The 144,179-nt window shown below is 39.4% G+C and overlaps 7 protein-coding genes across 9 annotated transcripts in view; 3 read left to right on the top strand and 4 right to left on the bottom strand.

Moving 5' to 3' along the window:
- The window catches only part of LOC105930919 (D(1) dopamine receptor), a 10,337-nt gene extending 88 nt beyond the window's left edge, over positions 1 to 10,249 (bottom strand). Inside the window, exons 1-2 of the mRNA XM_036127575.1 lie at positions 9,930 to 10,249; positions 1 to 4,500 (exon numbers count right to left, since the gene is read on the bottom strand). The exon at positions 1 to 4,500 is cut by the window's left edge and continues 88 nt beyond it. Coding sequence (XP_035983468.1) covers positions 3,281 to 4,399 — 1,119 coding nt within the window. The 5' untranslated portion in view covers positions 4,400 to 4,500; positions 9,930 to 10,249 and the 3' untranslated portion in view covers positions 1 to 3,280. The remainder of the gene's footprint in view (positions 4,501 to 9,929) is intronic.
- Positions 10,250 to 47,553: 37,304 nt separating this feature from the next.
- pin4 (protein (peptidylprolyl cis/trans isomerase) NIMA-interacting, 4 (parvulin)) lies at positions 47,554 to 49,972 on the top strand. Its single transcript, XM_012869274.3, has 4 exons — positions 47,554 to 47,712; positions 47,918 to 47,985; positions 49,152 to 49,271; positions 49,663 to 49,972. The coding sequence occupies exons 1-4, from the start codon at positions 47,676 to 47,678 to the stop codon at positions 49,819 to 49,821; spliced, it is 384 nt and encodes a 127-aa protein (XP_012724728.1). The 5' UTR covers positions 47,554 to 47,675; the 3' UTR covers positions 49,822 to 49,972.
- Positions 49,973 to 53,716: 3,744 nt separating this feature from the next.
- Positions 53,717 to 61,861, top strand: faf2 (Fas associated factor family member 2). The gene is made up of 11 exons (XM_012869078.3): positions 53,717 to 53,832; positions 56,577 to 56,645; positions 56,775 to 56,909; positions 57,002 to 57,078; positions 57,174 to 57,312; positions 57,404 to 57,489; positions 57,596 to 57,687; positions 58,497 to 58,674; positions 60,012 to 60,183; positions 60,272 to 60,415; positions 60,602 to 61,861. Exons 1-11 carry the CDS (start codon positions 53,770 to 53,772, stop codon positions 60,782 to 60,784), a joined length of 1,338 nt encoding a protein of 445 aa, XP_012724532.1. The 5' UTR covers positions 53,717 to 53,769; the 3' UTR covers positions 60,785 to 61,861.
- A 1,685-nt stretch (positions 61,862 to 63,546) lies between these two features.
- On the bottom strand, positions 63,547 to 80,363 carry rnf44 (ring finger protein 44). 3 transcript variants are annotated; one of them, XM_012868760.3, is made up of 11 exons: positions 80,025 to 80,363; positions 76,394 to 76,586; positions 75,553 to 75,775; positions 75,282 to 75,449; positions 73,595 to 73,768; positions 73,313 to 73,474; positions 71,256 to 71,371; positions 70,800 to 70,887; positions 67,972 to 68,093; positions 67,785 to 67,884; positions 63,547 to 67,695 (listed from the first exon to the last, which is right to left on the bottom strand). In XM_012868760.3, exons 2-11 carry the CDS (start codon positions 76,498 to 76,500, stop codon positions 67,633 to 67,635), a joined length of 1,323 nt encoding a protein of 440 aa, XP_012724214.1. In that variant the 5' UTR covers positions 76,501 to 76,586; positions 80,025 to 80,363; the 3' UTR covers positions 63,547 to 67,632. The 3 variants fall into 3 exon arrangements, with proteins under 3 accessions (XP_012724214.1, XP_012724135.1, XP_012724412.1); XM_012868681.3 differs by lacking the exon at positions 80,025 to 80,363 and adding an exon at positions 78,096 to 78,609; XM_012868958.3 differs by lacking the exon at positions 80,025 to 80,363 and adding an exon at positions 78,096 to 78,604 and having other exon boundaries at positions 75,330 to 75,449.
- A 6,519-nt stretch (positions 80,364 to 86,882) lies between these two features.
- Positions 86,883 to 105,106, top strand: cdhr2 (cadherin related family member 2). The gene is made up of 32 exons (XM_012868563.3): positions 86,883 to 87,004; positions 87,150 to 87,236; positions 88,926 to 88,982; positions 89,111 to 89,170; positions 89,270 to 89,409; positions 89,496 to 89,546; positions 89,631 to 89,720; positions 89,889 to 89,978; positions 90,066 to 90,185; positions 91,547 to 91,693; positions 91,854 to 91,929; positions 92,004 to 92,113; positions 92,277 to 92,489; positions 92,573 to 92,722; positions 92,831 to 92,992; positions 93,076 to 93,137; positions 93,260 to 93,503; positions 95,675 to 95,914; positions 96,625 to 96,694; positions 96,775 to 97,359; positions 97,498 to 97,569; positions 98,784 to 98,833; positions 98,949 to 99,103; positions 99,223 to 99,319; positions 99,437 to 99,525; positions 101,733 to 101,801; positions 102,033 to 102,168; positions 102,287 to 102,408; positions 102,502 to 102,615; positions 103,892 to 103,981; positions 104,206 to 104,248; positions 104,322 to 105,106. Exons 3-32 carry the CDS (start codon positions 88,928 to 88,930, stop codon positions 104,475 to 104,477), a joined length of 3,858 nt encoding a protein of 1,285 aa, XP_012724017.2. The 5' UTR covers positions 86,883 to 87,004; positions 87,150 to 87,236; positions 88,926 to 88,927; the 3' UTR covers positions 104,478 to 105,106.
- Positions 105,107 to 105,243: 137 nt separating this feature from the next.
- LOC105930219 (G protein-regulated inducer of neurite outgrowth 1) lies at positions 105,244 to 109,014 on the bottom strand. The gene is made up of 2 exons (XM_012868359.3): positions 108,775 to 109,014; positions 105,244 to 108,337 (listed from the first exon to the last, which is right to left on the bottom strand). Exon 2 carries the CDS (start codon positions 108,305 to 108,307, stop codon positions 106,148 to 106,150), a length of 2,160 nt encoding a protein of 719 aa, XP_012723813.2. The 5' UTR covers positions 108,308 to 108,337; positions 108,775 to 109,014; the 3' UTR covers positions 105,244 to 106,147.
- Positions 109,015 to 112,620: 3,606 nt separating this feature from the next.
- sncb (synuclein, beta) lies at positions 112,621 to 129,882 on the bottom strand. Its single transcript, XM_012868235.3, has 6 exons — positions 129,700 to 129,882; positions 128,573 to 128,706; positions 123,007 to 123,036; positions 121,641 to 121,726; positions 116,367 to 116,453; positions 112,621 to 113,428 (listed from the first exon to the last, which is right to left on the bottom strand). Exons 2-6 carry the CDS (start codon positions 128,691 to 128,693, stop codon positions 113,399 to 113,401), a joined length of 354 nt encoding a protein of 117 aa, XP_012723689.2. The 5' UTR covers positions 128,694 to 128,706; positions 129,700 to 129,882; the 3' UTR covers positions 112,621 to 113,398.
- Positions 129,883 to 144,179: the final 14,297 nt, after the last annotated feature.

Here is a 144,179-nt window from a genome sequence, read left to right as displayed (position 1 = left end):
TTTGTCAGGTTTGGTCATTTTTAGAAGTCCTTAAACAGGAAGTTCACAAGCCTCAATATTGACCGTCAAAGTCATCAACTTTTATCTGCTCTTATTGTCATACTATATGTGCTTTCCTAGTAACAAGTAATGAGTTGCAGTTTTCCTCTTATATGTAGACAATTTTAAAGGCCTTATTCCTGCTGCTCCAGAACTTTCCCCAGCTTAAAAAAAACTCAGTGATGTGACCTATGGCTTTCTCGTTTAATTTAGAATTTAATTAACCACAACATTTCTAAATAATTTCAAATCTGACTTGTTTGCATGGATAACAAAAGTTCACAAAGAACAATCAACTACAAGAAGTAAATGGGGATATTCATTAAATGAGCACTTATGCAGATCATATCCTGTAGTGATGACAGTAATTCTTTTCCCTAAAATGCAACATCATGTACAATAAATTTTGTTGTAACCACAAGTTTGCACACTGTCATCGTGGGATGGACATCATAATAGTTTCTGGTTATAACACTCTATATAAATGATTCCTTTTCAAGAAACAAGAATACTCTTATCAGGCCTGTGGTTTGGACCTTTGGAAGACCATTTCAGGCACAGGCATGTTGCATTACCATTTCAGGAGTTCGTTAACCTGCTTTATCCATTGCAAAACCAGTTTTGATGTGTTTTTAAGATTACCGACCCATTGAAACATCCAACTGTGTCAAAGTGTCAAACATTTAGACTCGGTTTGAGGTGAATTTGAAAAATGTCCATCGATTCTTTCATGCACGTTGCGTGTTGCACCAGTACTACTAGCAGCAAAACAACCCCACGGGAAGGGGCTACCACTACCAATGCTTGGCAGCTGGTAATGAGTTCATAGCTTTGAAAGCATCACATTGACTCATTCAAACATAATACTTGTAGCCAAATAGCTCAACGTTTGCCTCACCTGACCATAAAACTGATTCCTGTAGGGAGTTAAGCTCTTGAGCTACAAGTTTCAGTCAAGTTCGAAGGTACCAATTTCAGTGCAGGGGCATCTTCTCAGTCCATGCGGATGTAAAATTTGCTTCGCTATGGAGATTGATGACTGCATTCCAGCATCGTTGAGTTTATGGTAAGATTGTGCCTTGGTGGTCCTGAGCAATTTCCCAAATGTGCAAGAGTAGGCGATATCTAAAAGTCCAGTTGCATGACATAAGCATTGGTTGATAGCTAAGTGAATATTTTCTCATTGGGTTCCCTGTTTCTCTTTAGAAAGTGTACTTGTTTAAATGAATAAACATTTAGCTGCTTAGCAAGAATCAGCACTACCTTTTCATTGTGTCCTTCTCTTCCAATCTTGGGAGTTTGTTAGAATCTCTGGGCACTGGTAAATGATTCTGTTGGATTTCACTCCTTATGAAATTAGTGATGCACCACTCAACCTGCCAGTGACCAAAATCGAACAATTTTCCAATAATCGGGTCCAACTGGTGATCAGTCAATTGCTGAAGAATAAGACTATTTCTTACTGCTGTGTAATTAAATTAGTCAACGGTAAGAACTCGTGCATCAAGAAACAGCACCTATTCTGGTGTACTTATATGATTAAAAGCGTAGATGGGGATAATTGTGCAATTCCTACGTTTTTCTGCTGTCTTCAAAGTCACTACTTCTACCAAAGAGCATGGAAAACCTTTATGGTCAATGTTTGGCTAAATCGAATGCCTAATTAAACTGAAAGTTACACCAATGTGTATTTATATATGTTATAATCCATTGAAAAAAATGTCAATTCAAATGGGCAGGACAGAACTCAGAATAACTGGTGACCAAGCTTTGTTGAGATTCATTGTTATTTGAACTCCGAGATTCAGCGATCAGAATTTGGTGATCATTTCCTGATCTCAGGTTAAAGTTTTTTTCCTAGCTATCCCTGAATCATCATTAGTAGTATCAGGAGAAGAGAGCAACAGCTGTAATAGATGCTTTTACAATTCTAAGAGAAAGACAAGATGATTATGGAGTTAAACTTTTGAATGGTCTTTATCTAAGCACTTAGCATAGTTTAGAGCAGGTACCATTACCAAAACTGTAATCTGGATATGTATACTCTACAGAGTTTAAACACCTACTTTCCTGTAGGCGAGTTTGAGATTTTCGTCAGCCTGTCAACATTTCCAAATCCAGCAAGTTCCATAAAGACGGATGCTGAAACGCTGAAAATACAGCAACTTTGCTCAGCCTTCCTGTTGTTGCCTAAAGTCTTTCCCAAAGCAAAACACAGATATTTCTGTACAATACAGCTGCATTTTTACAAACACAGCTTTATTTTTAAATGCATTGTTAATATGGAAAATGACTAACTTTGGTGTTTTTCCTGCAGCAATTGTTCCCACTTGGCAGAGTGTTGTTGGTAGTGAGACCTTGCAGCGCTCACTGAATGAAAAAGGATTGGTCCAGTTTGAAAATGGCAGTCACCAGCTGGTTTCACGGTGCATCCTCATTTCAAGCTGTAATAAGTTTTGCATTCATTTGATCTGCATGTATAATAATCCAACAACTGGCAGAGGTAAAGGAATATCCTACTAGCCTAGAACCCCTTCACACCTACATGTTACTTTTAAAATAAATTCAGACCACAGTTTTCCCCTCGGAGAGCTGTCACATGAAACACAAATGCGGTTTATCCAACGATGTTTTGCATTCTGGCTGCAACATTAAGTCACTTGTGGGTGTATTATGTTCCTGCACTTACACCAAACACGATTTGGTTGGATGCATTACCTTGGTCCTTGCAGAGAGTTTTAATCTCGTTGTGTGACAGTAGATCTGTGAGCCGTCGCGTAATTTGGTAAAGTGCACGAGTTTTGCAGCAGTTGCACTGTAGTCAGCAGAGGATGCCTTGACCCTGTGCGCTGTAGAGTGTGACGCTAAGGAGGACAGCAGCGTCGGCCACAGTGCAGGCTGCCCAGCTCCGTGGATTATGCATCCTGGATCCATGTCAGTACCGGCACACGCTCAGGCGCCTGGCACAACCAGCAACATCTTAATCTCAATCCTAAATCCACCCTGCTCCCAGACGCGATTCTCACTTCTGAAGGTTGTGTAACAGCCACAGAAAGCACAGCAGGGTCACACTCACCCAATGCCAACGTGTGCACACGTAGTGTCACAGTACCATTCAGTAACACCAAGAGTTAGCGCAGAAGCACAGACAGCAGCGTCCTCCTCTCGGTCAGGCTGGACGCACATTAAACTCCTGGACTCCTGGAATAAAGGGATGAGTCAGTGCCGGGAGAGTCGTGAGTCACTTCTTGTTTAGACTGGCTGTCTCTACGTTGTGGCCTCCTGGATACAGTCTGTGGCAGCCCAGCAGGATGGAGAAGGCCTTGCGGAAATCGGCATTGAAGGCATAGATGATGGGGTTGAGGGAGGAGTTAGCCCAACCGAACCACACGAACACGTCAAAGGTGGTGGGGCTTATGCAAGTGAAGGCCTCTCCTCCGCTTGACTGCTCGCAGAAGGGCACCATGCAGTTTAGGATGAAAAATGGCAGCCAGCAGCACACAAACACCCCCATTATCACTGACAGTGTCTTCAGCACCTTTGTCTCCCTTTTAAATGTCATTTTGAATGAGCTCTCCGACTCCGCGATGCTGGAGCCTCGGCCCAAACTGTTGTGCCTGTTCTTGGCGCTCTCTGCGGCACGCTCCAGGGCAGAGATCCTCCTGATTTGTCTGTGAGCAATACGGTAAATCTGTGTGTATGTGGCCAGCATTATAGCGACAGGGATATAGAAGCTTATGAGAGAGGTGGAGATGGCGTAGGTCCTGTTCAGGCTGGAGTCACAATTTTCGGAGGTGGGTAGAGATGTAGCGTTTGATTCCAGTGACACTAACGGCTCAGTGAGCGGCTTGTAAGGTTTGCTCTGGGCTTTGTGCCAGTTGAGCTGCACGGGGATAAAAGAAATGAGGACAGACAACGTCCAGGCCACGCTGATCATGACATAGGCCACTCTGGGTGTCATCTTCCTCTCATAGCGAAAGGGGCTGGAGATGGCCCAGTAGCGGTCTAGGCTTATCACGCAAAGGTTCAAAATGGATGCCGTGGAGCACATGATGTCAAAAGCCACCCAGGTGTCACAGAAAGAGCCAAACGGCCAGAAGCCCGCGATCTCCGTCACCGCCTTCCACGGCATCACCAGGATGGCCACCAAGAGGTCGCTGACGGCCAGCGAGATCACAAAGAAGTTGGTGACTTTGGAGCGCAGGTGACGAAACTTGGTGACGGCCGCACACACCAGCGTGTTTCCCAGCAGCGTGGTAAGGATGAGCAGCGAGAGGAAGCAGCCGGTCAGCACGCGGCTCGATGGCATGTCGTCCAAGAACCCATTGTCGATGACGGTCGTGAAGTTCACGATATCCATCCCTGAAGACGTGTAGGCTGGAGGACCGGGGTTTATGTCATACTGAAGAGTTCAGCCACATCTCCCCTGGGATGAAATGTACAGGATTTTTCTTGTCGACCCTGCAACCCACAAAGAAAACAAATCTGTGTTATTGCTTTGGCCAAAATATGAGACGCATTGTTTGAGGGGAAGGTGATCTGAGACAGACTTTTGTCCCCTGACCTTGGAAATTGGACTACACTTAATTTAATCTGCAGAGCCATTCTGTTTTTGTTTGCACAAACCACAGTGATCAGCAGATCTTAGGATTTTACAGCCCACGGGCCTCATCCTGCTCTTTCCGTGTCCCCGAGTTGAACATGGTGGCTGCTAGAAAATACCAAATAATGAAAATGTATTTAATGTTAAATCTGTGTGCAAGTCTTAAAATAGTACTTTTATAAAAGAAAACGATATGATATAAAGAGATACTGAGAGGTTTTAATAATACACGAACTTACTGTTCTGATAATGTGTCATCATCTCATTATCAGTGTGTGCATTGATACTATTAAACAGGACTGTTCAGAATGCAATATTTATTGGTTGTCATTTCATTTGTCATGAATACAGCCTTGCATTCGACTAAGACGTCCAGCCTGTTGGATGAGGTCTAACTGCAGTAGTGGTCCGAAACCTGACAAATGATAGTTGAAAATGGTGATGAAACTAAAACAGTCTCAATCCAATTTCCTAATATTGTGCAGCACAACCATTAAGCATTTCTTTACTGAAGTCATTGATAAAGTGTCTCTGTTTTTAGAGATGAACTATCCACTAATTAAGCCCTTTAGACTGAATATACAGTGGCTTACAAAAACTTAATTCACAGTTATCTAAAATAAAATTATTTACACAATAACGTTATAAAGTTTCGGTCTCACATCACATTTCTCAATGACTAAAGTGGCCAATAAATTGTCAATTTATTTTTAAAAAATTATTTTGGAATAATAGATTTATTGACCCTGTCAACATTTATCTAATGGGTAGGAAGTGGACTGAAAGACGGTGTTCTTACAGAATTACCCATATGCCAAATGCCCATATACACCATATTGTTAAACATATTGGGTTACCCATCAGATAACTGAATGTGGTGACCGGCTTCCAGCCCACATGTGTACGAAATTAACACGTTTGCAGAAGCAGTACTCATGGCGACTGCTTCTGCAAACGTGTAAAAGAATGGTCCTCACACTCAGGAGCACAGTCAATTCCAGTGTGGTACCTTGATAGAATGGCATGGCATCAGTGCATGGAGAGATGAAATTTCCTTTCCTGTTAGTGTCGTTTTAACGTGAAAATGGTGGTAAATGACAGCAGCTCCGCTACAAACTGGTAGGCCACGTAAACTCACATCGTATGCTGAGCAGATGCTGTGGTGCATAGTGAGCAGAGTCTCACTATGCACCACAGCATTGTGTCATCTGTAAAATTTAGTGCATTAGTATGGGGTTGTTTTTCAGGAGCTGGTCTCAGCCATGACCTAGGGCTGTTTATTATTAGCAAAACATGCAATTTATAATAATTGTGCTGAATAAAGATTTGACTAACAATAAGTAAATAATTACCTAACCAAACACTTAATGTTGTTTTGCTTTGGGATCAGACCCCACACTGTTAGTAATCTATCCAGCTGCTGAGAAACTCCAAAAAAAGACAAAACAAAACAAAAATGAAATTCTCCATTTCCATCTCAACAACATTGTTTTATAAAATATCTGCTGCCTTGTTCTAGTTTCTTACGACTTCACCAGAACATCCTAGTGCACTTCTAAAATATTTTCTACTAAAGAACAAGTGTCACCTAATGTCTTAATGGTAAATGGTCTGTACTTGTACAGCGCTTGAACTAGTCTGACGACCCCAAAGCACTTTACACTACAATCATTCATCCACCCATTCAGCTATGTTAGCAGCCAAAGATGCCCTGGGACAGACTGACAGAAGCAAGGCTGCCATATATCAGCGCCACCGGGAACCTCTGACCACCGCCAGCAGGCAATTCGTGCGCTCAAGGACACACCGAGTCACAGCAGGGGATTAAACCGGCAACCCACCAATTGCAGGATGAACTCCTGCGCTACTGTTGCCCCATGGCATAGAGAGTCTGGGTGCATGGTAGGCTCCTGTCTATTATCATCCAATGTTTTTTGTTCGACATTGCATACAGTGAGATTGTGAAAAGGATGAACTTGCAACACAATGTGCAGACCTGAATTCCACTAACAGTAACTATTAATACTTCAGCAAAGACATTTCAGACATTCTTCATGGTCCCATCTGTGTAGCATCAGTTTGGGGATGACCCCTGCCTGTTTCAACATGACTGCCCACCAATGCACAAGGCTGGCCTAAAGTCCCTTAAATGGACTTTAGGCTGGCCTGCACATGACCGCAAACGGATAAAATGCCTTTAGGGTGAATTAGACTGTGAGTCAAGCTTCTCTTCTCCTCCAACTTCAGTGTCTGACCTCAAAATATTGTACCATTCTGGAAGAATGGTACAATATTTCCAGAAACACAACCTGAAACATTGTGCTGAAACTGTTATAGCTGCAAAGGGTGGGCCACAGTAAACCTTCTGGATAAAAAGAGTGATGTCAGTCAATGTGCAGTATGTGAGGGGAGAGCTCTGAATACGGTTATCAACATATTCTAGGTTTGAGGCAGGACAACTCTGCATATGGATAGAAAAAAATGGACCTATACGTGTGGCTTTCAATTTAAACTGATTTACTTGATATCCATTCGAGACGCCCAGCTGGTTGATATGTGAGGATATAAATAGTTAAGCAAAAAAATAATTAATACCGTTGGCAGTTATCTTTTAATGTTCTACAGGCTTGTCTTGAAAAATAGATTATTTTTTATCTCAATGGTGATTTCATGGTTGAATAAAGGTTAACAAACCAAACATGTTTCTTCGGACTGTAATATTAACTTTTTTGTAGTGGCCCAGCTTGATCTAATGGAGGGTCTGTGGAGGGAGGTAAGGGTGCAACTTTTAGATGGGTTCTTTCCCCCCACACATGAATCAAATGGCTAAACTGCCTCACTGATATGCAGTCAAGCTCTGCTAACGAACGGATAATTAAGGCTTAGTCCCCGCGTAACAGATTTTTTTTTAAATGAATATTTACCCTACACTGTTTAAAAAAAAACATACATGGGAGTTTTTTTTAAAAAAGTTTACGCCACTGAGCACTTTCAAAAAAAAAAAAAAAGCCAGACGCATAGGGGGCAGTGTAATGCAAAATTAAAACTTATGTCAGCCAATCAGAATCCTTCAAAACAACCGCCACTTCCTGTTAGAAATTAATCATGGCGCTGGGAGGGTTGATCTTGTGGTCAGATACACAAGTTGAGCTTCTTTAAACACCATATTAGAATCTAAAGTTATTAAAACCCAAGACAATGTTGAGTGGAAATTGTTCTCAACTCCACTGGATGGCCCAGTGTATAAACAATTGTCGCACATGTGTGACGCAGCGCAGCAATATTCATCGCAGACTGTGTGGCGCCGGACATTAATATCCATCTTTTCATGTTCACACGCAGGCTCAAAACCGGAGCGTTTATAAAGCTCCACTTTGGCTAGAGTATTTAGGATCATTCGTTTTAAGGGATGTATAACGCCGTTTATGTGTGGCTGAAAGGCATAACCGCATAAACATTGTCTTGTTTTTCACAGATATCCTGCTACGTGTGGACCAGGCGTAAGTTGGTTGGGTTGAAGCACAGATGCATCTAAAAGTTGCAAGACACCAGCCCTTGAGGACTGGAGCTTTAAACTACTGGGTAATAATAATGAGAAGGACTTCCAACCTTAAATGTGCATAACCAAGTTATGTGACTTTTTTTATTTATACATCAGTAACTCACTTTGATTTCATACAAAGTTTTTATGAAAGATTATCACGTCCTTCAGCTGTGTTTGTTATTATTTTGCCGTTTTAGGCTTTGTTTTTGCTTAATTTTTTAGTAACCTTTGTGTTTATTTTTAATAACCGTGGAAGTAAGACACTGCACATGTGCAATAGGGGAAGCGGCTAACGGCTATTACCATCTCCCAGTAAAGCAATGGAAACGATTAAGAATGGTCCAAGATCGACTGGAAAAAAAAAGACGCAAAAAATACATGATTCCAAGAGGCAAAAGACCGGAATAGCCCTGGGAATAAAGTATGAACGATTGTGTTCACTGAAGCGCAAGCTAGCTGCCGAGGCTCAGATGTGACCACAGAGTTGACTGACGTGAGTAAATGTTCTGATTTATACTCTGATAATAGTGATAGCAATGCACTTAGCCTCTAGAGTCTTAAGTATAAACAACATTATAAATAGATCGATTGATTGGTTCTTACCTTGGTGCTGTGTCCTTTTGTCCATTTATGAACGGGAAATTAATTTCTCCGTTATGTTCTGATATGAGGCTCTTAAAGTTCCTGTAAATGGGTATATTTAATTAATAACGGTTGATCACGTGGAGCTGCCGCTTTATGGCGAGTCATTTCAGATGGTCAGGGCTGGTCCACCATGTCTGTTTATATGTACTCCTCGCGCCCGTTGTGGGGCTATATTTAGGCTCTAAAAGGACTACACCATCAGGATGGACACTTGGTGTATATAACCTTATTTGATCAAATGTTTTTTGGTCTTTTTTATAAGCATATAACGTGGCAATATACCTTTAAATGCTTTGAGCTCATCAGAGAGATAAATTGTCAAAATATCAGTGGAAGCATGCTTATATAAAACGTTGCTATGACAAGAAGGGGGAACAGCAACAAATCTTTATCAATGTATTATTAAAAAGAGCATACATAATGTTTTAATATTATAGATACAATTAAAACAAAAACATGTATAATTTTGTTAAAAGCTGATCATGCTTTTATGTTTCATTTATTAATTTTAATTCTACTTGCTGAAGACAGTGCATTATTTAATATTTTTAATGACAGAAATGTGAATGCAGCCAATTGAAGCCAAGCCTGTAAAACCAACAGTTATAGTATCGTTAGATAGATCCCAGTCTTATATCTTATCAGAAACAAATTTCTCGGTAAAAGAAAAGAAAATTAATCTAAATTTGCCAACAGTATGAATAATTTTGGGCTTAGCTGTATATAAGATGCTCATTGTGTGCCATGGCCATCTGATCCATTCGGCCAATGCAAAAAAAAAAAAAAAAAAAAAAATCCTCATGGGGCCCACATACACATGCTGGCAGGGGACCTCGACCCTTAACAACAGTCATAGTTGCTCATGTGACCCTTTAGACAAATTATTCTGTTTACATGTTGACCTCACAAACTGTTTGCAGGTGAATACATAATTTTAAAACAATTTCACATATGTCTAGTTTTTTTTTTTCTCATACAAAAATATTTAAAATACTGCTTTTTTATTTTAATTACTTGGGAGATTATTCAAACATGCCTCCAATAAAGAGTAACCTCTTCTCGCTGCAGTTTTCAAATTGAAATTTCCTGGCTACTCACTTCACACGGATGCTAGGGCTTGACATGACCTATAAAACCAAATGTCTCGCCGCTTCCCACGTGAACTTCACGGCGCAGGGTCTATCCAGAGCGCGTCCGTTCTCCGTCCATCACCAACACCAACCGAAGAACGCCCAGAATGATGTCCTCCATGCGCGCATCACTCCGATTCAGAGCGCAAACACAAACACGAGAGGGACAGACACCACAGGAATGAAACGTCCCCCTGGCTGCGTCCTGCTGCAGCCACAGTGCGTGCGGCGTCCGCGCAGAAATCCTGACGACAGACGCCTCAAGTTTCACATGATGCTTCCATTCAGGAAAAAAAAAAAAAAAAAAAAAAGCGCTGCGTGGAAACTGGCCGCTCACTGGAGGAAGGCAAAAGCTCGAGACCGAGGCATTTACGCGAGCATTCTCTCTCTCTTTTTGCGACAGGTAATTCCTGATGGGTCCTACCTGTGAACAGCAGCGGTTAAAGACGGCATAATAAACCTAACGTTTTATTTTTTTTTTTACTATCATTAATAAAACAAACACCGAACAGACAAACAAACACGGTAAGGGTCAAGCTTCAGGTACCAAAAAAAAACCCCAAAATAACCAAGAATCTCTGACGCCACCTAACGGAGAAACCCTACAATGACGCAGCAGCCCCCTTTCAGTCACAATTTCAGACAGGTTTATTGCCAGACTTGTCATGTACAGAGGTCATACGAGTGATAAATCATGCAGAGCCTGTAAAAAAAAGGAAAAAAATCCTGACAGTATTACTCCAACCGTAAAGATGTAATCACGCCCCGCCTGGTGTTTCTCACGCGGCATCGCGGTCCCCCGATGCTCTGCATGAAAGATGCAAAGGGATGCAAAAACCCGTCATGACATGTCAGCCGTCACCTTGCACTGATGTGAGTCTTTCTGACAGGAAGAAGTGGAACAGCATTAACCCGTTTCCTCCACAAACATACCCTCTGTTAGATGGCCATGTGATATATATATTTTGCCAATCATTCATATCGTTTGACTGAAATGATTACCAACTGTTTCATTATATGATATTTACCCATTTCCCAGGCGTATAGGTGGTTTGGGTAGTGCTGTCATTTTAAAAGCACTTCTCTCTGCGCCTCTTTGCAGGAGTTTGTCCCTTTGGTCCATCACGGTAATTTACTGGGACTGTTTTGTGAGTGCTGCCTGGCTGCAGGGACATGAAAAACACAGCAGCCCGGGCGGGGCTGAGAATGGAAAGGTCTCAGAGTTGAAATGCAGCACTGGCCTATATTTTAGAGTGCTGCCGTGTTTTTTTTTTTTTTTTTTTTTTTTCGTGTTCAAAGGTGCAGCTGCTTCTATGTTAACTAATACTTTCACACCGCATAGAACCGGTACAGCCGTGTTTTACTGGGTGAATAACGCCTTGGAAAAGTCAGTCTTGTGATGGAGGTTTTACCCTGCTTTGTCATGCCGGAAGCTGTAGAACATCTTTTATTGGGATATTTAATAAAACTGCCCTCAGAGATAAGCTAATATTTAAATAATCCACCTGTGTGCAATTCAGTCTCAATATGAATAGTCCCTATACGTGTGAATATAAACATGCTTTTGAATGCTAAAAAAAAATGTCACAGACATACGTCCAAAAATAAATTTCCCGTCAATATTGCAAAGAAAGAGCAAAGAGTTAAGTCTTTTGCATAATACCACAGTTTCAGATCCTGCTTAAAAGTGGCCAAACTTGTGGATTCTCTAACTGAGTGGTCATTTTTTACCTCAGTCTAGTGTCCCTGAACAATAGGATATTCTGACTGAAGGTGGTGTATTGGAAAGGAACCTCACAGTAACATCCAGCTACTGCTTCAGAGGTTCACCTTGTGGAGTGACATGACATTTTGCATTGTATCCGTTATCCAAATATGGAACAAGTGTGGCACTGCTGCAAAGATACAGAGCTCAGGTGGGATGATATGTTGATAGGCCAACCATTCATGCTTCTCCAAAATCGGGTCTTTATGGAAAAGTGGCAAAAAAAAAATGCCTCTGTTGAAGGATTACCATAAGATATCCCCTATAAAGTTTTTCACACACCAAACATGTTGAAGAATGCGTTCCAGTCAGATAAGACTGAAATTGAACTTTCTGGTCTTCATGCAAAATGTTAAACAGACTATCCCCCATTCTGAATGGTGGCAGTGTTATGCTGTGTGGATGCTTTTTCTTCAGTAGTTACAGAGTTTATAGGAAGCTGGAGCTAAACACAGAGCCGTCCTGGAAAGAAAGTCACCCTGACCGTAACCCTGGACTGCAAAATATTTCAGCCTGCCGTCCAGCAGGACAGCAGCCTTAAACATGCACAATGGGAGACAGAAACATGTTCGTCTTCTCCAAAGTCTTGCTTCAATTGGAGACTATGAAGAAATAAGATGCCACGCTCAAATGAAATGGGCCGAAGTTTGTGGTTGTAATGTGACAATACATGTGAAAAGGTTCAAGGGGTATCAACGCTTTTACAAGGCAGTAGAATGGGCCATCAGAGCTTCATACCTCTGTTAATTTTCAAATTCAATAAAAAAAATTACTTTATTTATCCCAGAAAGAAATTAAAATTTTAACAGTGATAAAAGACTTGATAAAAGAAATTCCAAATAATATTTGTGACAAATCCTCTCTGTTTCGGTGTGATGGACCGATCAGCAAGGACAGTCAGGCACAGGTATATTTAAAAAAAAACAGGGTTCTTTTACAGCACTTTGTATCAACTGTGGTTGTTTTAAAGTGCTTTATAAATAAAGCTGGTATGGTATGGTATTTAACCGCAAAAAGATAAAATGTAGCAAACAATGGATCCAGAAAAGAGGTCAAAGGAACAGAAACTACTCAAAATAACTAATAACAGAACTAACAAACAAACTGACCTGCCTCAATAGGACAAAGAGGAACTTAAATAGTGTCAGAGCAGTCCACAAAAGAAACACATGGGGTAAAACATACACAAACCTAACTAAACCAAATCAAGCAAAACCCCCATTTCCCCCCATAGACCGATTTGGTACGGTCCAAATCAACTCAGCCCCTCGGCCACCTGCTGGTTCCTCAGCCATCGGACAAGAGCAACTGAAAAACTCAGTCATAACAAAACAAAGTAATGTGCACACTAATTTTGAAATACAGTGTTATGGTGATAAATAACTTCCAAATAATGAAATGGCTTTGTAAATGAAGCCATATATGAAAAAGAAGCTAAATTACATAAATGGTATTTTTACCACCTCTGTGTGGCTGTAAATGCAGCCATCACATTCGGTCTTTAATGGCATCATAAAATGTACGTATATACATACAATCATATTTGCTATGTCAGAATATGTGTTCTGATGAGGCTCATTTTGTGAAATTAAAGGTTAACCTTTTTTTTCTCTTTGGTTTGATTGTGTAAGGACTTGTTAATTTTCCCGCTATTGATAGTCGCAAGTTAATGCAATCACTGTTGGATGACAAATGAACAACCCAGCTTGTTTTTCTTTGATGGAAAAGAAAGATAACTGTTGCTTGCTTGTCACTTTCAGTTCTCGTACTGCGCTTAAATAAAAGGTGTGGATCTATGAGCCTCTTATCAAACGGTAGCATCACCTACAAGACATCTGGCTCCGCTGCAGGAGAAGAATGGCCTGCAGCATTTCTGCAGACTTCTACATTTCTCATATGGGCTCTGGGTACAATGTCTAGAAGACGAGCAGGTAAAAGAATGTTCCCGTGTATCAGCAAATTGTCTTGAAGATTTACCTTTAGACAATCAGAGTGCACGTCTGGTTTGATTTTCCAAAAGTCTACAGGTAGTTTTCTAATCGGAGAAAATTTTAAACTCTTATGAACCTGAGAGGCTTTAGTTCTAAACGGGTTAAAGAAAAGTTCCTGTTTTTATCAAGAAAGGGTTGCAGTTTGTATTGTGCAATATTTGTTGCTGATGCAATTTTCACTATCGTGTTTTTATTGTTTTAAAGTTCAGTTCATGCAATGTGCAGGCAGCTTCTTTCTGCTGATTCTATTATTTCGGTCTGTTTATTCTTTCTTGCTTGAAAAAAAAACAACAACAACCACAACACATAGATGGCAGAGGTCATATGATTAATTCAGGGCCATAAACCAGGTTCACAGACTTGTGGATGCTTCCTACTTATGGCGGCAAAATTGTGACAGTTTTTGTGCCTGCGGCTCAGAAATGTAAAGTTTCATTACGACTTTGAGCGCTACTTAGAGACAGGGCCACCCCCCTCCTCCCCCACCCCCCCCCCCCCCCCCATCCACACACACACATATGCTTTGTGTGGCATATGCATAACTGATATTAAATACAATGAACATTGCAAAGTAACTTAAACTCTCTTAGGTGCATGAGATTGATTAAAAGCCAGAAAATTAAAAAGACCTACAATCCTGATGAATAAACATAAATGGAAGAAAACTTAAAGAGAGGAAAATATGGCAACCAAAAAATAAAATAAAAAGCCCAAAAAGAAGCATATTATGAAAGTAGAACATTTATTTCAAAGCAGCATCACCATTGAACTGAAATATCCAGTTGAAATTACAAATGTTTGCATTAAATAACAACTTTAGCCATTAGCTGCAAACTCAAATAAATACAAATTTGAAATAAATAGATCGAGGAAATTGACACGAATAAATAAAAATAAAATAAAATTAAATTACAACTAACTAATAAATAGTAAATACTCTTCACTCTAAAGCTGCCTTGGAGAAACCCGAGGGGCATCTTCATCTGCCGTTGTTTAGTTTACGGAGGAATTTTATGTACAGAATTAAAGGGTTCTTTGTTGACTTCATTTCCATTTTGCAGGGGGAGTTAATCTGGAGGAGAAAAAGAGAGACGTTAGCTTTGGGATCAGCTTTTACTAAGTGTATCTTTTCTCTTGTATATTGTAATAGTTTGTCTTCAATGATTCATTTACCGGTAGATGATCTTCCAGTAATTCCAAGTTTGAGTCCAGTTTTCTAAGAGGGATCGCCACCTCTTGTGTCTTTGTCACATTCCGAAGAAGATCTCTGAGCTCCTTCTTGAAGGTACCCACACAGCTGGACTGTAGAGAAGGCATAACATGGTTTTATGAAATAACATTCATCAAAAATAAAAATAAAATAGCAATAGTAATAATAATAGCAACATTTAATTCTGGCAAATTAAAGCAAAGAAATTAAGAAAAAATGTAAAACTTACAGGATGATGGTACATATACTTTCCTGGAGTATGTACGCGATTTGGCTGTAATGAGAACAAAAGACATGTTAAATGTTTTATTCACTGATCATCATAACTGCTATATTATCCGAAATAGTTTAAGCAGAGTTGTGCTAGTGAAGCCGTGACGGCAATGACATATAACAACAATACTCCTTTATACTTACAAATTTGACTTTCGCGCTGAGGTCTTGCAGGTCATTGATAATCTCACGGTTCAGGTTTACGTTTAACTGAAAGCTGCAGCAGACCTGCAACAGGACCACGACAAATGCACTTCTCATCATCCTGCAGTGATCTTTCTCAGTTTCCCGTTTCTTTTGGCTGTGCAAAGGGTGCGAGTTGACATGATAACTATCTGTCCTCACACTATATATATACAGAAGCGAGACTAAGGAAGTCTTGATGTCACATTGCTCAGTAATGGAAACCAAAAAAAAAAAAAAAAAACACCTTTTTTTTTAACCAGAGACGAGTTGCATGCTAGCATGATGTCATTAAATAAAAAAAACAATAGAGACCGACTGGAAAAGACTAGGAAACCACCGGGAAAAGTCATCCATGTGAAAGCAAACTTTTTTGTTTTTACTGCATTCTGCACAGACCGGCAGAGAGAGGTTCATTCGCTGTTTTTTAAGCAAGAGTAACTATAAAATCTCACACAACTTCAAATGGTTTTCATTTACCACTTAAAACTACTGATATGGAGTTTAGGAATTATATTTATTTCCCTGATTACAGCATCTTAATGTCACACTATATTAAAATATATGAAGATCCATTGATATATTGGCTGAATGGATTCCTTTATACTTAGTGCCCAAAATGTTTAACCTAAACTTGTGAGTTTCATTCTTTGCTGATGATATTATTAGAAATACCATCATTTCCTCTTTGAGGTGTTAAAAAAAGCTGCTATTTGAACTTCATCTCATAGTGTGTCCATCATAACTGCTGTTGAGTCACTCATTCATGCATTCATTCAAGAATATTTAAAAATGGTTCATTTTCAGTAAATTCAGTGAAACTGACACATTTACGCCACTCCAACGAGATGGAACAGAGCTGCTGTGTGAGTGACGGCAAATGTGGGATGTCTTGTAAGAAAAAGGAAATTACTGCTTAAGTGGTAACGCAGTTTGTGATAAAACTCATTTGCATTTAGTTGCCCTTTCATGTTGGCAGCTCTGCGGTGAGGCCCAGGGTGATTTTGAAATTTCAGGTTACAGGCCTGGGTTGAATGTCACCGGTGCCTAAAATAGCCACCGCTAATCATCGAAAGTAGTGCTGTCGAGGTGGCGTCGAGAGTCCGTGGATCACCGTCACTTGGGGTTGGTGGGGATAGCGTGGTCAGTATCGTGGTGAAACTATTTAACACTATTTTTGAGGGAATCCCCATTAAAAACGTGTGAACAACTTGTTCGTTGTAGATCATCTTCCAGATAACTCTCACACATTTGAAGGAGATTTTTCGTACTGTTATGCTTTAAAGTTCTGGCCTCGCGGTTACCATAGAAATAAATGTGTTTTTTGGAGATATGTTTGGTGAGAAAAACCCAAGGTGTGCAAAGGTAGAGTGTAACTGGGCAAAATAGATAATCAAACACCATCATGAAGACCAAAGGAGCCCAGGCGACATGTCACGGAAGAAGGTGCGCAGATATTTAAAGCAGCGCTAGATTACAAAACGATATCTGGAGCTCCGAACATCTCATGGAGATTGAAGTGTATACCACAACTAAAAACATACCAAGACATGGCTGTCCACTTAAATTGACTGGCCAAGCAGTTATACCACTGATCAGCAGCGATGAGTAAAAAAATCCCTTCATAGTCCGACTACAGGGAACTTTGTCTCTGGGTTTAATCCATACCTTATGGAGCAGTGTGAGAGGCACATTGGGAACAATCTGCAGTCAAGGGTCTTGCTCAGAGACCCAGAGTGACAGACTGAGTTTCAAACCGCTGACCTTTGGTGCCTCTCCAGGATGCAAACACCCAGCTCCCTAATCCCAAGGCCACCACTCCCACTTGTGAATGGTTAATGATCGAAAGTAGGAATTGAGACTATATCGTCAAACTTGATTTAAATATTTAAAATGTGTCTTTTAATGTTAATTAATGTTACCTTTGACATTCAATTTTATTAATTATAGTCAGATATTACTGTTGTGCTGGTAGCCTATCATGGCGTTGTCGCTGACAAGTTGAACGTCACACCTTCAGCTTCTAACAAAAAAGGATTTCCTTTTCTTGTTAGATATAAATAAAAGCATAAAGTACCGATATAGCATAATGAGGTAATTGTTCATTGTGAAATACTTGACTGAAGTTAATTTTATGATTTCACCTAAAACGAAGGTGTTAAAACAATGACACTTTTCTTGGAACATTCAAGTAGAGACCTGGTCTATAAGGACTGAGTTTTGCTGCCTTTTGGCTTTGTTGTTTTAATCCCCTGGATTATCCTATTTTACGCTTTTTCCTGAAGGGCACCTTCATCTGACCCCATCACACTGTGTCCACATGCTCACATTTGAGGGAACTTTGTACTAAGTCATCACAACAATGTTTTTGCTCAAGGTTTTTGTAGCGCCAGAAGCCATCATTTGTCAGTAGATTAACAGAAATAATGGTAGACAGTAAAGGGGGAGGGGGGGGGGGCCTTCAATAAATGTTTATGCAAATCTTACCTCTTAGCAGAGCAGCTTTCATTAGTTGTAGGTTAAATGACCTACAACTAAAATCCTACATTATCCTAATGATGGATAATAGTTATTGATGAGTTATAACTCTGAGGTCCTCCCATCTAAAGGTTATGATCGCTGATGTACAATTTAACTCTGCTCCCTTGTTCTCAAAGCATTAAAATCCCTCCAAATTACTTTTACTGGTTAATAATGTTTACTGTAGCAGAAAAATTACTCAGACCAATTACTTTTTTTTTTCATACGGGGTACATTTAGAAGTGACTACATTTGAAAGCTGAAATAGTGAGGTATTGAATATAACATTGTATGTTTCTTTTTGCAAATGTTATAAAGTACCTTAGGGGGATGTCAGGTATACATCTAAATCTGTGTGTTTTCATAAAGCTGTTGGATTGATCTCAAAAGATGCAACACTGCAGAAGCGGCGGCGGATCACATTGAAGGCAGTCTTTCTCACCCATTAAAGTGCTCTTTGTATGAGTGGTGAGGTTTGCATCTCGCAAGTAGGCATCCCTGTTATAGGCAGGTCAAACGTCAAAGTTGTCTGCAGCCAATGCCTGCAACGCTGTGAAATGCTTTCTATTGCATGTAATCAGCATTATGGCAAGTGAAACTTTACTTCAGAATTGTCTTTTTTTAGCTGTGTGCACTACCAGGAAATTTAACGTTGGCTACAGCTATAGCTTTTTGTAGCTCCATTGCAGCTCTGGAGGAGCTGCAGGAGACTTATTAATGTACTGCAGAAATCTGGTCCTTGTGGCGGAAGAGCAAAAAGGATTAAAAGTATCATTTGCAGTTTTCCACAAGGCATGTCACAAATTTTGGGCCCCATGACAAAACATCTAAATCATTCCAAAAGTTTCAAATGTATATACAGTTGTCTATGTTGGGGCCCCTGACTGACTGGGGCCCTTTTGAATTGTCCTAACTTTTCCCCCTGCATGTAGTGGATACAGCAAAGCGTGTGGAAAGAAAACTAACGCGGCACATAACCCTGTACACTATCCATTTTATTAAACATGGTGGTGGCAGCATCATGCGGGGCAATCCTTTTCCTCAGCAGGAACAGGGAAACTAATTGAAGTTAGAAATATGGATGATGCTAAATACAGAGAATCCTGTGAGAAAACCTGTGTAAAAACCTAAAAACTGATGATGATGATGATGATGATGATGATGATGATGATGATGATGAAAGAATGGGCTAAAATGTTTGTTTCTAGATGTACATAGATGATAGAGACATACCCTAAAATAGACGGGTGGCTCCACAAAGCATTGGCTGAATATAAATCCACACTACGTTTTCATTTTATTCTTTTAATCTTCTGAAAATCGAAAATTTTCCCTCCGCTTCATAATTATGTGACTTTGTGTTGGCTGATCCCAAGACAAAATGTGAGAGAGATCATATTTTTGTGTGGCACTACAGCATTAACAAACTCAGTTAAAATTGTAAGAGTCTGGATGTCAATTTTCTGAACTGTAGTCAATGTAGTCACAATGACCCATTCAGCGACGGATCCGACCCTCTCAAGTTACATAGGCCCGCACAGATGATTGATATGTGCCAAGTGCTGTATATTGTCCTGAAACATCATTTAATATATCTCAAATTAAGCTAACACTTGGGTCAAAACTTACATGGTGCTGCTTTAATAAAATATTTTCTTCCTTTCGCATTATATCGTTTATTTTTTTTCTTTTCTAGGGTTGTGCAAAAAATGTTTTTGAACTATGTAAGCTTTCACAATATAAAATTAAAGGTAACTTTATCTTGACTTACATAATTAGAAAGAAATGCATCCTTTTTGTACAGTTACATTTGAATATGACATGCAGATGTGAAAAGTGATAGGAGTATTTCGGTCAAACCGAAGGGCACAAAAGGGAAATTTAAGCCCGATCTGTACCTCCTTTTCTCACCTCCACACACCAACCGCTACATGACGCAGGCGAGCTAGTCACAGGCAAGCCGTCAGCTCCTCCCCGGCAGAAAATTCACTCTCCACCGGTTTTTCCTTACATCAGAAAGCGTGGTGGGAGGGGGGGGGTTTAGACCGGGTTTTTATTGACAACTCAGCTGATGTAAAATAGATGCTATCAATATCTCTCTATATAGATGAACAAGAAAAACAGATAACATCGAAACCTGAAGAGTCCGGACACTGTGGTCATTTCCTCGTTAAGCTCTCAAAGACTCATTCTGAATGTGTTTCTTTATTTACACTGAGAAGAGTTTCAAAGTGACTCAACACAGGGGGCAGTAGGTCACAGCGTATCAGCTCATAAACATGAACTTAATAAACAAAGGACATGGTGGTGTAAATAAATACATGCACCGAGTCTTCATGCGGGAGTAACAGATACAATAAAATTAGGATGTCTTCAACTGATTATAATGAGACTTTTATACTAAGACACTATATATATATAGATAGATAGATAGATAGATAGATAGATAGATAGATAGATAGATAGATAGATAGATAGATAGATAGATAGATAGATAGATAGATAGATAGATAGATAGATAGATAGATAGATAGATAGATAGATAGATAGATAGATAGATAGATAGATAGATAAAATAGTCTTCTATGGGACTGTCCCCGTGCTGTTAGGGAATGGGCAATGCTACTAAGCGGTTCCTTGGTCAGCCAAAGAAAGGTCAAGGGGGAACCCCCAATTTTAACACGTGTGTTGTAATTCTAACAAAGAACATGTTCTCAGTTTCACCGTTTTTTTTTTTTTAAGAACCCTTAAATCTGTTTTTTGTTTTTTTTTGCAATTACATGAAGAAATCGGTATGTAAAGTTTTATTCTAGAAAGAGTCCCCATCCATACCTTATTATTTTTTTGTTGTGTGAGTCTATGGGTTATAGCTAACTTATTGTGGCCATTGTATCATAACATACATAGTTTTATGGTTCAAATTAGGTAATTTTCTTTATCAACTCATTTGTTTTTTCTAAAAACCTCCTTACAATGGCAGGTTTCATACAAATGGCAAACATTTTTGATCTGTTCAATTCCTTGATGCTGTAAGAAAATGCACACGAAGCAAAAGCTAGACTTTTTTCTCTCTCTAAGGAAACCAAACTTTCACACTTGCTTAATCTGATTAGTGAAGATGTTTGACTGAAGCCAAGGGATAGTCAAACTACTTGAAAAAATTGTTTGGATTTAAAATTAAAATTCACCAACCAATTTCCAAAAACACAGTGAGCAACCAAATCTATTTCTCCTAAATGTAACTTATCTGATCTTTGAAGATCTTGACATGACTCATTTTTATCAGATCTGGGGATGCTTCTTGCAGTTGTCAACATGTGTTATATTTTGTCTTGACACAATCAGTGGGTCGCAAATGAGATGACTGTGCACTATGAGGACGACTAAGGATAAACCAGACAGTTGTTCTTCGTACACTGGGGGAATTCAATTCAATCTTCAGTTTATGAGAAAAAAAAAAAAAACTGCCGCTTACTATTCCAAATCGACTCATCGTGGTTGACAGCTTTTTTTTTGTACTCGGTTGGTTACAGTGCAATGAGGAAACATGTACATCCCTTCACTTTTGCCACATTTTGTTACTTTTTTTATTTATTAACCTTTATTTCAATAGGAAAACCCCTTTGATAGTAAGAATCTCTTTTAGAAAAGAAACCCGACCAAAAATGGCAACAGCACACAGAGTTCATTTAGCAGTCACAAGAAAACATGTCAGAAAAAAAGTTCAACATCATCATGAATAAAATAGTAAACATTTACAGACAAAAGATTCCTTCTCAAAATCATAAGTTACAAACTTTTAAACTTTTAAAATTATATTTGAATATATTATTCTTTCTTTTTTTAAAGCATCTGGTCTACACTGATCCTCCCCGACGGATGTTTTTTGGGTCTTGAGCCGCCCCCCACCCCCACAATACTGGTATAAAGGTTGTTTTCTTAAATCTTATTAAAATGATAAGCTCCACATTTCTCTTTTAATTTGTGTGGGACTGATGGCTTTTATTTGAAAGTAGGCTGACAGGAAATGAGGTTGAGAGAGAAAGTGGGAAGATATGCAGCAAAGGTTCTCAGATCGTCCTCCGTGCATGGGTCCCATGCACTGCCCCTGTGACACCACCGTGCCCATCTGTTTTAATTATGATGAGAACATTCTGAACATTTGATTGAAACTGTTTTTGTAAATACGCTCCGTTTTTACATGAACCCATTCTGATTTACTGCCATCTTTATAGGACTTCGTTCCACTTATGAAGAAACTGTTTTCATTTAGCCTCTCAAAAATATTAAATAAAACCTTTTACAGTGCAGTCTTTACTATCAAACACGTTTTGTAGAGAAAAAGGTTTCAAATTGAAGGGTTTAAAATACAACCTACAACCTCATCCTGGACATTTCTTGTACTTTCATCTTTTGTTCTGCTATCAGTTCAATCTGAAAAACTCACACGGAAAGAAGAGACAATTAGAAGAATTTATTGATACAATATTTTAAGACTTTGGCGCTCAGACCTCGGCAGGAAACATACACTCTGAATAATACATCAATATGCATAAGCAGGTGTATGAGAATAGGGATGTTTCCCCCCGTCCTGAAACTGGTGGTGGAGTGGAGATAAACAAAGTTTTCTTCAGTCCATAGACGCTGGTTTGCAAGATGATCTACTTGAGCTGAATTGGTGGGATCCAGTAGACTGCGTGAGCTGATACCAGTACTTTACTCAGGGACCCAGAAAGATAGATGTCCAGCTTGGATAAACACAGGTTTGCATGAACTATCCATTAAGAGCAAGCATGAAGTGACTGTGGAGAGGAAAAACTCCCCTTTGGGAAGAAACCTCTGGCAGAACCAGGCTCAACATGGCGGTCTTCTGCCGGACTGATTGAGTTATGACTGGGAATCCGTAAGAGTCCGGGTAGGAATTACACTCTGATAGGGACGAGGTTGAAGGAGCACCATAGGAAGCCAGACGGAGCTGCTATGATGGTGGAGAAGGGGATGGAGGTGGGTTGAATCAAGTCATCAGAGTCCAGATCAGACATTGCGCAGCCACTGCTTGCTTGCTGGGTAGAAGCTGAGACGTGGATTTGAATTTTTTTTTTAAGATGAACCCAGGATGCTGATTGGCTTTGTGGAGGAGCAGTTCAAAGCTGATTGGCTTGCGTCAGAGGCGAATGAGTCTCTGATTGGATGGAGGTAGGCAATAGAGTTTTTTCAATTGAATTTCCGCTTAAGCTCCATTTTAACTATATATGTACATATAAATGTATAGATGAAGTGATATCTATCTTTTACTTTGAGTAAAACTGCATCCTTGCTTAGCCATTTTTGTTTATATTATATTACATATTAAACGTATCTTTCAGAAAAATACAATTGTACAATTAATGTCACACTTGTGATTAATTGCCACAATTTGTTTCCAATTAACACAACATCTTTGAAAAACCCAGAGTTTTATGTTTAGAATGAGCACAGACATTAAGAGGGAGGCTTACCTTTACACTTACTAATATGTTCCACTGGCCCCAGTAGATGCGTCACCCATTTCCAGTTTTTTGAGCAATGCTTTCTTGCTGTTTACATGTATAGCAGGACCAGCTGCCGCAATGAGTAGTAATATGGTTAGTCTGAATGACCTTTCAATGTGTTTAGTTACCGTGGAAATAAATGCATTTATCTTACTGAACTAAGGACAATATATTGTTCACATCATGCTGCAAATCCAGCTAGAAGCTCAACGAAGGCCAGCTCATTTACCTTTAACTGTAGCTCAAGTGAAAGTCCGTCTGCTCTCTGTTCAAGATGCTTCCCTTCACAATAGAGTGGGGGGTTCCCAAACTTTTCAGCCTGCGACCCTGAAAAATAACAGTACCAGAGACTGGCGACCCCATTTGTTTAGTGGGAAATTATGTGAATAAAGTTGTAAAATTACAAGAATAAAGTGATATTTTTGCAAGAACTCCATATCTTTTAGCACATCAGCGTTAAATCATCTTGCAACCCCCAAGAGGTGACTCGCGACTCCCGGGAGGTCCGACCCCCACTTTGGGAATCCATGCAATAGAGGACTTCGATACGCTTCTACAGAAAAAAACTGTTATGGAAGTGAAAATCCACTGACTTGAAGTGAATGTGGAGGTGAATGCTGGTTATTGTAATAACACAACTCTGCCCGTACGTGATTCCAAACAGTGACGGCCAGCTCACTGTTCACTGTTTGTTGGCTCACTCAGCCAACAAACATAGCACTGATAGAAAATCAGAATAACCCCCCCTGCACCCCGCTACCCTAGGGAACAGGAGACAACAGCAGTGGGCTTTTCTCATACCAAATGATAGGAGTGAACCAGCTGGAAATGTTGGAATTCCACTTGAAAACAGATTTGCTCCACTGCAACATGACACGCAGGAACATAGTCCATCCCCTGACAGCAATCAAAGGTATGAAAACGAACAAAGCTGTGACAGCAAACTTCGTTCTGAATTATCTTCTAAGCTGCCAGAGAAAGAGCAAGCTACAGGGCCACAAACCGGAATGTTATGCAATGCATCTGTGAATGGTTCTGTAACAGTTCTGTGGCAAGAAAAACACAGAGGTGATGGTCTATGACTATAACCTGGTGTCTGATATATTAAAACGTGTTCTAGGGATCACAAAAGAGTACCTGACCATGGAAAATTTCTTAATAAACACTGGAGCCTTGGGTGACATTATTAAGAAAAAAACATAATTATTGAAGGAGGATTTTATTCGTCTGCTAAACAAAATAGAAGGTTTTAATGTGAAGAGGTTTCTCTGGAGACCTCTCGTTTCCATTTATTGTAGAAAATATATTTTTTTTTTATCTTTTTAATCCAGGTAAAGACCCGGTACAAACTATGTTCTGGAATGTTTACAGGCCTCCTCAGTCCAAAACGATTTGTTAAAGGATTTTAATGACCTAATGATCTATCCATGAAAAATACAGATATGGGCTACACATGTGCAAACAGATTGGAAATGGGTTGACTTTCCCTGCATTGTGAACGTAGCTTCTGGCATCTATAAAGACAACTGAAAATGCAAGGGAATCTTCTCTGAGATCACAAGCAAAAACATTAATAATGCTCGTTCTTTATTTGCCATGGTCGACAGGTTAACAAACCCTCTTGTGACAATGGAATCTGAACTCCACTCCACCAGCTCCTGCAATGAATTTTCTAACTTATTTATTGAAAACAAAACCCAAGAATTAGAGGGGAAGTCCATCCATATCAAGTTCAGTACCAAAGCTGTGTCCAACTAGAACCAATTTTGCCAAAATGTGTCAATTCTGCAAAATAAACTCCAAGACCTTAGAAGAAATTGTTTACCAACTAAGTTCCTCATTCTGCTTCCTCGATGTTCTACCCACAGCTTTCTTTAAGAAAGTTGTAACCTCTTATTTGACTCAAGTAATAAAACCATCTCTTTTGTCGGGTGTATTCTCTCAGGCCCTTCAAATAGCAAATATTAAACCACTGTTGGAAAAGAACAATTTGGACAAACTGCCACTGCAGAACCTCCCTTTATCAGTAAGGTTGTCGAAAAAGTTGTGTTTCAACAATTAAATACCTTCTTAACAATTACCAACGACTTTAATGCCCTCCTGTCAGGTTCCTGTCACCACAGTACAGAGAACTTGTCAAGGTGTTTAATGACATCCATATAAATGCAGACTGTGGAAGAACCACAGCGCTGGTATTATTGGACCTGAGTGTAGCATTCAACACAGTTGATCACTCCATTCTATTAGAGCACATGGAAAACCTGGTCGGCCTTTCAGGTATAAACCCTACATGAATGACTCAGACCTTTTTTGTGTCAGTAGGTAACTTTACATCAGAGACCACAAAATTCAAGTCAGATTGATAATGTGTAGGACTCAATGTTCTGCACATTATCAGTCTGAGCCTGCTACCATTTTAAGCTAGGGTCAGCGATTTTTCTTGAAGTTTCCCCAAGTCCCTTTTTTGAATAACTAATCATGTGCAAGACTGCCTTACCTCACTCTTCCGCTCCTCAGGGGATTGTGTCCTAAAAATCTCTTCAATCCACACTGGTCTTATTACTTTCTACTGAGGCCTTCCTTTTCTTCCCTCAGCCATGTTCAAAGTCTACAGTGAGAGCAGTGGAGCTACAATGAACGGCTAACCGCTAACCTAACCGGAAACATATACACTATAATTCAATTCAATTTTATTTAAATAGCGGCAATTCATGAAACATGTCATCTCGTGGCACTTTACAAAGTCAAAATCAGTCAGATTATACAGATTGGTCAAAAATTTCCTATATAAGGGAGCCAGTTGATTGCTTCAAAGTCCCAACAAGCAGCATTCACTCCTGAAGAAGCGTAGAGCTACAGGGAGAGTCGTCTGCATTGTCCATGGCTTTGCAGCAATCCCTCATACTGAGCAAGCATGAAGCGACAGTGGAAAGAAAAACCACCCATTAACGGGAAGGAAAAACCTCCGGCAGAACCGGGCTTAGTATGAACGGTCATCTGCCTCGACCGACTGGGGTTACAGAAGACAGAGCAGAGACACAACAAGAGAGACAAAAAAAGCACAGAAACACACATTGATCCAGTAATCTGTTCTACATTAGATGGTAATAACAGGTGATCTGTCTTCCTTGGATGATGTCACAGTTTAACAGAACTTCAGACCAGGTGTACCTACTATGAAGAAAAAGAGAGACAGCAAAAAGTTAAAAGCTGAAATGACGACAGTCATTTCAATGTAATACAATGCAAAACTGGAGAACAGTAGACTGAAGAACAGTAGAAATCAGTAGAGTGAGAAAATTAGACCCTGATGTCCTCCAGTAGCCAATGCCTATCACAGCACAACTATAGAGATAGCTCAGGGTAACATGAGCCACTCTAACTATAAGCTTTGTCAAAAAGGAAAGTTTTAAGATTAGTCTTAAAAGTAGACAGGGTGTCTGCCTCACGGACCAAAACTGGGAGTTGGTTCCACAGGAGAGGAGCCTGATAGCTAAAGGATCTGCCTCCCATTCTACTTTTAGAGACTCTAGGAACCACCAGCAGACCTGCAGTCTCCATTGTCATTATTGTCTTTATTGGCATTTTATGTGGATAAGTGCGCATCCGCAGCCAGCAAGTGGAAACTATGAAGGAACGAGCACGGACACTGGCTTTATGTGACCATGTCAGAGTGATTGGCATGTGGGACAACCAATAGATACGGCGTCTGTCCGTCCGTCCGTCTTCTTCCGTTTATCCGGGGTCGGGTCGCGGGGGTAGCAGCTTCAGTAGGGAGGCCCAGACGTCCCTCTCCCCAGCCACTTGGGCCAGCTCCTCAGGAGGAATCCCAAGGCGTTCCCAGGCCAGCCGGGAGACATAGTCCCTCCAGCGTGTCCTGGGTCTCCCTCTGGGCCTCCTCCCGGTGGGACGTGCCCGGAACACCTCTCCAGGGAGGCGTCCAGGAGGCATCCTGACCAGATGCCCGAGCCACCTCAACTGGCTCCTCTCGACGTGGAGGAGCAGCAGCTCTACTCTGAGTCCTCCCCGGATGACTGAGCTCCTCACCCTATCTCTAAGGAAGAGCCCAGACACACTACGGAGAAAACTCATTTCAGCCGCTTGTATCCGGGATCTCGTTCTTTCAGTCACGACCCAAAGCTCGTGACCATAGATACGGCGATACCCTCAATTGTTTTGGACTGGAACTTGGCCTGCAGCTCCCAAAGACATTTTTTTTAACCTCCTTTTTTGAATACATAATGTATTAACTACTTTCAGGATGAAAGGACAATTTTACCCAGTATTACAAAAAGTGTTTCTGAACAGGATTCCCAACTACAGCTTTAATCCGTTTGGGGAAAGAAGGGACATTCAGCAGAACTGTCTGAGCTGACTTAACAAAGTGACACCTAGCGCATGCCCACCAAAGGTTGGTTTTCGCCAGTCATGGCATCAAATGAAAATTTTATAAGCAGCACACACCACGAGAAACCACAAGTTACGCTGATCAAGGCACTTTTCGCTGTTCTTCGTTCAAAGAAGAAATTGTGGATTCTGACAAAACAGAATCGATAGCAGCAGCTACGTGTGCGTCCTCCTGCGCTGCCATGTTCATTTTTGTTCGGCTGTGGGCTTGGCAGCTCTTGCTTTCATCACAGCTTTATGTCTCGCCTTAAACCATAATATTGCAACATGATATTCTCAAACCATTTTTGGTTCAATGCCTAACGATTGAGGTGAGAATGGGACAAAATGGCTTCTTGCCTGTTTGTGAACTCATAAATACTGTGAAAATTCAGCTTGCAGGCAATGTTAATCTTGGGTACCCTCCTATTCAATGTGTACATGCTCCCTGTAGCTCCGATCATAAAAGAACAAAACTAGTTACCATAACTATGCAGACACAGCTCTACATCACGATGTCACCAGGAGACTATGAACCCATTCAGTCACTGAGCAAATGACTAGAAGAAATGAATGCATTGATGTACCAAAATTTTCTTCGGCTGAATAAAATGTATTGGCTGTCCCACATGCCAATCATTGAGACACTCACGTAACGCCAATGTGCGTACACATTCCTTGCTAGTTTTCACATGGGGGCTGCGCATGTGCACTTCTAATGTTTATGCATCCAGTTGGCTTCGGTGTTAGCTGTTCATTGTAGCTCTGCAGCACTCACCGGATACTTTGAAAGTCATAAGAAGCAAACTGTCTCACAAGTTTATGAGAAGAAACGTAAGGCCACAGAAGAAACGAATCAGACCAGAGTATACCTGGGATGTTTTTTTATGCGAGTCCCTTAAGGAGCGGAAGAGCAGGTAAGATGGTCTTGCATATGCGCAGTTGTTCAAAAAGGGACTTGGGCATTTTTTATTCTCATTTCCCTCAAATATCGCTGGAAGTACCTTATAATTAAGTTCAGAAGCCTATTTGTTTAGAGTTGCCTTTGAATGTAATGTTGGATTTAAACTGTTGTGGTTAACTGATAAATCATTAGATTAAGTTTGTAGTTGTTATAAGAATTATTATTCTGAAGTCACTATGGCCTCACACCACTCGGACAGAGGAGGCCTGGAGACCTGATGTCTGTGTATGAGATCCACTGTTTTCTGATTGCAAGGCCAAATGCTGCAGCTGCTGGGGGATACTGATTGTTTACGATAGACTGTCTTTGTTTTGTCTCATGGGAAGGCCACGGTGCAGTATTAGGGGAAGCCCGAAAAGCGACACAGAGAGAGACAGGGCAGACGCAGACTGCAGCGGAACCGTGGGGTGCGATTACTTTCCAACTATGTGAATCTCTGCTCTGTTTCTCAATAAAAGTGCTGGAACGTTATACCACCGTCTCGTCATTTAGTAAAGATGGGAACTCAGTTACTATTGTTTAGAATTCCACCCAAAACTCCCATAACAGTAGTCCAACTTAATTTGACCTATCATTATTACTCCATTGCAATATACTTTCTTCTGTGTGTTTTGTTTTCTCGTGTTCTGTTCATGAACAGCACTTTGAATTGTCTTGTTACTGAAATGTGCTAAATAAAGAAACCTGCCTTACTCATCTGTTCCGGGCCATTTGCAAACTAAAAATGCTTGGTCATAAAAACTAAAAAGCATCACACATGACGTTCGTACCTGCTATCATCCTTGTAATGGATACTCGGAGGAAAATATTGTCTTTATTGACATTTTATGTGGATATTTCGCTCATGGAAAGGGCCTTTTTCAATTGGGCCTGTGTGTTGCACCACTAACGAAGGTAAAGTGAGTGAACTTGAGACTGCTTACTGCAAGAGAGGGAAAAATTTGGTCAGCTCATGAGAGATGGTGCGATGATAAGGCCAGAATCTGCTATTTCCGTGAGACAATGTTAAATCTCGAGCGTGGCAGTTTCAAAGCCTACTTCATTCCCATCATGTGAGTTCAGCATATTAACGGCAAACAGGATTTCTTCTTGTGTATTTTACAGCTCATGGGGTAAGCTGAAAGTTTTAAACTGCTGTCAGAAGCACTTTAGCAAATTATTTTTAGAGAGCTGATTGATAGGCAAGACAAGGCAAGGCAAGGCAAATTTATTTATATAGCACAATTCAGTACAGGGACAATGCAAAGTGCTTTACATGATTAAAATATAGCAAATTAAAACAGAATAAAAGCAAGTAGGAATAAAATGTAGATATAAATTAGAACAAAGAAGTGGTGATTCAGTTAACTAGAACAGTTGAAGGCAATCCTAAACAAATGTGTTTTTAATCTTGATTTAAAGGAACTCAGGCTTGCCGCACCTTTACAATTTTCTGGAAGTTTGTTCCAGGTAAGCGGAGCATAGGAACTAAATGATGCTTCTCCTTGTTTAGTTCTGGTTCTAGGTATGCAGAGTAGGCTGGAGCCAGAAGACCTTAGTGGTCTGGAGGGTTGATACACTGATAACAAGTCTGTAATGTATTTAGGTGCTAAGCCATTTAGGGATTTATAGACTAACAGAAGTATTTTAAAGTCTATTCTCTGAGATACAGGGAGCCAGTGTAAGGACTTTAGAACTGGGGTTATGTGCTCTACTTTCTTGGTCTTAGTGAGGACGCGGGCAGCAGCGTTCTGGATCAGCTGCAGCTGTATGGTCCACTTTTTAGGCAGACCTGTGAAAACACCGTTGCAGTAATCAATTCTACTAAATATAAACGCATGGATTAGTTTTTCCAGATCCTGCTGAGACATCAGTCCTTTAATCCTAGAAATGTTCTTCAGGTGATAGAAAGCCAACCTTGTAATTGTCTTTAGATGTTTTTGGAGGTTCAGGTCTGAGTCCATCACTACTCCCAGATTTCGGGCCTGATTAGTGGCTTTTAGCTGAAGCAGCTGGAGCTGTGGGCTAACTTTTGATCTCTCCTCTATTGGTCCAAATGTTATTACTTCTGTTTTGTTTTTATTCAACTGAAGAAAATGTTGGCACATCCACGTATTGATTTCTTCTAGGCATTTACTCAGTGCTTGAACTGGTCCATAGTCACCTGGTGACATGGTGATGTAGAGCTGTGTGTAGTCTGCATAGTTATGGTAGCTGATGTTGTTGTTTTTTATCATCTGAGCAAGAGGGAGCATGTAGATATTGAAAAGGAGGGGACCCAGGATGGACCCTTGGGGAACCCCACATGTGATTTTTGTCATCTCTGATGTAAAGTTACCTACTGATACAAAAAATTCCCTGTCCTTTAAGTAGGATTTAAACCAGTTGAGAGCTGTACCAGAGAGGCCGACCCAGTTTTCCAGACGTTCTAACAGAATGGAGTGATCGACAGTATCAAATGCTGCACTGAGGTCCAATAGAACCAGCACGGTGGTTCTTCCACAATCTGTATTTATATGGATGTCATTAAAAACCTTGATCAGGGCGGTCTCTGTACTGTGGTGAGCACGTAAGCCTGACTGGAAAACGACAAATCAGCTGGTCGTTGTTAAGAAGGTGTTTAATTGTTGAAATACAGCTTTACTGATAAAGGGGAGGTTTGAGATGGGCCTGTAGTTCTGGAGTAGAAGTTTGTCTAAATTGTTCTTTTTCAGCAGTGGTTTGACAATTGCTGTTTTTAGGGACTGGGGGAAAACACCTGACAGAAGGGACGTGTTTATTATCTGAGTCAAATCAGACGCTATGACAGGTAAACTTTTCTTAAGGAAAACTGTGGGTAGAACATCAAGACAGCATGAAGAGGAACTTAGCTGCTGAATGATCTGCTCTAAGCTTTTGTGGTTTATTTGGCTGAATTGGGACATTTTGTCAGGATAAGTTCCAGCTGAATACGGCTTTGGTTCTGGAGCTGGTGTGGATGTACAAACTGATCCTCTAATTTTTAGGATTTTCTCAGTAAAGAAGTTAGCAAATTCATTGCAGGCCCTGGTGGAGTGGAGTTCAGAAGCCACGGACACAGGAGGATTTGTTAACCTGTCGACTGTGGAAAATAAGACACGAGCATCATTAATGTTTTTCTTGATGATCTCTGAGAAGAAAGATTCTCTTGCATTTTTCAGTTGTAAGTTATATCTGTAAAGTCTCTCTTTGTAGATGTCATAGTGAACCTGGAGTCTAGTCTTTCTCCACCTGCGTTCAGCTTTCCGACATTCCCTTTTTTCACTTCTAACTGGTGGAGCATTTCTCCAAGGAGATTTTTTCTTCCCGGAAACAACTTTCACTTTAACTGGAGCAATGCAGTTAATGATGTCTGAGACTTTAGACTGAAAGTTATCTACTAGCTCATCTACTGAGTTGCGGCCCAAGGTTGAGGTAGCAGAGTAAGCTTGAATAAAAGTTTCTGTGGCATTGTCCTTAAAGGTACGTTTTCTTACGATGTCCCTTTGGCTAAATGAGTCACTGGAAATGATACATTCAAAGGTAACGGAGAAGTGATCGGATAAGGCAACATCAGTTACATTGACCTGTGAAATGTTTAGACCTTTAGTGATGATCAAGTCTAAAATATGTCCCTGTTTGTGTGTTGGCTGTTTAACATGTTGGGTTAAACCAAAGTTTCTAAGTGTGTCACACAGTTCTTTTGCACTTCTGTCTTTAGGGTTGTCAACGTGAAAGTTGAAGTCTCCCACAATAATTAAACAGTCATAATCAACAAATATCACAGACAGCAGGTCACTAAAATCATTTAAAAAGTTTGATGTGGACTTAGGAGGCCTGTAAACATTCAGAAACATGGTTCGTATCGGGCCCTTTACCTGGAGAGCTAAATGTTCAAAAGAGTCAAATTTTCCCAAAAACTCCTTTTTACACTTTAGTGAATCATTAAACAATGTTGCTACTCCTCCACCTTTCCTTTGCTGTCTGCTTTCACAAAGAAAATTGTAGTTTGGAGGTGTTGACTCCATCAGTATAGCTGCTTCACTAAATTCATGCAGCCATGTTTCTGTTAAAAACATAACATCAAGATTATTGTCAATAATGAAGTCATTAATTAAAAGGGATTTTCCTGACAGAGATCTAATATTTAGTAAACCCAGTTTATGTGATTTGGTGGTTGATGATGTCTGTGGCAGGTTGCATCTGACAGTTTATGACTTTAAAGTACGACTGATTATTCCTGTCTGTTTTCCTTTTGCTTTTCTTATTTCTGCCACGTATCATAACAGATATTCCATGTTCTCCGTCAGGAGACCCAGGCTTATGCTGGTAGCGGTCTTGACTGATAAACGTACAGCCAGGGCCCGCTGAATATCACAAGGAAGTTATCCGAAGGTCTTCAGGACAGACATGTTCTGTGACATGTAGAGGAGGAGGAGGATCTGGACCTCTGCGTCCTTTGGAAGATGCTGATTTAGTCAGAGAACTGCGGTATTCAGAATTAATATGTGGAGAGGATGTCAACTGTAAACCAATCTTAAGGACTTTGTTCATGTTATGAGAGAAATCCAAAAAAGGAACCTCTGGGCTTTGTGGAGAGGAAGGCGAGGCGGGTGTAGTCTGGACCGGTGTTCGTGACGATGGCGGTTCTTGGTCCTCTCTTCGTCCTGCTGAGATCTGGGATGAATCCTTCTGTAGCTTGACGACGGCTCTTTCTGTGTCATCTTTCTGGCCGTCTTTATCTTGGCTTGTTCGGGCTGCACTGGGCTTATCTTTTGTTTAGGCACTGGATGTACTTTGTTTTGGAACAAAGCTGATGGTGCATGGTTTACAGAATAGAAGATGTTTGAAATCAGTCGTTTTGCACCTGACCTATTTAGAGAGAAACCATCTCTGTTGAACAGATGTCTTCTTTCCCAAAACATGTTAAAGTTGTCTATGAAGGTTACAGTTGTTTGTTTGCATGTTTTTTCCATCCATTTGTTAAGCATCAGAATTCTGGAAAAAAATCTCGTCTCCGCAGGTAACGGGCGGAGGAGGGCCGCTGAGAAGCACCTTGACATTTTTGCCATGAACTAAGTTTAACAGACGAATGTAATCCTCTTTCAATACTTCTGATTTTCTTATCCGGGAGACGTCGCCCAGGGCTTCAGCTTGTATTATGAGTTTTTCCAAGGTCGGGCGTTCTTTCAAGATCCTTGGAAGGTCTGTCTGAAGGATGTCTAATAAATCAGACACTGGGCCATAGTTCGAGTCGTTATAAATTAACACCTCTGTGTTTTTCTTATTACAGAAATGTTTAATCCCACATACAGACCCACTGCATAAAATCAGGGTCCTTGGCCCTGTGGTATGTCCTTTCTCTGATGTATTAGAGCGAAAGTCGTTGACGTACCTCTGACTGTTGTCATGATTCTCCTGGGTCACATTTTGGAGCGGAGCGAATCTGTTTCGTAAAGGAATTCCAGCATTTCCAGCAGGTTTACTCCTATCATTTGTTGTGGGAACAGCCCGCTGTTGTTTCACTTGTCCTGGGACATCTCTCTGTAGTCTCGGCCAGTTTTCTTTGTCTAGGCGTGGGGTTCGTTGATCCTTTGGTCTTGCACCCAGAGTGGTCCAGGGATTCTCATTTTCCTCAGGGATCTGTTTGTTCAGAGAGTTGCCGGGCTGGTGGTCCTCGTTTGGAGTCGCAGGCAGGGTTGTTTCATTTCCACACGCGCCGTTTACATCATAATTCAGTTCAAGTCGGCATATCTTCTGTTCTATAACAGCGATCTTCTGTAGAAGCGTGTCGAGGTCCACTGTGGTGAAGGTAGGCATCTTTGCAAAATCAAAAACAAAAATAAATAAAAAGAAAATAAATAAAAATAAATAAATCCAACTTTCCGTGGTTTTGGCAAAGAGATAAAACAGAGATAAAAAGTAAAAGGCAGGAAAATGCAAGCAAGCAGGGAGCAGAGAAAAATGCGTCCGAGCAGGCAGAGAGGCAGAGCTCAGTCTCCTATAAATTTGTAATCCAGAGACAAGATGTATTTTAGCAGTAACCTTCTATTTCATAATGTCCCTGATATGGTAAATGTAGCTTTAAAAGCAGTGGAAGATAAATTTCATGATCTGAAGGAGCAAAAGTTGGAGTCTAAAGTTTTAACAATATGCCACCCTGATGTAATCAAGAGTCAAGAGTATTTTATTTGTCACCGTGTGTTACTGTGGCTAAATTTCTCTTTGGCCACTTCGGTTCACATTACACACAATGAAGGAAAAAACTGTGAAACAAACAGGCAATAAACAAGTGTTACATTTTTTTTTTTTTGCGTTTGGTAGAGTCACAGATAACAGATAATGAGGTAGTAAGGTGCTTATTGAACAATGCTGATTTGAGGCCTCGTTTACAGCAGGGGTTCCCAAACTTTTTTAGCTGCGCACATATATATATACATATATATATATATATATATATATATATATATATATATATATATATATATATATATATATATATATATATATTGCAGTATGACTCAAACGTCAAAACAAAGGTTGTGTAAATAAAATCAGAACATAATTTGAATTAAATTGCAATAAAGTTACACACAACATCCCCAACAGAAGCTGGAGAAAGATTGGTCAAACCTCCAAAACCTGAAATGTCTCTGAAGCAGAGACCCTCCAGGTGGATTCACGGACTAAACTGTGATTATCTACCTGTGTGTGTTCTCACTTTGTTTATTTTATGTCCAAGCTTCTAAATCTGAGTCTGACTAAAATTTACGCCGCAAAATAAAAACATGAAGAAGTTTGATTTGATTTGTGTCCAATGACGAGCGAGTCAGCGAGCGAGCCAGAGAGAGAACTGGTAGAGCGGCACAGTGTATTCAGTGAATCCTGGTTCACTGCAGATCTGATTAAAAAAACATGGAATGGAGTTAAAAACATTCGGCATGTGATTCAACCCATTCACAATGCAAAGCACAAGTTAGACAAAACATTTTGTTTGTCCTGTAAAATCATTTAATTCAGAATCACTTGCCTTTGTTTATGCGATTCTACCTCCGGGCGCTAGGGGTCGCTGCAGCGATCGTCGCTAACCTGGTTAAAGTCTATAGTTATCAGAATTGCCTTGAAAACTGGCATCAATATACCATATTGATGCGGGAATAAGATAGTGATAGAGAATAATAGAATAGAGATGGGCGATACCGGGAATTTATAATCGATCCGATACCAAGTAAATACAGGGTCTATATCGCCGATATTGATACGATACCGATACTTTTACATTTAAGCTTGATGTATCATGAAACTGTTGACCTTTCAGTGCTTTTGTGATTTTGATTTTATTATTACAAATGAATAATAATAATGTTATGTTAATTGTGTGTTTTCCTAATCCACCTCTTATATTATATCTTTCAATCCTTATGTAATTTTGTTTGTGTTGTGTGCACTTGTCATACATATGTGGATTACGAATTGTGTTTTGGTCATCAAACTGTGTGCAGGTAACAAGTTTTCGTGCTGCTACGCAATCATAAAAGGCAGAGAACTGGTTGTAGGTGAGGCAGGCAGTTCCTTGGCCTCTAAACAGGGGGCGCTCAAGGGGCATCGCTCCTGATCCCAAAACAGTAAAGTGACAGCAAGTTATGGATGTTTTATTAGCGAATTATGCTAAACAAGTAAAGCACTAAAAAGACTCTAAACGTACAGCTGGAACAGGACTGATCAAGGAAGGCTTTCCTCCCTGGCAGTGAGCTCTACTGAGACTGAGACAGTTTTAAATATGAAGAAGATAAAGAGAACTTTTACCGGAAAATTACCAATATTTTTGTGCAGAAAGAGCGCCGCATGGACTTCATTTCTAGGTAGAGGTAAGACAGCGATAATTATTCATGTTTTGTTTTTGTAATGAAATGTGCGTAATGTGGGTAATGTGGGCCCGACCAGGGCCTCATGGTCCAGGCCTTCTCGTTTGTCTCAGCAGTAAGGAGGGTCCTGGGAGGTGAGTTCCACAGAACGGCTGTTCTGGGGAGCATGGACCGCGGAACGCATTTCAAATTGGTCGGGCCCATCAGTCCGGCGCGCATGCGCGAAAAACCAGGATGAAAACAATACCAGCATCCCCTTGATCACGCAACTGATTTGCGTCACATGACACAAGACAAGCCAATGCATTTTTAGACACCAGAATTTATTGCTTTCTCATAGGCTGTGATCCCTGAGCATGATAAATGTGTCTGCCATGTTATAATTAAAATCGGCACCGAATTTTTATTTAACTTTTTTTCTGAAATTCCAGCACACACGCCCCGGATTTATTTCCACTTACAATCATTATATTACAGCTAACAATATTTACAGAATAAAAATACTTTAAAAAGAAAAGCCAAACTCACCCCTGCTCTAAATATTCCCGAAAAAGTGTCTTCGTCTGCCATTATGCTGGATGAAGTCCTATCCTCAAAGCATCCACTGTGGTCAAAAGATCCCTGTGTGTGTGGGCGCACATCAAGCTATTGAGTCTTTTCTGGGTCATTGTTGATCTCAGATAGGTCTTGATACGACGGAGGGACGAGAAACACCTCTCAGCACTTGCAGTGGACACAGCCTTAAAGCTAGCTAAGCTAACGAAGCAAACGAAGTAGCGGTCATTTTGTTTACATCACATGACACAATCAGCCAATAGGGTAGTTCACGCGTGACGTCAGTGCTACGTCCAGGTCCGGCGTGTAGACACAAACAGTACTGTTCTCGTCTACTACATGACAAAACGGGTGATTTAGAGCGTACTTTTAGTTTGTTCGACTTGTTGTGCTCCCGGTTGCACACAGAGGCATTCCAAATCGTTGGATGTACGTTTCTGTCGTTTACCGAAGGAGGAAGGACGAAGAAAGAAATGGATATTTTCAATGAAAAGAGCGCAGGCAGACACTCCCAATGGACTGGGGGAGCCATCATAATACGACAGAATTTGCAGTCTACACTTCATCTCCGGTAAATACAACTTAATTCTGCTCTAGTCATTGTTCTACTTAAATAGCGGCGGAGGGGAGGTGGCGATCGCTAGACGGGCCGGAGGAGCGGCTGCTGTAGCAGAATTTGAATTAACTAAGTAACATCTTAGAGTTTACATAATGCAGATCACACAGCAATATCTGTTATTCAAGGGTATTATTCAAAGAGACTTTTTCATACCCAATAATGTTGCACGGAAAAGTGGCAAAATGATCAGAACCCGTGTCAAACATTGAGTTGAAACTGTGGGAGGACATAATGTAGACTAAGATGCAATGTTAAAAAATGTAACAGGAAATTGCTACAATACTGCAATCACAAACAGGCTTAAATCGGTCTCTTGGAAAGGTGTTGAAATTTTTCTGTTTCCTGCCATTTAAGCCTGTTTGCTGTTGCAATGACCCGAATAACTGAGAATTTGCATAGGCAAATTCAACAGTCTTATTCAACAAATTAGAGTGTTATGTTATGTTACAAATAAACTTTTAAGTAACATCCATCCACCCATTTCCTGTACCTGTACTCACTTGTCTTTGCATGGTTGTGGAGGAGGACTGGTCCAGTGGTCATTGGGTGAAAGGCGGAGAGCATCCTGGACAGGTCATGAATCCACCACAGGGCAACACATGCATTCACACGCTCATAGCTAAGGGTAACGCAGACAGACCAGGGAAGTAACAGGCCAGGATTTATTACACAGTGTGCCAACGCGTGGGCCCCACTTTCAGTAACATTCAAATTTATTGAATAGTCCTGCATTTGCTATGACAATGTTTTTGTCATAAAGTCAGGTACTCACATATTATTATTAAGTGTGCATGTACCTCACAGGTAATGGCATGACCTTCAGGGAAATGTCGCGACAAGACGGCACCCTGCAAGAATGTGGTGGGTGGTCATGGGTTTCAGGCATACAGTAAACCTACAGCATTCGTCAGTTTGTCAGATGTGTAGCTTTTTCACATCCGCTTTTATCATCATGGTACCAGTTTCTAATGATGTTATCTGGGTTTCGGTATTAACTGGAGTCGTGCTGTTAAAATAGCTGTAACATTTGTGTGGCCTTTTGTGCGTGGACCACAGCTGTCATGAAAGAAAAGTAATTCTTACCCTTGTACTCTTATTTCATGTTGAAACAGTGATAAAAGCTCAAGAGTGAAAGTTGGCTGAATGAAACACACATGGTGGCAGCAGACAGAAAGCTCTGAATTTAATGCAAAATAAATGTGGTACAACAACTTTGTTAATGAAGTAATCAAGTGATTTGTTAAGTATTTGTTTATCTCTGTCCTTACCAAAGTGAAACCACAGAAACAGCGTATTTGCTGCTGAAGTTTACGATCTCTCTAACGCCATCAAGTGTTCAGTTAAGACGCATATGTTTTAAAACCCAAAGAACACTTAGTTTGCCTGAAATGTGACAGCAGACGCTTATAAAATATAAAACCATTCTTAAACAGTTTACTTTAAAAGTGTTTCACCTTATATTAGTTTAAAGGTGTGCTTTTTTTTCTCTTTTTGATGTAAAACATTCCAGGTATTTTTCTTCAGGGCTTTCAAAAAGAGGGTTGGTCATCACGGAGCTGAAACTCTTCCAACAGAGCTTCTTCATCCTGTGGCTCCTGGGGACCAGCAGAATGGAAAGGATGTGCTACTGCTTCATCATTGACATCATCTTCCTCAAAATCTTCCAGAAATCAATCTAAATTTGATGGCTCAGGCATCGCTGAGGTTGTTTTAAAGATGAGAGCGGCTGCTAAGAACTTTTTTTTTTATTCTAAAGACAAGAACAAAATCACATTAAGATGATAAAACGTTATCTAATAAATCAAAAAATCCTAAAATGTTACAATAAGGATCATTTTCCTACGGCTTTGAGTTTCAGATAAGCGAAGGGGGACGGGGTGGATCTCAGCATATTTACAACATCTTTCACATTTATTAGCACTACTAGTGAAAAACTAGAAAAAAAATAAGACAGTTGTGGTAAAATACATAAAATTAAAACATACAAGACTAAACAACCTAATGTTCTTTAGGAATTATGTTTGGAGAGATTTAATCCTTGTATCCATCCTCCCAACTAATGAACCTCAGTTCCCATTAAAGGTCTCCAGCTGTTTTAAATTATTTATTAATTGCTCTTTTTGAAGGGGTACAAGAAGCCATCTTGGTCAAGGATAAAAGCCATCACTAAACACAGGGGGAGGATTCTGTTTCCAGCTCCCTGGTGTTTCCAGCTCGCTCCTCCAACACTTTCCATAGAGACTACATCAGCAGTCTCATCATGATTCAGGTGACCAAGTACTCCACTCACACCAAGCAATAGCTTGGTGTGAGTCACCCAGGACAGTGACAGGTGGGTCACTGATTTTCATCAGACTGAGAATGCGCCTTGGAGAATGGGCCTCAATGTCCATTAAAAACAGCATCTCACCAACTACAGGCTGCTTCAGTGTGAGCCACCAGAATTAGCAAAGACTCCTGGACAGTGATGCCAGTAACGCGCTAATTAGTACTGCGTTACTCTATTGTACCTACTTTTTTAATAGAGCTCAAACAAACGCGTTACTTTTTCAAAACTAGTAATCAGATTAAAATTCCTTATCCAATTCACTCTACATTACTTTTTTGGTGATTTTACTTTGGAGAAAAAAAACTGTTTAGATTACTCTGAGAATGACGTTCCGTCACCTACACCACACGAGGAAAGACGCAACCGGTGACGTAAACCTCAATCACAATGCAGAGAGAGGAAAGGTGTGCGTTTTCCAACTGGAAATATAGTCATTACTTTGAGTTTGTGTCATCTAAAGATGATAATATCAAGGTTTGTTGTAATCTCTGTGCTGGTGACAAAGTGTTATCCAGCTTCAAAAACTCAACGTCAAACTTGAAGAAACATTTGACCTCACAGCACAGCGCAGTCAAACTAACCGAGTTTGACTGCGCAGGTGGTTCGCAGCAAAGAGCTGCGACTGCAGGAGGACCCCAGCAGGCCAAACAACAAAAGGTGGACTTCGGTGCCAAAGCAGTAAGTGGTGAAGAGTTAAAGAAGTTGGTTGGGCAATATGTTGTTGAAGAAATGCCACCCTTAAACACCGTTGATTCGCCCTCGTTTCGTGCCATCATAAACAAGATTCCTACCACTATCAGTGCCGAGCTGCCCCACAGAACATCCTTTTCATCGTACCTGGAGAAGGAGTATGGAGAGATGAAGAGAAGTCTTACAGCTGCGCTGAAAGATGTCGACTTTGTTTCCACTACTGCTGATATTTGGTCTGCTAGCAACAGAAGCTATCTGGGGCTAACGGTCCACTGGATCGGTAAATCCACATTGGAGCGCAACAAGGCTGCATCAGCATGTCGGAAAATTCGTAGTAGACACACGTATGATGTAATCGGTGCAGAAATCGAAAACATTCATTCTTCTTATGGATTACTCAACAAAGTAGTTGCAACAGTGACCGATAACGGATCCAACTTTGTTAAAGCGTTTCAAGTTTATCGGCCAGCTGAAGAGTCCGATGATGATGAGGAGGAGACAGGGGAGGAAGAGTCCACTTCCACAGACGATACTGTCATTTTCTCAGATGTGTCAGAAATCCTCTCAGCTGAGAACGAAAGTGATGGTCTCCCACCCCACCACAGATGTGCTTCACACACACCATAAACATAATTTCCACAAATGATGTGGAGAAATATTTAGCAACCAATGCAGAGAGTAAGGCTGTGTACAGGAGCAGCATAGCAAAATGCACAGCTCTTTGGACCAAATCAAGTAGATCCACCCTTGCATCAGAAACAGTGGAGGAAGTCAGTAAAAGAAAGCTGCTGGTACCAACATCCACAAGGTGGAATTCATTTTTTGATGCTGTAAATAGAATAATAGAAATCCCCATGAGTGAGCTGAACATGCTGTGCACCAAGCTGGGAGTTAAGTATTTCAAAGACAAAGAGTACCAGTTCCTACATGAATACTGCACTGTCATGAAGCCTATGACAAGCAGCCCTAGACATTTTGCAAGGTGGCTGCCCATATAAGACTTTATTACCTACACTACGTGATGCAGTTAAAGATGCCCTCTCCAGGATGACGGCAGGCCTTCCAGATGCCATAGTGAAGCAATGTTCCATCTTACACTGCTAATGAATATGGAACCGAATATTCAGTGTCATTGCAATTCTTGGACAAGAAGATAAAATGCATACACATTTCAATAAGTGACCTAAAACAAAATTTGATCCATGGTACTGATCCCACAGTACAAGTAATACATTCAAATTACTTTGTGGCCTTATAGCCATAAACATATAGAATCTATTATATTTTTCAGGCTCTCCATATTCGTTTTGCTGGTGTGCTGGATGACAAATATGCCCTTCTAGCAGCTGCCAGTTGTCCAAAATTTAAATTTCGATGTAAAAGAACTTCTAACAGCCGAGTGTCACGCAGCAGCTCCTGCTGCAGAGTCCTCCAATTGTGGCCACCACATCTGCCGGCCAAGGTGAGATGTACTTTTTCTCATTTGAGGTGGAGCCAGAGGATGACACCTACTCTGCAGAAAAGGAAGTCATGGACCTGAGGTCAGCATATGACCTTCACATTCTGCATCAGTTTTTAAACATAAGGAATATTTTCTTGAAGTATAAAACTCCAACCCCATCAAGTGCTCCTGTGGAGCGGCTTTTCAGTCTTGGAGGTTTGGTGCTCACGCCTAGGAGAAATAGACTTTCTGATAAGGTGTTTGAAAAACTTCTGTTAATTAGGTACAACCACTGGTTCAATCGCACCAGTCCACTGTTTCACTTCTAGCCATTACAGAATAAAAATAAAACAAACAAACAAATCCAGACAATGGAGGTTACATTTGGAGGTATAAGCTGTTGCTCTTTTGTATAACCAGACTTTGCTGCTCTAATACTGTAAATAACAGGTTCTGTGTTTATAAAATATTTGGTGTTCTCTTGGAAAGGTTTAATAACAGCTAGATTAAAATACAGTGTAAACAATGTTTACTATAAATGGCAAATTTTGCATTTACAATGTAAGCTGTTCAATATATCAGGTTGAAGAGACTGTTATTATTTTAAAGAAAAGTATTTATATGTACTTTTTCTTTAGATAGATAGATAGATAGATAGATAGATAGATAGATAGATAGATAGATAGATAGATAGATAGATAGATAGATAGATAGATAGATAGATAGATAGATAGATAGATAGATAGATAGATAGATAGATAGATAGATAGATAGATAGATAGATAGATAGATAGATAGATAGATAGATAGATAGATATTTGTGGAAGTGGACTCTGGTATTTGTTCCTGTCAGCAATACCGACTAGGAGCACCTGGCACCAGTAGGTTGTGTTTGTATTTGTTTTACTCCTACATCATTCTTTTTGATAGCCTGGAGGTGATTTTGCACATCAGCATTCCTAAGTATACACACAAAAAGGAAACACAGTGTGAGACTATGTCCAATAGAAGATCATACTGTCCCCTGGTGATTATATTGGACATATTCTAGTGCCATGGCGCTAGGAATGGGGCTCTGAGAGATGATCATCCAGGAAGCAGTACAATGTCCATACGCCTGACTTAGATCCCTGTGAGATGTCATGACACAGTTAAGGACGCAGGTTCCAATCCATGTAGATGGTATACATCTATCTGGTGTAAGAGTTGACAGTTGAGATGTGCCAAGGTATTCAAGCTTCAACACACCTTGGTCAGCATATTGGAGTGGTATTGGAGGTTCGGATGTGGACTTTATTTGCAGCCACTGTGACCTGTGAGAACTACTCCTTTACCATTTCCTCTGTGAAGGACTTTGCTTCCCTTTTTTTCACTTTTTAATGAAAGATTAGCAGTAGCTCTTCACGATCTGGTGAAATAATTTAAAAAGGAATACATTTTTGTTACAACAAGGTTGTTGTCCAGCCCCCGGATCACCTCAGCTTCTTTGAAAATGTCCTTATTGGTTTTTGCTGTTCAGGTTGTTTCCACCATGATTATTTTATCCTTAACTTTCTCATTCAGGTTCGATCTTCATGGCCAACTATGGGGCATTGTGGTATGGTATAAGTTAATTATGAGATATCTTTTTAAAAAATGATTGTAAATTTAGCTTTTTTGGTATTCCTTTTGTCTTAATGGTACATAAGATTGATACAGATTCTTGTTTTGATAAAGTATTGACAGTTTCCATGAAATGAATGTGTTGATTGTGAAAGTGCCTTTTACCATAGAGACATCGGACAAAAAAGTAACAATAATGATGAAACAAAGTCTTTGGAAAACAAAATGTCAAACAGTTTTAAAACATTTGTCTATCGCTGTGTAGCTGGTCCAGTAGGCTAGCTTTGATTAGTAAAAGTCAAAGAAACTGTTTGGTATTCAGACCCACTGCGACACAAGAGATTAGATCTGATCTGAATATACAAGTAAGGAAGACTGACTGTTAAAATCATAAATCACATCTTGTCATCACACATAGCTTTCTAGACTTCATGGGTATCATAGGATTATGATGGAACTGTTAAAATTAAATAAATAAAAGAAAGATGCCATGGATCAAGTGAAAGCAAGTGAATATAGGTGTAGCAGTATGAAGCATAGAAACCATGCTGTCACCATTTCGAGCTGGAGTTGCTGTGTCTCTGAACCTTGCACATTCCAGCTCTGGAGGACAAACCTCCACAGAGGCTTTCAGACTGTGAAAAGTGGATTTTTTCTGGGCTAAAGACCATGAGAAGAAGGCTGACTCTGTTATTTATGCTGCTTCTTTAGGCCAGATGAAGCCAATTTATGGTTGTACAGTACATTTTACCGCTGTTGTCCTATTTTGTGATTCACTCACATAGAGGTTTTAAGCAAAGATACATAGTCTCAGAATCTAAACACCCAGTTGTTAGTGTGATCATGCAGGGCTTTAGGGTTTCAAATAGTGTAGTGCTAGATTAGATTGGCAGACATACACCTCCAAATAAACGACAACACAGGTTGCTGATAAAATTTACAGTACGCAGCGTTGCTTCAAAGAAGCATCAAATGATATCACACAAAGAAAAACTGGGAACGCCTTGGGATTCCTCCTGAGGAGCTGGCACAAGTGGCTGGGGAGAGGGACGTCTGGGCCTCCCTACTGAAGCTGCTACCCCCACAACCCGACCCCAGATAAATGGATGAAAAAGAAGAAGAAGAAAACCAGTATTTCTGTGCAAGCAGAGTAATGTTTTGTGAGAGTCTTATAAGTGTGTTTGTTGTTAAATGTCTTTGTTAATAACACTGGAATCACCAATGCTTAGTCTTCACCAATCACCAATTGGTCTTTCAACATCTAATATTTGGTTCAGGCAATTATGTGAAATTTTGGAATGGCACTCTTTTGGTACATCAAACAATTGTAATAACTAGCAATGATTCTTTGACATCCCCGAGGAGGAATTTTAGCTCACTCATCTTTGCAAAAAATCTTTTTTTAATTCAAACGCATTTGTTTTTTTTTTCAAGCATAGCAAATGTCAGCAGAGCCGTTGTGTTCCCCTTGGTCAGTAGGGGTTTCCTTCTTCAACAATCAAGAATCTTTATTGTCTTTATGTGTTACCATAATGAAGTTTTTGATGAGACACCGCTCCGGATGCACACAGATTACATTTAACACGCAGACATAAGACATTGTTTCAACACCTTTGTTTTTCTTCCATGAAATCAGTTGACCACACTGACCAACACTTCCTGAAAAGTGTAAAGCATGCAGATAATCCTAAGGATATAATAAGAGTCATATTTGAGTCAAAAAATCAGATAGCAGTCCCTTCACAAATTATATAGATTACTGCACTGTTGCTTGAATTAATCACCCCAATGCTCCATCATTGATACACTCATGTCCACAGTAAATACTGTGCAATCATTTTAAACCTTCAAGTTACAAAACTGTGAAATCTGCATGGATGGCTGCCCAATCAGACATCTGAGAGACTAGAGTGTGCAAATAGGCTTTACCAGTAGTGTATAATATGTAACAGTATGAACTGGGCTGCTGGTTTATTGATTCTCAGCAGGGGGCAATAGCCCTCACAGAGTTGGGAAAGAAGCTGATTTTAAGTCAATTAGTTTTTGATCTAATGCTTCTGAATCATTTACCTGATGGAAATAGGACAAACAGTACATTGTTTCTCACAGGTAAAGCCCTTGATAATCACATTCCATCATACATCAGAGCTCTGATTGCCCCATATGTTGCTAACAGACCACTTCGCTCTCAGACTGCAGGTCTGCTGGCTACTTTCTTGTTGAATCATGAGCGATGACCTTAACTGAGAAAATTGCTTTGTTTTAGATGTTCTGGGTTCCTTTGTAACCTGCTGGATTATAAATGGCTTCATATCTTTTTCAAGTCCAGAAGATTTTAGTAATTTTGTTTATCATAATTTTCAATTTCTTTAAATTTTGGCAGGATTGATTCCATATTTATTTTGCCTATCTCAAGCTGTCATTTTTTTTTTATTCTAAATGTTAGACACTAATCAAGACTCTGTGTGCTTACTGAATTTGCCTTAGCCTTCCAAGTTATTTGTCAATATATGATTTAACAAGAGGGGGATAACTTTTTATACTGGGTCTGGTTGGTTTGGGTAGTCTTTTACCCCTTAATAAATAAAAGTATCACTTGAAAACTGCCTTTTTATTTACCAAATTATCATTATTTCTGATATCAGAATTTGATTGATAATCCAAAGCATTTTAGTGTGACAAAGAGCTGCTAGAGGCCAAGCCTTTTTCCACAGCAATGTATATTCCTCCAGATTCCGGGGTTTTATCTAAGAAGAAACCATAAACACACATAAACATTCCCCCAAAAAACAACTAAAAACTATTTCTAAAATCCCCAAAACAATAATTTTCTTGCTGTGAAAAAAAAAAGAAAGACACCCTGGTGTTAAAATTATTATTATTATTATTATTATTATTATTATTATTATTATTATTATTATTATTATTATTATTATTATTATTATTATTATTATTATTGCATTATTTGATTATTATTATTTATTATTGTTGTTGTAACTATTACCATTATTGTTGTAGTCTGCATTTGACGTTTGATGAATGTAAATGACATTATTAACTTTTTTTTTTTTTTTTCATAATAGGAATAACCAGCCCCATTCTTAATAGCATGTATTCAGTCACATGACTGTGCAGTAGGGCTGGAATATTAATTGCATTTGCAATAAAATCACAATTTTAAAAAGCTCAATTTCCAAATCACAGAGGTCTGCAATTTCTGGCTATGTAACAACTAATGGATAAGACACGTCCTCTAGATGTTGTTAATATGTTTAAAGTGGGTTTCCTTCCACATGGAAGGGAAGAGAATTGCAGCAGTGAGATAATGTTATTGTATTACGGTACTTGTTTTAGAGTTTACATAATAAATACTTTCGACCAGAAACTTTCCGGAATTTCACTATGACATTAAAACTGTTTAATACACGGACTTGTTTGTTGGTTGCACTTGATGTTCAACAAAGCTATTCTCTTAACAGTTGAATTTCTTGCTTTAAATAGTCTTTGTTTACAAACACCTTTATCTACTGGCCATTTTAGAGAAAAGTCCAAATTAAGTCGCAATCATGGTTGAAATATATCGCAATTTTGATTGTTGACTCAAACTCGTGCAGCCCTATTGTTGGCAAACACTAGATGGCAGTGTACATTTTTTCTGGTCGCTGCGCGCCTTCCAACATCAAACCAAAGAAGAAGAAGAAACCAGAAGCAGCTCCCAGTGGCAGTTCACTGCGCATGCCTATTACCACCACGCTCCAAATCGTGTTATTGCACGTTTTCTGCTTAAACTGCGAGCGTAGGTGTAGCAGAAAGAATGCCACCGAAGGGGAAAGGTGGAAAAGGGGGTAAAGGTTAGTCCGCCGTAGGGTGACTGCTTTTCACGATGTGTTATAATCTGTTATTGCCTGCTGCAGATGCTAGCCTGCAAACTAGCATACACTGCTGCACTTCATTGTGATTATTACAGAGTTCACATCAACATTACTGTGGATATTTATGTGGCTCGACACTCTGCTGTGACGTGGGCTGCGGTGTTAAATCTCGTTTATTGTGTAGGAGCTGCTTCAGGAAGCGCGGACGCTGACAAGAAGGAAAAAGCCCCAAAGGGAGGCACATCTGTCAAGGTATCCACAAATTCCACTTCAACCCCAGCTCTGCCAAAAAAAAAAAAAAAAAAAAAAAAATATATATATATATATATATATATATATATATATATATATATATATATGCAATCATACTGGTGTTATTAAGTAGCACATAGTTGTGACGTGGTAGGGAATGAAAAGATGCTCCATTGTAGGAGAAATTACATTTAGGGTCTTGACTTTGACTAGACCGTTCTAACATGTTCATGCTCTGTGAACCCATCAGGCTGTGTATTTAGGGCCATTGTCCAGCTGGAACGTAACTCCCGGCCCCAGTTATCGAGGCTCTCTTCCATTATAGCTCTGCATTTAGTTCCATCCAGCTTCCCACCCCCACGGCATGATGCTGCCACCATGTTTCAACTTGGAGAGGGTTTTCCTGAAGGTGATGTTGGTTGTTAGTTTTCACCTACACAAAGCATTTTACACATAGCATTTCAGCTGATTGACACCAGCGTTTGTGTTAACCCTTAATTGGAACGTGTTTCTTTCAATAATTGCTCTCAGGCTGCCACGCTTGCTTAAAAGTCAAATGTGTGGAGCATGGGCAGATCTCCTCAGGTCCTTCCGTTATGGGGCTTGTTCTTCCTTTTATAGCCTAAGCCTGCTTCAAACTTCTGATCTCTGATCTGCCTGCTGTGTTCTTGGATCTTCCTGATCCTGTTGGTTCACTTTAATTCTCCATCTAACCTTTATGGCCTCTAGAGAACAGCTCAATTTAAACCGAGATTAAATGACGCACAGGTGGAGTCTAGTTACAAATTCGCTGACTTCTGGAGGAAATGTTTTGCATTCGATTTCATTTAGCGGTGACAGAATAAAAGGGACTGAACACAAATGCGCACCATAGTTTTCAGATTTTTAATTGTATAGAAAAAATAGTTGAAAACTATGTGTGTCGTTTTCTTTCTCTTTTAACGCTTGTGTTTTACTTGGTGTAGGTCACAGAAACTCCCCAAAATTGAAGTTTGCTGCTGTACTGTGACAAAAGCCCAGGGATCGTGAATACTTTTTTGAGGCACTGGTGTAGAAAATCTTGCGTCAGGGAAGGCCGACGTTGCCAAGCGGTGTCAGTAATCCTGAGGCATCATGAGTTTCAGTCATTTATATTTGTAACACTCCCCCCATGGTCCTCTCTCCAGGTTCGCCACATCCTCTGTGAAAAGCACGGAAAATGCATGGAGGCAATGGAGAAGCTGAAAGCCGGAGTCCGTTTCAGTGAAGTGGCGTCGCAATACAGCGAAGACAAAGCCAGACAAGGAGTAAGTATACGCTTAAGTCAGCTGGTTTTCTGTTTTTTTTTTTTAAACAAGCTATATGTCTTTATGAGCGTTTGCGGAAAAAAGAAAAATAACTGTCCTGAGTCATGCCATGACTGCCGTTAGGCCTTATGAAGAGTCATGGGTGATGAAACCATGCATCTATGAATCTCGATTGTGTCAGCGCTGATGGGTGTTTGTTTTTGTCATCAATTCCTCTTTATTCACACCTGCAGCGAAGACCAGAACTCCCACGCAGGTTTACTCTCAGGTTGAAAGTTCAGTGGAACTTCAAATGATTACCTGAAGATAAATAAATATATTCATATCCGGTGCTGGGAACCTTATTTGCATCTTTTTTACTGGTGTTAAGAATGGCTGTCTTCCATGACAGGGTGATCTGGGGTGGATGACACGAGGGTCCATGGTTGGACCTTTCCAGGAGGCGGCGTTTGCTCTGCAAGTCAGTTCGATGGATAAACCCGTCTACACAGACCCGCCCGTCAAGACGAAGTTCGGATATCACATCATTATGGTTGAGGGGAAAAAGTAGAACTTGCCAGCTCTTTTCATAAATACCGCAATTGTGCATAATCGTTGATGCGGGGAAAAAAAATATTTTGGGGGTACACCTTTTGTTTCAACTTTATTTTCTTAAGATTTGTGCTACATCAATGATGAAATAAACAAATAAGAAAACCATCCATGTTGTGTAAAATCTGTGATGTCGACTTTTGCTTATAAAGTAGATGTGCGAACAGAAAATGTAGAGGAACAAGGTTAGAATATCTTGGAGACGTTCAATATTTTTTGTCAGAAAGTGAAACTATGTTACTTAGACTGATTCAACATAGAGTGAAATGTTTTAAGCCTTTATCCCTTGTTAAGGTGCTTGCGGCTTACAGATGATTAACCCAAAAGTTTTGTGTCTCGGAAAATTTGAATATTGTGAATAAGGTAAATACTGGAAACTCATGGAGTTGCGCCTTTATCAGCTAATTAAGTCAAAGCACCTGCAAAAGTTCCCCGAGCCTCTAAACCAGGGATCACCAACCTTTTTGAAACAGAGCTACTTCGTTGGTACTGTCACACGAAGGCCTACCTGTCCTAGCTTTGAACTAGAAGAGTTCACCTTTACTTTACAGTGGGGCGACTGTGGCTTGGTGGGTTGAGTAGTCGTCTGGCAATCTGAGGGTTGTGGGTTCAATTCCAGCTTCCCCCTGCCACATGTCGATGTGCCCCTGGGCAAGGCACTTAACCCCAAGTTGCCTACCGAGCTGCGTCTCGGTGTATAAATGTGTGTGCGTTAGTGAGAGCGACTGGGTGAATGTGGCTATAGTGTACAGCGCTTTGGGTGGTCAACATGACTGGAAAAGCGCTATATAAGTTCAGTCCATTTACCATTATGTAAAATAGATTTTTCATACGTTGTTATAGATATTGTCATTTTAAAATCTATATGAATGCAAGTGTGATTAAACAAGAAGAGTAACGAAATAAAATAAAGTTTTGGTGGTGGATTGTGTTTTTCTTTTTAGAACAGGCTCAAAGGCACCACATGTGGTCCTCGAGGGCTACTTGGTGCCCGTAGGCACCGTGTCGGTGACCCCTGCTGTAAACGGTCTCTCACTCTGGGTCAGTTCGCTACATAATCACAGGGAAGGCTGCTGACCGGACTGATGTCCAGAAGCGAGCACTGGAGGCCTATAAACGGGCCTATAAAAGAGGCTGGTTGTTCACAATGTGCTGTAACCAGCCATATTCATAGAAAGTTGAGTGCTATAGGAGAAGATGCCCCGGCAATATCTGTTCAAAGAATTTGGGGGAGCTTCACAAGAAAGGGACTGAGGCCGGAGTCGGTGCATCAAGGGCCGCTTTGTATAGACAGATGGACTCCAAATGCCACATTCCTCATGTCAAGCCACTGCTGAACCATAGAAAACTTTAGAAATGTCTCACCTGGACTGAGGAAAAAAGGAGTCTTGCTCAGTGGTCCAAAGTCCTCTTTCCAGATGAGTAAAGTAAATTTTATTTAGAAATCAAGGTCCCACAATCTGGAGGGAGAGAGGAGAGACACAGAATCCACGTTGCTTGAAGTCCAGTGTGAAGGTTCCACTGTCGACGATGGTTTTGGGTGCCATGTCATGTCATCTGCTGGTGTTGGTCCACTGGGTTTTATGAAGTCCACAGTACAGACGCACACCGGGAAATTTTAGAGCACTTCATGCTTCCTTCTGCAGAGAAACTTTATAGAGATGCTGATTTTATTTTCCAGCAGGACTTGGCACCTACCATCACTGCTAAAGGTACAAAAAGCTAGTTCTATGACCGTGGTGTTCCTGTGCCTGACTGGCCAGCAAACTAGTGTAGATGTTCTGAAGGCCGCTATCAAAGCAACCTGGGCTTCCAGTCCACCTCAGCAGAGGCCACAGGCTGATCGCCTCTATACCACGGCGCATTTATGCAGCAGTTCATGCAAAAGGAGGCCCAAGCAAGTATTGGGTGAATAGAAATGACCAAACTGTTCAGAAACCTGACATTTCTCTTTACAGTGTAACTTTTTATTGATCTTATGTGATATTCTAATTTTGTCAGACACTGAATTTTGGGTTTTCGTTCTTTGTAAGCCAGAATCATGAAAACTACGAGAAATAAAGGCTTGAATTAGTTCATCCTACGTGTTGTGAATCTATGAGTTTCAACTCCTGAAATGAGTAACAAAAAAGATTTGAACTTTTTCACGATATTCACTTTTTTTTTTCTCCGATGTACCTGTATACTCCATTAAAATATATCATTACTTCTAGTGGCAGAGAAATAAATCCAGGGGTTTATCTCAGTTGAATTTCAACAGATTGAAACCTTCAAAAGTCCGGGAACACAAACCAGCCTTCTTTTAGAGAAATTAGAACTTGCCCTACTTTGCCTGTCATGACTCATTAAAAGAAATAAAAAGGTTGTGACAGATCAATGGTTTTGCAATGTTTTAGGCTTCTTACATACACAGACATATGGTAGGTATGTTTAAAAAAAAAAATTCTGAGGAGCATTTTGTTTTCTCTTAAATTTCCTTGCATGGTTTAATTTCAGCAAATTGTAAAAATTTGCTTAATGTCAGGAAAATCAAACACTGCGCTTGCACCTTTGGGAATTTTGTTTATAATAACAATAATAGACCTTTCAATATATTTCAGAAGGGGACAATTATACTGGGAAAAAAACAAAGATTTGCTTGATTACAAAACCAAGCAAATGTCAAGTGGAAAGACAAAGGAGAAGTCATAAGAATTTCTTTTGTCTAGTTTAGTAAACCATACCGAGCCTGGCCTTTGTGTTTGAAGTGTGAAGAGCTAAGTATTGTGGCGAAACAAGTCAACACAATCCTGAGTCGTTTGAAATATGACAACTTGTTAGTGACATCTAGATTCCATATTCATGAAATTTCAGGCCCTTGTTAAGGACACAATCGGAGCTTTCCTGGTAAACATCAGAATCGTGAATCTTTATTGTCATTAGCCAGTCACAACGTAAGTCTGGTGAGACGTCAGCCCTGAATAAGATAAGAACACTGCCTTACTGGGAAAAGATTACAGGTTTCTATGAAATTTACTGTAATTGTGGGCAGCAAAAATTAAATCACAGCTTTCTATGTATGAGTAGGTATATAAAAAAATAACATTAAAAAAACTCCCACTCATTGACTGATGAGTAATGCAAATACTGACTAACCTCACCCAGAAATGCGGTCTAATAACAACATAGTCAGACTGATACTACTCAAGGCCTAATAAAAAGCATCATACTTTGTTGAATTACTTTTTGCCACAAATTGACTGCAGGTCCCTTTGGGATATGCCTTGACTGGCTTTGTATAGGCAATAACATTTTTGCCCATTATTTGCAAAAATAGCTCAAGCTACATCAGATTGATATTTAATGTCTCCGAGCATCAATTTTCAAGACGTTCCACGTACGATTTGTGTCTGGCCACTGACTTGGTCATCTTAGGACAGCAATATGCCTTGATGTATATCATTCTTTTGTAGCTATGGCTGTAGGACTAATGAGGCTGTCCTGCTGGGAGATGAAATCTTTGCAGCCTGTTAACATGTTTTCCACTAGTGGTAGCTGTGGACTCCCACAGCTTCTCTTTCTCTGCCGAAGAAGAGCACGATCTGGTTACCACTATCTTTCACTATTGAAAAGTTGGACACAGTTTGGTGTCCCAACAGAACAATTTTGTACATGTTTGAATTACGGAAAATCCACAAATCCCCAGTCAATCAATTCTAAACTGATTAAAGTTGCATCATCATTCTACCCATAAAAAATTAAAGCTGAAACAGATACGTTAATAGGACTTGCAGCGCAAAGCATTGCATTGCAGTACAGTATCCAGACCGCTAGGCGGCAGCAGCGCTCGGTGCGTGCCTCAGCGCGACCAGCAGCAGGAAAAGACGGTTGACGTTCTTACGCCTGGCTAGGTGATTGGCGAGGTAAGATGGCGGCGCCAGAGGAGCCAGAATTATCCCAGGCGCAGACCGAAAAACTCCTTCAATTTCAGGTAGACAGCCAAAAAACCCTCCTTAACGCGCTTCCCTTGAACACCTCCCATGTCGGCATGTTCCCGCTGATGGCTGGCCGCCGTGAGCAGGTCGAGTCATGGCGTGGGGAAGCCTTTATTTTACACACTTAACTTCGATAACGATCCCCCCCAACGGCAACTGGAGGCAGAGCTACCAAAAAGGAGCTAAGCTAACCAACAAGTTAGCAGACTTTCTGGGTCGCGGTTGGGCTGAGCAGCGCGTTCAATTTCTAATCTAGTCCTTTTAGAGGCTCGCTCGGCCAGACTCCACGAATCAAAACCCCACGCGTTACCACCGGTGGGCATTTTAATCTTGAACCGCGGCTCCGGTTAACGTTGGCTGCCCAACATTTGCTAAGTCAACATTAGCACAGCTGTCATCCCCAGGCTGACAGTGAAGTTTGACGACTCGTCGGGGCGTCGGGTTCGTTTGTTCAACGCGTCGGGAAGTGGGATCTGTCCGTGTAACGTCGCCCGTTCCGTCTGGTGTGTGTCGAGCTGGCTGTTTGCGAGCTAATCGCGTGGAAACAAGTCCCATTCAACGCCACTGATACGCCAGTGTAACGCGTGTTGCGTTGCTTTTAAATGTTTCTAAGCCCTCAGCTGCTTTGGTCGTCGTCAGGTAACTTTTCACTCACCGATCGCTTTTGTTGTTAATCGGCTCCGGTCATATTTGGAGCTGTAAGCATCCCACATAGTTGTAGCCAGTGATGGTGTTTGATTAAGGGTGTTTTTTTGATGCTGCAGATGAGCTTTCTTTTATACTTTTTGCCGTCATTTTTGAACCAGTGCTTTCAAACGACGAGTTGACATTTTTCATTGAGTTGAAGTTTTGTTATACAACCACAGTTCCACTACAGATCTCATCTCCTTAGTCTAAGAAACATGTTATTAGATCAAAGCAGTTTAATCTACCTCTGAAGAGAGATTTAAATCTGATTGCATGGAAGAAAATGTTCCTTTTCCATTGTCACAAATTATGTTTTATAATGAAATCTATCCAAAACTTTGTCATGCCTATCAAATCATCAGATTTGTTTTAGTATCACTATTGTTTTTTTGTTTTTGTTTTGCAAAAGAGTTTTATTAAGAATAAGGTATTCTATTATTATTGTTGTTTTTACAGGTACCTTTAAATAATCTCAAGGTCACCTTAAAAGGGACATATCATGTAAAATCCACATTTTTAGCCCTTAAAATCTATGTTTGTTGCGTGTACTTGGAATCTCCAGGAGTGCAGAAAAGTTGATTGTTGTCTGTCCAGGTGCTGCAGAGATTTCTTTATTTTTGAGATATATTTTTCAAGATGTTCAGTTTTCTCTTTTTTTCTATAATATTTTTTTGAACAATTACATCACAGTATCTGCTGCGAAGCTGCTGAACGAGGTCATGGGCTTCCAACTAACCAAATCATTTTTTATTTCTCTGAGCGATCTTGTGGTCCAGGTGGAAAAGTGATCTGTTGTTCATTGTAACCCCCCCCAAGCACACTACGGAGACAGCCAAATGGGGTGAAGTGAAACACTCTGTGACCTGGAGGGTTGTGGGGCTGTGAAGTGCCTCCTTTAGATTTAAAGGGACGGCACCAAAACGAGTCCTCAGACGCACCTGGCAACAGGGGTAAAAATGGGGAACCTGGGGATAAATTAACGAGGACTTTAGACCAAAGCTCTGCAGTTCCAGTTTGAATAGACTGAATGAGTTCATTGTGAAAAGGAAGAAGTGAAAAGCATAATTTATCCCCCTTAAGGTGTAACGACCGTATGACAAAACCTAGGCGACTAAACGGACGTTCAACAGATTCCAGGATCTTTAACTTGGTAAAAGCGTTTAAAAGATAAGTTAAAAGCCCCAACATCACAAAAATATAACTTAACCACCCCCACCTCAAAAACGAAAGTGGTAACATTTGCCTGAAACGGTAAAAAAATGTATTTGCATATATTTCGCCATGGTTAGAGTAGAAGTCAGTTAGATGATGCAATCCTTTTTGATTGAGCCCAAAGGCCACGTTCCTGGCTGCTGACTAGGGTGTTTTCACCACTAAAAAGAGTGACAGGAAGATATTTTTATTTCAGCTTGCCTTGTTTTTAACATTGTATTTTTAAAAATAATAAAAAAGCTCCAAATTGTTTCCCATTTTTGATTGCATCCGGGCTTTGCGTAGTTAAGCATGTGCTCATTTATCAAAGTCATTTGATCGGTTTATTACGGACTAGAAAACTCTAAGATGCCATTTTGTTGATTAAAAAAATGTGACTAACCTTCAGGGAGATCAGTCATAGCTGTTGGTCGACCTGGGTTTTAGATTAAAGGTACGTCTGTGTCAGGAATGAAAAAACGCTCTGCACACGTTTCCTTCAGCTGAATTTGGGCAATTCTTGCAACTGCGATACTTGAAATATGCAAATAAGCTGTTTTTGAGAAGGCGGCTGACTGTTTATGCACAACAAGCAAACCCAAAGATAATATCCTATTACACTATATCCAAACTATACATAAAATGCAGCAGCATCTCTGGCTAATCATTGTAGACCACTGGAGAGCATCTTCCTTTCAGGCCTGAGCTAAAGTCGCTGGAGTTTAAAATCCTCTCATTGCAACGGTCACAGCTCAGAGCTGGGAGAAACCCGATTAATTCTAAAACCGGCTTTTCTGCTTTCACCAGCAACTTTCTGCCCCCCCCCCCCTCCGCCCCCTGACTCTCTGTTCATGTCCAACAGGACTTAACGGGCTTGGAGTCGATGGACCAATGCCGCCGAACATTAGAGCAGCATAATTGGAACATAGAGGTAAAGTCACATGACGGAGTCGCATGTTATTGTCTCTTGGTCATGGTGATTCTCATTCATCTTTTGTTTTCCTTCTTCTTGTTAGCTGAAAACCTCCACGGTGATGGCTTTTGCGTGTTTGTGTTGCAGGCTGCAGTGCAGGACAGGCTTAATGAGCAGGAGGGAGTTCCCAGTGTGTTTAACCCTCCACCATCCAGACCTCTTCAGGTCAACACAGCAGACCATAGAGTATATAGCTACATCGTCTCTAGGCCTCAACCCAGGGTACGTCTGTTTTAGTTAAAAAAAGTAAAAAAAAATGACTGAAAGAAGTAAGTTTGAAGTTGCAGCTGGGTTAATCGGTGCTTCTTTTCCAGGGATTACTAGGATGGGGTTACTATTTGATTATGCTTCCGTTCAGATTTACGTATTACACACTTCTGGACATCTTCAGGTAACCGCAGTGCCATTTGTTGTTGTTTTTGTTCTCCAGCTTTCACAAATGAGTAAGGGGGGGGGCGTCGGCTGACCGTGTTGTTTTGTTCCCAGGTTCGCCCTGCGCTTCATCAGACCAGACCCTCGCGCCCGCGTGACGGACCCCGTCGGAGACGTCGTGTCTTTCATTCACGGTTTCGAGGAAAAGTACGGCCGGTCGCACCCGGTGTTTTACCAGGGCACGTACAGCCAGGTGAGTCGGCGGCCACGTGAAAACTAAACTCAGCCAGGAGTGATTGGAAGGAAAGCTCACGGCCGGGCGTTGTTTGCTTGAACTCACGCAGGCACTGAATGATGCCAAGCGGGAGCTCCGCTACCTACTAGTGTACCTGCACGGGGATGACCATCAAGACACCGACGAGTTTTGCCGGTAAAGCGACTGCTTTGGAGCGTTTTTATTATCTGTCAGAACGCGTCACGTACCAATCTTTGTTAAGTTAAGTTAAGTTTTTATGTTTTCTCTCTGTGTCTCTTAGCTCCACGTTATGTACTGAAGAGGTCGTGACGTTTCTCAACACAAGAATGCTCTTCTGGGCATGTTCAACCAGTAAACCGGAGGGTTACCGAGGTACGCCAGCCATCGGCTCCTATTCACATCGTTTATTCACACAGAAGTTTTTTGTTTTTTTTTCTAAACTTTGTAACATTAAATGAGTTACTCGTCTCGCTCACATATCGGCACAGCTATTAGAGCTGTATATATAACTATCTATATAGAGAAAGATATATATATATCGATGTATATCTCGTTGTGGGAACCATACGTTTTTAATGCAAAGGACATTTTGGAGTGCAGTAACTTTTGGCTAGTATAGTTGAAGTGTTATTTTTTTTTTTGTGCTAATGCAACATGTAGCCAGTTGGACAGAGCCTCTTGGCAACAGATGCTCACACCGGACACAGATGACGTTACCCAGAATGCTAAAGTCCACAGAAGGATGCAAGCACAGATAAGAACGAGAGGAAACAAGAAAATAGGCCCTTATCGCAGCTGACATCGTCGCATTATTGCTCAGCTTTGACACCTGCTATATTTTATGTTAAGAATTGAAGCTAACGGGCATCCTTCAGTGTGCGCACATCTATTTTAAGTCGATCTGTGTTCTAGATTGTGCTTTCTTGGTATTCTAAGTACGACTGCCTTTAATGGTGATTGTGTGGCGACAAAGATCGCATTTAGGGCTCCGTAACCGGCGCGTTCCTTCAGACGCACAGGTTCAACGCGCTTCTGTTGCTTTCAACAGCGCAAAGTTGGTTTCTATTCAAGCAATGGTCAAATTTAGATAAAAAAAAACAAAACAGTTTGGTAGCGGTTGTTTAAAGCGGCAACATTTAACCAATGAGACGGAAAAGAAGCGTGATGTTTTCTGGTGTCAGTGTCCCAGGCGCTGCGGGAGAACACCTACCCGTTCCTGGCCATGATTATGCTGAAGGATCACAAGATGACCGTAGTGGGGAGGCTCGAGGGCGTCATCCAGCCAGAAGACCTCATCAATCAGCTTACCTTCATCATGGATGCCAACCAGACGTACCTGATGTCAGAGCGCCTTGAACGGTACAACCAATCACCGGTCTGCTTGAGTCGGCTTGGAATGCCCCTCTCACATTCAGCAGGAAGCGCGGCCATTTTAAGTTGTCCTTTCTTCTCAAAGGTGTGAGGAGAACTGACTGAAGCTTATGTGAGGTCATGTTTTGTGTTATGTGTTGGGACAGTGCATTCTTAGCAGGATTATTAGCCACCGCCTGGTGCAGCGGGGACGTTACTGTCATGAGTCGGCCGTTCTGCTCCTCTGATCTGTTTCAAGTGTTTTCAGCCTATAAGGAGGGCTTTTTTAAACATAGAAATGTTGTAGTAGAGGGCGTGGCCTAGAAGTTTACCTGCATTATTTTACCTGGGGAGGGGGCGGAGCATACGCTGCATTTCTCAGAAAAATAGAAGCGTTCTTCACTTTTGAAGTGTTTCACAAATTTAGAATATGCTAAATGTCTTCACAAAACTATCTTTGGCACTCAAATGCATCTTTGTTTCAATTTAGATTTGCAGAAAATGTATGTCCTTAATGTCTATACATGCATAAATGAAAGAAAAATAAAGACGTTAGCTCAGGATCAGGGCAGAACTGATCAGTTTCAAGGCCAAAATCTGATCTGCTGTTTTTCTAAAGCTTCGACTGACTGATCTCCACTTTAACATATATCAATATCTCTTTCTGAACATAGTTAATGGTGTTCAGAATCGTTTGTTTCCTAGTCTTCTTGTCTGGAAGGTTATCTTTACAAGCAGAGATAATGTCTGAGAGAGGAGTTGACAAAGACAAAATCATTATGAAATTCACATTTTGAAGCATTTTTAGCATCTGAAATTACAATTAGCTTAGTTAGCATTACTAAACACCAGTTTCTGTTTGTCTTCATAAATATTATACGTTCTTTAACTCTTTCCAAAAAAACGGCACTCATTTTCAAATTCCCACGCTCCATTGCAGACAAACATTAAAAGCTCAAAAACCTAAAACTGAAAAGCTTTGCTTTATTCTGTTTTATCGTTCTATTTTAAAGTAACGGCTTGAATTAACAGCAACCTGGCCTCTAAATAACTTTCCTTTCTAGATGCTTCTTGTCTTTAGCATTTTCTCCAGCTTTATTTTAAACACGTTACTTTTTTTTTTTTTTTTAAACTGGATAGTGTCATTATCACAACCAGGCAGCACTTAAGTATAATTGAATGTTTACTGAATGGGGGGAAAAAATATTTTATAGGATGTTTCTCAGTTTAAGACCTCGAGGTCAGCAGTCAGGCTGAAAAACGGCTGATTCTGTTCACACGAGCTGATTTCTTGGTAAATCCGTAGCGCTCGTTTCAAAACAAACGTTTACATCTTTTTGTGTCAGAGAGGAGAGGAACCAGACCCAGGTTCTAAGGCAGCAGCAGGACGAGGCCTACCTCGCCTCCCTCCGCGCCGATCAGGAGAAGGAGAGAAAGAAACGGGAGGAGATGGAGCAACGGAAGCAGGAGGAGGAGAAGGTCCGACAAAGTGCTCTGGCGGAGGAGAGGAGACGAAGAGTGAGTCGCTTTTTGCTTCGCCGCCTCTGTTGTGAAAGTACTCCGCACACCTACGGTCCTTTTCATCTGTAATCCACACTGTCCCCAGACACTCGAGGAGGAGAAGGAGAGGAAGTCAGAGTGTCTTCCTCCAGAGCCACTTGCCGAAGATCCAGAAAGTGTCAAAATAGTGTTTAAGCTGCCGAACGATACACGAGTAGAAAGGCGATTCCTGTTCGATCAGTCTCTGACGGTGAGCAACGCTTTTAAAGGCGACCCGGTTTCCACGCCTGTTTGACTGAAGTTCTCAACAGAACTTCAGAATTCAGCTGTATATGGTCCAAAACATTAGCAGATAAACCAAGTAGCCCCAAAATGTCTACAATGCGCTGCTGCGTTGTCGTTCGCCTGTTCACCCTGCTCCTTTTTTCCTTCGCAGGTAATACACGACTTCCTTTTCTCTTTGAAAGAAACTCCGGAGAAGTTCCAGATAGTTACAAACTTCCCTCGCCGAGTCTTGCCCTGCCTTCCGACCGAGGAGCAGTCCAACCCGCCCACTCTGAAAGAGGCAGGACTCAGCCGCTCCGAGGTGCTTTTTGTGCAGGACCTGACGGACGATTAATAAACGACATACCTCTTCCACCTGGAAACGCATTTCCTCTCACACCCCACCCACATTTTTTTTTTTTTTTCGTTGTATTTCTTTTTTTGTCTCATTTTGTTAAATGGCCATTATGCGTAAGGGATCATTAAGATAAAATCCTCTCCTGGAAAATTAAACCTTCCTGCATCCAGTCCACCTTTAGTTGTTTACAGGGTTCCCAAAGCCTGGAAAGTCTTGAATTTTATCGAATAAATATTTCTTCAAGTTGTTTCCTGGTTCTAATCTTATGTTGGAAAATCCTTCTTCCGTTGTCTTTTAATATTTCTCCCTCTTCAACAAGAACCGCTTATTAATAATACCTGCCGACATTTACAAAAGCAGCGGCGTCACTTTATTCACATCCATATCTGAAGCGATCTGCCTGGGGAACTAAGAGGATTTATTTCACTTTTCTTTTTCGTATACAGCATTTCAACGACTGTGTGAATGCCTTGGCTCTGTCTCTGTTACTTTTGTTGGATCCATTCGTCCTGATTCAAAACCCATTTCCCCTCCCCCCTCAAAATGGTTGTAAAGTTTTTCCATATTCATTGACAAGCACAACTAAATTGATCCAAGCTGAGTTTGGTGCAGCGATTGTTAATCCATATGCTCGTGGAGGGGAGGGCGGCCTACAGGACACAGACCGTGGAACAGGATATATATATATATAAAAAGATAAACGGGAACCCTGTTTCTAACGAGCCATTACCTGTACATAAGTTCAATATTTATAACCCCCAAATTGACCTTGTTTTATTTTTCGACTGTCATTGAATGACCAAATGCAGGTTTGTTACTATGTAAAGCAGACTGCCTCAATCCTATGAAGTTTAAACAATATTTAACAGAGGCCACAGCTTTTACATGTGGCTGTAACTAGTGTAGTAAAGTCTGCCCATAGTGTGCCTGTGGTTACTCATAGATGCCTGTTTTTTTTTTTTTGTCTTTTTTTTTTTGCCTGTAACACCAGAATGGGCTCATGTAAAAGATGTAATTTTCCAGCTATAAATTAAAAACGTTTTAAAAATGTGGGTTTATTGAGATTGTACAGCACTGTTGTGTGGCGTCGGTGTCTTATTTCTCTGGATGCGGGGGAGGGGAAAGTTATTTAAAGGTGGGGTTTTTAGTAATTATGCAGATGTTTTTATTGAACAATTCAGGTAGAAAAAAAATACCATAACTTTTCACACTAAAGTTTCTGGAATTTTTCCTTCTTTCTTTGAGACATTTTTAAGGCACCCAGCAAAACTGAAAAGAGCTCTACAGCAGCAATGGTCAGATTTTAGTTATGGAACCAAAGATAAATGGTGTTTAGACCAGGGGTCAGCAACCTTTACAACCCGCAGAACCATTTCTGCCCTCGGTGCAGCTAAACAAATTTTGCTTTGATCCACAAAAGTTACACATCTCTTTGAATCGAGCTTGTTTTTATAATATACTATAGGAAATTTTACAGTTTTCTAATTAAAGATCAACAGTTTTTTATCATTTAACCAAACGTATTTTTAGATTTAGGTTTGTTGCATTTTCTTGCACTGGACATTTTGATTTGTACAGCAAATGGCATCAAAATGATGAAAAAGCAACCTATTGATCATTTATCTATAGTAACATTTTCTATACATCAGTTTCTTTCTGGAAATGTTATGCTTATATTGTAGAACTAAATGCATCCTAAAGCTAGCAATTTTTAAGTACCTTTACATTTAGAAACATTGATACATCATTTTGGTCTACGTTTTTAAGAGCCAAAGCTGAAGATGTAAAGAGCCACATGCGGCTCTGGAGCAACAGGTTGCAGACCCCTGGTCTAGATGGTGGGATAGGGAGTAAAGTCTGAACATTCAAATATTTTTTTCAGACTTGGAAAACTACAGAAAAACAATCAGTCCAGTGCCAGTTTTCCATTCATTTGTCATGAATGTCGTTTGGCTTTTACTGATTTATTTCAACTGTTCTTTCACCATGGTAAAGGCATAACATCTTAATTTCTTAAAAGAAACAGTCCAAAAGTCTTGAATTGATCTTATCCACACAATCTAAATTATCCATGGTCTATAATCTGAACATAGCTGCACCTGGATTACATTTTTTGTGAACTCGGTATATAAAAAGTTTAAACACTGTTCTTGGCCTGTTTGATGGGATTTTGTGTGTTTTGGTTCCTTTTCTGGCACCGACCCCGTTTTAATCATCTCTACATTTTCAACGGGGTTTGGACCGTATCAGAAGCTTGCTTCATTCCTCATCACTTTATCCGTGTTAAAACCATTTGAAATTATTGTCCTCAAAGTTGAGGATCTAGTCCAAATCCATTATTATTCCTCCCACACTGTCGCACCAGTACCACTGGCAGCAAAAGCCCCCCACAGCCTAACGCTGCTGCCACCACCATGCCTGCTGCTGGATGGAATTTATAGCTTTTAAAAAAAAGCTGATTTCTCAGCAACATGCTTTTTGTTATTTGGAATACAGTTCGATTAACTAAATACACGTCGGTGTAAATTTATTTATTTGTGCCTGTCTGTGATCCTTGTCCACTGGACTTATAGATTCCATTTGCAGTCTAAAACAATTTTACTCTGGAAAAGTAAAAAGGCGCAATTAACTAAATATGGCTTTAATGATTTTGATTAGTGGGTGTAAACTGACCAGAACTGTAAATCCCATTTTTCCGACCTGCGCAGGGTTTCCAGAGGTAACTAACTACAAGCCTGATGAGACAAATGCCAAATTGGTATACATCATACATTTATTAGTGAACAACCCTCTCAAATCAGCCACAACAATAAAAAAAAAAAAAAAAAAAAATGATTGCACTACTTGGTAAAGCATAACTAGCAACTTTCATTTAAAAAAAGTACAAATCTTAAAAATTTTCAAACAGTATACAGATGTATATATAATACACTAACTAGTTATGTTAAATGCTACAAACAATATGATTCCAATGGAATGAAAAATTATAACATTAATAAGAACCATTTCCTATATATAATATATATTAGTCGTTTTCTCCCCCGCCCACCCCACCCTCGCAAATACAGACATGGAGAAAAAAAATGAGGTAAGTGTAAATGTGCAAGTACCAAAGCAAAAAGATCTGCCTAAACACAGAACACATGTCCCCAGGCTCTGTTGGTGGGTGGGTGGGTTAAATCTGATGTTCAGGCAAGGACCCCTGGAGGCCGAGGAGAGTAAGAACAGTTACGCCACTATCCCACCACAGCAAAAATATCATTGGTAAACAATAAATGGCATCTACGGAGCAATCAATCACAAATCCTAAATAAACTTTAGCTGCTTATTGGAAAACCTTTATTTATTTTTTTTAAATCTTGTATTTTTTTTATTTTATTTTTTGCACAACACAAGCTGTGAGATTATTCATTTAACTCTTTAAACAGAAAGACTACAAGACTCTATTTTGAGTTATAATTAAAATTAGCTCATTAACTAGGCCTTAAATGGAAGGTTCTTTTTATTTATCAAGGTTGCTGGATACTGTCAATTAAATATACTTTTTCCCCCATAAAAGGAATAGTGCTAACATTACCATGAATTAAGGTATCGTCTATATGTGAACAATACATTTTTTTCAAAGATATTCATACACTGAGAGCAAGAGCCTGATAGGCAGATACAGTACTACACTGAAATAAGTATGACAACACTTTTCTTTTTTTTTAATTAACTTTTCTTTTACTTAAATCCCTTAAACTAAAGTGATTTTCACTGACATTGTTTCGGGGTATTGGTATAACATGCTTTAAGAATACATGAGATTCATGACAAACTATTGCATTCACGCGTGTGAGTTTTCATACCTAAAAGCAGAACATCTAGCACCTTTTCACTATGGCTTTTGATAAGACTACAGTAGTATCAGAGCATGTGTTTCTCAGTCGTTAGGGCAATAACAGTAACACAATTTATGTAAGAATTCACATGTTTTTTTTTTTTTTAAATATCCCCCTATATAAAATGAAGTTAGCGCAATAAAATCTTGTAGTCATTCAGTTCTATTACAAATGTGTGCAGTACAATGCATGGCAGTTATCAGCTGAGCGGTAAGATCCAAACTCCCAGAACCCGAGCCAAGGATCTGGTTGACGAGCATGCATATTGTGCACCATTAAATAGGTCCCCCATCAGATTTTTTACATTTTTTTTAAGGATATCCTCCACTGTAACACATTTGTTTTACCTTTTTTTCTTTTTTTTTCCTTTTTAAAGTCATGCAAAAACACATCTGAAGTCGATTTAGGAGTGACTTAGGTAGGATAGAGTGCGCTGCGGCACATTTAAACATGGGATCACCACTGCTATGTCTGAAAACATCGTTGGAGTACAAGAACGGAAGTCTAACAGGTTGGAATAATACGCCTGTAATGAGTCATCTTCTTTTTCGGTGGATATTGTTAACATACTTATTGATCTTTTCTTGCATGCCTGTCTTTAAATGGTGTAGTATTTTCTATTTCAAAAACAAAATAGTATAATCGCTTACGATAAATCATTTATGGTCTAAGAAAACCAACCAAACTGAATTCAGATATACCCTTTTCATGGCATCTGTTCCATTTGAAGAAAAAAAAAAAATTGTGTAAAAAAAAAAAAAAAATGGACAGTTCATTTTTACTTTTTTTTTTAATATACCGAGAGGCCCTGAGTGATATTTTTTTTTTTTTTAAAACTTACAATATATGCCAGCAAATAGATATGTACACATAGGTTAATTCTCAAAGCTGTGGGTTTAACTCATTTTAAATGGCTTTTTTTTCTCTTGAAGGTGGCACACGTCAAAGACTCACATTCACTTAAACAAAAGTAAAGAAAAAGGCAAGAATCCTTTACACGTCATAGCAAAGGTCACCGCTGCCCGTTAGTGCTCGCCGGGGCAGTTAAGAGACAAGAGCGAATCCTAAGCAGAAGTTCATTCGTTGCCCTTTCCCTTCCTAACCCCAATTACATGTTTTTTTTTTTTTTTTTTTTTTTTCACGCCTAACACAAGCGGTGGGGGTGTGGGGGACCAGAAGTCTTACAGTGTTTCTACACAACTGAACACTCCAGCTGAATCTTCTGACCGTGGAAAACAAGACAGCTGGTGTCGACGTGGAGCGTCACCAGAGACTTCTAACATTCTTCTGTCTTCAAAACATTTATCTAAAAAGCATCCACACTGAAGCTATACGTACAGTTGCTCTTTTACGACACCGTTAACCATGGCCTAAGACAATGACCGGACCCAAGTTACCAGATTAGAACAGACACCTAATGCAAACATCATTAGTGCTTCAACTGCTTCCTTCAATGGATTTTTCTCTTGAGGATAAAACCAATAAATAAACACCTTTTTTTTTTTCTTCTTTTTTTTTTTTTTTTTTTAACCTTTTAAAAATTATTCAAAGAAGTGGAAACGACAAAGTACTTTTAGGATTAGTAACAGGTTTGTGCTTGTCAACGTCATAAAAAGGCAGATCTGAAATATTTAACAGTAGGCTAAATACATATATGTTGGATTTGGCTCACAAAGAAAGAAAGAAAAAAAAAAAAAAGCCAGTCTTCCTAAAAGGGGAAGAAAATGTCCGCTCACAGCACGTATTGCTCTCCACACGGGCTTCTAGAACTCGTCGGGATCGGCGACGCCTTTAGACGAGCTCCTTCTCTCTTTTAAAACAACCAGAGTGTTACCAACATGCTGTTTTCCCCCTTATGGTGCTTTTTTTTTTTAAATATCTTTTTTTTTTTTTTTTTTTTTTTTAAGGTGAGCAAGCAGTTCTTTTTTTTAGTTTTTAGTTCTTAAAAGTGAATCATTTTGGTGGCAATGCTTGATAATATTGCTAGTCTGAATCAACAGTTCATGCAAATCCTAGCATGCTGCCCTGTATCCAGTGGTTACACAAAATGCATTGGCTCTGTGAACAGGACAAACATCCACACGCACACGCACACGCACGCACTTGCTAGAGGAACGATGCTGACGTGGAGAGAGGATTGTAGCACTTGTGCAGTTAACGGCGGACGACCTCAAAAATCCATCGACGCGGCGCTGCTTTTGTACAGATCTGCGCTCCAGAGTGGATTATAAAGGGCTCAGAGACGCCCCGCAGCTGCACGTCCCATCGCTTGCAGTCCATGACCTCGGGCTTAACAGAATCTGAACGCCGCCGCAGCGCATCACACCTTCACAACAGCATTGGCAAAGTTGAAAACAAATAAGGAGGAGAAACTATTAAAAACAATCGATACGTTATTGCAGAACATACATTATTAACAAGTCACTTTGCCAAACACCAACACAAACATGCATCTCTGATGGTTAAGTGTCGCCTCCGAACACAGATACCCACGTTGAAGCACTCCTATTATTTTTCTGCTAATTGCACAAGGCGTCCAAGCCTGCCATCCTCCAGGCTTCCGACTCATCTCCTCCAATGCGGGACTTCTACTTTTTGTGAAAGACCACCACAAATCCACAAATTCAAAAGAGGAAACCCTGTAAACAAAAGCAGCAAATAATGCATTGAAGGGGAAATCTTTGGAATCTGCAACGTGGGGGGGCAGAGATAAGAAGTGGCTGGCGATCCCAGAACTCTGGCTGTAGGCAGTGGGTTTTGTGACACTCGGGACAGTGAAGCACATCGGAGGAACGACGCGCTCCGGAAACAGTCCTGGGTTTCTTTATCGTCAACTGAGGGGCAGGAGTTGTGGGTTTGTTAAGCTATATTTACTGGAGGACGCGGGTTAGGTGGCAGGTGTCCCCAGCTTTGAGACAGACTCTGGTGGGTGCAGCTTTCCAGTTCAGCACTCAGAGACCGGCCTCACTCCGCCTCCCGGTGCACGTCCGAGGCGTCCGCTCGACAGATTGGACAAGTGCGATTGGTCTGGAAGCCAAGTAGGAAAAAAAAACAGCTTGAGCATCCAGAGAGAAGTGCAGAAATAAAACGAGCTTTCCAGAAAAAGGACATCTCACCTTTAACCATTTGTCCACACATTTAGCATGAAACTCGTGGTTACAAGGTAACACTCGAAGTAGCTGCCTACACTCAAAGTCACTAAAGCACACAACACACCTGTGGGGAGAAAAACAACACACGTGAATGCTTGTACCAAAACAGAATCTGCTTTCAGTGCCGTGCACAGCGTGAGGAGAGGCTTACAGCGTTTGTTCAGATAGATGATTCTCTGAGTTGAATCTGTAGGACGGAAGTTGCTCTATATCTGCTTTTGTGAGTCCACGTGGTTTTGCTTCACCCAACCTCTCTGCCAAATTCAGTAGTGCCTTAAAAAGACAAATAAGAAAATGTGCCATTAGGTCTGCTGCAATGTTTTCCTGTGCATTTTTCATTTTGACACTTTTTTATGCTCAAACATCCGGATTTATGTGGACGACTTTTAAAAGGGCAGTTTAACATCGAAATGTTTTTACTGTAACCAAGCCTTAAATATGCAATTAAGAGAATGTAAGCAATATATAAAAGACATGAATGAAAATGTATCTGCCGTTATCACCTCAAAAAAAAAAAAAAAAAAAATGTCAGTCTCGTCCGTAGTTGTTGCACCGGCTGAGTTAAATCTGTCCATGAAACAAGTTTCATGCTTGTACTGGTTTCAAAGATGGTTCAACCAAAAGTGTTTAAACTCAAAACCTGGCGATGTAGATGAAGACGGATTCAGACCGGTAACCATGCAATGTGGAAACAACCTTCTGAATTGTAACCTGCTTAGACCAACTAATTTTTTAGGAATTTCAGATATTTAATCAGAAGGGAATAAGGTCTGGGAACAACATTTTTCCCCATATTTATCCAAACCTGGGAAAAAGTTAAAACAAAATCTGTACTTTGAAATCTGAAACAAATAAAGATGCTTTAAGCACCCCTGTTGTTTTAGTCATAGTTCAGTAGGTAACCAATTCATGCAAGACCAAAGTAAGAAACAAACTGATGGTTTGGTTATGGTTTCTTTTTTTCTGTATAAACCATAAAAATATGTAATTTAAAATAGAGTTGCAAAGGATCACACCAAAAGCAACTCTATACAATGTGGATGTTGATTTTCGGAGTTAAGAAGACTCAAAAAGGCGCCCAGAAGAAGCCACTTTCTGTATCAGTGAGATTCATTTAAAAATGAATCCAGAGGAAACAGATTTAGGAAACTATTTACCATGTACATAATTTTTTTTTTAAATAGCAGAAACTATAGTGTTTCATTTGAATACTTTGGCCATAAATCAAGCATAATCTATGGTGATACAGAATGGATCTATCCCCCTTCAAAAAAATAAAATGTTTACCTGATGAGACCACACAAACTGCTGCTTAAACAAAAAAATTTTAACATTTATTTACCGTTTGGTGGAATGATTATGGTGATTATCCTTAGAGGCATATTAAAATGAAATAAGATGGCTGTGTAAAAAAAGCCAAAATATATGACAAAAGGGCTTGCCTTATTTGCATCAATTGCACACCACTGCCTATAACACAGAACGTTGCTGACTGTTGATCAAAAACAAGCAGGTGAGTCTTCAAACTATCATTAATACCCATCACTGCTCTTGGCTGGTACACATGCACCAGTCTGGCTGTATGTACCTGTGATGTCTCACTTTTACAGTTTGGCAGCAATCCATGTACCGTCATCACACCCCTAGTCCACATGTTTCTTACCAGGCCTATGCTCTGTAAATCTAATGCATGACTCAAGCAGACTGTCTATAAAAAAATAAAATAAATAAAAGGGTTTGTTTACAAATGGTAGTAACACGTTTGTTGACCCCCAGTCACAAAGCAGGCTGCTTTAACTACAACAAAATTTGCACATATCATGTATGGATGTGCTCTTTCAGCAGCATGAAAGCAAATATGTGGCTTTTAATTGTGGTCATTTTGAAGGACCACATGCCCAACTACTGTCTACGTATGCTGTATGATGCTGAAACCTGAGAAAACTTACTAACTACTACACTTCTGACAACACAGTAAACAACATAGCAGTGCGATGTTATGGATTTACTGTGGTGACAGACACAATTACCCAAGCCCAGAGTACTTCTGGTGTTCCAGCTTCAATTTAATACATAGATGATTAAATCTACATGCTTTAATGTCTCAGACGCAGGGAACTTCTCAAACACATTTATCCGCCTGCACATGCATGACAGTGAAAATCTTTGTGTGAAGACGAAGACAGTTTAGACTACAAATGGCTAAATGTTCTTTGCTGTTTAAAGCCCTTGAAGTACTCAATGGGATTATATAACATAAATACAATCTGCTTCATAAAGAAATTAACATGGAAGATCAGAGACCAGCCAATGCACAGTTGCCCATTGCCCCTCAAGTGTAACTTTTTGCTTGAATGTAATCAAAAGTTTATACTTGGCTAAAATCCCCTTCATCCTATGCTATGCCTTCAGGAAAATTATCTTTTTGATCTGGCGCTGGACGATATAGACAAAATGCATAACGATAAATTAGAAATCATATTGATTGATACTTATCAACAAATTCAAAACATATATTGTAAGTACAGCCCTGATCATTTTATGCTGCTGCTTAGCGACCTATTTTTAGATACAGAACACACAAACACTAAATTCAAACTTAACCTTTATTTAATCAACTTTTTACTCAACCCTTTATTCAATCAACTTTTTACCAAAGGTTTTAAAAAAAGAAAAATAGAACACGTGCTCTCTGAACTCTTAGAAGGGGCGGGGCTTAGTTCCTAGGTGTGCATTTATGATTGGTTGGGAGGATGTAGCGACTGTAATATTAACCTACATGGCTAGAATGCATAAGGAAGAAAAACTTTTTATTGACCCTTTTTTTCCTATTGTCCATATACGTCTGTCAATCGATAGATATTGATACTGAATTATCATCCAACCCTAATTTCATCCAACTTCTTTTTTTCCAACACTTTATAATAACAATAATAATAATAATAAGAATAAAAAAATAAAAAAAATAAAAACACTAACTTCATAGTTCTCCATCTCCACATCATCCACATCCAGGTCTAAGCTGATGGCTGGGCCCACTGCTGTTGGAGGCACAGGAAGCATTGACCTGAACAGAAAGAGAGGGATTACCTGATGTGCACACACTGCACCAATCACAGCAGCTTCACTGCGCCACCACACGCTCTGCAAATATAAGCCATTCACAGTATGGACTATACAGCGCCTAAGAAACATAATGCGGTTTTGTTTAAAAAAAAAAAAAAAAAAAAAAAACGCATTATGGTGCATCTATTAACATCTATCCATGTGATGAGTCCAAGTAATAAAAAGGGAGCACAGCTATCAGTCAGAACTCATTTGCAATCTTGTACATGTGAGATATGTCAGAAGTTACCGTTTCCTAAAATGCAACATGAATGTTAATACCAATTCTCTAAATTTGATTAACAGAGAGCTTTTATTGCAAGTACTTACAGAAAGTAAGGGAGGAAGCCAGGGTAGTAAGACGGAGGTGGAGGAGGAGGGGGGAGAGGCTGCTGCAGCCGAAATCTTTGTCCATTCACTCGCCGTGGCAGCATGTGGGGATATGGCTGCAAAAGGGATGAAAAAAAACAACAAACAAAAAAAAAACATTACGTTTAGATTTAGTTGTTTTTTTTTAGATTATATCTTCAAACTACAGCAAGTTAACATAAGAAACAAGCATATGTTGGTGTACAAACACAACCTGACACATTGTTCTGTTATGTCAGACTTTTGTAAAAACACTAATCCAGAAATAAGGGCTCATTTACGGCGGTGCCATATTAAGGCTTAAAAAATAAAATGTCCGAATTGCCCCAACTTTAGGCTCTGTGTGTTACTTTAAAAAAAAAAAAAAAAAAAACGAATTATTTGGCCAAATTTGCAGTTCTACAACACCAGAGAAACAATACCTCCAAACTTTAAATACAAATAGTCTATATGTCGACATTAAACGTGTGATAATGAAAAAAAAGTAAGCTCCAAAAATTGGCATGACATGAAAAGCAAAGATGCAAGGATCATAAACCAAATCCAAATGTTGTTGTTGAAAACAAAGCAATGGAGCCAAGATACCTGCTGCTACCCAAAATTAGCTAATTTACAGCTTGATCGGTCCTGACCAATGACCCACCCGTCTTTCCCCCCGCCAGCGAATTCCCCATATATAAGCACGACTAAAATATGCTAATACCTTTCTTCTGTACTAATGGTGTTACTGAGTGAAGAAAAATCAAACCTATTGCCTGTATCAATGAGGTGTTTAGAAATTAGGTAGGAGAAGGCAGAACATGGTTAAAAGCTATTTAAAAGAAAACCATTTTCTATGACATGATGCTGGGACGTGTCTGGGGTTAATGCTGGCTACAACACTGCATGGCTTCAAGCAGGCAACAGAAGAGCTAAACAGAGTACAAATGCTAAGACGTAAACTGCGTTATAATTTAGTAATTGTTTTAAAATATCAGTAAAGCCCCGATTAACTGCTCTCCATCACACCCAGCGAGACGTCTACTCTGTCCCTAACATGAATAATGATCGCTCATGGTAGGAAGGGTAAAAAACACATTTTCACAACCGTTCAATTTTCTAACATCATAGGTATTTGAGACTTGGCTATAAAGGGTTTCAGCAATTCAAAGCTTTGCAATTAAATTGGCTACAAAACACTGAAGCTGAGGAAATGCTGGAATGTTTGGCTTAGGGCTGGACGATAATTCAATAACATATCGATCGATAGACGTGTGTGATGTGATAGAAGAAGAAGAAAAAAAAAAAGGTCCATAAAAAGTTCAATAGAGAAACATTTTTCCTTCCTTTTGCATTCTAGCCTATCATGTAGGTTAATAGTACAATAATTACATCCTCCCAACCAATCACAAACGCAGACCCAGGAACGCTCTGTCACCAAGCTCCGCCCCTTTCAAAGTTCAGCAAGCATTTTTAATAATAATCAATATGTTTTATTTTGCTATATCAACCTGCCCCTGTTTGGCCTGTAGGAATCAGAAGCTGTGATTCCTTTGTCTCAACATTTATCTTAAATCCACCTTCACATGCCATGAACAAGTTACTTATTGGTCCACAAAGGATTACTGTGAATAAAAGCAGTAAAGAAGAAACATCTACTCAACTATTTAGGCAAAAACTACTTTAGAAGGAAGAAAGCAAATTAGTTAGAGCCATGTTTGATAGATAAAAACTGTGCACGTCTAATTACCATACTAAACCCATCATTTTCCTATTGCAAGTTGCATCTTGGGTAAGAAGAACAACTACTGAGGTGTGTTCAAGCAACTTGCTTCTGCCCACACTGCACTAGTTCTGCTGCTCTGAGGACACCATTATGAGATTGTGGATGTAGCTTATACTCTCCAGCTGTGAATGTGAGTTTCAGAGCAAGTGTTAAATAGGCCATGCAAAAAAAAAAAAAAAATGTGGTGAGGGCACAGTTAATTTCCCTTCAGAAAAAAAAAAAAAGAGAAAGAAAGACTGGCAGGCCATCTTACCACTCCGAAGGGAAGCTCCTGATGCAGAGGCTCTTGAGGAAGATACTGTAGGGGCAGTGAAGGAGGCAGCGCTGGTGGATGATGAGAGGGAGGGTAAGAGAAGGTGCCTAATGGGTGCTGGTCCCCTCTTAGGTCAACTTCGTTGTCTACCCTCTGTAGAGGCTGGCAGGAGAGAGAAAGGCTAATTGTCAGACTCAGCAGATGCGTGCACGCCGGCTCAGAAGACGTTGAAACTTCCTAAGCTCTGTTGTGTTAATATTAATAAGTGTTTATGAGACTCACCATGCGTGGGTGCTGAGGCTGTAAAGGGACAAACTGGCTCAAAGGAGTAAGGTGCGGCGGCTGGTGGGGCGGTACAGATGGGGTCGGGTGCAATACAAAATGTTCGCTGGACATCAGTGGCGGAAAAGCTTGATAAGACACAGGTATATGCTGCATGGTACATGCCTGGATGAGCTGGGGAGAAAAAGACAGCAGAAGGAGCAGAAACAGACGTGACTTTCAGGGAGTCGGACGCAAAGTGGAAGAACCCTGTATCAAAAATAACACTAGTTTTCTCCTGATATTAACAATAAGGCAGCTTGGATGGGAGCATGTTGTAAAGCATGTGGTGAACGGAGGCAACACAGTGCATCAAAAACCACACCACTGACAGTACGGTCACAACACCAGGCTAACAAAACAACTATTTCTACAACACCACATACACTGCCTTGCAAAAGTATTCAGACTAGAACTTTAAAAAAAAAAAAAAAAAAAAAATTCAGGTTACAGCCAAAAACTTCCCTGTATTTTATGTGACAGATTAATACAAAGCAGCGCAGAAATGTAAAGTGGATGCAGAATTATACAGTTTTCAAATTCTTTTCCATATAATAACCTGAAAAGTATGATAGGATTGGTATTTAGGCCACCTGCTACTTCTTGCTGCTTTTGGGGCATGTCTCTAAAAGCTTTGCACATCTACAGCAGGGCTTCATGGGTTCAGGAAAATCCTTCATTGTGACACTATGGCTGTAAATTGAGATAATAGCAATTAAGGTTAAGCTTCATTTTCCTGACACAGACGTACTACAGCTCTCTTTTAGCAACTACTTTGATCTTTCCACTCTTCAAAAACACCCCCCCCCCCAAAAAGAAAAACCCAACAACAACAATAAGTTATGTTCTTCATAACTAACAGCTGTTCTGTTAACAGATTCTCATACCTGAGCTATACATATCTGCAGCTCCCCCAGAGTTACCATGGGCCCCAGGCTTGATTCTCTAATTAACGTCAGTTTATGGATGGCTACGTCTTGATATGTTAACAGTTGTACTGTACTCTTTCCATCTTCAGATGTTGGATTGAACAGAACTATGAGAGACGTTTAAGGCCTATGATTTAAATTTTTTTCTTTTCCGTCTGCTTTAAACTTCTACACAACTTCCTTCCTAGCCCATACCGTATGTTCCTGCGTATTTGTGTTGCCATTTGTTCTCTGAAAATCTGACATCTTCAAAGGAAAGTTGTATTTCTGCACAGATTAAATCACACACAAGTAGACTCCATTTACAAATTAGGGGACTTCAAAAGGGAATTAGTTGAATTTTGTTTAGGACTATAAGGGGGACTGAAGACAAATCGACAACATTTCCACCATTATAGGCTACTTTGTGTTGATCGTTCACATAAAGTCACAATAAAAGAAATTTCTGTCTGTAAAGTGACATGATGTGAAAAGGTTCGAGGCTTATCAATTCTTTTGCAAGGCACTGTATTAAGTTTCTCTTGAGAAAACAGGGTGAAAAATCCACTGTGATTTGCTGAGCTGCTGCCAATTACTGTGCAAATGTGGAGACAGAAGTTATAAAACCAGCAACTCGCTTTTTTTTTTTTTTTTTGCCGTGAACAGTGACAGATTGCATGGCTGCTATGGTGTGCTACATGGATGCCACTGACATTTAAGCTCTTCCTTTTCAAACTCACAGGAGGAGGAAGGCAGCAGAGCAGAGAGAGCTGTCCGCTGAACATTACCGAGCATGCTGGGAGCTGCTGAGTGTTGCACCCTGGAAGGGGCTGCCCGGTGTGAATGGGAAATCCATGGGTCGTCACCGTCGTAACAGTGTAAGATATCGGAACGGATCCCTGGTGCATCTTTTGGAATGAGAAGTACGGAAGGGGGTCGGTGAGAGAATTTCACGACGTGTCCCGTCAAATTTGATTAGAAACTCAAAGTGGCTCCCTGGTGTGGTGTTACCTGGTCGTGTAGATCCACCATGATGGGGCTCTGCTGGGGCAGGTGGGCAGCAGGGTGAAGCATGCGTGGTGCTGTGCTGGTGTGGCTGTACTGTCTGGACTCATCTAAAGGAATCTGTTGGGGGTGTTGGGAGAAAAACAGGTGGTGGAAGTTCTCATCCTGGACCTGGGAAGCGTGCAGTACAGGTCTGTCTCGTCTCCCCCACTGGCGTCTCACTGGTGGGCTTTAAGGTCACACACACACACACACACACACACAAAAGATCGATTATGTCGTTGCTGCTGCTGGCTGCACAACACAAATAAGGTTATCAACTTTTTTTTTGGACGCATGCAAAGTCTTGCTGCCCTGATCCCACAATGGCTCCATCACCAACGCTTCTAATTGGATAAAAACAAAAAAAAGGATTGGAGCAAATGTTGCAGATATTAATGGTATCTTGCTTTGTTCCCCAAATTTCAGTGGAACACTTTAAAAAATAAAAATCTTGTTCATTACTTTGCTCCATATGATTCATTTTCTGGTCAATTTTCAGACTTCTGCACTTTGCTTGTGTAGAGGCAGCCATATTTACAGCCCGGAACATGTGATTAAACCAAGCCAGCCATGTTTAAAGGAAGAAATGGGATTATTGTCACACAAAAAAAAGAAAAAAGAAAAGAAAATCCATCATGTGATGTTTTTACCAGATCACCCAGCTGTTAGAAACAAGGCATAACTGTACACGTCAAATGAGTGTTAATAAACAGCACATGTACTTTAAAGTTTTTTATTTTATTTTCAACCTAAATCATTTTCAAATAACAATTTACAGAAAAAAAAAGAGGGTTAGAAATATCACCTTCTCCTGAGATGCACTGGGGCGTTGCAGGGCTCTCCGAGGAACCTCCTGGGGTTTAAGGGGGCTGTTGGTGGCAGCCTATTTACTGCTATTTCCCATGGTCGCATTGGTGACGTCGTGCAGACGAGTCACACTCTGGGGAAGGAAAGTGTACAGTGGAGGCACTTGTATGTTGCCTCTGATTGTCTTAACCCTGAGGAGGAGGGAAAAAAAAAAAAAACACCACAAATCAACAACCATGCTTACCTATGCATAGCCACTGGAAGCAATTTTGGACAAACTTTGCCACCATAGAAAAGTGTTTTTTGTTGTTGTTGTCTTTTGTAACAGAATCCACCAAAATTTAAAAGGTGAAATCGTGCTTGGCACAATTTGCAGTCAATGCATTAAAAATAAAATAAATAAAATGTATTTTTCGCACATAGAACATCGTCCCTCCATTATGACAGCAGGGCCCCCACTTTGAAAGTAACCATGTCCTATACCTAAATGTGGATAAAGAACAGCATTAAAATTGCATTTTTAACCTAGAATGAAATAACTACAGAGAACAACTGTTATGTTACAAACTTTCTATGAAAAAAAAAAAATTTGGGGGGGGGGGGGGGGTTATAGCTTTTTAGTGTGAATTATCCACTACAGTATTTTCCCCTCATAGCCAAATGGTAATATTTATACGTTTTCCACAAAGTAACCTATTTTCCCCACAATCTTTCAAGAGGTTAGAGTATCTCATTTTGTCGTAAGATGGTGGTAGAGTAGAAGTACATTACAGGTTCCAACAGAGTGCCAAAGTGGCACCAAAGAAAATGGGAAAAGTAAAGCCTGAATATGGTCCAACTCATTAAACTATTACATTTAATCCAATTAGAGATGTAACTCCTCTGTACGACACACCTGTGATGTTAGTTGTTTTTTCCTAAAGCTCCTGTACCTGTTTGACTAAAAAAAAGCTAAAAAACAAAACAAAACAAAAAAACATACATTGCAGACCTTTTTTTACTGACTGTAAAGGGAACTCTCAATTCTTTAACATATATTTTTTTTAATGTAGGCAGATTATCCCCCAGTTATACATGAAATGCAAAATAGAGCACACACACACCTGCGCCAAAAAGAGAAACTAGCATATTTTAACACTTAATCACGTGTATAACTAATTACTATATCTTACATGATTCTAAACAGACTAATAAAGGCGATGACTTCGGTTGTCTTTAGACGTGAACGCTAATAACTGAACGCCACGGAAATAAACAGGGGTCGCTGTGGCTCGCCTTGACAAAAACATGGACTGCCATGTGCTCATAGGACAAAGCAACAACAAAAGACGTGATAGGCACGCAGACTTGCTCGCTGTTACAGCGTTTAGGAGGCCACCGCTGCGTTTCAGGAGTTTTCTTTCAAAGCTCCTGCAGAGCATCGTGAGGGGGCTCACCGACATAAAGTGAAACCACTCGCTTTGCCCAGCTCTAAGCCTTTAGAAGCTGCGAAAACGTAACGTGTCCTTTTAGCGAAGCTATGCTAACGCTTTGTCCAGCACCGAGCCCAGCTTCCGATGGCCAGTAAGCTAATCACAGCTACGACATACTCGCGTTTTGCAGCGCGTTTATAGCACAGTTTCATGTTGCGCCGCGGGGAGGGCGCGTCTATGTCGGCGTGTTGCTATTAGCTGAGGCGGAAAACACAGACAGCAGCTTACTTTTCTTAGCTAGTTTGCTTCCTTGGTGATTGAGGAGGACTGCAGGTGTTTTAGCTTCCGAAATCCCGTGTTCCATTCACGTTGCTCTTTTCAAGGAAACCCCGCTAAGCGGATGTCATCGTCCGGCAGAGACCGCAGCGGAGAGAGGTTATCAGCACACTACAGTTTCCCCCCGACGGGTATTATTTGACAATAAACGCCCCCGACGGAGCGGGTATTAGCTTGCTAACTTTAGCCACCTTACACGCGCTCTCTGCCGCTGCCTAGGAGAGCCGTGTTCTCCGGAAACCATGGAAACGCTAATCGCTGCCGACACCGTCTACCTGAGCAGGAAACGCCGCTAACGGTCGCACAAAGCGAATGTTATCGCCCCGACGACGGAACACATTCCGTTGGCGCGTGTGTGATTCTTGAAGTGCATTGTTATGATCAAGCCCAGCCCCCTTCGTGTCAGCGACCAATCAGCGCGCGAGAATCGCAGACAGCAGACATCCCCAGACAGAAACAGCCTAAGCTACAATGTATCGAAACAAGCTTGTAAACCAAATGCTGCCTCGCTCGTGGCAGAGTAGCCCCGAAGCAAACGCGCGGAATTAAGTTGTTGAAGAAACGATTTGGTACACATATGCGTCATAAATACGTAAACTTTCCTTTTCAGTGTGGAATCGTTTCAGAAAGTGATGAGCAAAGAGAAGCACACAGGATATACGTAATTAAACACAGAAAAAACAACATCAAAAACAACAATAATGTAGATATCGTGAAAAATATGCAGGTTGAAAACTAGCAATGGGGGATCCTATATCTATAAAAAAAAATAATAGTAGTAGAGTAGCTATACAAAATGTGTTTTTTATATTTCTGCAAAAAAAAGTTTAAAGAAAAAACAATTACTTATATCTATCTATCTATCTATCTATCTATCTATCTATCTATCTATCTATATATCTATCTATATATATATATATATATATATATATATATATATATATATATATATATATATATATATATATATATATATATTAATAGTATTTCAGAATTTCAGTATTTTCAGAACAGTGTTGGTTGTACAGCCTATATTGACCGATGGGAAAACATATCTGTGGTTATAAAATTATGTTAGGTTACCAAATATAGTCAGAACCAAAACATATAGTGGTATATATTCAGCCTATAAGGACCAATGAGGTTTTCCCACAGATAGAATTATTTTCATTGATAAAATTTGGGTTTTCACAAGTCAAAAGAGCTAATCTTTCAATTTACGAGTCTCGCATTAACTATAAAATTGCCATTTCAAGACTGATGTAAGCTACTGCAATCTTACTCAACCTTGTGTTATGCTAGTTTTATGTTGCCAAACTTTCACTGAGCTCTGTGCTGACTCTCACTGGAGGCCAGCGGCTCCTAGTTATGTAATGTTGCACTTGCATGATCCAGTCAGCTCCCAGCATCTGTCGGGAGAAAACTGGCATCTATATGCCTTTTGCAGACCAAAGACTGCAGCTGCATAATCTGATGCTGTGCCCTGGAAGATGATGATGATCATCAGGGTAAATTCGGCCTTTCTTTTCCGCCAGGCCCGTTTTGTCTGCTCAGACTTCTAAAATAAGATCCCGTCGTTTTAAACTCCAAAGTGCCGAAGCCTCCGCTGTGTTCTGAACGCGTCCAACTTCGGCACCTATATGGCGGTGAAAAGGAGTGGAGCGGCCGTGCGCAACATGCACTCAATGTAAACATTACAACATCGCTCTCGGTAGCAGCAAAACAAGGAGGGGCTGGAGGAGGTTGAGCAGGAGGATGACAGCCCTAACAAGCAGTCGAACCACCTTCCATAACAAAATAAATAAATAACAACCAACGCCGCGCAACTCTGCCAAATCCAGCCGAGCCGATGGCAACAGCAAGAGGAACGAGTGCGGTTACCTGATTGTTAATATGCAACCATCTGATCTGGGATATATTTCCCCTTATAACGCGCTCATCTCGTCAGGCTAAGTGCGGCATCCTCTGGTCGGCTGTTACCGTGCGGATCGTTCCGTGGATTTCACCACTGCTGGGGAGAAAGGTCCTAATAACAGGCGTCCCGCGTTATCGGCACATTCTGATGGCGGATTGTGCCGAGTTATGGCTTTCCAACCTCCAAGACTATACCCGTAAAAGCCACATTTTTTTTTTGGTTAGGCAGCGCTAGCCCAGCCCTGCGGATGTTTGGGGTTTCTGCAGTTGCCTGTTACACCCCCATTTCGGCGTGTGGCAAGGGCAGGGAGCACACGGCGCGCGGCCATTTTTACCGTAATGGACAGAAAAGTGCCTCGGTCTGACTTCAAAGTTCAAGGCTCGTTCATGGAGGATCCTAGAAGAATGAATCCCCTCTTAGATTTTTTTTTCTTTCTTTACTGTTGCAAGCCGCAACATTTCCGGTATACTTGTCCCAGTTAAATTAAACAGAACGAGCCAAATCCCCTTGCTTCTAAATTAGCATAAACTTCCAGAAGTTAATTCAGTTGTCCAATTCAAAAAGCAAAATTCGCATCTATTCACAAAAAGACTGACTGACTTTTAACTTTGTAGATTATGTTTACAGGCACTGAAAAGACGTATATTAGCCATTAAAGCATTTTTACGGAAAGTTGGGTGGAAGGAGAAAATGCGGTGCCAAAAAGGTACATGTGATAAGCCTTGAAAGGATTGTGAAGCAAAGCCAATTCAAGAGTTTTTGGTAGAATCAGAAGGACGTCTTTGATTAGATTTATTTAAATGGAACAATGCATATTATTGAACATATAACTGGTGCTGTAAACATGACAGATTTAGCCCAAGGCTAATATCCATCCACGGTCCCATGGGGTAAAAGCATTCCACCAAACACAGAACATACAATACAATACAAGTCATGCAAGACAGACTACACAGTAAGAGACATTTGACATTACGAACAAGACTACATACTAAAACACTATTGCATCTATCTTTAAGGTGCTTAAATTAAGGCGCCAAGATCACATACACACATGCCCTACATTCACCCTCCCCCCATCTCTTACTTCTCTCTATTCCCTTTTTTGATGAAATTATTAAGAGGTGGCAGGGTCAGGCCGTTCAAAACTTTATACACAGGCCAATCATTATTGTTTTTATAATTTAGGTTTCCAAAATTTAAAAGATGATATTTATTAATTAAAGCACAAATGTGTAAGGACTGAGGCTTTTGATGAAGTATCTCAGTGGCCTTTTTATATAGCTGTTGGCTTAAGCACAATAACACCAGTAAAAGACCAAGCTGTAAAGCAGTATTCAATATGGGAGAATATCATACAATGGGGGTAGAACTTTTCTGCCTCTGTTGTGATAAAACAATCAATTTATTTAAAATTTTCCAAGTTAAAATGATCTGTATTTGTAACCTTTTTGATGTTTTTTTTTTTTTTAATGTGACGCTGGAGTCCAACATGACCGCAAGATATTTAGTCCCAATATCAGTTCAAAATTTTGTATTTTAGCAAGCTCACAGAATCTAGAGAAAGAGAGAAGTCTTCAAAATCTCAAGTTGCTTGAAGTCCAGCGTTAAGTTTCCCCATTTGACGACCCATTCAATCTGCTGGCATCGGTCAATTCCATGAAGTCCACACCCAGTGCCGTTTTCTACCAGGAAACTTTAGAGGAATCTATACTTCTCTCTGCTGACAAGCTTTACAAAGTTGCCGATTTCCTTTCCATCAGGACGAGGTACCTGCTCACACAGCCAAAGGCAACATTTATACGACCGAAAAAAAAAAACAAAAAAACATCATTCACTGAAAAAATTACTTTTCCGTTATATTCCAATTTATTGAGAGACATAAAAACTTCATGTGATCCCGTGACTTTTGGAACAAATGTCATGCTTTTAATACTTTTCTGTTTGCTTTCCGGTCCCTGCTGCAGTACTAACACTCGTATGTAGGGAGATTCATTTTCAGCTCTATCAATTTCTTCCTCTTCTATAATAAAAAAAAAATGCTCGCATCTTAGTTAATAAATATCAAAGCTTTCTTTCCTACTGCCGGTGTAGCAGTTATTTAGACAAACAACGTTATGTCGTTTAGCTACCACAAGAGGGAGCCCATAATAGTGTTAAAACTCTCCCAGCCCCATTTTTCTGGTACTCATTCTCAATGACAGAGAAGGAGGCCAATTCCTGCATGCCGAAGAAAGTCAATGCATCCATAAAATACTTGGTCATTCTTTTTTATACTTATATGTCAAGATAATAATAATAATAATAATAATAATAATAATAATAATAATAATAATAATAATAATAATAATAATAATAATAATAATAATAATAATAATAATAACAATAATTCAATTTCATGACCTTAAAAATATTTTATTAATCCCAAAGGAAAATAAAATGTTCTTGTAACTCATATTAAGCAGGTTTCTTCTAACAGTTGTTATACTGATGGCAGTGGTTTGCCTTACAGCAGATCTGAAAAAGCCTCTGACTGAAGACGCTGTTGTTGCATAACAGTCTTATGAAGAAGATGCACAGGGTTGTTAGTAATGCTCCTAATCTTATCAAGAATCCTTCTATGTGCAATCTTTTCCAGAGCTTCCACAGGATCCCGAGAACAGAGCCAGCTTTCTTTATTAGCTTGATGAGTTTTTTAAGCCAGTCGCTCGGAAGCTGCTACCCAAACAGATGATGAAAGAAGAGATCGCATTCTCCACATTTACAGAAGATACGCATCATATTTCTGCAAACACCGAGGACCCTAAGCTTCCTCAAGTACAGCCTGCTCTGTCCCTTCTTATAAACAGCTTTACTTGCTTCTCCAGTCCAGTCTGTTGTCCAGGTGAACACCAAAGTATTTATACTTTAACAACACTCCACTTCTTCTCCCATTATGGCAATATTCCTGAAATGTACAAATCCTCTCCTTTGTTTTATTCCTATTCAAGATGCTTGTTTCCACACCATCCCACAAAGCAGTCCACCTGCTCCCTGTACTCAGTGTCTTGATGCACCCAACGCCTGCAGAGTCATTTGAGTATTTCTACAGATGTGACAAGAGTCTGTTTTGTACTGGAAGTAATAAGTAATATGGTAAGTAAGTAATATAAGTAAGTAATATAATAACATAAGTATTATACTATATTACTTATAATAATATAAGTAATATAATATAGTAATATAATAATATAAGTAAGTCTGAAGTGTACAGAGTGAAAAGGAATGGTGAGAAGAATACAGTGTGGTGCTCCTGTGCTGCTGACTGTCCAGTTAGACACATGACCCTTGAGTTTCACATATTGGGGTCTGTTTGATGGATAATCTTTGTTGAGACCTACAACTGAGTCTTCTGGAGACTCTGACAGAGTAAATTAGGCTGGATTGTTCTGAATCCATTGGAGAAACCAAAGAAGATGACCGTCACAGTGCTGCCTGCTTTGTCCAGATGACAGCCCCTGAAGGGCTTCTTCAGCGTCCTGGAACCATCTCCTCGCAGTTTTCTTCATTACAGGTTGCCTCTGAACCAGGGGGTTATATTCTGAGCAGAGAAAAACAAGAGAAAGTCTTGCAATAGAGATGTATGAGTCATTGACGTTTGCATAAAACAATCCAATGTGTTGTTTTCCCTGGTAGGGCAGGTGCCAAACTGTTGAAACACTGGAGGTGTAGCACAGAGTGAGGCGTGATTGAAGTCACCGGATATCGGCACAAACGCATTGGGACATTGTGTCTAAGCAACAGCTGAGCTGGTGACATCACATGCAGTGTTGGCAAAGGCAGATGGTTGAACATAAGCAGTTGCCTAAATAACACTGGTGAACTCTCTGGGATCAAAGCTGAATGCTAACAGTTCAATATTTGGGCTACAGAGACCAAACCTTACAGCAACATGTCCTAGATTTCATAATCTGTTGTTCACAAGAACGGCTACTCCCCCTCCTTCACTTTTACCGCTCTTCTTTGAATCTCTGTCAGGTCGTGTGGCCAGAAAGCCTGGCAGAGGGACGCTGGAGTTGGGGATATGATGATGGAGCCTTGTCTCAGTGAAACGCATAGTACAGCTTTTCTGACACTCTGGCTGAGTCTCACTTAGGGTTTTGGAGTATATCTGACTCATTTTCAAACGATCACACATTACCCATCACACACATTGCCTCCTTTTCATCTTATTTGGGATTTGGGGCTCTGGTTGGGGTAGTATTTGAGCTTTTGAGATGTTAATCAGGTGCTCAGGTTGTAAAAACACACCTTCTTGCTATGGTTACGGATTATAACAATTTTCCCCCTCAATTCTTGAAGGAGGAGGGCAAAACACATGTCAGTATCGTTTGTGTACCTTTTTCCCCTGAGGAAAATATATAAAAAAACAAAATCAATGTATCAATGTGTGCACGTTGAAAGAAGGAAAGAAAGGAAGAAAAATTAAAGAAAGAAATAAAGAAACAAAGAAACAAAATTAAAATAAATTATAAAGAAGTAATAGCTACAACATTACAGGAAACTGTTATAAGAAATAACAAGAGCAATTTCTCAGTAAGGGTTCTTTTCTTTAGGTAACGTTAGTATTTTAGGAATCTTGATCGACTTCTCAGCACCTTACTTAACAAGCGCTCACCCTTTTTATGGTGACGTAAAATCTTGTTCCTCATAATCAAGGCTGTAAAGTTAGGCAGTTTTCGTTGTATGTTTCTGTTTACTGGAACAACTAGGCAAAAGTTTTATTAGGTCCCTTCCCATTTATATCAGTGTTGTGCTCAGGACTGTATGTCATAAACCAAAGTCTATTTGGATAAGGCGGGAGGAAATAATTTCTCTAGGTAATGTCAATGCCTGGTATTTCCAGATGCTGTACGTGTTTGTGACTCTTGCAGTACTTTTTGTCGGACATGTTTCGTTGTGACGGCGTGTTGTGCTTGACAAAGTGAAAGATTTCTCTGTCAATTTTTAATTCCTAGCACAGTTTTAAATGGCCTTTTTCAATCTTCTGACTTTCTATATTAAGCTAATCAGCACGTGACTCACCACTTAAACATGTCTTCAACGCTTTAATTAAATAAATCGGGAAAATTATGTGTTTGCGGTTGGCTCTCTGTTTTATAACTAATCTCTAAGTTTTCTTTGTTGCCACAATAACTAGCATTTATGAATTTACATGACATGTTGGATGGTCACAAGATCAATTAAGGTAATTTCCTTAAAAATGAATATTGAATCTATTATAAAGTTATTTTCCATACATGGGCTACTTTTTTTCCTCTTGTAAAATCAGGTCTGAACTGCAAGTTAGTTTATACACATTTACAAAGTTACTAGCCTTTGATGTTGCATAATTGTACAAACAATATTTTTTTGCCCAGTTTAGACAATCTGAAAATCTGAAGAATTATCACATGACAGTGCATCGTTTCAACATTCTGACATCATCACCGTCCTGTATGTGGGGAATATTGCCTCTCTGTACTTATTTGTTTTACACAAAAATACAGTTTTCCAAAAATCTGTGTGAACTTTAATCAAACAAGTATTTTTTCTTCATCAAATCTATATTCCAAATTTATATTGCTTTAAAAAAGTAGCAAAGTGGCTCACTGGGCAGGGATGTATAGTGTCTGTAAACAGAAATGTTCAGGTTTCTTTACAGATCTAGACTTTGACTAGACCATCAGGATGCTGCAGGGAACATGGGAAATGGGTCCCAATGGGGATGATGTGTTCACTGCTTTAGTTTTCCACCAAACATGTTTATTTTTTTTATATTGGTCATACAATTCAATTATGGTGTCAACTGACCAGTGCCTCATCTTTGATGATGTTTGCTGTTTCCATAATTTTTGACTTTTTTTTTTTTGAGTAGAATTTCTTATGGTTTCTTTTCAACAATGGCTTTTTATGACACTCTTCTCAAAAAGCCACATGGAAGGCACGACTAATAGTTGCCCCGGCAACCGATTTTTCCATTTGAGCTGTGGATCTCTGCAGCTCCACAAACGTCTCGGTTACTTTTATAAATGGCCCATTTTCAGAAGATGGGTAGCTCAGTGCTCTGTAAGATTTTCAAACTTCCCCACAAATTTATCTTTGGCCTGTCAGAGGTGTTCCTTGGTATTCATAATGCAGATTTTCTCTAATGTTCTCCAACAAACCTCTGAGGCCTTTGCACAACAGCTGAATTTACACTGAAATTAAATTACACACGGATGTACTCAGTTTACATATGAAGACATCTGGTTGCACTGCATTGCATTTTGGGATATCAGACTAAAATTGTCTGAAAACAAATGCTCTCCACACTTTTCATAGTTTTATTTGTTAAAAAAAATGATAACCCCCCCCTCTGTGAACTTATTTGCATTGGTTAGTCACTCAAAATGAAAATAAAACACATTGAAGCATGTGGTTCTAAAGTATTATAGCTTATGTGTGCCACTTTGCTACTGAAGACCATTCTGTGTCTCAAAAAAAAAGCTGAGGTCCTGTTGTGTAAGGACAAATATTTGATTATGAGTGAAGCTGGTGAGTACAACAGACCATAATCCTTTGTGTAATGCCCCCTTAATTAGAGAGGGAGGGCAGAAAGGAGCCCTCATTATGACACGGATCCACAGCTTCTGAACAAAACATGGACCTGCTGATTGGGTTGGAAGAGGCGCATTTTAGAAGAGGCTCTGGTTTCATTGGTTCTGCTCAGTAGAAGCAGGCTGTCTGTTGTCTTTACAGTGGGCCCCTTTCAGAGCCTCGTATGGTTTTGGTGCGACACTGGTGACCGACCAGAACTCAGAACCAGGAATGTTCTAGTGGCAAGGCGAGGCAGTCAGTGATGGAGCGAGCACTTTGCTGCACGGACGGCCCTCCTAGTGAATATCTCAGGTTATACAGGCATGACAAGTAGCTATACATGGGTTGGGTATGATAGCTATTTCAAACTTTTTTTTCTATTAATTGACTGTGATTTGATTCTTCCAACCTGACATTGCTAAAACAAGGGAGGGGATCAGGAGCAGATATATTGGTTGCGTGTCTCTCTGCATGTTAATCATTTATGTTTACAGCTCGGACACGATCATAACTGGGAGAAACAAGAGCCAAAGGTCTCGTCCACTCATCACTACGCGGAAGCCCTCTGTGAATCTCGTCAGGTAAGTCGGAGCTCTACACATCAAATCTATTTAAGTTTTTAATGTCAATGTGCTGCTTTTAAACACTTTATGAAACTGTTTTCAACATAAAAACTTATTTATTTTACTTGTGCATATCTAAAACAACTGTATTTTGAATTGATTTATATCTGGGTAATAAATGTACTGTCCTTGGAATGATGAAAAAGAATAGAAGGTTTGGTGCTTAGTGACCTAAAATTAAATTATAGGCCTTCTGCCGCTCGTCCTACCGCAGATACTTTGATAAAATTGTTATTATCCTCAATTCAGGAATGAAAAGAAACTCTTTAATCTGCTATCCGAAGGCAAGAGGAACCGTTCATTAAAAGCTTAAAAGCACTGAATTCTTCATACCAAGTTTCATAACCTGTAAAATTCTAAACTACACGAGTCATGTACAATTTTAAATTTCTTTTTTATTTTATTTTCTACATTGGGTCAGAGGTTGTTTCTTTCCCCACAACAATCTTCTGAATTTATTAGAACCCACCAATAAGTCATTTTCTCTGCAATAAAACCGTCTGAGGGGTTTTAACAATCTGCTCCCTGAAATTTGTTTGGGTCTGGCTGGACATGTGTTTTGCTGCTGATTTTAAACTGTATAAATCAGGGTAACATGATATTTGAGTCCTATACTGTAGAAATTAACTGGACACTGTGACATGACTCAAAAGATTTAAAGTCTATTGTTTTGAAGCCATCAGGTTGGTCCTTTTTGCCACCATTTTGATTTTCTGACTGAAAGGAGAGCATATTTATGACTAATAATAGCTATGGTTTTCTGATTAAACAAAATCAGAATAAGGAATTTGATAACTTAGAAACCCCAAGTGAACACAGATAACCAACTATTTATGTAAAATTTTACTGAGGTCAAAAATCAGGTGATAAGTGGGGTTATTTTCTTATCATGCAATAGGATTTCTGGTTGCAAGAAGACAACGCTATCGCCAATGGGCTAAATTCCAAGATGCTTCCTCATTGCCTTTTCAGACCTATAAGCTACTTATTTTATAATCGTTTTTTATGGTACAGGTCAACATAGTAGCAATACACATTTAAAAAAAAAATCATTTTGACCCCTCATTCTCATGGACATCTTTTTTTGTAGCTATGTGGCTGTCTGGTCCTTGTCTTTATCTAGCCTAGAAAAAATATGATAATATGATTTTTCCATCTACATTTTGCCTAAACTGAGAAAGTCAGGCTTGTCTCGATACTAACCCCAATCACCTACGACCACATTTAGACATCAATAGGCATGTGTATGTGGAAGTATTTTCATCTTCAACCTCAATTTTGTGTTGTTCAGAAAGAAAACAACAAAGCTTTTTTATGCCTGTTCAACAGTGTTATTGTTCTGTATAAATGTGCTCTTATGAAGGACATTAAATTCCAGCTACAATGTTTAATTTATTTTACTCTTTGTTCAAAGAATTCCCCGCTCTACTTCCTGTTACTGAATGTTAGAATCAACATTCACAACCTAGGGATGAAATACTACATTACAGACGTAGAGTAGTACATTTGCTTTCGCTGAACATTCACGTTAGAGTTAAATTCAGCTTGAATGATCCATCAGCTTTATTTCATCTGTCCTGATTTTTAAAGTTTGTCTTGAATGTTGATGAGCATAACAAAATGTTTAATAATTCATGTCATTTGCAGTCATGGGCGGGCTAACAGGATGGCTACTACTGCTGTGCCTTGTCACCGCGGGCAAAGGTGGACTTTATTTTAAATGATTGTTTTTGTAATATTTAAATGTCGCCTTTTATGTTTGTTTTTTTTATTTACATATTTCAATTATTTCTTTACATCCACATTCATTTTGAAATGTTCTCTCTTTGCAGCCAATTTCAGTCCAACGATTACCCAGTTTGTTTTCGAAGTGTGTGAGGATGTTCCCATAGGTATTTACTGATTTTGGGACTTTAAAAAAAGCTTTTGTAATTAACTTTTTAAAGCCATTATTACAAATTTTTGAAATTTTTTTTAAATATTTTTCACAGGTTCACATGCATTCACTATAGAAGCAACAGATCCAGATGGAGATACCTTGACTTATGCAATAAATGGGCCCAATGCTGCATTCTTTGATGTTAATTCAAACACTGGGGTGGTGACTGTGAAAGCTGCCCTAGATAGAGAGGTGGGATGGTTCAGATGAAGAGAGCCTGTACATGATAATAAAGCTTCATTCAAACTGAGCATATATGTTGTATTCATCTGTTTTAGCGTAACATCACAATGTCTGTCGGCGTTACTGTCGGAGATGGTTTTAATCTCGTAAGTTAAACTTAATTTACCACTAATTATTTTTTTACAAATCAGTGCTCTCATTATGTTTACAGTTTGCATCATGTCTTTCAGACACCAGGAACATTAACCATAATATTAAATGATGCCAACGACAACAGCCCTGTATTTCAGAATTCTGCATTTGACGTTTCAGTGCAAGAAGTAAGTAAATAATGTCAAAATATTATTTAGAATTTAAGTTCATTACAGTTTTTCATCCAAGATGATCATATTTTTTATGCCTAGTCTGGCTATTCAGTATTAATCCCGAAGAAAAGTCTGAGAGAATTTTATTTTCCTCTTGATTTGGATGTTTCCCTTTGCTTTCAGAATGTTGCTGTGGGAACGTCACTGTTCATGTTTATAGCGAATGATGATGATGAAGGAAATGCTGGCGCTGTTAGATACTCAATAACTGAGGTACGATTCTGCTGTAAAGCCCATAATTTAGTAATTAATGCATGTCTTTCAAATGCCTCAAAGTCAAATTGTCGTGTTTATTTCCAGGCAGTCCCACCGCAAGGAGCTGAAATGTTTGAAATCGGTGCCATTTCCGGTGAACTGAAATTAAAGGGACAGCTTAATTACGTGCAGCATTCCTTTTATCGGCTCAAGGTCACTGCAAATGTGAGTATGATGTTTTAAGATGAAAAGTAAATGATTTTCAACAATTACAATGAAACTGTTAATTTCTCCAAATGCAATAAATCAAATGCTGCCATAGTTTGTTCTTATATTCGACACACTTTCCCTCTGAAGTTTGCTGTAGCCGGGTTTTGTCAGTTCATTAATGGACAAAGTGAATTACATGACACTGGTGTTAACACTGGACCAAAATAACTTATATTTCTAGATGGTGAATACAATAGAATTTGAAAAATATTGTCAGACTAGTGCTTTTTATATCACTATCTAAAAATTAGATCCATTCTGGTGTTCCACCAAGATTTTAATTGTTCTGTCTTCGCTTTTTACTTTTTCATCAGGTATGTTTAGAAAAGATTGTCAGCCAAAGAGCTTTTAAACTTTTCTTTCTATTGCTGTTCAACTTGATTATGTTCATGTTATGTAATTTCCTGTAAACCCTTCACTTACATAAAATAAACATTTAGCACAAAGTACATTCTAAAGGTTTTCACACCCCACTCTGTCAGTCTACTTCACTGGCACATATGTGATAGATCAGCATAATAGTAGGAGTAAATCTTTTTTACTTTAAATAGAAGTCTGACATAATATCAAATCTGAAACAAATAGCTGCACATTTTCCATCCATCCATCCATCCATCCATCCATCCATCCATCCATCCATCCATACATACATACATACATACATACATACATACATACATACATACATACATACATACATACATACATACTTGTACGTTTTGGTACATTACCCTGCTGAAAAGCTGGACCTCCTTCCCAGTCTCAAATTATTTTGTAGTTTCTAACAAGTTTTCTTTCCATATTTTCCTATATTTAGCTCCATCAATTATCCTATAAAACTGGACCAGCTTCCCTGTTAAAATAGCATCCCTACAGCATCATTATCATTATTGTGTTCAGGGTGATGAGCAATGTTACTTTTATGCCATACATAGCATTCACCTGATTAAATCATCTTCTTGCACAGGGGCACTTTGTCTATAATGGCTGACTTGAATGACAACTGGTTCAATATTTATGGAGTAAAAAAGGTTGAATACAAATGTGCACCTAATGTTTCAGAAAGAAAAACCAAAACAGGCCAAACGTTTCAAGAATAGTTAAACCAGTATAGAATACAGTTATGTTGTTGTCTGTCCAGTGACAAAATGTGGAAAGGTCCAGGGGGAATGAAGACATTTGAAAGGCAGTGTACATTAACAAAACCATCAATTATGTTTTAATTTCTTTGTTTTGATTTAAAGTCAGTTAATCGTTAATAATTCAGCTGTCCTATTTGTCATCGGTCACTCTGCTCTTTCTGTGTCTCATAACAGGACCTTGGAGGCTCTTGTGGTTCTGGGCCACATGTTGTCCAGTCCAGCGATGTTTTCTCCTTCATCACAGTCGTGGATGTCCCAGACCTTGACCCCGTTTTCATCAGTGCTCCGTATATAGGAAGCGTTGAGGAGAATTCCCCTGTGGTGAGTGGCGCTGGTGCTCATTTGTTATTGACTGGTAAACATATGTCCCTCACATATATTTTTGTGAATCTGCTTCAAATTGCCACATTAAAGTGTTTATGTAAATCAGGAAATTCTCTGAGCCTTTTGATGCTATGAATCATATTTTCCCCTTTATCAGGACAAGTCTGTGTTAACAGTGACGGCCATAGATCAGGACAGGGGAATCAATGATAAAATCCTCTACTCCATTCAAGGTAGCTGCAAATACTGTCACACTCTCTTATTTGAAGGGAGACAGGAAGTAATGTGTTTTCTTGTTGTTTTAAAGACTCCACAGCTGATGGCTTATTCAAGATCTCACAGGATGACGGCATCATATCTGTATCATCCGGGATTGACAGAGAAGTCACTGGTGATACAGTAACTCTGACTGTGAAGGTAACAAACCAACAAGAAGATGCAATCTGTTAGCATCTTTTTGACATACATACAGCTCAAATCAGCAGGCCGTCACAGTAGAGTATTAAATCCAGTGACAGCCACAGTGATTAATGAGATGAATGAGAGATTTAACAAGTTGTTGCAACCTGCTTGATTTCAGGCCACTGAGTCTCAAATGAACGTCAACGGACAACCTGCCACCGCAACAGCAACCGTCCAGATCAACATCATTGACGTCAACGACAACCCACCTCAGTTTTACAAGTGCGACATGCCCTCCTCCTGTGTGATTGCAACTCAGTTCACAGGCGAAGTCTTTGAACACTCATTGGGGGCCATTTCCATTAACATGACAGTCAAAGATCCAGACAGAGTGAGACACAAAATCAGTGCATCTGCAGTAAACAGTTAGCTCAGGGTGACAATAAAACTTACAGAGGCTCTTTTATTTTGCAGTTTGTGAAAACTAAACTGAGTTTGGAAGGACCGGATAAAGATGTGTTTTCTGTTTCACCCTCGGTTGCTGGAGCTGAAAGCGTCATTCAGCTTCTTGTCAGCCAGCCTGGAAATCTGGACTTTGAAGAAAAGCAACAAATGATTCTTCAGGTAAAAGAGAACATTGAAGCAGATGATGTCCGTCAGTTTTCATGGATGACGTATGGGTGAACTGGGTCTTGACTTGCGTGATCCAATTCTTCCGCCATGTTAATGTAGATGATCGCCGTAGATGAGGACAAAACCACCTTCCAGGCCACGGCCACAGTTACAATAATCATAAAGGACACCAATGACAACAGCCCCACGTTCCCAAAGGACACATACAAGTTGAATGTGTCTGAACACTCGCATGTTGGGACAGAGGTGGCCCTGGTCACGGTAAGGCCTTCCCCATCTTGATTTTTTTAATCAATTAAATATTGTTCAAATTAAACTAAGGGAGCATCTGCTTTGTTTTCCAGGCAGAAGATCCTGACACAATGGATGCAGGCAAACTCACCTACAGTCTTCTACCACAGAGCATGTATGTCTTTACTTTAGCCTAACTGTATTCATCCTGTTTTGCTGATAGCAACTTTTTACTTTATGTTGTCTCATTGGCTGATGCTAACAACACCACTGAACATTTTTGAATCTGTCTTTCAGACTGGAGTACTTTGATGTTGAAAGCAGCACGGGGAAAGTCTACGTGAAAAATCAGGCTTTGCTGGATCGAGAGCTCAGATCTCTCTTTTCAGCAACTTTGCAGGCCAGAGACACGGATGGCAATCCTGGCACCACGGTGCTGGAGATTACTTTGACGGACATTAATGACCAAACACCAATCATCAACAGAGTGATATACAGAGAGTTCGTAGATGAGGGTAGCCAGATTGCATTCCCTATAGAGGTAAAGACAAAGAGAACGGTATTCTTACAGTGACACTTTGCATTAAGGTCGCAAATCAAACACCTCTTAGCTTATAAGTTAACTTTGTAAAGCCCAATATTCAGTGTACAATAACAGTGGGGAAAACAAGTATGAAATTTCTCAACATTTTAGTCAGAAAATATATTTTTATGCTGGTTTTATTGGCATGAAATTTAAATCAGGTGTGAGTAATAACACAAACAACCCATACGTGCCAAGACTTCAGAACAAATGAATCCATAAATTTAGCTTTTTTTTTTATAAAGTTGAAGGACAAAGGAAGCAATGACTGAATACGTACGGACATTAATTAAGCGTTAATTAATTAAGACCTGTGGAGGAGCCTGCATTGGTAATGTCAACATCATTGTGTCCCCTGGATGGAAAAACTAGAGACATGAATTGTTTAGGTGTAATTTTAACCCACTTTCCCATTACTCTCTTTAAATCTTTAAGACCAAAAGGGAACCTGCTATGCACTCTGATATTCAGTTATTTCCACGCACTTTGAATTGGATTCAAACCGGGTGAATGGCCATTCTTGTAGTTAAATTAGTTTTTTCCATAAAACCAGTTAACCCTTATATTGTCTTCAGATTCATGTAATTGACCAATTTTAAGTTTAAGAGCTCCTCCCAACAATGCAATAACATTCAAATAACAAAGTTTTGGTCTCATCTAGTAAGATTATATCTTCTCAGTGTTTCTCTTCTGGTTATTCATTTGATTCCTCTTTCACTAACCCTTGCAAGGAGTACATGGTAATGGCCGTCTTATTTTAATATTATGTTCCTTCGTGATAATGGTCCCAAAAGTTCTCACTGGACCGTTAAGTAGTTTAGGAATTCACCTGCAACCAATGCCATCAATGAATTCTGCAATAGTAGGTGTGGGAACGTGTTATGAGAGCTCCCTTCCCCACTCATAGCTTCCCATTATGAAGTGTTTCATATCCAATACATTGGTAATGAGAAACCTTTTACTTAGCCATTAATCAGAAATAAACCAGCCACTTGACTTTAAGTGTTAGGAGACTAAGTTCCTATCTAAATACTGACAGAGTATCTTGTTTTCTTTGTTTACAACCCATATTACCTGAGTTGCACCAAAGATATAAACATAACCTATATAAAATAAATTGTTTTCATTTCTTTGTAAGTGTTAGTTAACCTGGGTTGTTAGCAGCATATGGTGTACATATTTTATGTCAAAAGTCCTAGCACTGTACTTACTGAGAAAACAGCTGATGTGTGCAAAGCTCATTTTCTATGCTGTACATAAAAGTCAGTAAGTATGTCAGTTCCAGTTTACACAGTCCAGAGGTATGAAAAACAAATGTCATCCGTTTACTATTTGGATTGTGATTTTGTTTAAATTCAGCTCTGTTAAATTAAAACATCTATTTCATTGTATATTTGAATATGATTTTCAATATAAAAGGTGATTAAACTGCGTAGTTATTTTTACTTTACTACTAGTACATTAATACATTAAAGGTAGGAGGTCAGCGATTTTTCTGTAACTTTACCCAAATCCCTTTTTGGAAAACTGAGCATGCGCAAGACTGTTTGTTTTATCTGAGTTTTTACAGGCCTGCAGCTTTCACAGAGATGTCATTTTAACCCCCTTTTCCTGAATACGTAACGCACTGACTACTGTCAAGTTGAAACAACCATTTCACCCAGTATAACAAAAAATATTTTCTGAACAGGATTACCAGCTATAGCTGTAAATGTTTTTATATCAGTGTGACTCTGGTGAATCAGAACTAAGCAACTGAGGAGAGCCACTACTTTAAATTGATGTTACTTAAAGATTGCATTTGCCAGTTTCAACAGCTGAACTTGATTTCCCAATACATTTTTTTTTAGATCTTAAACAGATATAAGTGGTTTATGAATTCCTTCTATAGCTTCCAGATGTAACAGGTTTCTCAGCATTTGTACTGACAGACAAATTCACAAACTTATGAAGTAATGAATGACATTTTTCATTTCAGATGCAGTTAGCTCAGTGTTTTTGAGTACAATTTGACCTACTTTCATATTTAGTGAGGATTTAAATACATCTCCATGTGGTTCATCTGGGGATTGTCCATAAATCACTGAGAAATGCTACTCTTTAACAGGTACTTTTGTTTTTTTTCCCAGGCCACAGATGGAGATGAAGCTGGTACAGTTAACAGCGAGATTGTGTTCAGTATTAAAGAGAGCGCCCACAGCCACAATTTCAGCATTGACGCAAAAACCGGTATGTTAAAAAACAGCGGGGAACTGGATCGGGAGGTGTTGGATCCAAAACTGAATGGCAGAATAGAGCTGACTGTATTTGCCACTGACAAGGGGACACCCCCACTAAACAGCTCTGTCGAAGTAGTCATCACCGTTGGGGTAGGTCATATTGCCATTCTATGCTCATCTAACTGGGAGGGGTTCTTTCTCAAAAGTATTCACCGCCTTGAACTTTTCCTCATTTTGTCGAGATACACGACTTAATTGCATTTTATTTGATAGAACTTCCCAAAAATAGCACATCATTTGAGAAGTGAAACAAAAAGATTGCAAAATGTTTTACATAAAAATAAAAAAAATGTGATCTGCATTTGTATTTTGACCCCTTTAATACAATACATCTATTTCCTTAAGAGGCCCCCTAACCAGTATATAGTAAAAAGTATGAGAAATGTATTCACACATACACATCCCTATCTATCGTGATAAGGCTTCAGAGGTTCTCTGTCACTATATTCAGATTAGATCATTTTATAAGCTGTTGAGGAAACAGAATGGATATTACAACGTTCAAGAAACTCCATACAGGCCAGTAATAGAGTTGTGGTGATGTTCAAAGTGGGATTTGGCTGTGTTGACTGTGAACTTCAGAAAATACAAATGCATGCCACACTTTTTTGTTGTAAACTGTAAAACATGTTTAATTATCCTCCTACTTCACATTTATGCACTGCTCTGCCTGTGATAAAACTACAATACAGCAATTTTTGTGTTTTCTGCAAGACAAAATGGGAAAATGTTAAATGGGTATGAACACTTTTGAATGGGACAGTACATAAACACTCATGTTTCCTTCTGATGAACCACAGGACATCAATGACAACACCCCTAAGTTCAAAGAAGAGTCTTACAATTTCTCTGTTAAAGAAGGAGAAAAAGGCAAGTATTACAGTCCTAGAAACATTTGGTTCATTCCTAACCGTGCTGCACACTTATAAGCTTTTTATTCCTTCAATCAGGTGCATCTGTGGGTTTTGTTCATGCCAAAGATCTGGATCAAACAACCGAATACAACCGCATTTCCTTCAGTATCATCGACGGAAGCTTTGGCAGCTTCATCGTTCGGTCCACTGCAGATGAGGAGGGATACAGGGGAAACATCATGGTGGACCCAGACATCGAGCTTGACTACGAATCAGCACGCAAGAAGTTCATGTTGCGACTAGAAGCCGCAGATCTGGAGCAGGAGAAAGCCTCAGTGATGGTGGAGGTGCACGTGCTGGATGTGAACGACGAACGGCCAGAGTTCGGGTCAATCTCAGGCATTAGTGTAAAAGAGAACACCACCATTATTGAGCCTGTTGGGAAGTTCATAGCACTCGACAAAGACACCAACCATTCACTAGTCTATGAGCTGGAGTCTGTCAAATGCAGTTGCAATGGTACGGAAAAACCCTGCAGCTGGTTTACCCTTGACCCAAATGGGGATGTTAGAGTCAATCAAAGCGAGACTGTGGATTATGAAGAATGTGACAAGGCGGTGATGGAGGTTCAGGTGGTGGACTTGTATACAGAAAAGGGAGAGAGCAACAGCATTGAACCAGGTCAGAACTTTGTTATTTAAAGAGAATAATATCTCAGTACCAGAAAGTTAAAATGTTAGCCCTAAATTGACCACATATAGCCTGAAAAATCTTTAATAACATATTTTTCTGTTGTGTTTTTATGTTGGATATTTCCAGGAAAAATGGTGATCAACATTGAAGACATAAACGACAACGCTCCACAATTTATTTACTCAGATTCTGTATTGGGTGAGTAACGGTTTGAGAATGAATGCTTAAAAATTGCTGTTTTCAAAATTTCAGAAAGATGGTGAAAATATTGAAATGGGACACACTGAACAAAGAGCACAGAATCAAACGGGAGACGAAAGATTACACTAGACTATTTTATTGTAAAAGAAGACACATAAAGCAATTCATTTCATAATTGGCGTTCAGGGTTTGTTGCCGTAATTCAGAATTCATACTTTTGAATTTCTGACATGCCAGCCTTAAACAGCTGTATCAAAGCAGGTGTGGACAATAATACTACCACCACCATGTTTCAAATAAGGACAATGCCTAATGCTGAAATGTTTCCTTTATATAAAATAACTTTGCTCTTGTCTGTCCAGAGACATTTGTTTCCCCTGCCGACTTGCTCAGTGTTGTTAGTGTTCACATATTGCAAAGAGGGGTGTATGTACTTTTTATTCCTAAGAGTCCATTTATGTGCCGCGACATAGTTACATTTTTGTTTCCTGACTGTCGACTCCGAGCAACGGGCCAGAGTTCTTTAGCTGCTGAGACTTTTGACCTGACTCGGGACCCTGCAACCCTTATTTTTGTTCTTCCAAAGATCATATTTAGTTGAGCTCATCTGAGGAAGTTTTTGACATTGGTGGATAATCTAGTTGTCCGCAGATTAGGACTAACAAAAAATATTGGCCAATCTTTTTTAATTATCCTGCCGACTGCAAATAAAACAAATAATTTTCTTGAATTTAACTTGTCATCAGATGGAGTTATATACTGTTGTATGACAAGCTGTTACTGTTATTGAATTGATATACCACACAAATCATTCATTGAAGTATTGCCTTACATATTTGAACAAAATTAATTTTCCTTTTTTTGGCATGAACCACTAATTATAATTGCACTGACATTTAGCATCAATAACAACTGCCGCTAAGATTTAATAATAATATCAATTGTAATACCAGTTATTAAAATATTTAAATGTTTTATAAGATAAAATATAAAGGAATTATATAAAAATGAGTGGATCGAATAAAAACAACTTAATTACACTTACTCTCCTACCGTAAATTCATACTTGGCTCAACATGAGATGAAAACCAGGATTCATTTATGTAGATGAGTCATAGCTTTGAACATCTGACACAGCAATTAACCCCATTTGGGAAAGAAATACATATAAAAAAACAGAATCCCTCCTTCTTCTCTTCTTGCTGCTTTAGTTGTGGTGTCAGAAAGTGCGAGCAAAGGAACATCAGTTGCTGGAGTCAAAGTGAGTATGGCGGAAAAACAACAACACTTTCTGCAAACTGCTGATGGAAAACTTGTTTCTGAGAAGCCGGCTCTTGTCTCTAAATGCTTAATTGAGCTTCTTTTTCTGCTCCCAGGCTTCAGATCGGGACTCTGGATTAAACAGGCAGATAAATTTTAAAGTGACAGCAGTTCAATTCGAAAACATGGCCACAAACACTACAACCGACATGAGGATACCGTTTGAGGCCGTCACTACACAGCAAGGGGATGACTATGTGGGGATTATTCAGTAAGTGCAGAAAATTGATCATGGACTCCTGCTTCACGAAATAAGTAATTTATTAGTTGCCGATAACTTGGAACCCATGATCTGTTGATTGCTCTACTTGTTTTCTCCTCTTCCCGCAGAACTACCGAAGCGCTTGACCTGACTCTGAAAGGGAAATATTTGGTAACGGCAACTGCAACGGATAGCGGCGGTCTCTCCTCCTCCACTGTCCTGGAGGTGAGGCGCTGAATGCGAATCCATAAACATCAGAGAAACTGCAGACTAACATGAGACATGGTTTCAAAATGAAATTCTTTGTAAACACTTCTGTGTTTTTATTGTTTTATTTTCCAGATTTTTACTATCGACGAAACCTTCAGAACTGATCTTCAGTTCAGAACTCCAGAGCTTGAGGTTCAAAATTCGCTTCCTGAGATCACCAGGTGAATTTTTTCTGTCAATACCATTTTTGAGAAAACTGTGAAAAAGTGTGACGATAGGCCCTTTTCCTTTCGACCTCTAAACACTAGATGGGCTTTCAAAAACCCGCCTAGCTTTTATGCTTGTTGGATTTCACTTTCCCTGGGCTTAATTTAGGAGCAGTAAGGAGATGAGGAGTTTATAAACCTATTTTTGTACCCTTAATTTAAAAAAAAAAAAAATTGTTTTGAGATGTGTTTAGGGGACAAAGTACACCTCCAAACTTCATCTGTGCGGTCAGTTCATCAGGCCAATTTTAATCCTACTCAGAGTTGTCAGGACGGCAGAGACCTGCTGACAGGCTGCTCTCTCCTGGGAGGCTGCAGGGGAAACCCCCTTTGCTGTCGTGTTTAGTCGGCCAGACCGTCTGTGATTTCCCGCAGACCAGATGTGTTACCGCTAAAAAGTGACTATAAAGCATTTACTAGGTTTGAAGAATATCTGCATAAAGCAGATATCAAATGTGAAAACCTTGGCTGGATGTTTTTTGCCGCTTTGAGTTAATTATAAACTGTTTTGTCACAGTTGGGTAATTAGGCTGATACTTTATTTCTAATGATCAAACAGAGTCCTTTCATTTTCCTTGTGTGCAGAAAACACACATTTCCTTAAAACTGACTTTTCATGTAAACCAAACTTGGTGGACTGCAAACTATTTTACTATTTACAAACATCAACCATGGGAATAAAAGAAAAAAAGACACATCAGCTTTCTAGGCGCTGCCGGCGTCTCCCTGTGTCGGTCTAAATCAGATCCCTGGATTTAGAGAGGCTTTCTCAAACCACCCTGTCTGTTTTGTGTGTCTCTGTGTGTGGGCACACCCAGCGTGGACCTGTTCAGCGCATATTCTATAACCTATAAAAATGATTTAGCTATGTTCAAAAGTAAGCAATACTGTACTTAAAAATTGTCCTTGTCATTTTCGCCATTGGCTGAGAAAAAAATTCTACACATAAAGCTCTAAAATTTGCCCTCATTCGGCAAACTGTGGAGCACAGATCAGTCTCGTCTTCCCCGCCCACCTTTATTTTTATTTATCCATACCTACAGGAGTAGAATAGAGTGGAGCCCGGCGGTGAGAAACAGGTTTAGAGGCGGTGTAAAAGGGGCTAAGGAGATGTGGCGCCATCAGTTGCTCCTCCTGTTTCTCCGGAGTCGGGATGAGTGGCAGGATACGGATACAACTTCTCTGCCTTTGGCTGTTAGGCTGCAGTTTGTCCTCGCAACGTCCGATACGTCATTGGGGCTGTTTTACATAAATGGCCCTTAGCAAATGGAAACATGACGATCCTAAAAATCCCTCACCTTGGTTTACCCAGGAAACCAAAGCCTGGGGCATTAAAGGTATACTATGCAACCGGGGTTGATTTTCCAGCGAGGCTCCCCCCAGAGGGCGAAAGTAAAAGTGCACTGTCGTAAAGATCCTCAGCTGTTCTGGTTTCTCCGTCAAGCCAGGCGCGGTTGGTTTGAGCTTAGCAGACAGGCTAACGCAATGAAAAGTGGAAAAAACGGCAGTACAAACAATGACATACACAGTGAAAGATTGAACATCAAGCTTCCCGCAGCGCTATCTTGGCGAGCCGCCGCCTCGCCAGTTTTATTATTATTATTATTATTTATTTTTTTATGTTAGCGAGACGCTACCGCCTCGCCAAGCCGCGGCCGCCGCCGCCGCCGCCTCGCCGAGGCCGCCGCGGTAGCGTCTCGCCAACATAAAAAAAAAAAAAAAATAAATAAAATAAAATAATAATAATAATAATAATAAAACTTGATATGCTTGCATGTTTATTTGACGTTAACACGCGGTTCTTTGTTGTTGCTTTCGCGCGCGCATATAGTGAATGGCAGGGCAAAAACACATGGAGTTCTCGCCGTAAAGCAAGACCGACTCTCGCGGTCTTGCACGAGACTTCTGAGCCTGTGGGTGCGGGCCGAGGGCTCCTGCAATTGCAAGTATGGTATTTCCCCGACAGACCACCAGGGCGGCCGAGAAAACCTTTGTTCGACCTGAAATGACTCATTTAATCATCCAAAATGGTATGGAACACATTAATTAACTGAAAAATGTTGCATAGTATGCCTTTAAATCCTGGGGCTTGTAATGGAAAAGGGGCTAATACAAAAAAATAATCTGCTTTGATACTGTCTTCTCTTCCACAACACTTCAAGGGCACTCACAACCGCCACCAGTGCTGCAGTTGAAGTTGTCGATATAAAACCGGTATCTAGAGCATCAAAGTAAGTTTTTAATATTATGCTTAGTAAAACTGCTGGTTGAAACTTGCAAAAAAAATAAAAGAATAAATAAAATATATGCATTAAAATGCATTTTGCTTTTGTTTTTGATTAATTCTGACCACTAGGCGGTGGCAAAGATTTTAATAATAGGAATGTTAAAGTGAATATATGATAAATAAATCATATTGAATGAAAAAATCTGATCCTGCAAGTCCCTTTTTCTTTTTTAAGGAATGCTGTACAGACTGTCATGCGGGCGTATTTCATCTATCGAAATGGAACAGCTCTCACTCGTCCTGAAGTGGAAAATAAGCTTTCCAATCCTATACATTTTGTTGTTCTAGATGAATTGGGCCTGATTAATATTGTAAGTATGTTCAGTCTCAAGAGTTTGCTTTCCTGAAAGAGATGGTGAAAGTGATAAGCAGCAAGTAAAAATTTTAAGATTTAATCTCTAAAGACAATGCTGATGAATTTCTTTTCAGGGCAGTCCTACTGTCGTTGAAACAGAATCGGATCCTGTGAAATATGTTCTGCTGGGAATGGTGGCAGGCCTCGTCATTGTGCTGGCTGTGCTCACTACCTCGCTTCTCTGCACTCGCAGAAAGTAAGTAAAAAAAGAAAGGATGGGGGAAAAAATTCCAGAACAAATTGTTAACTGTAAAATTGGATTTTAAGGTAATTTATTTTCCCAATATAGCTTCAGAAGGAAGCTGAAAGCAGCGAATGCCATGAAATCTACAACTATGCTGAATTCTGACAACCAGAAAGGGGGTGCTGTGGTGCCTGGTACCAACAAGTATACCATGGAAGGGTGAGGCTATTAACAAGATTAAGAAATATATTCAGATGACCAAAAAACATCTGGAGTCGTTGTGCTTACAGCATGGGGGCCCTATATGGGTTTTGCTGGCTCTGAATGAGCGCGCAAAGTGGAATTTTGGTTTTGGACCCGCTTCAGTTTATGACATACGGGCAAAGCCAACTGGACATGTATGTAGGTCTTACAAGGAGTTTTGACTTTTAAAACACCAGTGGAAATATGCAAAAATAAAATTTTACGGTAGGTTGTGTTGATGTTATAGCAAAAAAAAAAAAAATTAAACTTTTCCCACAGATTTTTAAGAAGGGTATAGGTAATTTTTTGCCATTCATTTTTTTCATTCTTTATGAGAAACAAACTAATAATGGTTGAAAATTGTCTAAATCTGCCGGGGGTACAAGTCATTTTCATTTACTGCATATATGATCAGGTCAATGAATATCAAATACACCTGATTAATATATAGATTTAGTGTTCCTGTCATTAGTGTGCACAAATAATTCCTATATATGCAAAGTCCTTTATTTCCTCTGCTCAGTCCTGGCAGTGGAATAACAAGCCATGTCACTGGGGGATTTTTTAAATCATAAAATCATCTAAAGATCTTCAGACACAGTTGAATGTAACTAGTTGCCACTGCTGACATTAGCATTAGCGCTGCGCTGTCACTAAAATAGCTAAATGTTGTTACAAACTTCTGTTTTTGCTCCAACGCAGAAATTTTCTCAACCACAAATCTTATGATTTTTTTAAATGTATTTATCAGAAGGACAGAAGGACTGTAAGGAAAATCACATCACTGATGGACAATGTCTCCCACCAGCAGGAGAGCTCTTTTAGTGACAGACTGCTGCATCCCAGATGCTCTAAGGAGCGCTCTACTAAAGGATTTCTCTACTAAAGGATTTCTCTACTAAAAATCTTCCAATCTAATTTCTGAAGTTCTAACCAAAATTGTATTTTGCTTGTCACACAACCCTCATAAATACATCAGCTTTATAATTTTTTGATGGATGTGGATGTCATTTGACTGAATCAACATCTTCAGTAAATAGAAAAAAAAAACTATTCAGATCAGATTTGGTTTCAAAATAAAAATGCCAGTATTGTTGAGATTTTATTAATATTTATCAACTTAAATGTTTAATTAAAATGTGATTTTTCCAATGCCTACTAAGTACTACCCTCTATAATTCCTGTTAGCAGAGTGGTTCATATAATTTTTTTACTTTTTTGTCTTTGTTCTGTCATCCGTTATCTGTCACAGTGCCAACCCAGTGCTAAACCTCAACATCGACACAACTATAGCCTTGGACTTGGATTCAAACGAGGAGACCTCAGACTCAGACAAAGTCAGGTGAATAAAAAAAGAAAAAGCTCTATGGCTAGAATATGCACTCCAATCTGTTGCAATCCTGAATTATGAGCTGGGATCGCTTCCAGGTGAACATATTGTCATGGTGTGCATGCTGAGGCCCATTTGGGCAAATCAGTTGGCTTTTTGCTTCCAGCCACAACAAAAGACCACTAAGATACTAAAAACCACAACTTCCTAACGGTTTTCCTCCTGTTCTCCTAAAGCCTCAACTCCCTGGACCTTGAATACGGCAAAGATGATGACAAGGTGAGTGTGCGTCTACCTTTACCTGTGCTCATAGTTGTTAGAATATAGTCTAATTCTGCACAATGTATCACAGAAGGGGATCCTGTGGGACAACGAAGCTGATGAGCCGCCCGTGTATAACGAGCCTCTGGAAGCAGCGCTGGCCCAGCTGGGTCAGAATAAGAAAAACAGCAAAACCAACACTATGGTTGGCGTTAACAACCCAATGTTTGACACAACAGATCTGTAACGCAACCTTTGAAGTGTGTAACATGGATGGAAAACGATCATACAAACCAAATCAAACATAGTTAATGCCTTCTGAGTATGAAAATGCAAATAAATGGGTCCATGCCACAGGGTTGACACAAAATCAATGGCTTTATTTAAACATTTTCAGAAAACAAAAAAAAAATATGTATATATATATAGCTGGATTGGCTTTTGAATCAAATCAAAACATTAGTTGTGGTTTTGGATGTAGGTTCTAAGACATATATGTACCTAGAGCTCCTAGGTTGCCTATTTGATCAGTTTTTCAGTGTTGCAGATGTAGGATGTAGGTAATAGATTCCTACTCAGAAAAGGGTGCAATGGCAGAACAAAATAAGGAATAATTAAATAAATATTAGTAACACGTCTAACTTGTGAGATGCAACCATAAAAGCAGAAACTCTCTTCTAAAAATGCAAATTCCGACAAGCATTGTTTTTTTTTTTTTTTACAGCAAAGCATGCAAAATGTTTTTCGTTGGATATAGAATCACTTTATTTCTGACAATGTCTTAAGAAATGCTGGCTTCGATTTGCCTCAGAATAAACTGGATTGAAACTTAACACGCAATATTGATATTCCTCGCGACTGACGCTACAAAATAAATCCAATTGAAAAGTGAAAATACAAGAATGCAATGTCTCTGTATGTTCGAAATCTTTATTTATTAGTGAGTCAAAATCATTCTCAGCGTTTCCCTGGAGTTTGATCCATTCACTGCGAGGATGCTTTCTGCAAACTGCTGATGAAAAAGTTTATTTTAGTGCTCGCTGACAACCTAATGAATGTATTACATGTGCAATCTGTTAATAAAAGTGGTTTGCTCATATGGGGGCTCATGGTGAATTTTAATCTAAAAACACTAGCACTGCACTGATTTCTGGAATAAACCACACTTGAAATCCATTTTCATAGCGAATTTTACAGCCGAAACACTTTTCATTGCATTTGAATACGGTAATGAGTTCATGGCTAAACATACTCTAAAAACACAAACCTTGTAGATGAAACTATAATATAAGCTGCACAAAAGCCTGGTAAATTTTACACACACACACACACACACACATCAAGATTACTTATATAAGTTTAAATGATCATATATGTCATAAAAATCACCTCTGCACTGACCTGACAGATACAAACCAGATAAAAACTGTCCTCATCTCATTCACCTTCAGTACCGTGAGCCACGAGGAAGGGAAAGCTTGTTGCCATGGCGTCACTTGCCTGAGGTGCAATAAAAAATATCAATAGCTGTAATGACTCACTGGATGACTGAATGGACAGAGGAGGAAAAAAATAAATAAAGCAAAAGCGCAAAACTAACAATGACACTGATGTATCCCACTGGTAACTCTATTAAGGGTGAAAATCTGTTGAAAGTGACGTCACAGAAACTTTTTCTAGTAAAAGAATGACAAAGTGAAATAGTATGGCTGCCTTTTAATGCTCAGTGGCTCAATGTCTGTTAATGCTTTTAAGCTCGCTTGTCTCGTGTGAGCGTGTGATTTGTACTTCACCCTGTCCAACACCAAGCACACGCTGCTGTAAATCAGAGTATCACAGCCACGCAGGTCAGATGGGATTTCATTTCAGCGCGGCTCTTTTTCTCCGGCCAGCTGTTGCGATCCGAGTGTCATTCTGTCATTCGGCAGATTGAGTTTTGGAGCAGCAGTGCGGCTGCTGTACGTTCTCCATCAACAGCCGGAAGGGGTTTCTCCTGCGCCGGCTCGCTTTCCCGTCGTGTTCCCCCTTCTTGCGCGCCCGACGCTTGCTCGAACCTCCACACCCCGCCTCTGAAGGGAGGGGTGAGGCCGATGGGTTGAGCGGAGGTGGGGGAGGCATGGAGGACAGCTGCTTCTGCTTCTGAACCTGTTTTTCAAGGTGTTTCTGGATGGCAGTGCCCAGCACGGCGACTTCCACCACTGCCCCGTAGACATCCCAGGTCATCCCTTTCTCGTCCCAGCTTACCTCCTGCAGTGGTTCCTCGCACTTCTCCTCTTCTTTTTCCTTGGAGTTTATTACTTCCTTTCTCTCCTCCACACTTTCTTTCTTGATTAATTTCTCCTCCTCTTTGAGTACCTCTTTCTTGTTCTCGATCACCTGTTCTCTGATTTCCTCCTCCTTCTCCTCTGGTATCTTCTCTTCAATACTCGTCTCCTTCTTGATCTCAGGAAAAGTGGTGGCGACTGGAGTTCTCGGAGTCATGGGCGCTGTAGCAACGGAGCGAAATTCTACCTGCTGACCCACCTGCAGCTCAGCGTCCTTTGTCTCGGTACCCACTTGTCCACATTTCCCAAGGGAGCTGGGGAAGTAGAAGGCCTGGTCCCCTTCGGGAGGGGTCATGGGGCTGGTGGCCACAGACTGGCACTGCACCACCTCCAAGCTCACTTGTGTTCGGATGCTGTGGCAGCCGAAAGGCGCCGGAGATTCAGGGACAGGAGATTTAGGTACAGAAACATCTTTCAGCTCCACTCGTGCACCTTTTTGTGGCATGACCTCTGAATGATCAGCCTCCGGGCAAACCTTTGGTTTCTTGGGTAGCTTTTGTGGCTGCTTTGGGCTTGAGTTTTCCTGAGCATGATCAGGGGCTACTGTGGAGGCCATTTCCTTTCTTTCCTCAGACTTTATATTGCTGACGTTTTCTTTGTCAGATTCTTCTATTTTCACCATTCCAGTTTCTAGGGTCTGAAAATGTGACTCAGCTTCCTCGTCCCCTTCCTCCTCGTTGTTGCCATGGTGGGTCACCAAGATTGTAATGTCTTGATCCATGCTCCCCATCCTCTGCTGCTTGCATTGCTGAGCACTGTCCTCAAAGGTCACCTGGGAATGTGTTACAGCAACCGCCAGACCACTGGTGGAACTCCCCGCAGATTCATTTGAACCCATCCCGTCAATTATCTCCTTGGACGAGGCACATTTTGTAGATCGCTCCTTTTGTGACTCTTCTGTACACGTTTTTGTGGTGCAGCTCTTTTTTTGACCACTCTCCCTTTGTTCCTCCTTATTTTTTATTTTGTCCTCCCTTTGCGGCGTCCCTTTTCCAACGAGCACTGGGAAAGCCGTGCTCGACGGCGTCTTCGGGGTCATGGGCGATGTGGCAACACAGCAGTACTCCACTTGCTGACCCACCTGGAGCTCTGCATCCTTAGTGCCGGCAGCAGACGCAACAGCAGACGCTCCGTGTTTCCCAAAATTGCTCGGGAAGAAGAAGGAATGGTCTCCCTCGGGCGGGGTCATGGGGCTGGTGGCAGCTGAGCAGCACTGGACCACCTCTAGGCTCACCTGCGTGCGCATGTGTTGCTGCCCAAAAGGGGCAGGAGAGCGCGGGTCAGAGGGGCCAGGGGTCTTTGGCACAGGAACCAGGATGTTCTCAATATTTTTTCCTTTCCCTTTGTCAAGAGCCATGTTTTCACCCTCAGCAGCGCCATTACCTGTGACGTTAGTAGAGACGGTGGCTTTGTTTTGTGTAGCTACAGATTGCAGAATCGCAGACATGGCATCAGGGTGGGCACAGTCCTTAATTGGCTCAGAGACCGATGGGTCAGTGCTCTCAAAATCGACTCCCGAAAGCTCTGGATCTGTGGACGTCAGAGCTTTCTCTCGGTTCTCAGCAGAGCTGGCGTCCGTGTGGAGTGTTGTCTGACAGTCCTCTAAAGTTGTTGACTCTTGACATGTGTATAGGGGACATCCCTCAGCGGCACCGCTGCTGTCTGAGCCTACAGAAAGTCCCTCATTAGCTGTCTTCTCGCCAGCCTGGCGGTCGTCCCTGAGAGCTCGCTTCTCGTCCTTAAGGCTTCCCATTCTATCTCTTCGGTGAGGTGGTAAAATAACCTGCGGGGCATAACACAGCACAGACACACTGTTGGTGCAAACTGTAACCAGAGAGACCAACCCACACACCAGCAGAGGAGAAAACAACGTCTTGCTTTCTTTTTTTTTTCTATTAAAAAGAAACGCATATTCCGTAATATAAAAATAGTGCCATGAAATCACGGTTGCTATTTTATAGAACTATATGGGTTATTTTAGCACAAAATATACTTTTGGTAAACACTATTTAAGCTACTAATGTATCGTGAATTGCTTTCCTACTGTGTGACGCGGATCTAAGCCTTTCACCCTAACAACACATCGGCATCCTCGTATTCAAATTCTATTTTAGTCCACCATCGCTAAACTCTACATACCATGCACAGGAATCCTAAATTTACCAACAGAAAACAAGGATGAGGAAACCGTTGACTAATATGTGCAATGCGTAGACATACCTCAGTGGCAAAGTCGGACCTCTCTGCAACACTTCTTCAGAACTGGGTCAAACATGGCATATATCTCAACCCCCTCAGTGAGACCAACATCTTTCCGTGCATCTCCCTCCCCGGTATGATTGATTTTGATTGCACCGGCTACAGGTTTGTCTCTAGAAGAATCTATCTTAGGCAATCCTCGCTCTTTTAGACTGTGGCTGTGTCTATGGAAAAAAAAAAAAAAAAGAAAGCTTCACATTTCCAGTTTCCCTGGAAACGAGCGTTGAGCTCTGGTAAGCGAGTGGTAATGTAATGACAAAATCTGTGCTCTGCTCTCTAATCATACGTAAAGCACTGTAATTAAGCACAGGTTCTAAGCAGTACATAATAGAAAACGACGAGCAGACAGATAAACTTTTGATCTGGGAGAAGTGGCATTTGCTGGAGAATCACTTTGAAGAAGACGCTTGTGATAAAAAGCTCATGTCGCAGGGATTAAGTGTGAGGACCCATGCAGGAAGGCTAGAGCGTGTTTTTGTGTGTACCTGTCTGAAAGCTCTCAGTGCGACATGAGAAGTTAATGTTAAGAGCATTTCTTTTCTCTGCATTTAAACAATAATTTAATTGCAAAACTCCAGGAAAGGGTAATTTTACACTGAGATTTTGTGGGAGAGGTAAGAACAATTTTAAAGACAGGGAATGTTCTACTACAACCGAATATAATAAAAGAAAGAAGAGGGTTTTTTTCAGTTTAAAGGAGCCTGGAGGAAGCAATGCTGCGCCTCCCACACAGTCAACCACTTCAAAAACCAAGGCTCCTGTTCATCCTGATACCTCTTTCCAACAGTGCTGGGAGAGAAACATTCTTCTTTGTAATTCTGATTAAGGCTTTGTATATATATATATATATATATATATATATTACAATTTTTAATCTACCCCGTCTTGGTCTTACCATTGCTGAGAGCATGGCAGGAACAGCGTGTGCTGGCAGAAGGAGGCTCGCTCTCAATTCGAAGGCTTTAACCAATCACACACCGGCCCTGAGTTCTGTTGCCTAGCGACCATGTAGTATGATGGAGGGAGGTGTGTGGCTGAGCACTAAGGTAGACGGGCTCTGATCACACTCCCATCAGGAGCTATCGGCCCGCCAAAGGCCATCTCCTCAGCGATGTGCCGGTAATGATGACCGTGGTGATTCATTGATGAGTGCTTTTAACGGCGCACAACAAACATGCATCACAGAGCCAGCGCAACGGTTAGCAGCAGCGTTAGAGCCCGCTGCTGCACAGCCTGGGTAGCAAATTTCATGAACCTATGAGAGAAGTTGTTCTTTGTTTATTTGCCAAAAATACATGCACATATTCAAATGTGTTATAAAGCATGAAAATACAGGTAAAAAAAACCTGGAAGAACATACATTTCTTAGAAGATTTCTTCTGGAATGTTAGTTTTGTGAAAAAACACTGCATGTATGATTTTCATCCCCGCACATTATTGGTTGTCTAAGAGTCTAAGAGGATGAGCAAAACAATTGGCCATTCACTTTAAACTGTTCATTTGGTCTCCTTTTTCTGTGCGTACTCCTTGATGGTGTCCGTGGCCTTGTCTGCAGCTTTTCCGATGACAGCCTGAGTCTGCCTGCTGGCTTCTTGTGCAGCTTTAACGAGTCAAAAAAAAAGCAGAGAAAACATACTCAGGAGGTTTAAGACAACATTCTAACAAAGTGAAGGAAGTTTATTATAGACAAAGTTTTATTTCATTCCAGCATTTGTGCACAAAATAAAAACCCTTCATGCATGGTACCTTGTGAAAGTACGGCTAGACCTTAACCTTTTCCACAGGTTATCTTGCAACCACAAACTTTAATGAGATATGAAATGATAGACAGACACAGAGTAGGTCATAAATGTAAAGTGGAGGAATGGGACATGTGGTTTTTAAAAGCATTTTTAAATACAAGTCTGAAAAGTGTGTATTAATGTGAACCCGGGCCAATGCTGTGCAGAACCATAATACACTGCAGTGTGTTTTAATCAATGTGTCTTCCCATATGTGTTCTTACTTTTTTTTTTTGCCCTTTCTTTGCCAGGTTAGATGTAAAGAGAATACACATTTTCAAGTCTTGTAACACATTCTCAAAAGTATTTAAATCTTGACTTTCACTAGGCTGTTCTGACACATACGTATGGTTTAATCTAAACCATTCCACAGTAGCTCTGTATATAGGTTTAGCTTTTTTTTTGTCTTGCTAAAAGTTTAACCTCAACTTCAGTTGCATAGATTTAATCGACTCTGCCTTTTAATTCCCACCTGCTGGAAAAAACTCCTCCCCCGCATGGTTGACATGGACATGGTTAGTTGTGACATGTTAGTTTTCTGCCTCACATATTGTTTTGCGTGTAGGCCAAAAAGTTACGTTTTGAGTAACATGGCCATTTCAATCGGGTGTACTGGAGCAGAGACACATCTAAGACATGAAGGACAGAGGACCCTGAGGGCAGAAATGAGAAACACTGCTCTACAGGGGATTTTTTTGCAAACTATAAACAGTATTTCTTGTGATTTTCTGTCAATAATAGCCTTCCCACTGACACGCTTCCATAAAGGCCAAATAGTTGTTCCTGAGCTGGAAATTTCCACAGCTCCTCCAGAGTTACCATGGGCCTGTAGGCAGCTTCTCTGGTCAATGCTCTCCTTGCCGTCACTTCCAACTTAGGTTGATGTTCATGTTTTGTTAGATTTGCAGTTTTGCCAAAGTCTTTTCAAATGACAACTTGGACATTGCACTGTTTAACATAATTTAAGACCCTAACCCTGCTCTTAATTTCCCCATTTTTTAAAATATCTCTGACGTTCCGGATGTATTCCTTTGTCTTCATGATGCTCTCATTTATTACTAATGTTGGCCGATGGCAAAAAAACAAACACACTTTGAAGCCTTACCAAAAAAAATGTGGGTGCATTTACTGAGATTATTTTAAAAGGTGCTATAGGGAGTTGGGTGCCCTGTTTTTTTTTCTCTAAGCGGTATTACAGTAAAGGGGATTGAACATTTTCATAGTTTTTTTTATCTTTGTAAAATTTGGCAAATTGGGAAAACTATATACCATTTCCCTTCACTTCACACTTATGAGCTACTTATAATCTCTGCATTAAAATAGGGTTTCATGCAGAGAGAAATACACTTTACCTGTGCTGACAGTTTCTTTGGAGGAGTCTGCCACCTGCTGAACAGCCTCTTGAGCTGCCTGCACTGGAAACACATCACAAAATCGATCCATTCATCTCGAAAATGGAAAGCGTTGCTGCATAAGGCTTTAAATCTCTACACATCTGTGGTGAGTTGAAGGAAGATAAAGATTTGACAGATTAGTCCAGAAAGTTTGTGTTGTACCTGCAGTGTCAGTGACTCCTTTTGCAGCCGAGTGGCTCGTCCCTTTTAGGCTCTCAAAGGACTTCTTAAACGAGGCCATGGCTCCTCTCTTTGTAGCGTCCACAGATCTGTCTGACCCAAGAGGGACGGGAGAGACTGTTTAAAACAACCCCCCCTACCCCAACCCCACCCCATTTGGGCCCTAAGCCTGCCCGCTGCAGACGGATTAACTGATATAAACCCCATCCTAAAAAAAGGCCGAATCAGACTGGAATCCTAAGAATGGCAACATTCCTGCCTGGGGGCTTGAGCCTAACTCAGCAGATTTTCATCACCCCAGACAGGAGTGAGCAAAAAGAAAACCTTGCCATGAAGCTGAACAATGAGGCAGACAGTCATTTAAGCAAAAAAAAAAAGAAAAAAAAAAAAAAAGAAAAAAAAAAGAAAAGAAATTAAAACAAAAAAGGCAGCAAACAGATGTCTTTTTAAACTTTTTATTTACAGAGGATTTGTTGTCTGGCTTAACACAGAAACCTTTATATTGACAAGACCTGCAATTTAAAGCACGCATTGATGTGACCATTATGATTCCAAGACAGAATATATCGACTTTAACTCGTTAAAATCTTTAGTACACACAAACACGCGCACACAAACAAACGTGTACACTCTGTCAGTTTCTAACAGATAGTGTAGTGGAATGATTTCACAAGTAACTATAAAGATACAATGTAAAAAATCTCTTACAAGCTCATTTCCAAAAATGCAAAAAAAGAAAAAAAAGAAGAAAAAAAAGAACACAAACAGGTATTGTCGACATTTAAGAGGATATTATTGTTCTCATATCTGCTTGCAACAGTTCATATTTACTCATTTATTGTTATTTTTTCACTCCCAATGTCTCATTGGAAGTTGATGAACATCTATTGCACATTTCTAGATACAGATACACACGAGTACAAAGTCACAAGTCCTGACTCTAGTCTCATTTCATTGGGAGGGAATCAAGGAAATGAGACTGAGAGGACAAATCCTACATTTCAATAAATACCTACACCCAACACGTTACATTAATAACATGACATTTACAATATATACTAATATTAAAAGATTTTTCTTGAAGGAAGAACATTTTTCACTTGGAATGCTTGCTTTTTTAGTTGGATTTTTTGCAACAGGGGTATAATTGTAATAGATTCAGCATTTGTCCTTTTTATTGTTAGAAATGTTATTGTGCTGCTGGTTGGATGGTGATTTGGACTTCTGCATTTATGCTTCCGGCTCGTAGTCCTGGCTCTCCTGGTGGAAAAGAACAAAAGATGCGTGTGAGAGGTACAGGGGTCAGATTTATGGCACAGAGGTGTTCGTACATTTAGATTTTAACTTGTGGCATTGCTAGACATGTTTTGATGAGGCATGTAGCCCAGAGTATATTTTCTGTGCCCCCCAAAAAATCCTGATAAAATAAAAAAAGTTCTGATCATTCAGCAGAAACGTATGTAGAGATCCACCTTAACCGTGATTGGAAAGAAGACATAAAGGAATGGCCTGAGACTTATGCACAGTAGTCTTATATTTTTACACATCAGATGGGATTGTGAAGCCAGTCTGATTTAAAATAAAATGCTGCACACTGTATCTGATGTTCAGACCCAGAAGTTATGAGATTGCTCAAATGTGCATTGCAGCTCTGAATAGGAGTATGGTTTTAAAAAAAGATGATGTTTTGCTGAATGACACTTGAAGCTTCTTATTGATTTAAACCACCAATTTATTATAGAATAAAGAATTCAGTAGTAGTAATATTCTTTTCCATAAGTCTTAGTGCCTTATTACTAGTTCCATGAGCAGTCTAACCTTTTATGTTTGGAGCGCAAAGCCAGACTGGTAAATAAAATGCCCGTATTTTATAAATGTAGGGCATTTACAAAGCTGATTACAAAGTATTCACTTTGTAAACAGGGAGATGATTTTATTTGTGGTGTTCATGTACAGGATCTCAATGTGGAGTTATAAAGAGGAGGGTTTCTGGTTGTGAAACCTCAGGATCTCACGGCGTTCTGTTGGATTATTCAGGTCATGACCTCCTTAGTACAGTAGAGTGGTTCACTGCTGAGTGTGAAGCAGCCAGGATCAGCTCCTGTAGGTCTGAGCTCATGGTTCTCAAACGGAAAAAAAGGTGGATTCCCCTTCTCAATCTGTAGTCAGTCTGTGGCTCACGCAGAGGAGTTTCAATGTCTTGGTGACTTTTTTCACAAGTGACGACTCAGCCTTAGAGATAGGATGAAGAGCTCCATCATCGGGGAGGAGTTGGTTGGTGAGTTGGTTTAGGTATCTGATCAGGATGCTCCTGGCTCCTCCCATAGGAAGATTTCCTGGCAGGGGGGCATGCTGGAAAGATCCAGAACTATATATACACACGGTAATAATTCCTTGTCTTGTCTTCGCCCCTCGGGAGGATGTCTTGAGTCCATAATAGATACAGGCACTTTCTATGAAGCATTTCCGTGGAGTACAGTATTTTAGAATCATAGAACAAAAAAATTATTTTAAACGTTAAATGTTTTAGAGAAAAAGAATAAAATTATTAGAACTTCTGATACTTTAGGCATTTAGGTATTTTCTTGCTGGTCAGTGTATCCATTGTTGGCTTTTGTGGATTTCTGACATGTTTTTTTACGCCATTATATCCATATCTGTCTATTTGGGAAAAAAAATATGAACATATTGCCTTAATCTTGTTATTGCCTCAACCTTGTCTAATAAATCAATTAAACAAAACATAAATAAATAGAATACAAATGTTTTGTGCATTCAATAAAAAAGTTGTTTTTTAATCACACAATTCTCTTACGATAATTCTTTGTATCAGATTTAATGGGTTAGTAAAACTCAATAGTGTAAAATTCAGTCCATTATTGGACAAAATTCATGCCGTGAAGCTTATTGTAGCACATGATGACAGCTCATAGCCAACAATGATGTAACTGAGCTTCTGCGCTTTAGCCAACAGATGGCAGCACAATCCTGCAAGAGCATGAAGGATGAGTCCTATGCACATTCCCTGCATGCTTGTAATACTACACACAGCTCTACCAAAGACATAAAAAACAGGAAACACGCAACAGTTCTGTTGGATTTACGTAAATATAACAATACAATAATGAAAATAAGCAAACAGGTTTTAAGGCCTCTTTCACTGTGCGGGATTAAGACCTTATATTGAAAGCAATGCAGGGAGACCCTGACGTTACCCACAATGCACGGAGGCAGAGAGCGTCATCACCACACCCATTGAGACAGAGCTTGCACATCGTTTGTGTAGCAGAAAATGGGGGAGGGGAAAGAGATGCAGAGGGGTAGGAGAAAGAAGAGATTGAGAGGAGCAAGGATGATACAGACTAATGCTGCTGAAGGAGTATGCTCTAGGATTTAAGAACAATTATTATTATCATTTGTAATATTATTATTATTAATATTATTATTATTATTATTATTATTATTATTATTATTATTATTATTATTATTATTATTATTATTTATTTATTTATTTTCCTATATTAATCCATGCATAGAGTGGGAGAAAATCTGCACTGAAACATCTTAAAGCTTAAGCTGTTTTTTTAACTTAACTAAAAATATCATAGAATCACAATTTTCTTACTTGAAAAATGATCCACATTATTTATGTTGGGAGGTATTTATACATACTATTTAAAATCTGCGTTCAAAGCTATTGGCTCTGTACGGTTTGTCTTACCCCTGACAGTCAAATTCCAAAAATAACCATCTGTGTCGGACTCACGTCCTGCGTGTAACTGCGCACAGAACAACGCACGCACATACACACACTATTCATTACTGGTAGGTGGTGCTACAGTCACTGTACTCCATGTTCCCTGTGACAATTGGCTTGTAAAGTCCTCTGATTTTATTCTCAGGAGACATGAACGATGACCTTTAGCACGAGCTGTAGCATTTGAGAGGAACAAAAGTGGAGGGCAAGTGTGGAGTGCTGTTGAAATACAATCCAGCTTGAATGTGTAGCCACGCGGAGCTCTTGAATACCGATGGACCTCCGTCTACTATAAGTGAATGGACTCATCCCCGACTGCAATCTAATGTTTTACATAACGTACAAAAAGCTCTCTGCAGCGCAGTCACTGATCACTGTAAGCATTGTGGCATTAGAAGACATGGACATGGGAGACATACAGGCTTGTGTTGTGCCGATTACCTGCTGGGACTCATCATATGCCTCCCCTTCTGGCTCCAGCATTCCCTCTCCATGGCCTTCCATGGCCTCCTGCCCATACTCCTCAGGCTGCAGAAAAGGTGAGAGAAGAACGGAGTAAGGGACGAGGCGGGAAACGATTCCCAAAAGCAGAAACAACTCTACTCGTGTTGACTTGTGTCCGCATGATACAATGTTAGTCTCTCTTCACAATAGTAAGGAAAATGAATTTGCAGGTTGAGAAGCAGACTTGAATATGTGGGTTACGCCCAAATCATCCTTGCTTTTGGGCTTGAGATCACTGGAGGTTATCTCAATGTAAATATATCTCAAGATTAGATTCTGCAAGCAGTGGCAATCACATTTATCCCTTCTCAGGAACCAAATATTCTATCTTATACTCTAGTTTATGCTACAATGCAGGTTTTGTAAAATGCTACCTCCAGAATTTGAGTGATATGACAAACACAACCACTCTGGCTGACTTGTGACCTGTGGGCTGCACTGAACCTGCATTCCCAACTCTGCTTTATTTTGCACGTGGCCCCATTTAAAGGGAAATGAACTGTGTTTCCGATGGAGCAAGATTTACTGCCTGGATGCATTGATTGAACAAATAACTAATTGAGTTTAGTTGAGTGAGTATTTACAGCAACACAAGGTAGTTTCTTTTTAGAGCACAAAGCTGCTGTGTCAAAGATCTTTTGCATTCCTAGACAGCAATGTAGCATAAAGGTTCAAGTTAACAAGATTCATCATATCCACAGGCATTACCTGTTGGCATTGTGTTCTCATAAAGTCTATGTTTCAAAATCAAAATAATAAAGTCAAATAAATGTCATAGATAACAATATTATAACAGAAATATTGTTAAAATATATGATTTTATCAGCAGTAGGAATCACCATTGTTCTACTGTAAAAAAAAAAACAACATTTACATTTTGAATTTAAATTTAATATCTGAATCTGAGATATACAATAAGAGGACAGCTCTGCATTTTTGACCCACCTGCTTCTCCTAGACCTGAAAACAAAGCTAGTGGGTCATGCATCGTTTATTTTTAACCCCAGCACTAATCAAGGCAATTAGGCCACAGAGGAAGAACCGGCTGTAATCCTGTGTCTTGTGGCAAGATTGTGTCTTTGCTGTAAATCCACCAAGGAGATTAACGTGCCTTTAGAGGATCCGCTATGGGATACCACCACAAAGACGCACCTAATCAGATGGATCGCTGACTTGGGAAAAGTGAACTTGATAAAAGACTGACTGATAACAGAGTTGTCTCATTGGTTACAGGTATTTTTATCAGACTGCCACAAAAATGTACATGTTAAAATATCTAATAAGGGGTTTTTTTTGTCCTCAAGGTATAAATGGTTTATTTAAAGAAAGTATGCAGCACAAGATTCTCCTTATATTTTTCTAATGATATAACTAGCCAGGTCTGTCACTGTGCTGAAACATATAAAGTGTACAATTTTCAGACCTTTTAAGGTGTCCATAGACCAGTAAGACATTAGCAGGATATCCTGTAGGATGAGTTAGTCAGCAGATTTTAGAGATCCTAATGAGATTAGAGGCACTTTGAAACCATTAATCTTGCACGCTTTCCTATGCACATTTAAACATTTCTCTTTACATTGTATTTTGTTTTTTAATCTAGTTAAAACAAACACACAAACAAAAAAAGCCCATTGGAAATCATTTGTTTTGTAATATGGCAGACATCAGTTCCATTACTGGTATCAGGGTTTTAGCTACTCATTTGAATTTAAGATATTTTATAATTCCTTGTATCCAAGGCCTTTTTCTCTTGCATGAAAAAGTTTTCCCAAAATTTTTGCCATACTGTAGTGGCACAGACTCCAGCATGAAGTTCCAACATTCATCCCTGGCACATGCATCACCTTTCACTGTTAACTAGTATAACTTACTCCCATTTCCTGGAGTTCTTTAATGAACAAATCAGATGACCAGCTTTGATCTAGATTCTCAGACCCAGTTCATACAACAAGGCACTTCTTTAGTAATGTATTCCGTTTGAAATGCCTACACTTCTGGTTTTAATGTTTTGACTGATTGGTGCTTTGGTGCAGGCAAGATGTCTAATACAGTGTGAACAGTGAAAGAGTCTGCTGTTTTATCACTCGCATTGAGTCATTGCGAAGGGAATTAGAAAAAGCTGTAAAATGTATTATCTTAGAGAAACAGTGGAGAACTTCTAGCTTTGTCTGATGAGTTCTACTGGGAAGGATGAGGACTGCTCACTGTTTCACATACCATCTGAAAAGTTAATCACCTTAATCACCATGTTTTTATCAGATGAAGTATCCACATAAGGCTACACAGTGATTACAAAATATATTTGACTCAAATTTCAAGCCCTACCTGCAATTAGAAAGTGGTTTGTTTCAGCATTAAACGTGCTTCTGGAAATATAGATTTTCTAAAAGAAAAAGTAAGTAAAACCCAAATGGGTGAAAGCTAATACCCCCATACCACTACTGTGTATCTGCCTAGGATAGGAAGATACTCTGCCTGGGGTAAATCTCCCTACAGCATTGGCTTTCTGGACATCTGATACTAAGCCCTTTTGGCTGCTCCCTTATTCAGGGTTCAACACAGATTGAAAGGTTTATATGCCAAATGTCCTTCCTGACATGGTGGTTATTCGAACCTGGGTTTTCCCTGACCAGACATTGACCTATCCCACAACGTCACAAAGGGACTAGGACATCTCGTACTGTAAGATACATAATTTCATCTACTGCTAAACCAGACAACATATTTCACCAATCTGAGAAGCTTGCTATACTGCACATATGTGCTAATGTAGACACTCTAACAGTACAAATGAAGATTCCTTCACCTCAGCATGCCAAGCAAATACAACTGACACAAGCCCAGTGGACTTTCTGCTGGAGGGTTTTCTTTCCTGTTAAAGGGAATTTTTCCTCTCTACTGTCGCCTCATCCATGCTCGGTATGAGGGATTGCTGCAAAGCTATCGACAATGCAGATGACTGTCCACTGTGGCTCTACGCTCTTTCAGGAGGAGTGAATGCTGCTAGTCAAGACTCAATGCAATCTGCTGTGTTTTCTTAGATAGGAAACTTTTTGACTAATCTGTCTGGATGATTTGATTGAATTTGACTTTGTAAAGTGCCATTCCACCACTGTGAGCCTTTCTTGAGTATTTAGCATCCATGCTCAGATGCAAAAGTCATTCTTAAATATGGAATAAAAAAATTAGATAGTGACATGGAAAAACTATCTTAGCAAGTCCTGCAAGAGTGGAACATCAAGTTCTACGCCCGTCCTCCTAATATACATGCACTGTACAAAACAGGGTTAACATTAAACAACACACAGAGTTTAATTATTTATAATATTGCATGCATAACTTGCATTATTTCATAATTCAACATAAATAGAAAATTCTGAACTGCAGTCATCATTTCTGTGGGAAGAAGAAACAATAAGCAACCATTGTCCTCTATCAGAATAACTCCTAAACATTGACTCTGATTCTTATGGTAAAAATTTGATTTTGTTTGTTATTTAATCAAGTAAATACTGCAATTAATCTCTCTGCATTTAATTTATTATTAAACACACAGACAACCTGCTCCTGCTGTTCAAAATAGCACAATGTACATCAAGTGTGAAAAATTCGTCTTAGTTTATATCAGTGAATATCAGTGCTAAGGAGATGTTCTACAGGGAAGCGTCGGCTTCATACTGTAGAAAGAGTAAAGTTCTGACTAGGTATACTACTGAAAATAAAGGGTTGTATTTCACGAGATGGTGATGACTGTAATTTGGGCTTGGTAGCATGGTGATCATCCTACCATCATAATGACTAAATCAACACATTCATAGAGACTTTTCACAATACATTTGTCAAAAATGTCTGACTCTAACAAACCCAAAACCTGACTGGTTAAATAATGATAATTAATCCCAATTGTGCAAAATGGCCCAACGACAACATAAAGTAAACAGTATAGTAACAAAGATAAGAAAAAGAGAAAACAAAAACAGAAACATTGTGATACTGTATTTTTTGAGGTTTATGATATAATGTATATGAAGTAGGTTCATTCATCTTTTTTAAATAAAACTTGGTAGATACCTTTTACTTAATTTTCAAAAGCTGTAAAGTTTGATCACCAAAGAAATTTGTCCAATATTTTAGTATAGAGTAGGTGTTATACTCCTTATATATTGTGCTTAAAGCCAAGGTCTGACTTTTACAATAAAAAACATTTCCTGACATTAATGCATGACTTCTTCAGCTAACATTATTTAGTGATGACCAGCATCTGACCTTTCACAAACATTAATCTGCTTTCATTAAGCCATAGACTAGCCACAACAGCATCTTATTTTATGCTGATGATGTCCTGACTCTTCTCCACTGCATAAATGTTTTAAAGACCATCAAGTGTGATGGTCAAACAGTCTGGTACCTAATTAATAAGGATAATCCCCTTTGGCTAATGTATAAAATTGAAATAATATTTTCAAAAACGAACTTAAATTGCACATAATTCTTAAATATAAGTATATATGTTGTAATTCTTTGATGTTAAAACGCCTCCGCCTGCACGGTCCATCTACACAGATAGCGTGATATATTCTCTTTGGGTTTAAAGAAGTTGCTAGAAAATTACAATAAATTCCATTTTTTCTATTGATTTTATGACACGTCAACATGTTTCCAAAAGCCCTCATGTGATTGGCTGATGAGGGAGGCTGTCATGACGACTCAGCCCCCTGAGGCTGCTGCCTCTGGTGAGATATGCTGAGTGCAAACTAAGACAGAAACTGAGAGAAACAGAACACAGTACCAACAAGAAGCTGCCCAGCCAGGTCAGAAACAAGCCCAATCAACTTTGGTTGTATTTCACTGAAATATAAGACTAGAGTTGAATTTCATTTATGTAACTGAGTGGAAACACACTTTGAAGTTTAGTATGTAATTTGTTTTTCTTGACTTTATTCTAATTTCAGTTTCATACTTTCCCTACTTTTTTTTTTCCCCAGCTTGTGTCTCGCTGTCCTCTTAAGACAAGCCCCCCCAACAAAAAAAGACAGAAAAAAAAGATCTAAAGATTTTAAGCTTTTGATGCAGGTTAGCTGTAGCACCTGTGATCACGGCATCACAACAACATCTAGGGGAATAATTCAACATTTTGTTTGGCAGGTGATTGCATCTGTGATATTTTAGACAGCTCTCTCGCTCATCACCGCAGTAATGAGCTGAACTTACGTTCATATCAGTTGGGAACTCGTCCTTCTTCCCCAGACCAGTGGCAGCAACGATGTTCCCGACAGCTCCGGTTGTCTTCTCTGCCACTGCAGACACACATATACACAAATGTAACACTACCCCACTAGACCCTACAGGCACATTCAAAGTAAAAGGCAGTCTCCTTGTGTTTCCTAAATGGTTATCGACTATTATCCCTGCTTACACATGACCTCCAATCAGCCTTTTTTTTTTTACAATAAATTTGATATTTAGTGATTTCAGTTTTTCTACAATAATGAAATTATTGATTCTTAGTGGCAGAATAATACTATGAACATTAAAGATATGCCGAGAATTTTCTAGAAGCTGCTGAATTTACACTTGGCATTGAAAATTTGAAAACATACAATCTTTTTTCCAGTCAGTGAACGCACCACACCTAAGCAATGTTTTATAGTAACATGTTGACTCCTGCTACTCTTTAACGGGTTGAGACATCAGCAGAGAAGCTGAACACATTACTGCAAAGCTACTATGTTTTATCAATCCAAAAAGTCCAATTTTGTCTCTCATGGAGCACGACGAATTGGAAAATCTTTGCAATTTTGTTGAAATCTCACAGTTTAAATCAGGGGTTACTTACTCCACAGGGAAAAATACACACAGACGGTTGCAGTATAGATGCTAACCACGTTAATCAGGCTAAATGCAAATATATGCAGACAAAGATAGTTTAAAGTGCCAACTCTGTAATAATTTTGTCTTCGTTCTGAATCAAAAATGAGATGCTGCTTATTTGCAGAGCTTTGTAGTGACTGCTCTCTCTTACTCACATTGTGGTGCTACCTCTACCTCTAATACAAATATTTTATGATTGCTCACTAAAAGACCTCTCCCTTGTTGTTTCATTGAATGATTAACACTTAACACATAGCAATAAATCAGAGTTTTCTTTCTTCAGATATTAAGTTTGACACGGGTGCTATTTATTTTTAATGGATCTTGTAAAAACAAAGATGAATATCCTGTTATATGGCTCATGTCTACAATTTAAGTTGTGCAAAAAACAAAAAAGTTACTAAACTATAATCTGTCATGTAAAGAGGGATAGGAGATATAGATTAATTCTTTGTGGCTGAGTTTCTTTGACACATCTGTCCAATGACCAAAGGAATTTTGCTGTGTTTGCATATTTTCAGTGATCCAGCAAGAAGCAGACCTGCAGCCTCCAACTGTACTACGACGACAAACATTTTATTATCAAGCCAAAGCAAAATCTTTATTGGCAGGACAGAGCTAAAAAAAAACTGAGGATTGGAAACTGTCCATAAAATCTTGTCTGTACATCTCTAACCAACATGTTACTGGTGGATGGAAAACTCACCTGAGCCCACGCTGTCTTTGGCCTTGTTACCTGAATTAAGCAAAAAGAAGAAGAAGAAGCTAATTAGTTAGAAAACACACTGTATTTCTCTAGTATACATCAACAAATTATGCATTTAGAATCACTTTGTCAGTGTGTTTAGGTAAGAACAGAGACTTTACACTTTCTTTAGAGACAAGAACGACCAATTTCTATTTCAGCTGCCTGAACCAAACCTTTTCCAGTCCAAGTCACCCTGCATTTTAATTCTTTACATTTAATTGCGACATTGCGGAAAGCTGACATGAGAAACAGCTCAACTAATTGAACATTTTAAGCCTTTACTTCAAAGTTTCTCTCCTGATAGACATACAATGTAATTATCCTGATTACATCTGAGGTGTCGCTGTCAGACAGATGTAGTTTAAAATGAAATAATGTCATTGTTCATACATTATTCACTGACCGCATGAGATAATTGTAAAACATTAACCTAACTTTTAGGTTTCTCAGTAGTTATGTTAGAAGAAGTTATAAAACTTTAAAGTCATCTTAAACTACAACACAGCCCTTGTTCAAGTCTCTGACCTTTAGCAGACCTCTTCCATCTCGTCTAAACTCCATCAAGCTATTTAGGTAATCTACTGTGTGCCTATTGATCGCTCAGCGTCTGCCATCCTTTGTAGTGCACAGCACACACTTTTTTTTATTTTGTCGCTGAGGGCTGAGGAAAGACAAATAATGATGAAGGACACAACTGTCTCTAGAAAGGATGAGCCTCACAGCAAAACATTCCCTGCATTTAAACACCAGAAAATACTACACAGTGTCCAGAGTGGTGGCAATATACCACAGCTATGATTGGAACATACATATGATATAGAAATACATGTAAATACATGTCAAACACAGAGCTGTATGAAACAAACTTACACAAAATATTCTGTTTAATATTCCCATGTAATAAAATCTATTTAGAGAATTTAAAAAAATATTAATCTATATAATATAATCTATGAAAGTTCAACTTTTTGAATGGAACTATGGAAACTAAACAACGTTTCCATGATATTCAAATTTTTTGGAAAGGGTCTTTAAAAGTAACCTTTAAATTGAGTACATTTGTGGCGACACTGAGTTTTGATCAATGACTCGCAAGTTGCAAACTCAAAAATCCAATCTTTTCTGATCGAGAAACCCACTGTACGTAAGCCATATCGGGTCACACAGACAACAGCACCTTTAGCGAGAATACTGTTACTGAGTGAAGAGCAATGTAATTTAGCTATTTTCAGTGTAATTTAAATGAAGTGTGAGGAAGCAGATTTTCAAAATTTAAGTTTTTTCCTAAATGCATCAAGAAAATGTCTTTTGCTTAGGCTTTAATACAGTATGAGAGAGACAGACAGACAGACAGACAGACAAAGATCACATGGCAAGACGTCACTCTTTCATTCTTTTTAATTTTGGGTTTGAAAATGTTGGAAAGTTTTTGTAAACCTGAGTTAAGGTGAGGATGTAATCTAGGAAATTTTATGTATGTTTAAAACACAGCTGCTCTTATAATGCTAGCTCTGCTAACAAGCATAGGGCTAACTATGTTACTCACTAATATAAGATGTTACAGACAGTGTTGACTGTCTTTAACTCTGTAAATATTTTGTCTTTCTTTTAAAATAAAAGTGATATATATATATATATATATATATATGTGTGTGTGTTTATGTGTTATGAATATAAGGATAAATTTGTTAAATCTAAACATTGTGGTCTTCATTATTTCATAAACCCGTGTCACATGTGAACCTTTAGGAACAGACTTTTTGGGTGAGTATTAAAGAGGTAAAATTAATAATATGAGGAAAAAAAAGTCCTAAAGTAAAAATAAACTAACAAACACAAAAGTGATAATGTTATGATAAAAACATATTATGAGAATTAAGGGGGAACATTTCCAGAATAATCACAGTTTGCAGAATTATTTCACTCCTGGAGTAATAGGGCCAGGTTAGATTATTTTAAATATTTTTATTCTTTAGGAGAATAAATTCAGGAGGATGAAGCTAAAGGGATACGAAAATAAACTTGTAATATTACAAAAAAGAAATACTACGAATACAAAGTATATTCAGAAATTAAAGTCCCTCTGATACTGTTTAAGTGACTGAGTAACTGCAGATTTGCCACAATTAAGATGGCGGACGCTCTGACTAGCTCTGCTAACAAGCATAGGGCTAACTATGTTACTCACTAATATAAGATGTTACAGACAGTGTTGACTGTCTTTAACTCTGTAAATATTTTGTCTTTCTTTTAAAATAAAAGTGATATATATATATATATATATATATATATATATATATCTATATATATAAGTGTTATAAATAGTTAATTATTAATGACCAACAAAAGCAGAATAAAATATTTTGCTGTTCTAATATATACTTGTATTATGGTTCCATCCAATTTCTGATCTGCTTAATCCCACATAGGGTCACAGGGGTGCTGGTGCCTATCTCCAGCATTCACTGGGCGAGAGGCGGGGTACACCCTGGACAGGTCGCCAGTCTGTCGCAGGGCAACACAGAGACAAACATGACAAACAACCATTCACGCACACACTCACACTTAAGGACAATTTAGAGAGACCAATTAACCTAACAGTCAAGTTTTCAGACTATGGGAGGAAGCTGGAGTACCCAGAGAGAACCCATGCATGCACAGGGAGAACATGCAAACTCCACGCAGAAAGACCCAGGGTTGGAATTGAACCCATAACCTTCTTGCTGGAAGGCAACAGCGCTACCCACTGCACCTATGTGCAGTTGTATTATGGTTGTTAAATAGAAATTGTAATCAGCTAAAATTGGTATTGGGAGGTAAAAACTTCACAAAAAAATGGAGAGTTGAATCGGCTATAAAACCTTTAATGGTACGTTTCTGGAAATTTTAGCTTTTCATAAAATTTCTAGTGCCGCACACAATGTGTAACAGAATGTCTTGGGACTTTTGGGGAGAAATCCAAGACTTCCTGTTCTTTGGAAGCACAGATAAGACGTGACACAGAGGCTAATATCTGTTAGTCACTTTTGAAAATAGTAAATAGCTACAAACAACCCACAACAAACTAGTCACCTAAACTTAACCAATATCTACTGTAAGATTTATGTTAAAATCTTGAACTGAACTTTGACAAACATGGCAGGACAAGGACCTGAGTTGCCACCAGACATCCTGAAGCTAGTGTGATAAGAAAATCTTAAAACCTCACAGATAGAGGATTTAGATTATACTACAGCAATAAAACATGAATTTATTCTAAGGGTTTTTACACACTTTACTAGAAGTGCCAAAAAATCTTGAGGGCATTATATTTTACTATATGACTTTAAGTTAAAACTATAATTAGTCCCGTCACTATTTATGCACAGAAAAGATAACATTTGTGAAAGCATTGATTCAGATAAGTAATGATGTTAAACTATATTCTCATGCTATACATATTTTCACGCTAATATATATATATATATATATATATATATATATATATATATATATATATATATATATATATATATATATATATATATATATATATATATATATATATATATAAACATGAAAACATATCTGTGAATCTATGAATTTGCCTGTTCAGTGCAACATTAAATCTCATCCTGCATTCTCTTTGCCTCTCACATTCTGCTCAGCTGGGTGGGTGGTCTCCAGCAGCAGCTGTCAAAAGGAAGGTCTCAGATGAATTAAATCACCATTACTCCTCCTCCAAGAGGAGCCTTCAAGCAAACACATGAGCAGTTTTCCAGGGCACCACCGAGACCAACAAGCAGCTACAGAAAAGGAGCAGATATTTATTTTTCTCTCTGTGCATCGTGGGCACAATGGAAATGAGCTCGCACATGTTTTGACTGCACCCAGACAAATTTGGGAGTCCAGTTGAATGACAGGGACACTGTCCTAAATGTGCTGGGGAGTAAGATGCCATCTATATGCTGACACATCTGACTACTTCGACAAAAATAGGCAAGGTTTACAGAATGCACCAAAAAAAAAGGTAACTTTGGCAGAACAAACAGTACAGGCTGGTGAGTTTGTGAGGTATCCCTGGAAATGTGGCTCCCTGAAGCATCTTACCAAAAAAGAAATTGCAGTTCTGCTCTCATTCTCTGAGAAGCACAGACGACCTGAACTATATTAGTCACATATGCTATTTTTAGGTGCAAACGTTTACAGCACCTTGCAAAGGTATTCATGTTACTTGAACTTTTTCATACGTTGTCACATTACAACCGCAAATTTCAATGTATTTCCTTGGGATTTCATGTCACACACTAACACAAAGTAGTGCGTAGTTGTGAAATTGGAGTAAAACGCATGTTTCCTCTTTAATGTCATGGTTTCAATAACATTGTAAACAGTAAATCTTTGAATTAGAAAGTGAAACACTGAAACACAAAATAACTCAAAGAAACAGATATTGAAAATAAATGGCACATTTAGTCATCTACATTAAAGCCTCAAAAGAGCAGTTACAAGTTAAGGTGTGGCACTATGAGCATTATTGAAATTATGTGCTGCAAAACTAATTCTATTATGCAAAAAAAAGATCAGTTTATGCAACAAAATCTTAAAAAAGTGTTTTTTTTCTTATTAATTTTAGTTTCTAATCTACTTTACCTTACATATATTTAACACAATATGCTTGTTTAATATTTGTGATAATATCACACTTTACCTACATGTTTGCAAGTTGTACAGCAAAAAATATATGGAAACATTGGGGCGAATACCAGTGACTATGTTCAGGAATCAAGGGTGTCGGTGCCAGAAAGGACTGAAATGTATACTTTCCTTTTGTTTCAGCCTATTTAACCACAGCGCCAGCCTTCCACAATCGGCTGCTGTGCAGTGTGCAGTTCTCCCTAGATACTTACTCCCCACCCCTGTTTCCAGCTCCTGCTTAGATATACTCAAATGATGCAAAAAAACAACAAAAAGAAACTAGACAAAACCACCCCTAAACCCGATGCATTATTTATTACAATGGCACAAGTGAAATGTATAACTAGTGCTGGCTTGCTACGTTTATTTGATAGGAAACTGCAATCTATTCAAAAACATTCTTGCTCTGCGGAAATTAGTTCAACCACAGTATCGATTGGGTGATTTATAATATTTCTCTTATATGAAATTTGATGCATTACCCGCTCTGATGATGAATTAGCTCTAAAAAGGTCTGTTACTATTCTCTTATTGGAATATGAAATTATGCGGATATTAAAACGTTGCATATTCCTTTCTCCTAATTTTATTTATTTATTTATTTATTTATTTTTGCACAAGGATATCGGCCAAGCCAGTGAGAGAACCTGCTGTTTAATTCCTACATTTGTTTTCAGAAAATATGGTAGGATGAAGTGAATTGCAAAAGAAAACCCAGCAAACAAAGATTTATTTCATGCATTGGTTGCTCCTCTTGCATGCCAAAGGAAAGAAGTGATCAGTCTCAAGGGGCTTCACACCATTTGAATGAGAATAACCGACAAACAGCAATCTGTGAGCACCTTACCTACAAACATAACTCCTTCCTTGGTCTTTTCCGCCGCCACTGCAACTCCTTCCTTGGTCTTCTCTGCGGCCACAGCCATCCCCTCCTTTGCTTTAGACAAACCCTTCATAAACACATCCATCTTGGCCGAGCTACTGTGGATAGATGGACCATATGAGCAGTCAGTGACAACCACAGACCGAATAACACGTGTACAGCAGGCTTCAAATTTGCAAATGTACGCTCAAATCATTATTGCGCCTACATTTTTTTTAATTGGTCTGCTTGGATAATCATACTGTAGTTTTGTTTTATAAAGCATTGATGTATTTCAGTTGAACACTGGTTGGAGCTGGTGAAAAAATGCAGCACCGCCTCCTGTGGTAGGTCGTGACGGCTGCAGTTCAGCCAGCAGCCTGTGTTAAAAACCTCTCTGCTCACTCATGCATTCAACCCCCTTTTTTTCAAACCATGTGAGAGCATGAAATATTTAAAGGGAAAAATATATTTGAATGAAATGGCTAATCATTGAGACGCTCATTAATAATTGCTTAAATGAAATCTTATTCCAAGTGGCAGCGAGATGACAGGACTGCACCTGGCAATTTTTTAATACATAAAAGGGACCCCATATTATGCTACATTACTTTATATTAGAGGGCTGGATTAATTTAATATTTTAAGAGCCACGCCACGTTGCGGGGGGAAGGGAAGCACAACGACGGCATCAAGAATTTAAATGAGGGGACAGGAAACGGCATATTATTACATTAAAATAGCGTCAAGCTGCAGATTAACGGCTTGGAGTGACATTAAGCGTCAATCCTTCAGAGACTCATCCTGGATGGAGCAGATCAGGAATTCTTCATCCCGGCATCTGCAGCCTAATCATATGCATCAAGTTACACCATCTGAACCGAGCGTCACGTCCGTATCCGTCCTTACATATGTGAGGCTTTAGCGTTATGTTCCAAATTCTTCACGGTCTACGTGCAAATGACCAGCTTCGGGTTACTTAACGCACGGTGCAAACCAGTGCCTTACTATGTACGACGACGCTTCCACGCATGGCCATCAAATGGTGGTGACCTCTATACGCTTAACGTCAACATGAACGACGAGACTTCACATGCAAACCTAATTATTACCTCTTTACAGACAGCCTCCGACTTGTCCCCTTATGATCTGGTCGCACGCTCACGTCAAACTATCGTCTGAATCGGAGGTATCTTCGGATGATATCTAGGTGGGCCTTCCTCGGGCAGATCTCCACTAAACAGGGACGGCCCCCTTTACAGTGCGGCTCAGAATATCACGCACACCGCCATCCGCTCCCCCCTCCTCCCCACACACACATCCACCCCTCCCCTCTCTCCACCCTCACCGGTTCCCTTCACTATCGATCACTCCTGATGTTACTGCAAGGAAAATCAATTTAACAGAGCTCGTCTCATTGCCTCCCCCCCACCCCACCCCACCCCACCCCACCCCACCCCTCACCCCAAACGCAGTAGATAGTGCAAAGGAGAAAATTAGTATCCAGCGTTTTCTAGATTTAATTATGACTTTATGTTGTTGTAGTTTTAGTCAACAGAGCAGGACTTTATTCGGATATTAAACGTTCTGGGTTGTCCATTATCTGGCAGTATGCGCGCTGGACAGGTTTCCAAAAGCACAAACTTTACAGATACTTCATAGTTTGAAAGTTATCTTAACAGTCATAATTTAAAACCAATTGAATATTTCCTGTTTCTGCTACCTGAGCTGAAAACAAACAAACAAACAAACAAACAAACAAACAAACAAACATCTCATGCACACAGTCACTGGCTGCAAATAAGTCAGAATAATAGTTAATGTTCTGATTTTGCTCCTAACATCACTAACACATGTGGTTGTCACATTTTGAATTGTTTAAAAGGGAGTTACAATGTAAGGTAGTGCATTTATTTTAAACTAAATACGTTGCTACCTACAGGCTTCACAGTCAAACAAGGAAATAAAAGACTATGGAATTTTTCAACTTTTTCCAAAATATCCAAATTAAAAGAATTGAAACTTCTTTACTTATCTATTTTAAACAATATGATATATAAATGAAAGTACAGAAAATTCGCCCAGCCCAGACATGCAAATTTAATTCAGTGGAGCCACAATTTAATGCTTTTATTGTAGTATGATAATTTCAGTTAGCTTGTGTCAGCGCCATATTTCATGTTACTGTAACTGAAAATAAAACAAGTATGTTGGAGAAAGAACCCAATCTCCACCATTTCTTTGCAGTTTTCACCCTCTAAGATACCACGTTAGTAGTTGTCATTGATAAATAATGCAAACTGATTGGTGCGATTGTCATATATTCAAGTTAAGGTTTTCAGTATTGGCTAGTACATCTCTTAAATGCACAATGTAGGAACCCCATAGAGGGTTTTGTGTAGTTTCTGTGCTAGATTTTGGGCTCTATTTACCATCAAGCAGGCACTTTGCTTAGGGCCCCATTTAACCTTGGAGTACATTTATACTTTATGGCACATTCAAATGAATTATCTACATGCATCAAATGTATCGGTAAGCTTGCCTTAACTGGGTGAACATCATCTTCTATTAAACAATAAGCAAATTGCTTGTACTTGTGGTACAACAGGCCGCATCAGGTTTTGTTGGGAAGCTTTATTTTAGTGTGATATATTATTATTTTGTCCTGCTCATTGCATTCTAAAAGTAGAATGGGAGGCACATCCTTTAGCTATCAGGCTCCTCTCCTGTGAAACCAACTCCCAGTTTTGGTCCGTGAGGCAGACACCCTGTCTACTTTTAAGACTAATCTTAAAACTTTCCTTTTTGACAAAGCTTATAACTACAGTGGCTTATGTTGCCCTGACCTACCTATGGGGATGTGCTTCTATGGGCTTAGGCTACTGGAGGACATCAGGATCTGTTTTTCTCACTCTATCGAGTTCTACTGTTCTTCAATTATGCATTGCTTGTCATCATTTCTGCTTATAACTTTTTGTTCTCTCTCTTTTATTTCTTCATAGTAGGTACATCTGGTCTGGCGTTCTGTTATCTGAGACATCATCCAGAGAAGACAGCTCACCCGCTGTTATCATCTAATGTAGAACAGATTACCTGATCAATGTGTGCTTCTGTGCTTGTTTGTATCTCTTGTTGTGTCTCTGCTCTGTCTTCTGGAACCCCCAGTCGGTCGAGGCAGATGACCGTTCATACTGAGCCCGGTTCTGCTGGAGGTTTTTTCCTTCCCGCTAATGGGTGGTTTTTCTTCCCACTGTCGCTTCATGCTTGCTCAGTATGAGGGATTGCTGCAAAGCCATGGTCAATGCAGACGACTCTCCCTGTAGCTCTACGCTTCTCCAGGAGTGAATGCTGCTTGTCGGGACTTTGAAGCAATCGACTGGTTCCCTTATATAGGAAGTTTTTAACCAATCTGTATAAAATGATTGAATTTGACTTTGTAAAGTGCCTCGAGATGACATGTTTCATGAATTGGCGCTATATAAATAAAATTTAATTGAATTGCCGACCTATATTGGGAATAAGGGTTAAATCACCTCCCCAACCCTACTTTTTCTTTTTTTAAGCCCCCAATCTCTGACGTAGTCCCTGTGACGCAATGCTCCATGTGAAACGAAATCCTGTATCTTTTCCCCCAGCGCCCCCTCCCAGTTTGAGGAAATCCCTGACATGAGTGGGCAGTCTGTAGTTTGATCCAGATCCGGGGGCCTGACCAAAACATACCACATTCTGTGACAAAGTGACTTAGAAAGGGAAAGGAAAGGGTAAGAAAACGTAGATATTTTATTTCAGGGGCTGCATGGCCACAGATTCGTGAGATTACCCCGCAGGAATGAATTGTAGTTCAAATATTCCCCTCAAAAATTAAAGTCACGGGAGATTTCGGTTTGGATCAATGAGCTTTCCATGGTTCTGGAATTAGTCCCTGTCCATGGTGCTGATCCGCCATGTGCAGTAGAATGCGTGAAGAGCAAGACAAAATCAAAACAAAGTAAAAAACAACAACACAGTTTATTGTATCAAATTCTTCAAATTAAGCTCGTTTATTGATAAATATTGATAAATATTTGATCAACTTGTGTTTTACATTTATTTGTGGACTAAAACGGCATAAAACGGTTTTAATGGCGCTCCTTTGGTTTCTCAGGTGACGGCTCGTTATTCTTCTTATCGTACTCTGCCCTCTTGTGGTTTTATATGAAAAGAGCGCTCTAATGCGTTTTTTGGTAAACGAAATTGTTTTCATTTTTATGCAACCATGATGCTCCTCCAATAAAACTATGCAGTACATTGCTACTCTTTGGTGGGCAGCTGCAAACAGCTGGTCATTTGTCTGAGCAGATTTGATCAAACATAGTTCCCATTAATTCTTCATTAGAATGAAGAATGAGAACATTTTAACATTAATTAACCCACTTCACCAGAAAAATGCTAAAATATCATGTTTTAAAATAGCAAATGTCTTAATGAAATACATTTTATAAGAATATTTTTAAGAATATTATATTTAGTATTCTGATTAAATAAGCTAATTTCAAGCAATTGAAACATGAATTTTCTAAAACGTATGCCCCCTTCTTGCCTGTTCCACAACAACCCAGAACTGAAACAGAAAATCCACATGACAAAAAAAAATTTAAATAAATAAACAAATAAAAATTGATAAAAAATTAAATTAATACTGATATTCACTCTCGTGAACAAACCATATTGTGCATATACAGTGACTTGCAAGAGTATTCATAACTCAAGAATGGTTTTCTCATTTTGCCATATTGCAACCACAAACATCAATGCATTTTATTGGGATTTTATGTACACAAACAAACAATCCTTTACACTGATTGTGAATAAAATGTAAAGGATTTTTTTTTTCTTTTTTTTCATAGAAATGACTTTTACTTACTGGCTTTTACTTCAGAGCTCTTTACAATACCTTTACAGTATTTCCCGTGAGGGCTCAGAGCAGTTTCCTGTTTCCCACCAGAAAGTTTATTTAAATAAACCTTTTTAAATGCACACTATTCAGCTGACATTTTTGGTCCTCTGTCTGTATAACATTTTTAGAAATAACATATGAAATAACATATGTATTCTGCTCTAACCACGACATGGAGGTGTGAAGGGGTGGCCTGAGGGATGACAAAGTTGGGGCATGCTCCTGAGATGATGTTTGGTGTCCTGGGTTTTCTCCTCCCAGATCGTGACCAGGGCATCACTGAGTTCCTGGACAGTCTGAAATGTAATCTGGTGGTATCGAATGAACCTAAACATGATGTCCCAGAGACGCTCTATTGGATTTACGTCAGGAGAGCTTTGAGGTCAGTAAATGGCATAAATTCCTTCATCTTCCAGGAATTGCCTGTATGTTCTTGCCACAGGTTCTTGAACCCACTGCACCAGCGAAGGGTCCTACAGTGAGTTTAAGGATTTCATCCTGATACCTAATGGCAGTGAGGGTGTCATAATTTACTCTGTGCAGGTCTGTGCATCCCTCCATAGATATGCCTCCCCAGATCAACACCGACCCAACATCAAACCACTCATGGTGAACCATGCTGCAGGCAGCATAATGTTCACCAAAGCTTCTTCAGACACTTTAAAGTCTATCACATGAGCTCAGGGTGAACCAGGGCACCAGTGCTGAACTTACCTATTCTGGTGTGCTTTGATGTTGAGCTCCATGGTACCAGGGAGTGAGCACAGGGCCTGCCAGAGGATGTCTGGTCTTTAGACCACCCTGATCAAATCTGTCTCTAATGGTTCAGTCTGAGATATTCATGACAGTGGTCTGCTGGAGGTCATTTTGTAGGGCTCTGGTAGTACTCATCCTGTTCCTTCTTGTACAAAGGAGCAGATACCAGCTCTCCTAGAGGAACTGCCTGTCTTCTAGAATCTCCTCCATGCTCAAGAATGTGCTGAGATGACAACAAACCTTCTGGCAATGGTACATATTGATGTGGCATCCTGGTGGAGTGCAACCTGCCTGTGCAACCTCCGTAGAGTCCAGGTATCATCAGGTATCACACCTGGACTCTACCTCTGTAGACTCTGACTCTGATCAATTCTAAAACTACTTAAACTTAAAATCAAAAGTAATCCCTGCAAACCAATTCCTGTTTTTGGGATTGTATCTTAATTCAATTAACACTGAAACCGCTAACACTGATTAACAACACCCTTTACTACTGTGCTGACCAGATCAATATTCCACAACTTGAACTGACTTGATATTATATCTGATTAAAAAGTGCTCCTTTATTTTATTTATTATTATTTTTTTGAGTGAATATTGCACTAGGTTCATGCTCTGCTGGAGAATTTGTGGTAATATTGAGAAACCATTTCTAAACCCTCAATTAAAACCTCTCTATTCTAAATACTAAACAAAGCACAAATGTAGTAATTAAAGAAGTGACTGTTAAACTTCTGAATGAAAAGTTTTATATATCTTCAGGCAGAGATTTTCTTGTAATGTCATAATCAGCTTCACGGCAGACAGTTGTGGCCAAAATACATTTGTTTTTTCCCCAAAAGATACAATTTACTATAATGTTAATTTGGAGAGACATTCATGTAGTCCTTATTATAAAACTACTGGTAAGATTAGCGGACTGTTATGATGCATTAATATCCTATGATCCACCAACGTCACTGGCAAAAAAAACATACACAGCAGTTGCAGTCTGTAGCTGGCTTTCTTTCTATACCGGCTTTCTTTCCACTGTTTCCATGAGAAAAAAGGTGTTAACAAGACTTGAGTGTCAAACCAGGAGTCTGAGTCAACTCTCAAGTATTTGGGGCACAAGTTTGAGTAGAGTCTGCAGTCTTTTATCATTGTGACTCAAGTGAAACTCAAGTCAGAGTCTCAAGATTCAGTTTCCATACTGACAAAAAGATGATGAATGGCCACTTGAAGCCAAGGCGGCCAACAAACTCAGTTACACTAGCTCAGTCAGGAAGAATATAATGCAACAGACAGAGGACCAACAATTTCAGCTGAACAGTGTGCATTTAAAAAGGTTTATTTACATAAACCTTCTGGTGGGAAACAAGAAACTGCTGTGAGCCCTCACAGGGAATACTGTAAGGGTATTGTAAAGAGCTCTAAAATAAAAGCCACTAACATCAGAATCCAGGTGGAGGCAATGGTTCTGATCAATAGTTCCTTGGACTCCGAATGGATCCAGAACACAACAGCCAAAAGAGCGATGACGTCACAGCAGGTTATGTTTTGACAGAGGCAGGCAGCTTTAATACCAGCACCATGCAAACTCATTGAGTTCAGAGGAAGAGCCCCAAGGCAGGTGGGGGTCATACAATGGAAGACATATGCAGAAAGACAAATCTGTGGGCTAGAATGGGGGCATACGTTGTGGGGCATGATCTTGGTCAAGGTCCAGAAACTTAGAAGCTAGTGAGGTGTCCATTGAGGGCAAGATAATGGAAATCCAGGAAACAAGACCTTGGTCGAGAGCATTCCATCTAAAAAGATACCTTTAGTTCTTCACATCACTATTTTTTAGTTATTTCTATCTTTATTCTCTTATTGTATCTTTAAACAATGCAAAGAAACATAACATATAAAACACAGAATCCACCATTCATCTTGACTAAAAAAAATCCCAGATGCACTTATTCCTCTCCCCTCCACTACTGTTGTTACAATAGACCAAACCTTTGTTGATACAATGGTTTGGTCCTTTGTACTTACTACTAATACCCTCAAACTGACACAGCAGTGCCATGTGAGGAGCTGAGGAGTTGTGTCTAAAGCACAAATAACTGATCTCCAGTAACAAAAAACAAAACAAAACATGTCACTCATTTTATTTGCTTTCACTTCTCAATAGAATAAAATACATTGCCAGCAGTCAAGCACCACATGGTGTAAGGGAGAGAGTTGAAACTGAGAGGAGAGAAAGGAGAGAGGCGTGGAAGTGACAGATATGCAAAGAAAGGGTAAAAAAACAGCAAAAGCACACAAAATGTTGAAACAATATTGGACTATGCCTGTCAGCAACCAGCTCTGCCTGCCTACCTTGGGGTTTTAGCTTAAGAGTAATTCAGATAGTAACTGAGAGCAACTCTGAGTAAGAGACAGTCACACCAAGACATTGTTAGGTGTGACGCTGTCTTCTAAGATCTGTGATTGATTGATGGTACAAACTATTCAATATTAATATGCACTCAACTGTCAGCATTTTACTGTGATTGCCTGCTTGTATAAATAGGTCATATTTGGCAAAACAACTGACATAAAATGGAGATAGATAAAGGTGGAGAATACCAAACTGGAGCTGTGCCTCGGTTCGCACACCTCTGGGAGGAGAATAGAGAATAGGGGAGTGTTGATAAGTAAATTCCTGTGATCACGGTGCAAAGAGGCGAACTTTGAAGAACATCTCTGCAGATCAATGCGTGTTTTTCTCTGCTTTTATGCACCAGCCTGGAAAGTGAGAAGTGCTCCGAGCAGCAATCAAAAGCCAGACAGGAGATGACGTCACACAAGGGGGCTTCTAGACAACCATTTAGGCTACTGACATCCTTATGTATAATACAGCATACTTTCTCACCTCTTTTATCTTGTCTAGAGTATATATATATATATATATATATATATATATATATATATATATATATATATATATATATATATATATATATATATATATGCGCGTGTGTGTGTAATAAATGAGCTACGGCAACAGTAGGACAGGGAGTATGCCCGTTAAACCGCATATTTGGCCTTTTCTTTGGCATTGTGCTCTGTTGGCAGATAGCACTAACTAATATTTCTTTGAAAATCTCGAAATAGGTTTTATTACATTGAAATATTAAACACAATATTTTATGTAAGTTTGATTCATACAGCTCTGTGTTTGACATGTATATACAGGTATTTCTGTATCATCTGTATGTTCCAATCATAGCTGTGGTATATTGCCACTACTCTGGACACTGTGTAGTATTTCTTGGTGTTTAAATGCAGGGAATGTTTTGCTTTGAGGCTCATCCTTTCTAAAGACAGTTGTGTCCTTCATCCTTATTTGTCTTTCCTAGGCCCCTGGAAACCCAAAAAAATGAGAGTCCAATTCTTCTAAAACGCTTATTATAGAGAGCACTTTGTAGTTTTCAAATAATATAAAAATTCCTCTGTACATTTCTCACATTTTGAATAATTTTGAATCGATTGTTATTCAATGTTTTTCCTATTTTTGATTTATCCTCAGTAAAACTACATTACTAGAGCCACTTTTAAGCCATCCAACTGTTGAAATTAATTAGTTTTCCGCTATGGGGATGTCATCTTATCTACATATTAATGATTGGATTGTTAAAGAAGTTTATGTGTTCATTTCCTTCACTGTTTAGGAGGTGGATCAGCAAATCATCTCTCTGTTTCCACCATCTTCCCTTCATAAGACACTCTTAGGCTCACTAAAAGTCCTTCTCACTACAAACATTTTTTCCACTTTAGGAGCTCTCTTAAGGCCTCGGATGCTTTGTGAATAACTTTTCTTACAGAAGAAAAATTCTCCTAAAATTACATCACCAAGAGCTTCTTTTAGTCTTAGGATTCATTGTGGATACAGGCATCGGTCTTTGTAAAGCTGTTCATAAGCAGTTTGAACTTTTAGCTTTTTAACAATGAATTGTCTGGTGGACAGTTTCTGAGTGTTGTTGCTTGTTATAGACCTTCTTCTGCTATTGATGATACTTCGGCATCAATAATCCAATGGCTGTCTGACATATATTTTCAAGAAATCCTCCCAGTAGGTGATTTTAATTGGGCCTGGTTTACATCGTTGTCAAAAGATGTTAAGACACACTGTCTTGTTTTCCTACTTGACCTAATTTCAAATATCCAGACAAATCCTTACTTTTTGATCTTTTATCACCAAAATGTCACATGAATACTCCACTGTTTCTAAGATTGATCCAAGTAATATTTGTGTAGGTGGTGCAATTAGAGACACTAAAATCCCCCTGTTTGAAGCCTGTTCTTATCCAAAAAAATAACTAGGAGCCCTTTGATAAACAGGCCTTCCTTAATGATTTATGTTATTATAACTGGAAATGCATTTGTCTGTTCAATTATGTTAATTTTGGCTGGGAAAACTTTTTTGATAATTTTAATAATGCTATTAACAGACATTCTTAGTTGCATCAGCTGAGAGTTAAAGGAGCTATAAGTAAGATATTTACTGTAAAATCAATATAAATCATTCTCACTTGTCACCTGGGATGGAAGTAACATTCCCTGTAAACAATCGGTCCTCACCCAACAATGTCTTAGTCATGTTTTTCTCCTTTCAAGCCTAGAGGTACGGTCCGGAACTACTTCGGTTCAGAGTGTAGCCCGTATTTACTTCCTGGTTCCTCAGCCAAACTTATGCGATGTCCCAGGGTTCCCAAAACAGAGCGCAGTATTTGGTATTTTAATTTGTCAAAAGAGCAGCAGCCTGCAAAGATGGAAGCCAGTAAGAGAAGCACAGCAGAAATAGAACAGAATACAACATCATAGACCTATCCTGTGTTGATAAACATTCACAACAGCAACACACCATTTAAAGAAGGCATACTCGATTGTTGTGATTGGCCAGCTGTTCTACCGATTTGAGCCACAAAGTGTCAGTATTACTTATTATAGCTCCTTTAAGGGTTGAGTCAGTCACTGCTGTTTGTTCTTATCAGCATTTTGGACAAGTCTCAGACAAAGGTATGTCTGACTGAATCTTGTCAAAATCACTGAAAGGTGGTAATCCCAGTGTGCTAAACAATTATCGTCCAATTTCAAAACTTTGTATTTTAGCCAATGTTTTTGGAAAAACTGGTTAATGATCAGCCTAAAGAATATTTGTGTGTAGCTGTGTCCTTATTCTGGTGTCAGGAAACCACACAGTACAGTTACAGCTGCACAACAGGTGTGCCACAGGGTTCCATGTTAGGTCCAACTCTGTTTTGAATCAGCTAAGTTCCTGCTGTCTTGATATGTTATCCACAGGTTTCCTTAAGAACGTTTTGCCTGTCATAACGTTTGATTTCATTCAAATAATAAACAGCAAACAGGCTTAAATCAGAGGCAACCGGACTTTCTCTCAGTTATTTCTTAAAACGTTTCCACACCTATGCAGGAGTCTTTGTCAATTCTGGTGGCTTGCACTTAAGCAACCTGCAGTTGGTACACTGCTATTTTTTAAGGAAATGGAGGTCCATTTCTTAAAAAAAAAAAAAACGCATTATAAGTCAGATGCAATATTTGAAAGAAATAACTGAGTGAAAGTCCGGTTGCCTCTGATTTAAGCCTGTTTGCTGTGGCCATGACCCAGATAACTGAGAATTTGCACAGGCATGCTGCGTTCAAATAATAAACACATTCCTTTCATCAGGTGTATTTTTAAAAAACAGCAATTAATTTTTTTCTTAAAAAAATTAAAAAACTTCTTTTATTTAAAGCCCCAGGCTTCAAAAATGGCAATAATTAAACCATGGTTGAAAAAGAGTAATTTGTACATGTTCATGTTGGACATTCAAACCTCCCGTTCATCAGTAAGATTATTGAAAAAGCTGTGTTTCAACAATTAAATACCTTCTTAACAATGACCATCAGCTTTGACGTTTTCCAGTCAGGTTTTGGTGCTGACCATAGTACTGAGACTGCCCCGATCAAGGTGTTCAATGACATTCACATTAATACAGACTATGGAAGAACCACAGAGCTGGTACTTTTTCACCTGAGTGCAGCATTTGATATTGTTGATCACTCCAATCTGTTAGAGCATCTGGAAAACTGGGGCTGGTCTTTCTTGCATAGCACTTGACTGGTTTAAATCTTACTTGAAGAACAGAGAGTTTTATGTGTCAGTAGGTAACTTTAAATCAGAGACTACAAAAAATTACATGTGGGGTTCCAGAAGGATCCAACTTAGGGCCCCTCCTATTCAATATATACATGCTCCTCTTAGCTCTGATTATAACATAAAACAACATCAGTTACCATAACTATGTGGACGACATACATCTATACATCACCATGTAAACGGGTGACCATAAACCTATGGTCCAATAACCTATGGTAATAAGTTTTGGTCCAAAGGAGGATCGATCAAGAGTTAACCCTACAGCTTCAGTTACTAAAGCTAGAAACCATTGATCTGAGCCGGAATCTCAGTGTTTTGATGGACTCAGACCTAAACCTTCAGAGACACATAAAGGGAGTGACTAAGTTGGCCTACAATCACCTGAAGAATATTTCCAGAATTAAAGGACTAATGTCCCAGCAGGATCTTGAAAAACTCATCCGTGCATTATCTCTTAGTCAAATTAAATACTGATACGGTGCCCTTACAGGTCTGCTTAAAAAGTCAATCAGACAGCTGCAGCTGACCCAGAACGCTGCTGCCAGCGTCCTCACTAAGACTAAGAAAGTAGATCACATCAGCCCAGTTCTAAAGTCCTTAACCTGGCTCCCTGTATCTCAGAGAATATATTTTAAAATACTTCTAATTGTGTATAAATCACTGAATGGCTTACCATCAAAATACATCACAGACTTGTTATCAGTGTATCAACTGTCAAGACCACTAAGGTCTTCTTGCTCAAACCTGCTCTATATAATCAGAACCAGAACCAAACCTGGAGAAGCAGCATTTAGTTTCTAGGTTCCACTCCCAGAAGACTGTAAAAGTGCTGAAACCCTGAGTTCCTTTAAATGAAGGTTAAAACATATTTGTTTAGGATTGCCTTTGACTGTTCTGGTTAAACTGTTTTACTGAAACATCATTGGTTTAAGTTTGTAGTCCAACTGTTTTTAAAATCATTAATATTTGCTTTTAGTTTCCATTTCCCTATGTTTTGTTTCAATTTTCCTACATTTTATTCCAATTGTTTTTTTCACTTGCTTTTATTCAGTTTTTATTTTCCTATGTTTCAATCATGTAAAGCACTTTGCATTGTCCTTGTACTAAAATATGCTATACAAATACATTTGCATTGCCTTGCCTAAAATGTATATACACAGTTTTGGGGAAAATACTACTGTTAATAAACATTTTTATGTCGATGACACTGTACTGTCTTACAAGAAATGTTACTGCTGTGCTTAAATGTCAACGATCTGCTTTTGACAAAATTCAGTCAGACATCCTTCTGAGACTAGTGCTAAATGCTGATAAGACAAAGGTCAGGGTGTTTTTTTAACAAAAAAGAAACTTCCACAAACTTGCCCTTACATTAAAAAAACCTTGCAGGTACACAAATAGTTTGGTGAGACTTTCAATTAGCTTGGGATAGAAATTGACAATAAGCTTTCATTTGAGTCTCGTATTGAACATGTTGTAAAGAAGTTAAAGATCAAACTTAGGTTTCTCTTCAGAAATAGATCTAGCTTTTCTTACAGTGCAAGGAAGCATCTTGTCTAAGTGACTTTCCTGTCTGATTATTGTGATGTTTATACAAATGCTTTTGACACCTCTCTGCATATGTTGGTGCTGTCTATTCTGCACTACAGTTCATAATAGGGTATAAATCTCTCACTTACTGTACTTTATATTCTCGGCTCAAAGGGCCATCATTATCAATCTGTAGACTCATGCTTTGGTAGATTTTCATCTATAAAGCTATGTTTAGACTGTTTCCACCTTATTTATCCTCCTACATGTCACTTAGACAATCCATCCACAGACTTTACTCTCAGGGCTTTATCTCTTTCAGTGCTTCGTTAATACAATCAGAACCTGGTTAATACAATCAGAAACAGGATGGCAGAAGGCATAGGTCCATGAAGTTAAGCAGAAGAAACCAGTGGAAAGTGAAGAGTCCAAGGAATTTAAATACAGAGGACGGTGAGGAGAAAAGTGAGGCAAACACAAGTGAATGTAATCAGATGAGAAATGAGCTTAGAACCATGAGGGCATAAAGCTGAGGGAGTGGGAGAATGATTTGCACAGGCAGATAGGAAGGAACACAGGAAGAACTCTAATAGAGTATAATACAAAAATAAGCATAAAAATTAACCAAGAACCTAATCTACAATCAATTAATCAAAATTGGCAACAATAAGAGAACATAAACAACAGAGAAGAAACAGATCAAAAGAAACTAAAAACACGAGACAATAACGAGCACAATGGGATGAAATAATTTGTGAAATCTCGATTGGCAAAAAACACATAGACAAAACCTATGACATATCAAATAACAAGGAAAATGTTGAAAAACATGAACAACAGGAAAACCCTAACCGACAACGCCAGGATTGGGACAGATTCCTATGGGACAATTTACATTTATTTTAAGAAAAATACAGAAATCTTCCTATGAAACTTATTCTTGTTTTTAGGTCATATTGTTTTAGCTTATCTAATCAAAATGTTTTAATTATTTATCTTGTTACTGTGTTTGTAACATTTTTGTTGTTGTTTAATCAAAACATGTCTCTCTTGTAAACAAGATCTTGGATCTCAATAAGACATAAATGAGACCATACATAAAGGTTAAATAAATATAATAAAAAGAAGTTGAACAGAAAAAGGATTTTATATCTTCTCTCTGAGATAAAAAAAAAATTGCAGGAAGAAAAATAACGAGGAAGGTGTTAAGAGATATAAGCACGAGTCTGGTTGTTTATAAGTTCAAACTCAAGAAGAAGAATTTTTAATTTAATTGTGAATATGATTGGCGGTCATTGTACATTGCATTGCATTACAATTTGTCATGTCGAACCAACAAAATGCAACTTATTTTATTAGGATGTCTTTCACAGACCAAAAAATACATTATAATTCTGAAGTCGGAGAATGATTATGCATTATGCAAACACATAAACAAAGTCCTTATGTCAATGAAGCAAATCTTCTGGGCCAATATCATTTATTTATATTGTGGTGGGAAACCTTAGCAATATTGAATATGCTTGATTTTCTTTATTCTCGCTGGATCCAGAGCAGGATTTAAATCAAGGATAAATACTGAGTTTCCTGCTTGGTCTGAACATTATTGGGGTTGTCGCAGATCCAGTACCATCGCGTACAGTTTTTTTTTTATATATATATTCTCTGACATTTTATACACTGAAGTGTCCGTCGCTTAATAAAAAAGCAATCTTGATTTTTTTGTTGTTGATAAAAACAACTTTTGAAGCACTATAGTATGGTTTAATAACGGCTTTTTTTAGGGTTCCTAATATTTCTAGTAAAAATCTAAAAACCTACTACAGATATTAGATAGTAAAATGAGTAATACTTTTAGTCCTAAAGCTTAATTCTGATATGAAAAAGACAGAGCCAAAAGTAGGACTGGGAATCTCATAAAGTTGTGCTTCAGTGGAGAAATTTGCTTACAATTCTGCAATCAGACAAATAGCCAGCACAAAAGGGACTGTGGGTTGGGGTGGTGGGGGTGGGGGGGGGGGACTGTTGACTTTGGAGCTTAAGGAGCTCTTGCCCTGATGGGCAGACGGGGAATCCATTTTATCCCAGAATTATTCCAGTTTATGCATCACAGTTGGGTTTGGTTTTGATTGGCTCCCCTCCGTAAAAACTTCTGAAAACTTTTTCTTGTTGACAGCATTTTAATGATCAGCTTCATCTAA

Source organism: Fundulus heteroclitus, chromosome 23, assembly GCF_011125445.2.
Source record: "Fundulus heteroclitus isolate FHET01 chromosome 23, MU-UCD_Fhet_4.1, whole genome shotgun sequence".
Classification (NCBI taxonomy): domain Eukaryota; kingdom Metazoa; phylum Chordata; class Actinopteri; order Cyprinodontiformes; family Fundulidae; genus Fundulus; species Fundulus heteroclitus.
The sequence above is the reverse complement of the archived record's forward strand: the minus strand, read 5'-3'. Positions and strand labels throughout refer to the sequence as shown.

Excerpts from the sequence above, each read along its gene's own strand:
- pin4 (XM_012869274.3), top strand. The coding sequence starts at position 47,676 with ATGCCACCGAAGGGGAAAGGTGGAAAAGGGGGTAAAG. Across the intron at positions 47,713-47,917 it reads AGGTGGAAAAGGGGGTAAAG|GAGCTGCTTCAGGAAGCGCG; the intron begins GTTAGTCCGCCG and ends TTTATTGTGTAG. Across the intron at positions 47,986-49,151 it reads AGGGAGGCACATCTGTCAAG|GTTCGCCACATCCTCTGTGA; the intron begins GTATCCACAAAT and ends TCCTCTCTCCAG.
- faf2 (XM_012869078.3), top strand. The coding sequence starts at position 53,770 with ATGGCGGCGCCAGAGGAGCCAGAATTATCCCAGGCGCAGACCGAAAAA. Across the intron at positions 57,079-57,173 it reads ACACTTCTGGACATCTTCAG|GTTCGCCCTGCGCTTCATCA; the intron begins GTAACCGCAGTG and ends TTTTGTTCCCAG. Across the intron at positions 60,184-60,271 it reads CGGAGGAGAGGAGACGAAGA|ACACTCGAGGAGGAGAAGGA; the intron begins GTGAGTCGCTTT and ends CACTGTCCCCAG.
- rnf44 (XM_012868760.3), bottom strand. The coding sequence starts at position 76,500 with ATGCGACCATGGGAAATAGCAGTAAATAGGCTGCCACCAACAGCCCCC. Across the intron at positions 75,450-75,552 it reads TGGTGGATCTACACGACCAG|ATGCACCAGGGATCCGTTCC; the intron begins GTAACACCACAC and ends TCATTCCAAAAG. Across the intron at positions 73,475-73,594 it reads AGCCTCAGCACCCACGCATG|CCTCTACAGAGGGTAGACAA; the intron begins GTGAGTCTCATA and ends CTCTCCTGCCAG.
- cdhr2 (XM_012868563.3), top strand. The coding sequence starts at position 88,928 with ATGGGCGGGCTAACAGGATGGCTACTACTGCTGTGCCTTGTCACCGCG. Across the intron at positions 99,526-101,732 it reads TCGCTTCCTGAGATCACCAG|GGCACTCACAACCGCCACCA; the intron begins GTGAATTTTTTC and ends CAACACTTCAAG. Across the intron at positions 102,616-103,891 it reads AACAAGTATACCATGGAAGG|TGCCAACCCAGTGCTAAACC; the intron begins GTGAGGCTATTA and ends TATCTGTCACAG.
- LOC105930219 (XM_012868359.3), bottom strand. The coding sequence starts at position 108,307 with ATGGGAAGCCTTAAGGACGAGAAGCGAGCTCTCAGGGACGACCGCCAG.
- sncb (XM_012868235.3), bottom strand. The coding sequence starts at position 128,693 with ATGGATGTGTTTATGAAGGGTTTGTCTAAAGCAAAGGAGGGGATGGCT. Across the intron at positions 123,037-128,572 it reads GGAAGGAGTTATGTTTGTAG|GTAACAAGGCCAAAGACAGC; the intron begins GTAAGGTGCTCA and ends TGCTTAATTCAG. Across the intron at positions 116,454-121,640 it reads AGTTCCCAACTGATATGAAC|CCTGAGGAGTATGGGCAGGA; the intron begins GTAAGTTCAGCT and ends CCTTTTCTGCAG.